At 37.7% G+C, this 120,551-nt stretch overlaps 1 protein-coding gene across 3 annotated transcripts; it reads left to right on the plus strand.

Annotated features, from left to right (window-relative positions):
* Positions 1-48,037: 48,037 nt before the first annotated feature.
* SRFBP1 (serum response factor binding protein 1) lies at positions 48,038-118,167 on the plus strand. 3 transcript variants are annotated; one of them, XM_064642211.1, is made up of 8 exons: positions 48,038-48,170; positions 72,357-72,445; positions 73,449-73,521; positions 93,701-93,772; positions 114,438-114,519; positions 115,396-116,137; positions 116,550-116,587; positions 117,308-118,167. In XM_064642211.1, the coding sequence occupies exons 1-8, from the start codon at positions 48,054-48,056 to the stop codon at positions 117,493-117,495; spliced, it is 1,401 nt and encodes a 466-aa protein (XP_064498281.1). In that variant the 5' UTR covers positions 48,038-48,053; the 3' UTR covers positions 117,496-118,167. The 3 variants fall into 3 exon arrangements, with proteins under 3 accessions (XP_064498281.1, XP_064498283.1, XP_064498282.1); XM_064642212.1 differs by lacking the exon at positions 48,038-48,170 and adding an exon at positions 53,133-53,252; XM_064642213.1 differs by lacking the exons at positions 72,357-72,445; positions 73,449-73,521 and having other exon boundaries at positions 48,041-48,170.
* The last annotated feature ends 2,384 nt before the right edge of the window (positions 118,168-120,551 follow it).

The raw sequence follows: 120,551 nt of genomic DNA on the forward strand, positions 1-120,551 counted from the left end.
CTGCTATTTGACTAAATAAAATGGCAATCCATCAATGTGCTTTTAGAAACATATAATTGGAGATATGATTGATGCTTAAATCTGAAAGGAAATAGTATTCTTAAAGCACTACATTAGTTGAAAAAGAACCAAAGCTTTTTCACAGTAAGGTTTTACATAAATTTCCAGAATCACAGAAAACAGTACCAAACTGAGATATTGTCAGAAATAGTAAAATCACTAAACTTCATTAATGGTAAACAGCATTATAAGTGGAGAGAAAAATGTTTGAAGAGTCTGTTCCGAGATTTGCTTGCTTGCTGTAGGTCTGCTTGTTTTTAATTTCACTCGCACATCAAATTTGCAAATCCACCTGAGATGCAAACTTACTTATGCAACAAGGAACTTCTACTCTTCATCAGCATATACTTATATTACCAAATAAATGATTTATAAGAAAACAGACATCCTTACTGAGACATCCTTGAATAGTCCCACGAACTTCTTCATTTAGAAGCATCTGTCTTCAGAAGTTTGTGCAATTCACTGACTTGTTAGAGTGGGTATAAGAGTTACAAACTTTTCCATGCTACTGTGGAGGATAACAGCGCTTTGATAGTAGGGCAGGTTCTTAGCACTGGCATGGTAGGTTGGAAAAAAGGCTCCTGCTTGACAGTAGACATCAGCAGCACCAAGTCCACACACTTGCATTGCTGGTTCCAGTAAAGCCACAGCTGCAGAGTGGTCTGCAGCCACTCAGTTACAAAAGCAGCCTCTTTCTCAGGGTTTCTTAAGTCTTTCTTATGACCAACTGCTTTGCCCAACACCAGTCACCCGTGAAGGGGGATTTCTGCACAGCATCATGTGCAATATTTGCAGCTCATTTCACTAACATGAAAGTATACATTTGCACCACTGTTAAGGACTGAGATAGTCCAATTTTTTTTGTTTGCGTGTCATCCAAACACCTCATGATTTTGTTTGCTTAGCAGAGAACTTTTCAAAGTAAACTCTGAGTTACAGAAAATGATTTTTGCCATTATTAGTGTAGCAGGGGATCAAATAGCACAAAAGCAGAGAGCATTTTGAAATTCATGTTGTTCAATTATTGAAATAGTTGACAATTGCTTTAAGAAACAAACATGACAAAAATATTCTTTTGTAAGTATCAAAACTAGTGGAGAGGTGAAAATTCAAATTATTTTAAAAACTTCTAAAAACTTTAAAGTCTTCTATGACCAAACATTCTCAACTTAGTTAAATCTATGCATAGGATTGAGGCCTAAAAACTACATATATCACTAAAATTTTACTAGATCAGAGTCTAACTCTTTTGGATACATTTTTTTTTTTTATGTTAGACAATACACACAGTCAGATGAACACAAGTTATCACCTACAGCATAAATAAGGAAAAAAATCACTTAAACTTATCTGCATTTACTTTGAAGTTCCAGGTTTGAATGCATATATCTTTTTTCATATTTATTTAGCATGTTTAGAGATGTTAAATAAAAAGAATTTGCAAAAAATGCAGGTTGATAAATTTAGGCTTCCTTGACAGATTAATGTTTCCATTGATTTTAAACCCAAATATTCTGAGGACATCCATAACAATAATTGTGTCTAATACAGTAACTTTATCTGCAGGAATTAAGAAATGTCAGACACAGTTCTATGATCTGAATGAACTCTCATAGAAGAAAACAAAAAACTGAATGCCTGGGACTATCATACCCTGCTGTAGGAAACATCTGTGGATTTACTACAAGACCTGGGGTATGACGAGCTTCATCACTAGCACGTGCTGATATGTGCTATATGGTATATCAGGAAAAAGAATTTCAGAAAAGCTGGCTATCATGTCTTCACCACCAAAGACTCTTTTCACTAGCTACAAAATGGGGTTTCTTTGGTGCACCCTCACCCATTATTCATCTTTAAGTAGTCAAGCAAGTGTTCCAGGATTTAAAAGACACATTTTTAGCATTTACTATAGCAATCAGAAGTCAACAAAGAGCTACATAGATGGGACAGTTCATGATAGATATCAGCAATAAAATATACAGAAGATGCTGGTGCAAATTTGAGCATAAGAAAGGATTATTTCTCATTTCTGCAGTTCAGAACAATTTGAAAAATGAATGCCTGTTGTTAGCATTAGTACACCATCTGGTGGATAACTGGTCTAATTGGGAGTGTTTCTGCAACAGCCAGCAGTGTCCAGTTGCTGGAAGCAACAGGATTGCTTCTTTTCATACAATGCTTAGACTCACAGCAACTTTCTCTTTTATCATGGGTCATCATGACTCATCTTCAAATCTGCTTGGGAAGAACTTTTATCTTTGAATGTGAAAGAAGATATACCTATATGAAGAAAGATTAGTTATTGTTAATTATTTGTCTTACAACAACACACTTAAGACTAGAGAAAAAATCACAGGCATTGAGCTCTTAAACATACTAGAGCAATATCCCCAGATATAGCAAACTAAGTATCTAATCCACAGTGAATATACTCTCATGGTCCTTTATGGTTACCACTGGCCCCTCGGGCTGCTCTTGGAAAGTAGATGCCAGCTTTGAGAGCATCTGCTGTTCTTCAGTACCAAAGATGCTAATAGCTTTCTTTATAGCTTAGACATTAAATCCAAACTCTTCCATAATCTATGGTACTTCCAAAGCAGTCTTCATACAAACTTTAACCTTATTTCAGATCACTGGGGGAAAAAAAATGTCTGGGCTAAGCAGAAGGTGTAGGAAAGTTTCAGGATTTTCATATTAGTCATTTTTATACATCTATGATCAATTATCCCATTCTTTGCCATGTAAAATATGGGCATTAGAAGGTGATTTGAATTGGTTTTAATTCATCCAAGTTGGATGGCAGGGACCATCTAGAAATATTGCGGAGAAAATGAGAAATCTTAACCTGCATGCACCAACATGGAGGTCTCTGACTTTTTCAATCTTGTACTGATTTAGTGCAACAAAATACACGAATCTTCATTCTCCATGACAAACTTTGACACAATGAAGACATTGTGTCAAATGAGAGGAACAGGCTGCTTTGAGAGGCTGTAGGGTCAATACAAATTTAGAATAGTGGAAAATTAATTTGAAATTATGCAAAGCTTACTATCAGCACAACAACAATGTATCTGTTTATAATAGCTACAGAGACTAGAACAGTGAAGAGTATAGCTTATTGAACCTAATTCCTATGTAAGCTGCCTTTTTTGCCCTCTCTTTACTCTGCAGAGAAACACAAAGGACTTGAAAAAGTGTTTCAGGGTTCCAGTGCTATGACTACTTGCCATGAGCAGTATATACAATCTACTCGCATGGACACCTATGGCCTCTCTGTTACCCTTCTGAAAGCAACTCATATGAAAATTAGAAATCACATAGAAAATAAGATCAATTGTTCCATTTGCCATCCACTGAAATTTGTGCAGAGAAAAACTGTCTGAACTAAATACTCTTCCAAAATACATCTTAACAGCCCTATAGTACACATATTTTAGAGAATAGCTTACTTTCCTTTGGAACCCTTCCCTTGCATTCTCTGTTGTTACTTCTGCCTAAAATGAAGATCAATCAAAACCGTAAACCAGAAGGAAAAAAACAATTTAAACAAAAAATAATCAATACTTACACTTCTGTCTCCATAGCTTTGTGTTCCTTGCTGTATTTCATCTTCTACAAATACAGACAAATCAACTAATATTTATTGTGTAATAAAATAACTGGATACTTGATAATACGAGCGAATTGATTTCAGTGTGCTTTGCTGCATTCTGTAATATCACAAAAAAGGTTTAGTGGTTTAGGGGTTTTTCTTTCTTTCTTTTCTTTATTTGTTTATTATTTAGGCCTGATTTATCTTTAGAAGTTATATTGTTTGATATTGTATTTTTATGAGGCTAGATCTGATTTTTAATGAGCATGCTTAAAACAACAACAGAGACAGAAGAGACGTTGGGATGTTATATCTGTTGATGATGTCCAACTGGGCAAGGAATCAATCAGTACAATTACTCAGATCATTTTGGAAATAAGCTCAAACAAGTACATAGCTGTAGTATTATGTGGCTGAGTTCATAATAATTACAGGTCTTTCAAATGGGGATTAGAACCTGAATGTACGTTTTTTAGTACAGTTTAAATTGCCAGAATTAGAGAGAAAAGATGGAAAACACAGAAGAGGAACTGGAGCCAATTAAATTGAAGATATTTCCTTTCAGCATATGTATTCAGCATGACATTCAGCATGCTATGGCAATTTTTCATTCTGCACTCTGCTGCATATTTACTCCACATGCCTTAAAGTCAAAAAGAGGGTTGCATCACAAAGTTACTTCAGAACTTGCTGGCGTTTTAATTTACCTCATTTCACAGTTAGAAGAAATTAAGTCTGGGATGAAATGTAAACAAAATAATGTCCTTGGAAAGACAGCAAAACACTCACAGCTGCTTCAGCTGGTGGGCTGAACAGAAATACAGACAAAACATTCAAATCAACGTGTACAGATGTTTTTTTTTCCTGACAGGTCAAATACACAAAAATTTTATTTGATAAAGCTAATTCTTTTTTCATTCCAGAATAAAATATTTTATGTCTTGCCTTTTTCCTCTGTAAAAAAGAAGTGTAACCTCTGATTAGCTTGTTATTGCATCACTGTTTTCAGTTTCTGCAAAGAAACTTTATCTCAAAAGAAGAGTTAAAATGACTTGCTTAAAAAATTTCCAAAGAACATTCCAAAACAACAATCATTCTGCTGTTTTCACTTGCCTATAAGCAGTATAATCCTCTTACTCCATGTACACTCCCGGGTGGGCCAGTAAAATTTTCTCTTCTTGATCGACCTGTTCAGCTGTTCATGTGAAGTATTTCATTGTAAAATCATCATAATCCCATTGTTGATGGCTTTGCACAGTTTGCAGTTTCTGGACCCTATTTTTTTTGTGCTGGCTCTCCCTGGGGCTGTCAAAGACTGCCCCAAATAGTCCTCTTGGGACAAGAAGAGATCATTTTCACATTCTCTGTGAAGACCTGGCAGAGTTTAACTGCTTATCTATTTACTGATTCTGTCTCCTAATGATGAATGCACAGAGCAGCTGTGCATGACCAGTGCTTTTCATTAGTGCATCTGCAACAAGGAAACAAGACAGGAACAGATGGGAAGAGTTCACAAGCTGGATGGCAATTGACATAACAAAGCCCACCAAATGATGCCATTGTCCAGAGTCTGAAGGGAAAACAGAACCCTTAAGCTGCTCCTCTGCTATCAGAATACATTTGTGGAAGCACTGGAAAGATACAAGGAAGTTCTTTACAGCTGCTCCACATTCAAATGATGAAGTACAGTGGAGAAAATTAATTTTATTACCTCAAGGGGTAATAAACAGGACTCTGTTCTCATTCTTGTAACAAATAACACTGATACTAGTGTGACAGTGTGCCATAGAATCTCTGTTTCCTTCTTTAATATTGAATGAGCAGCTCCAAATCAAGAGTTCAAGAACAAAGAATTTATCTGCAAAACTTATTTGACTTGATTATGACTTCACATTAACAATTAATATTTGCATTGGTAGTGCTTTCAGAATTAATTTTGCTAGGTTTTATTGGTTTCATTTTCCCAGAAAGTTAAAAGACTAGCTAACTAGGAAATTATTAAGACAGCCAATACTGTCCTAGAGAACTGGAGCTGTCTTATTCAATTTCCTATGTATTGTTGTAAAAGTCACCTAAAAAAATGTTATCAGATATGATCTTTCTTTCTTTGAGTCTGAGTTACTTGTTCTGATTTTAAGAATGGCTGAACAGACCACAACTGCAACTGAAGATTGTAGGACCTGCTTAAAAAAAAATCTAAAGCATGTATAATCATTTAAAATTGGGCCCTGGGGAGGACTGTGCACTTTCTGACCTTTATGTGTGATGATGAGAAAACTGTAAAGCATGTGCCTCTGAAATGGGAATAAACACTCTTTCAGATTCCTGACATTTTGGATCATGTAAGTAATGTTTGTTAACCAGATATTATAGTTATAATTAAAATAGAAAAGACTCAGGAAATTAATTATTCCTCTTTCTGATACCTGCTGAGCAATAAAGATAAAATGCAATATTAAACATCTGATTTTTAGGTGAGCATCACCTGTCCTGTGTTCTGAATAAATGAGAAATTCTGCAACAGAATAGTATTGCAGTGATATAACCAAGGCCTTCTTAAGCCAAATGAACAGTAGGAGAGAGTTTCTACTCTGTTTTAACTCTGTCATTTCCTAACTTCTGCCATTGTGACTATGCAAACTGAATGTTTTAATACGCTGAAGAAGCCAAAAAGAGAGAATTGCATTTTTGAGACAATGCACTGGCAGATGGAGACTTGTACTAAATACCTACAGTCTGTGTGCCAAAGCAAGTCCAAATTAAGTGCTAAGTGAGTCCATGTCAGTACACCTGAAAATAGTGAGTTAGATTCTGCCTAAAAATAGGTGAAGCACAGGAGGATCAACAAGGAACCAGACCTTGATTCAGATGCTCTTTTTTACTGTATTTTGTACACAATCTTAATTCTAAAATAAGAAATGTAATATATAAAAAATACGTGACACATTTTCTATACAGAGAAAATACTTTTTTATTAAACTATATGCTACTACTATCCTACTATTTTGGTGGTTTTATAATGCAGTACCTTTATCACAACCTTCTCCCTCCCCAGAAGTTCAAGAAATACCAGACAGAAATCTATTTCCAACTGCTATTCTGTTTTCCATAACGTCAACTGTTGCAGTTACTTGTGCTTATTTCTTGTTAGCACTTTGCTCATCTCATGTCTTTCCTCCTCTCACTTCCATCACTTCCTTTTATTCCATTCATATTACACACTCTGTTCTTCCTTTCTATTTTAAGCCAATTTGATTACATTAATTTGGGAATCTGCTGACTACAACTGATTTTAAAATTAAGCAAACTCTTCTGGCTTGGTTTTGTTTTTGTTTTTTTTTTTCCCAATTTATAAAGAAATTTTGGCTTATTTTTCAAATAACCTCCTAGCTGAAACTACTAAGAGGAATGACACTGGAAAAAGAATTCTTTGTCTTTTTTTTAATAAGAACACTTCTTTTGAGACAAGACTTTACTTTTGTTAAGATTCTTCTGATCTCTTACAATAGAAGCATATCTGAACTGAAAATTATTGAGTACACTGAGTTGTACTTTATTATTTGAGAAAAAAAAATCTTGGACTAAACTGAACAGCAGAAAGTTTGATCAGGTCAAGGCAAAGCCTACAGTATCACTGCACTATCAAAATGACTGAACAACTGTTGCTGTAATGCACATTCAAGCACAGTTTATGGTTTACACGTTCACCCAGTATGATCATTCATAATATGATTCTCAACATATCCAACAGTTTTTTCTTAAAATAGGGACATTCATCAAAGACAATAGCATTGCTACTCTGAAAGTCAGGCATTACAACATCTTCCACTCACTTTTGTGCATGCACTGAAGTTTAACTTGTATCTAGAAAAGAATAAGGGAGTCAGGAGAAAAGTGGGAATTCAAACAGCATGTTCAGAGGTATTTAAGTGAATGAATTTTAGATTTGGAAAATTAAGCACTGGGTAGGTAACCTTGGCAAGAGTCATGCATGCCTTGTTGGAGAAACAACAGAGCAAAGCACAAACAGTCCAGGAGGTTCCTGGAAAGCATTGGCAATAACTTCCTGACACAGGTGATGAAGAAGTCACTGAGGAAAGATAGTACCAAGCAGGGCAGGCCTAGTTGGATGTATGAAGACTGGGGACAGTGACCCTGAGATTGTGGAGTTCAGTATCTTGTATGGAGGAAGCAGGGCAGCAAGTAAGATCACAACCACGGACATCAGGAGAGCTAAACTCTACAGAGACCTTTCTTGCAAGAATCCCATGGGAGCAGAGGTGGAAGCAGAGACAGACCACTTGGAATGAAAACAGGATGTTGTCAGGTTATGCAGAAATGAGATGAGGAAGGCCAAGGCCCATCTGGAATTAAATTTGGCTAAGGATGTCAAGAATAGCAAAAAGGACTTCTTCAAATACATCTATAATAAAAGGAAAACTAAAGAAAATGTGGGCTTTTTACTAAATAGAATGGGGACCCTGGTGACAGTTGAGGAAAACAATAAGTAATGCATAACATTACCTTCTAAAGGTGAGAACTTCTGTGCTTTTACAGGAAATCCAAGTCATCTCAAACATTTTACAAAACACCTTATACAATCTATTTTTTAAAAACTTTTCAGAACATTGTAGCCAAATAATTTCTTTCTCCCCCCACTTCGCATAATATAGAAGATTGAGTCTTAGATATTTCCTTTTGGCCTCTCTCTGACTCTAATTATACTACTTGATAGCTACAGGCATGGCTTCCATGAGGAAGAGATGAGTCTTAAGAATTTGTTATGTGCTTCTCTGTACTTTGCTGGAAATTTTCTTGAAAAATGAAAGAGAAGGCTTCTAAAAGCCTGCTTCAGCAAGGGCTCTGTCATTAACAACATCTGAGAGCCCTGGTTTTTTTCCTACTGCCTTACACACAGGGAAGTGAATCTGGCACTGCCAATTCATTCACTTATCTTAAAAGTGTGCCTCTTCACCTCCTTGTTTCTTATTAATTGACTGAAATTAAGGGGAAAATGGTAAAAATGGTAAAAACCCCACTTTATGTCCCATTGCAATGTAGAGTGCTTTGCTAGTGCCCTTCTCTTCAACCTCTTTTAAACCCAGATCGCTGGGCTTAAATGGCATGGAGAGACCTGAATGACATCTTTCCAGTCAGATAATCAATAAAGAAAGTTCAGTGTTTGTACAGTCTCACTTCAAGGAGGGAAGTATTTTTTAATTGCCCTGGGAATAAGTAAGAAAGCTCTGTGAATCAGCAGTAGAATATCACTGTCCTCAACTTCTGGCAGAAAGGTAATGGTGAGGCAAGTCCTGTGTCCCCAGTGCAGTTCTGATGCATGGGAAGAATAGGTATTTGTCATTTAAGAAAAAGGACAGCAAAGCAGCAGGGAAGTTAAAGTCCAAAGAGACTTCAACAGGCTTTAGTTTAATTGCCTCTAACGGGACATTCTTGTTGCCAAATATTTGATTATTTTCAACTTCTGCACAGCTATAGTACAGCAGAGTGTTGGAAAATGTATAGTCTAACATTGTGTAAAAGCCCTTAAAGAGGTATCTAAAGATTTAACCTAATAGTACTCTGGACACTCAAAACATTACACATCATTTGGATGATCTCTTGCTTTGCTAAAACTTTAAAAACAGAGGAGGTATTCTGACCAATACCATTCAAATCTTGCCAGTGTGTCACTTCGACTGAAAATCTATTATGCTCAATGAACCATGTTTACTAGCTGAAAAGTGGAAAGAACTGACTAATTATGCTTTGCCACACATCCAGTTGATCCATTCTGGAAAAAGTAGTCTATTTATACATCTATTTATTAATATTCTATGCAAAACTTACTGCTTATTTGTGCTTTGTTACCACATGGTTTCTGATCATAACTAGCATTATTTTACCTTGTGCAACTATGTATAAGCATTAAAACATTTGTCTCTAAAATTTTTTTAAATACTCATAGGTCTGTTCATCATTAGGAACTTGTACTTTGGATGGATTAACAGATCAAAACTAATGGGCTGAACAACAATTTGTCCAAGTCATGAAAATTTCTGCAAATAGGTAGGCTCTGGCAAGGCCAAGGGCACATGTTGGGATCCGGGGCTTGGCTATGAGCAGAGAAGGAGCTGATGAGATTATATAGCAGGCCATGGATAGCAGGATCTGGGAAAAACTCCTTACTCTGAGGATCTTCCTCACAAGACCTATTGACATTTAATTATGTTGATTGGCCTGTCTCCTGCAGCAAGAGATGGAAAGACTTTGTGATGATGTTATCAGACCATGTAGAAACCCCTTTGCTCTTTTTCCCCCATGTGGTCCTAGCTAAGGGAAAATATTAACCAACTGTGTAACTGTAGCAGAAAATTGTATAATTCTCTAGTTGGCATAATCCATCCCCCAGTCAGCATAACCTGTTCTACTCATTAACATGTCCTGCTCCCAAGACCCTTATATTGCAAAGAGATGTTAGCAGTATGGAATATCAGATCTCAAATGCCTGTACCAGATAGAAGTGTGAAACCTAACTAGTAGGCTTACACAAAGAGAAATCATTGGGTTTTGTATGTACATTATTCCCCTATGCTGAATCCTAAAAGACAGTGACTTACTTCGCTGCAACCACAGTGACTTTTTATTAAGAAGTAGAAAAGACTCTTCCCATGAAGTTTAAAATATCTGTGGAGAAACAACACTAGATGAAGCTAAATGAAGCTGCAAGCTGTGTTTTCCCATTAATGGAAAAAAGTTTGAAAAGTTCAAATTTAGTCACCAGGAAACATTTCTAAATATGTCTAAGTAACTGGAAGTGCTGCCAACACTGGATTAGCACTGTACCACACACAATTCCTCATGCCATACTCTGGATGATATATGGAGTGATAGGAATAAATTAAAATTTATCTTTCATTTTTTTTGTCTGTTTTTCAGAACTCCCTAAAACATTATTTATACAGAACTCAAACAGAAGCCTTTTAACTGATGTGAAGGAAAACCAGACACTATTATCTGTATATTAAAAAGACAGAAAACTTGGACCTTCTCAATGGTCACTAGTCTGCAGTTGACTTGATGTTCAAATGAATATTGGTTTATATTTTTTAATGGGAATTATTGAGATAAATAGTTACATTTTTGGAGGGAAAACTTAGAGAAATCCTTTTGTCAGTGTCCATTTGAAAAAACTGGAAAGAAACCTAACCTTATTCCCTCACACTTTGCTAAAAGTATTTTAATACTAATTAATGCTTATTTGTGGTACGACTTCCTACTGTACATCATATCAATGCAATAAAAATCTTCAACTTCACCTCAACATAAAATAAGCATCAGAGGCTTTTCATATCTTTCTTTCTGTTCTCCAAGACTGCCAACCAAATCAGATGACTGCTTCTGCAGACATGACGAAGACATTATGATGGGGACGTTACTGAAACAAAAACACTTCCACCATAAGCAGCACGTTTTTGTGTTTCCTGTGACCAGAAGCTAAGATATTGGAAAGGCTTACTGAACAGACATAGATTCACCAGCGTCACACAGAAGATCTGTTACTCCATCTATCCCTCTTCTAAATCTTGGAAATGTGCAAAACAGTATTATTCAGTGCTCCTCATCTGTACAATAAATAGGATGAATATGTCCCTGTTATAAACTAACAGGAGATGGCACTGGTACAGTGCTCCTTAAGTAACACAATAACAGAATACAGTGCTACCAAATCTACACACCTTAAGTTAATCATTTTCCAGCACTTAAAAATATGAACAGACAGTATCACAAATAAAAGTATTCTACAGAGACACTGGGACTCATCTATTCTCACTTATACATGTATGAAGAACAGGTGCAAAATTAGTGTAATTATACTTTTTTAAAAGTGTCACAGGAGATTAATTCAGTGCATTGTAAAGAACATACAGCAAATCATTTAATGTAATCTGCTACATGATTCTCAGTTGTACTAATGCACAGAAGCAGAGGAGCACACAAAATTGGGTTTGACTGATCTAGCACCTAAGCTGGATGAGGATAGAACATCCCTATCAACTCTGTGGATGCTGGGCCATTACAGCTTCCTCTGTACCTAGTGACTTTAATCCACTCATGAATCTGTCACAAGTTACACAAAAGGGGCAGCTGACATTGAACTCATCAAAAAATATTGTGCAAACCAAGAATGAAAGACATTAATCTTCACAGCCCTTGATGTGGAGAGCTGTTAATATTACAACTGAACAAAAAGTATTTAACCAACCATATAATTCATACATGTGTGAATTTTCACTGAATTGGCCCCTCAGCAGAGTCTGGAAGAAAAAATTTCAAATTTCATATATTTATAAATAATTACATATTTATATATTTATACAGTTGACTACAATGAGCTCACTCACTACTTTCAACACAAAATGCTGAACATGATCAACCCATTTCTATACGGCATATAAAAAAGAGATAAAATCAAAACCAAATCAAAGCCTACTAAAGACAAGGTTTTGAAAAAGTAAGTCCAGTGAGACAGAAAAGCAGTATCGATCATGCAATATAGTCAGTGACATTATCATGCAAAGCAAGAGTAGGAATACTGGCATCTGCTGCCCAAAGTAGAAGAGCAAAGTGGATGCTGACAGTATAATGAAAACAAAAGACTATCTTCAAGCCTAGCGTTACTGAACACTGATAAACCATCTGAGGGGAGTCTCTGCTTCAAATAGCATTTTAAAATCCAGTGTAGTGATGAGTGTTGGATAAGGAATAAATAATTGCTAAGGTCTGCCAACAGATTTTTTAGGATATAAAAAAATAACAAGTCCTGCTCTGCCACTGCCAGTGCAGTCTGGCAGGCAGTTAGACTATATGAAGAGTGAAAGCTTTTAAAAACACTTCATAGAATCACAGGATGTTAAAAGTTGGAAGAAATCCTAAAGATCACCTAGTCTCAATCACCCTTGCCATGGGCAGGGACACCTTCCACTCGACCAGGTTGCTCAAGGCCTTATCCAACCTGGCCTTGAATAGTGCCAGTGTTGGAGCATTCACAACCTCCCTGGGCAACCCATTCCAATATCTAACCATGCTTGCAGTAAAGAACTTCTTTCAGTCTAAATGTCAAACGCTTTGCGTAAGTCCAGGTAGATGATGTCAGTTGCTCTGTCCCCATCCACCAGAGCTGTAGCACCATCATACAAGGTCACCAGATTTGTCAGGTGTGATTTCCCCTTTGTAAAGCCATGTTGGCTGTTACCAATCCCTTTGTTTATTTCCATGTGCCTTAGCATAGTTTCCAGGAGAATCTGCTCCATGATCTTACCTGGCACAGAGTTGAGACTGACTGGTCTGTAGATCCCTAGGACTTCTGCTTTCCCCTTTTTAAAAATAAGGATTGTATTTCCCTTTTTTCGGTCATCAGGAACTTCACCTGACTGCCACAATTTTCAAAAATGATGGATGGGGGCTTAGCAACTTTGTCTGCCTGTTCCCTCAGGACCCGCAATTGCATTTCATCGGGTCCATGAACATGTACGTCCAGGTTCCTCAGATTGTCTTGAATCTGATGCTCTCCTCCAGTGGGATTGGAGTCTTCATTCTCCCAGTCCCTGCCTTTGCCTTTCTCAACCTGGGTGGTGTGGCTGTAGCACTTGCCTTGTAGACTGAGGCATAGAAGTCATTGAGAACCTCAGTCTGCTCTTCATCCAGGCAACAAAGAGATTGTCAGGTTGTTAAATAATTATGCTTATTAATTATTAATTATTAATACTAGTATTAGTTAAATAGCATTGATTTATTAATTGTGCTAATAATTATTAAATAATTATGCTACTATGAAGAGAAGCTACTCTAGGTTGCTTTGTTTCACGTAGGCTGAGAGGCTAGAGAAGAAAACAAAAGAAATGGTTTTTTCCTCAGCATAATGGAGTGTGAAAACACGATTAGGCACATTTCACATGTGCAATTATATTACAACTTCTCTTGAATAGGAACTGGCTAGGGTTTTTTTTTCAGACAATCATTTACAAAATTAGCATAGCATGTTCATACACAGCTAGACCCATGCTCACTGTAGGCAATGATGCATATTATCAACCTGCAAATCTGTGTGTTACTCAAGCTATTGAGATATCTGACAAATTGCTTTGGTCTGACATATCATAATTAGTGCATTACAGCTGACAAGTTGTTGTTTTGGGTTTTTTTACTAAAGGATTTTTTCAAATCCCTTGATTTCTGCCACATATGGGACAAACTAATTAAAAAAAGCAAACAAACAAAAACAAAAAAAGAAAATAAAACAAAAACACACAAAAAAACCCCAACAAAACCTGGTTTCAGTCTACATGGAAAAAAATACAGTGGATCATTCCCCTGGTGTTCCACAATTAGTATTTTGCATCTGTCAGGATTTTCAAAGGAAAATTAATTCAGCTTGTCATCAGCGCACTGTTACCACGTCAATCCCCGCATCAAAACTTTCAGTAATATTTTGTAACTTTCCTTCACAAGGAAAGAGTGGGTTATCCCAACAGAAAAAGAAATACAAATCAATGCATGTATGTGGGAGAAGGGCAAACTCCTTGCTATCACACTTTTCATTGGTGAAAGGGCACAAATGGATCTGTCAGCATTTTGGGGTGGTTTTTTGTTTGTTGGTTGGAGTTTTTTGTCTTCTGCTGTGTAAAGTTAATACATTCATCTTGCTTCACACTCATCTGCAAACATGAAATTACTTGAAATCCCTCTTTAGAATTTTCTCTTGCTAGGAGGACAGGGGACAGTACACAGACATGAAATCAAATAAGTTATCAAAGCAAGATATCTTTCTTCTGCCTCTGACAACCAGAAGCTCTGTTTCACCAGGGAAAAAACCATACCTTCTTGTTTCTCCATTGGAAGGTTTCCCATGACTGTATGGTCAGACTTCCTCTCATTAGCAGTGGAGATATGTGGCAGTAGCTGGATATTTAGAGAAAGAGCACAAACAGAGGTGAGAAAAGAGGTTACAGCACAGACATTAAAAAAAAAAGACTTTATTAGGGCTTCTCATTTGATTTCGGAAAGATTATCTTTATTTTATGAAGAAACTTCCCAGTTAACACTGTTCTAGCCTCATCATTTATTTGAATGGAACTGAGCCAATTCAGAGCTGAGGGCATGACCAAATTACTTTCCAGCTTCTATCATTTAACATGTCAAAGGGAAATGTTGCTGTGAAAACTGTCAGTTCAGATGCCCTGTTGTTGTCCCTATAAATGTGAGGAGAATACTTCATGATCAACTCTGTGTAACTACAGCAAACTGCAAATAAAATAGTAAAATCAAGGTCATTCAAAGACAGCAGTGACATTTATGGGAAGTTTTACATTTGATTAAAGAAGACAAAAATTGAGCTAGATAGGCATGACTAGAAGCACTAGATACTAAATTATTCTGTATAATTCTGTGGTTCAGAAACACAAATTAGCTGATGCTCAAGGCAATGAACTGTTCAAGTTTAAATGTGAAAAGTTCTGCCTATTCCCATCAATAAGAATTTAAGTATTTGTCAATACTTCTCCTCACATGCCGATACGTCCACTCAATGACACCCAGCAGGACATGAGTACTAAGTATTTAACTGCAACTTCTTCTGAAATATACCATAATACATGTCAAGATGGATTTGTAATTCTGATAGTTACTTTCAGATAACTAAAAATACATGGTGATACAAGGCAGTGAAGTTCAGATTTGGGATTAACCTCTGATAACCTCTTTAAACCATTTCTGCATTGTAATATAAGTTTTCAACCAAGATGTTATTTAATTCATTTTAGTTCTCAGGTCTGCTTCTCTTTGAAATTTCAGTGTAATTTCAAGTAAACCACTACCCAATTTAAAGTAAATATCTGTTCTAAAACAGCATAGTCACACAGAAACTACACAGAAACTAGGTGTATCTACATGTTATACTATTGGGTTTGTGCTATAGTTATTGTGATCCTTCACAATATAGACTACCTACTACAACTGTTCTTGAAAAAACTCTTAATGGTTAATCTGAAAGGTATATTTATAAACAGTGAGCAATAATTGTGAAAAAGGTCAGAGAATACTAATATACTAATATAATACATTTTAAAACAGAGAAAGAACGAATCACCATCCATTTCCATTTTACAAGATCATTTCTCCTAAAGCATAATGTCATAAAAATGTAACCTATTAGGACTTCTCTTGCTTTTTAAAAAATCATTAATGTCTTTGCTTTAAGAGATCAGAATATCAAGATTTTTGTCTTGAAGATTTGCATCTTGAAGGCTTGTCTTTATGGTCTAATTATGATAAAAAAATATAACTTTTAAGCTCTTAAGTACAAATCTACAAAGAAATTACCAAGCCCATTTTCTCTCCAAAATTCAGACATGATGCAGTTAACTATATTGGCAGTTTTCATATCTAATGTTTGGAAACTCCAATTCCCTCGGCTTTACATGACAATTCTTTTGTCAAAGGCAAAATTCCAGTTAAATTCAGTGAAGTTTTGGAAAATCTCATAATGAAAATTCTTAAAACCACTCAAACCCTACAAATAACCATACAGAAATGTCTACACATTTTTATTAAATACATTGATATATTGTAGTTTACATATCTTCCAAATAATACCAAAATTTTATTTTAATAAATCATCCTGGAATCTCTTTATTAAAAATCTTCTCATAACTGAAGTTAATAAAGTTTTAACATTTCCCTTCTGTATTTTCTAAACATTTCTTATACCTGTCAAAACAGCACATGGACAAAAAACATTTAAAATAATATACTCAGATAAACTTTTTGCTTCACATTTTCTTTATCCTAAACCCAGAACCTGGGAAAATTATTGTAAGGTGAAGCACTGTAGTAAGAAAGCCATCTTTGTTATTAGAAGACTACTTTCTGCAGTGGGTAGAAAATGATAAACAGTGAATAGATTTTATCTTTTTTCTCTAGACATTAATTAGTTCATCTTTTATTTTGCTATATCTCACCATTGTTGTTCCTTGCTTATTCATTACTTGAAAGTTTTATCTTATGTTTCATTCCTGCATTTTAAAAATTCATTGAACGTGAATAATAACAAGGAGGAGGACATTGATCACAGCAAAAAAAAAAAAAAAAGAAAAAAATTGTCCTACACCAGATTATGTACAGTCCTGTTTCTACAGCAAGGCAGGATTGTGATTAGACTGAAATGAATGACAAAAATTACACTTACTTCAGAGGGCTTAATACGTTCTTCCTTACAAGAAGACATTAAGTATGGGGGCAGAATGCCCCAATGAAAGGTACTCCCCACTGCTGGGACATGGTTAAAGCTGAGAATTCTTGAAGGGTACTCAATCCCACAGCAAGACTCAGATCACCAAATAGCTTTCAGATTCCATACTGAGTGTTTATGTTCATTAATTCATTAATTTGCAAACTAATCCTTGACCCTATCACCTTTTCTGCCAACATTTGAGCTGTTTGAGATTGTATCTGAGCTAATTGATTTCTTCTTCCCTGAAATTGGTTGTATGTAACTTGACAGTTTGATCAGAGATCCAGTGATTTGTTGCGCAGAAATACCATGCCATTGGGTTGCATAAGCCCCAGTGGGCATGTCAGACATAGCTTGGCAGTTTTAAATGATTGTATGTATGCATAAATAAAAGTGTTTATGAGAGCCAGCCCGTAGCATGTTCCTACTTCACTACGTCACTCTAGTCAAACATTTTTCTCACTGCTTCTGCAAGACAAAGTAATGTGTCAAAAGCTGTATTAAACTTCCAATGACGCAAAATGTTAGAATAAACATAAATCAAATTAGTATTGAGCAGGATAAATGTTGGGGTGAAGGACAGTAAAGTTTAATGCAAAGAAGATTCTAAGATTTTAGCTGAGAAAAGAGGTAGTAACTACATGAAAAAAAAAAATCTGTAGTTACAGCAGAGCACCAAATACTTCATTAATTGATAACAGAAACGCTTTCCAGCGAGATGGTCACTGAGATAACTTGTTAGACACACATAAACCTGTCTGAAGCAGATTATTTAAAACTGAATCTGCAGTTCTTAGTGCAGAAAAAACTTCTTAGTTTCTCACTTTTATACTGTTTATATGCCTTTCTTCTAAAGAAGTTGGTGTTTGAGATTATAGAACACCCTAGACTGGATGTTGCACTGCAGAGACAGCTCAGCCATAGGGACTGACAGCGTCCAGATCCAGCAGACACACCAAAGAAAATGTGACCAGATGCAAATTGTGGGTTTGAACCTGAAATTCTAACTCAAGATACCTTTTTTAATCCATTTTCACTACAAAACCTACTCCACCTTTATACCTGCTTTTTCTGGGTCTGCTTCTACCCCTTCCAATCATCTTCTTTTTGGTTCTGAATGTTTTGACTAATTTTTGAGCAGTACAACTTTACTAACTCCAGGTAAACTGAATTTGACTTACAGTGGTGGAGTTACACTAGAGTTAAACCAGTGATTCTGAAATGATCATTGTCAATGTTAGATTAATTTTTAAAATAGCAACTTTTCCCCCCCATTTGCTGTCACTATGGCAATAACATCCAATGACTTGCTGTGACAGCATGGGCAGGGGTAGGAGTTGTGATGAAGATGAAGCCATAAAAATCCTCTTTGCAACAAATAAAATCTGAAGTAGAATCATGTTACTATTTTCTTTCTATAAATCTACTCTTTCCATACTATCTATCCACCAGACTGTTAAAAATCCCTGATGGCTATTGCTATCCTTGGGATGCATGAATAGTTTTTGCTTCGGCACTTTCAAAATTGGAGAGTGCTGATGCAGAGTTCTCGGGCTAATAAATTCAGGATTTAGCATTTATGTTGGCTCTTTAAGGCAATATTTTATTACTTCTTGTAATTACAGGAAAGCCCTGAGGGAACCTTGGGTGATATATGCAATATAAATATGAATAGTGATTCAGTCAGTCAATCAACTAGACATTTTTTTATATAGTACATCTACCTTTCAGTGTTCATCTTTGGTCACGATAGATAAATAATGCAAAAGGAATCAGAACCATAAATAAAGCCTCTGCATACAAAGAATAGTTCTGACAAAAGATATAGTACATAACAAATGTGCACATGAGGGCAACTTATTAATAAGATAACTAGTATTCTAACTTCTGTAGCAGTGCTCTCAATCATGCCATGAACCAGATGCCAGCCACATTCCCCAGAGGCCAGCTATTAATTCCTTGGCTAAGCAGCAATATAAGCAACATTACTTTAAACATGGGCTGTTTCTCCTCTACTCTTTAACTATCCCACAGTGATGAAATTGTAATGAAAAAAGATCTGGTGCTCAGCCAGACAGCCATTTGCAATCCAGCCAAGTGGATGTAACTGCACAGAGATGGGGTTTTTTGTTTTTATGTTTTCATCAAATTAAGGTTAAACACACCCAGTTTCTTAACATTCCTTCTTTTACTGCTGTAACTATATGGACTTCAAAGTGGCCTTCTTGTTTGTAAATCCACAAATTGGATAGGACACATGCAGCATAGTCTTAGTCCAGCAAAATATTAAAATGCATTCTTAACTTTATGCATAATCCCATTCTCACTGAATCTAACATTAACTCTCAGCTTATTTTTGAGAGTGTTAGCTAAGTTTGGAGTGAAATTTATGTATAAATGCTTTGCTAGATAAGATATAATGGTTTCACATTTCCACTATTTCCTTGACAAATAATTGACACTAAAAATAAAAATAAAAAATTGTCAGTGGTATATCTGAATGTTGTTCGTAAGAACAGAGATTTATTGGGTTTTCAACTCTCAAAATAAGATTCATATTTACGAACAAACTGTGCTGGGTTGACCCTAGCTGGTGGGTAAGTCCCCACTTCATTGTTCACCTACTTTCCCATTTAGCAAGATAGGGATATACTGATGATCATCCAGTCTCCAAGTAATGCCTACCTGCCCAAAACCCATGTCCCCTCCAGTTTCAATGATGCTCATAGTGTAATAAGGTATGGAATACCCCTTTGGCCAGTTGTGGTCAATTTTCCCTACTGTGCTCCTTTCCAATCACTTGCCCACCCTAACCTACTGGTGTGCCAGAGTGAGAGACAGAAAAAGCCTTGACACTAAAAGTCCTACTCAGCAATAGTCAAAACATCAGTGTAATCAACAGTGTTTTTGTAACAAATCCAAAACCCAGCACTGAAAGGGTTGTTATGAAGAAAGTTAACTCCACAAGAAGGCTCCTGGAATGCCTTGATGACTAACTTCCTTCTCTAAGTGACAGAGGAGTTAAAAAGGAGAGGTGCTAGGCTGGACCTTGCTCTCAGCAACAAGAAGGGGCTGGTGGGAGATGTGGAACTCAGGGGCAGCCTTGGCTGCAGTGACCATGTTGGAGTTCAAGATCCTCAGGGCAGTGAGGAGTGTGTGCAGCAAGCTCGCTGCCCCGGCCTTCAGGAGAGCTGACTTGGCCTCTTCAGGGAGCTGCTCTGTAGAGTGCCATGGGAAAATGCCCTGGAGGGAAGATAGGTCCAAGAAAGCTGGTTAGTAGTCAAGCATTTCTTCCTCCAATATCAAGTTCAGTCTACCCCTGTGAGTGAGAAAGCAAACAAAGCGGGCATGGATGCACAAGGAACTTCTGGCAAAACTCAGACAGAAGAAGGAATTTAACAGGATGTGGAAAAAAGGAGAGCCACTTGGGATGAATACAGGAACACTGTCAGAGTATGCAGGGCTGTGACTAGGACAGCTAAGGTCCATTTGGAATTAAATCTGGCTAGGGACGTCAAAGACAACAAGAAGGGATTCTTCAAGTCAACCAGAAGCAAAAGGAAGTCTAAGGAAAATGTGGGCCCTCTGCTGAATGAGGTGGGTGCCCTGGTGATAAAAGATACAGAGAAGGTGGAGTTACTGAATATCTTCTTTGTTGCAGTCTTTATTGATAAGACCAACCCTCAGGAACCCCAAGCCTGGAGTCAAGAGAGGAAGTCTGGAGAAAGAAAGATGTTCCCTTGGTGAAGGAGGACTGGGTTAGTGACTGTTTAGACAAACTTGACACCCATGAATCAGTGGGCTCTGAGTGCTGAGGAAAGGGGTAGGTGTTATTGCCAGGCCACTGTCCATCATCTTTGAAAGGTCGTGAAGGACAGAGGAGGTGCCTGAGGTCTGGAGGAAAGTCAACGTCATTCCAGTCCTCAAAAAAGACAAGAAGGAGGACTCAGGAAACTGCAGGACAGCCCTTCCATCCCCAGAAAGATGACAAAACAACTTATCCTGGATGTCAACTGTAAGGATATGGAGAAAAAGAGGATTATCAGGACTATTCAACATGGATCTGCCAAGCAGAAAACACACTTGACCAATCTGAAAGTCGTCTATGATGGGTGGACATACACTGCACATGTCCCTGCTGGGAAGAGGGGAGATGGGAGATATCCACCTGGAAGCTGTCTGCAACCTGAAGAGAACAGTTTGCCCACTACAAGCAGTGTCCCCCAGGGCTACTGGGTCCATTCTTGCTCAACTTTTTTCATCAATGACTTTTTTATTCAACTTTTTTCATCAATTTTCATCAGTGGACAGTGTACACTTAGTTCGCTAATGACACAAAGCTGGGAGGAGTGGCCAACACCCCAGAGGGCTGTGCAGCCCTTCAGAAGGACCTGGAGAGATGGGCAGAGAGGAACCTGATAAAGTTCAACTGAGGCAAGTGCAGGTCCTGCAGCTGGGGAGCAAGAACCCCATGCACCAGTACAGGCTGGGGGCTGACTTGCTGGAAAGCGGCTCTGTGGAGAAGTACCTGGGGGTCCTGGTGGACAACAAGCTGTCCATGAGCCAGCAGTGTGACCTTGTGGCCAAGCAGCTCAATGGTACCTGGGGTGCTTTAGGAAAAGCGTTGCCAGCAGGTTGACGGAGGCAATCCTGTCCCTCTACTCAGCCCTGGTAGGGCCTTACCTGGAGCACCTGGACATGGATCTCCTGGAATGAGTTCTGTGGAGGGTGATTAGGAGACTGAAGCATGCCATTTACGAAGAAAGGTTGAGGGATCTGGGCCTGTTTAGGCCAGAGAAGAAAAAATGGAGAGGAAATCTTATCAATGCATACAAATAAGGACAGGTGTTAACAGAATGGGCCTAGACTCTTCTCAGTGATGTACAATGACAGGATAACGGACAACAGGCAGAAACTGGAACACAGGACATTCCTGAACATGAGGAAAAACCTCTTTACTGTAAGGGTGACTGAGCACCAGAAGAGACTGTCCAGAGAGGTTGTGGAGTTTCCAACTCTGGAGATATTCAAAACCTGCCTGGATGCAATCCCGTGTAACCTATTCTAGGTGAACATGCTTCATCAGTCGGGTTGGACTAGATGATCTCTAGAGGTCCCTTATAACTGCAGACATTCTGTGATTCTGCAAGCTGCCTCCAGCCTCGGGAGACCAGATGGCCCAGCTGGCCCAGTCTGCAGCAGCATTTCACACCCTTTTGCAGGCTGATGTGTACCAGTCAATCACAATCACCACAGCTTCCCTATCTCAGGAATGCATTCATTATATGAGCACCCAGGCAGTTCCCCCCGCAATTCACACTTGGTGTTCTTAGGACAAATAACATTACCCATCAGAGACAATTGCAAGGGTGAGGGAGTGTGTGTTGACTGTTCCTGTGGTGGAGAACGCCTGTGAAGGCCCGACTATCTTTTGTCACCATCACACAGTATTGAATTCTTTTAGAGAAATACCAATTAATGCCTGACCTTTTAGTTGTTACTCTGCCCGGTAAACCTTTACGGGGATTCTTAAATAACAGCTGAATGAATAACGGAGCTCATCTAGAAAAGAGTAATTCACTAAATTAATTCAAAGTGGCATTTACCAGACTGAAAATATATTATTGTGTTCCTTTTCCCAGGAATTACTGAAATAATAAGTACTCTTTGGAGAAGTCAATAACATTTAACTTGATTGAGTTAAATTGATTTGATTTCTGATTTGATTGCTGCTCTCCACACCTTAACAACTAAGGCTATCCAACTGTATTATAGCAGAGAGGCTTTTAAACTAACAGTTTAAGGAACAGAATATAAATATCTTCGTATTTTCCATTCAAGCATACATACATTGACAAGTACATAACTGCTCAGATGCAAGGATATTCCAAGAAACATGTCAAAGAGCTTAAGTACCAAAATAAATTTGAATTCTTGTCAATTTATGTAACAATTTGTATAATTTATACTTTATATAATATTTCTTAAAAGTGAAATTATTCTGGAGACATTCCTTTTTACTTGACAGAGCTGACCAACAGGATAACATTCTCAAAATTCCCAGAGCATTCGAATCACAGAATATGTCAAGTGAAGGGACCAAATGGAGGCTCAAAACTCCACTAATTTCCTGTGAACACAATGTGTCTTATTTGTCTTTGCTTTTGAAAAAAGTCAGGTATATAACCAATGAACTTCATTACTAGCATCATAACTCTGCCAGGTTGCACTTTGGCCACAACAACCCCCTGCAGCGCTACAGGCTGGGACAGAGTGGCTGGAGAGCAGCCAGACAGAGAGGGACCTGGGAGTTTGGATTGACAGGAAGCTGAACATGAGCCAGCAGTGTGCCCAGGTGGCCAAGAAGGCCAACAGCATCCTGGCCTGTATTAGGAACAGTGTGGCCAGCAGGTCCAAGGAAGTGATTCTTCCCCTGTACTCGGCGGTGGTGAGGCCACACCTGGAGTGCTGTGTCCAGTTCTGGGCCTCTCAGTTCAGGAAGGATACTGAGGTGCTGGAGCAGGTCCAGAGAAGAGCAACAAGGCTGGTGAAGGGGCTCAAGCACAAGTCCTGTGAGAAGAGGCTGAGGGAGCTGGGGTTGTTCAGCCTGGAGAAGAGGAGGCTCAGGGGAGACCTCATCACTCTCTACAGCTCCCTGACAGGAGGTTGTAGCCAGGTGGGGGTTGGTCTCTTTTCCCAAGCAACTATCAGCAAGACAAGAGGGCATGGTCTTAAGCTGTGCCAGGGGAGGTTTAGGTTAGATATTAGAAAGAATTTCTTTACAGAGGGGGTGATCAGATATTGGAATGGGCTGCCCAGGGAAGTAGTGGATTCTCCATCCCTGGAAATTTTTAAAAAGAGACTGGATGTGACACTTAGTGCCATGGTCTAGTAACCGCAGCAGTAGTGGATCAAGGGTTGGACTTGATGATCTCAGAGGTCCCTTCCAACCCAGCTGATTCTATGATTCTATGAATACTGAATAATTTAGAAATATCATGCATGAGCCTCATTTAAGTCTCCATTTATTAGATCCTGTCTGCCCAAGATCTATTTGCAAAGACTGTATAAACCATTTCTGATCTTCTTGTTAGAGGAAAAAAGTCAACAGCTCTAATTGCCATTTAGAAGGACAAAAGCTGGTGGGGTGCCTTCCAAATTCTCTCTGCTTTAGAAAAAATACTTTCATACTCTCTCACATTAGTTATTTAAAGTACACAGAGACCTCAGAAGTAATGAATATTCTTCTCCAAGGAAGACCAGTGAAAGTTGAAGATGTTCAAAGATGTTCAAAGATGTAACATAGCATTTTATAGGATGAAGCTGAAGGGCACCTCACCGTACAGGAAGGAGGCAGGAATGCCTTTTGGAAACAGGTTACTACAAGCTGACTCCAAATACCACAGTAAGCTTCATCGGACCTGTCCACACTTTCTTTTCTGCTTAAAATTCCTCTCTCATAAGCTCTGGCAATTTGCAATGAGAGAGTTTAAGAATTTACCTTTCTCATTATTTTTCCCTGCCCTCGTGCCTTGTCAGATACAACAAAATGGAAAGAACGTGAGGGTAATTCCGGAGGGAAAGAAATGCAAGACCCTGTCAGTCTCCTCATTGCCCACACTGACACTACACAGTCTGCTCACTTCTTCCACAGCTTCCTCCCCTGAAATGAAAACAGGAACACCATCTCCTCCAGAGGACTAGAAGAAATAAGTAGTTCCCGAACCCCATGACCTGGACAGCAACATCATCCTTCCAAAATTCCAGCTAGAGACTTTCCCTGATCAAGAATCAGATGAAGAGGAAATACCTATCAGATTCAGGCTCAGCCAGAAGCAACTAAAAGAAGAAATCCAAATCTAAACAAAGTAATGACTAGTGCTCTGCAGCACAGAGCATGCGCCAGACTCCTGTGGAAAGGTCAGGAGTTCCTGGAGGAAAGGCCCATTTCTGCAGCCACCCTCAGCCTGGCACATGTCTGTCTGCACACAATGCCGAGTCTCCAGTGAGGACTAAAGCTGCGTGTGGGCATCAGCAAGACTCTGCAGTGGACTTTGGGGACAAGGAGCCATGTTCAAGTGTTGACAGTCTTTCTCACAATTAGGCAGATGCTTCCACTATAATGCCATTTAATGAACTGAGTAAGAACTTAAAACCTGAGACAGGCTCAAGACTTTCTTAAGTGGAACCATGGGCCTTTTCTATGGCACTGTCCAACTCAAATAAACTTTTAATTCAATAAATGGTTTTGTTCATCTAGACTATTCTAGAACTCGAAATTTTCCAAAGTGCTAGACGATAATGAGCCAGCATTAATGCATATACTTCATGTAGTCTCAGGCTATTGTGGACTTCAGCTAACCAAAGCGGATAAGCAACTATTTGTAGAATCATGGTGTCACAATTAGGTCAGGCTTCAGAATCTTGGGAGAGGAAGAAATCAAATGCAGTAGCTTTGTAGGAAAAAACTACACAAGTGTAATAAAGGTCAAATAATGCAAATGAGATGAATATCAATCATAACTTCACAAAGATTTAACTGACTATTGCAGCACAAAATGTCACTACACTGTCACCCAATAAAATTCCTGTGACTGATTGGAAAAGAAGTTCATTTTTATCTCCTGTCATGAACTATTAAAGCATTAGAAGAAGATATGTAAGTAATAAAGACACTGTTCAGCTTTATCAATTTTGACAGCTAACCCCTAGGAAACATTTTCTTTCACAATAATTGGATGTTCTCATTATTTTGTTGTTCATAATTTCTTACCTCAATCAGCTCCCCTTTAGCTCTCCAAAGGTCCCAGTTCTATACTTCTATAAAAAAATCATTACAGTATGTAGTCAGTATATAGCAAAAGTTTGAGTATTATGCCTAATTCAAACCAAAAGTTTGAACAGGCTTCAATAGCTAATAGAGCTGTTCTGTAGAGCTCCTTAACTACAGTCTTTTTGCTCTCTCCTCTCCCATATCCAGTCTGCCGCTGTTTGCTTTTAACGTCCTCAAAATTCATGTGTTTTGCAATCTCTAAGATTAAAATTCTCCAGATAGATGTTGGTCTTCTCCTACAGCAACTCTACTGCCACTTGTCTAGGTTATTATTACCTTTATTTTGTTCCTTTTCGGTGTAGAAAGTCAGTGTCAGAATCATCTTGCACACTTCCAAATAACAGAACATCTCCCTTTTTATCTATTTATTGGCTTCTGATTTCTTGTCATACAATGTCTGACTTCTCATAAACCTGTCATTCTCCTTAATTTGTTTTAATGTTTGTTTTTCCGCAATAACCTGAATATCTTACCAATTCTTTGGTGTTAAACCTTCGCCTGGTTATGACTTCATGCTTTCCAACACATGGCTTCAACACCAAGCCTAGTCTACTGAAAAATGCCACCTCAAATGGGTGCAGCAGTATATATAGGATTTATAATTGTCAGTGCATAAGAACAGGCCATTAAAACCACTCTGCATATCTGAAGTGTGTCAGACAACAAATCTGTGTTGCAAACACCTAGAACAGTCAGCCTTTCTTCTGCACCTTACAAACTGACTGCACATCTTCATTTTCTTCACTGCTATTCTGAGTTATGTAGCTATTTCTCATATCTTGTGGAAATTGCAAAACTTTTGGAATGAGAAATACATGCTTTACTCATGTTGACAAAACTGTCCTTTCTAGCGGCCCTACAAAGATGTGCTTGGCTGTGATTATTTACTAAGGTCTTAGGTGAGATCTTCAAGCTTATTTCACGTCCAGTGAGCTGTAATGCGAAAATCAGCATTCTGCTGGCCTTAATCAGCATTTTGTTCTGGACTTGGCTAGAGATATCCAAAGATTAAGCTTTTTTCCTAACCTAACTTTTCTATCTGAACCTTTGCAATTACTGCTAAAAAACAACTCCGCATAAATCCGTAAAGTTTCACAAAAAGAGAATTTGTAGTCTAATATTTTGCATGGTCTTTTATTCAGGATAAATATCAGGCAAGTGGAAAAATTATTAAGTCTTATGCTTTCGTAGTGGATATTCTTGCCATAACTTTTTTTTTTTAACCATCTAAAATTAAATCATAGAATCCTGGACCCATAGAATGGTTTGAGTTGGAAGGGACCTTGAAGATCATCCCGTTCCAATCTCACCACCATGGATAGGGACACCTTCCACTAGACCATGTTGCTAAAATCCCCATGCAGACTGGCCTTAAACCCTTCCAGCGATAAGGCATCCACAGTTTTTCTGGACAACCTGTTCCAGTGTCTCATCAACCTCTGAGCAAAGAATTTTTTCTTAATACCTAACCTAAACCTACTCTCCTTCAGTTTAAAACCATTGCCTACTATTAAAGCAAGCCTAAAATATTAATCTTTGATTCCAAAAGTGCATATATATTTTTTAAAAACCCCACCAATTTAAAAATACATGCATCTACTTGCATCTATGTTACTCTGTTTCACTTTAAATCCTTTATCACCTATGCTTTATTACCCATGAAGGCAGTAGGGCTTATTTATGGCTTCCCTCTTGGGAAAATTAGATTTAATATTGCAAACATTTAATTTTTTACTACTGCCTTCATTTTAACTTATATTTCACCATGAATTGTTAATATTTGCTTCCCTTTACTCATTTCCACTTAAATAAAGATAAACTGGCAATGCAATGTAATTTCTTCACTTCTATCTTTATTCATTCATTTTAATCTATTTCACTTCTTTAATTTTATTTTTTTTTTACATTGAAACTGTTTAATATTTTTCAAGGCTCTGTTTATCTAACAATTAATTCCTTGACTCTGTTTCAACAAAAACATAGATAGCTGATGGTCCAGAGCCTCGTTTCCCATTAGCTACTGAAGAAGCTTCTCTACTCAACAGTCTTGACTTTTATTATTTCCAATCAAAGCAAGAAATCTCCATTTTAATGCAAAATAATGTTTGATGGTGATTTGGTTAATATGTTTGTTTTCTGCAATAGTTTTCTTAGTTTAAAAAGATTAAAAAAATAGAGAATCAAAATTAATTAAAGTGTACAGGGAACAACTTGTAGTGGATTTACCTTTTGTAGAAAGGTGTTCTTTGAAAGGAGTGATATACTCATTAGATCCTCTACTTAAAAGTAAAACAAAAGGTGAATCAATCCCTTCAAAAAGTGGCAAGAAATCTCTAAAATTAGTCAGAATTGTGCAGTTTAAAATAAGAAGTAAGAGCTACCAGCTCATTCCCTGCTTGTGTTTGTTCCTTAAGTAGCATGTTCAGTCTACTAATTCAGAGTAGACTGAATGGATTTATATTCAAAAGTGAAATGTGCAATTACTAAGATATTACAATTATTTTCAAAAAAATTACAGGAATTTAAACTTTTCTTACAAATTACATGTAGAGAGATGAAGGAGATATAATAGCAGGGGAGTTTAATTTTCCAGTATTCATGAGATCATAAACTATTTTTAGGGTGTGTCTTACTGGGATTACTGGCAATGGTATTTAGCTAAAATTCACAGGTTACTCTTTGTGACCCATTATGTCAGGAAAGAATTTGTATCACAGCTCTACTTTAGAACTTCAACATATTAGAATAAATTAGCTTCATGGTCTCAAGTTTTCTTTCCTTTAATGTTTTGTAACTTTATAATCTTTTCTATTGTATTTCTATACCATCAATACCATTAGAGGAGTCTCTCTCTAAAATATTGCTTACATCTCCTAACCACTAACTTGATGACTTTTATCTCAATGCACAGCTACATAGAGGAGTTCTTGCTAAAGCAGAAAAGTCTTGCAGCATAATTTCCTGGTTACCTTGAAATACAAGAAGTTTTTGATACTTCAGAAGTACTCATTCTAAGTTTGAGGCTTTTAATTTATTATTTATTATTTATTATTGGGGAATTAATGAATCTTTGATCCTTTTGCTTTCATTATTTCTGCATTTTGGTACATCTCTGAGAAAAGGAGACCAAAAGACCTTCGTATTGTGTTCAAGCTAACTCGATACTTTACTATCTGTACTTGCTTGAAGCTATTAATGACACATCATCAGAAACACTAGATGCCTGCCTAAACTGTATACTAATGCCTCCTAGATTAAAGTATTTTTTGGCATGCAAAACAGCACAGGCAGCCTAAGAGTAACTGCAAGATCATGCTGCATTTCACTTTCTCCTTTTTAATTGGTTTCTAAACAAAAATGTGTTTTTCTGACTCTGATGATTATGCACCAGTGCAGGGAGAATTGACAAATGCTTTTTCCTTCAACAGTAGTCACAAGTCCTACTAACATAAACATTGTGGAAGTCTTCAAAAACAGGTCCTATAAGCTACTGGAACTCAAGAATTTTCAGAACTTTCCCTAGCTCTGTCTCAGATACTTAATATCCTTGGGATGTGTTCAGCATCTGAAAACGATGATAATAACTAACAGCCTCAAAAAGTATTCATGATGGTTTATTCTCCAGTGCTATTAAGAGCAATGAAGTGTTTTTCATAAGACAATGAAGAACACAACGTTATTCTCTCACATGGAGCAGACTGTAAGAACTATGACATCTGCCAGTATGACCACTTTTCCTTCTCAGTTCATGTCTAGAAGTACTTAAGTCTGACACCTGGGTCTCTCCTATTTCTAACAATTTTTGAAGTACCACTTCAGTTCTCTCCTTCTCTGAGCAGAAATTCTGAAGGCCTTACGTGCTATCCACATGATTTTCTATATTTTATAGAAGTAAAGTAGGATTACCCTAAAATCCTTTATCTTTGTCTGCTATTGTTTTCAAACTATGCAGATGACTTCTAATATACAACTGCCATACCTCTACACAGGGCAGTATTGTCGTGCTTGTGACAACAAAACTGAAGAGTGTGAAGGTGTATAAACAAATCCACATTAGGGAGATGCCATCTATGGAACTGACTGAACAGTAGTTCTGAATTGGATTGTTGCCTGAAAACATAAGTTTCTAGCTAAAAATATTTTCACACTAAGTAATTGTAAAGGAAATTATGCCTTCAAATGCTTCAAGACCAAAATTTGGAACAACTGAATCCTGTATGTAGGGACTGAGCTTGGGTAGGTTGGGGGGGAGGGAAAGTCTTTGATTCATTGTTTTTTGTGTGTTTATTGTTGACACTCTTTGACATTCTATGTAACTATTCACAATGTTAATAGTATAAACTTTCTATGACAGAAATTGTATCTAGTCTTTAGAAATAAGTTCCTGACTAATTTTAACTAGGAAGAACATGACTGATGTTGGATCACCAGTTTCTGCTGTAATGTTTGTCTTCCTGGAGGCTGTTGCATTCAGATTATAATTTCACTAGAGCTAACAGAGGTCCACATGTTTAGTGAATAAACAGTTTTTTAATTAATATTAATACTAAAACTCATTGTGAATTTTCCACAGGAATTATTTTACCTAAAAACTATTTTTCTGATGTGAAGTCAAAATCAAATATTTCACTGTGGGTCTCTCTGACTCATGTCTTATAACGCACCAAAAATACTTTTGAAATAAAAAATACGAACTAGCATTTCCCAGGTACTATACTGCATTATGAAAATTATATGTCAGGCATCTATTTTGGCCTAGGCTTTCCAAATAGCATTTCCCACAATGCAGTACAAACTTCTCTCTCTTGAAGCTGGCTGGTGCTACAGGAGAGAAAAATTTTATTTCATTGTAGAAGGAAATGGAAAGCAGAAAAGACCATGGATGCAAAGGCATTGCATAATGTGTTCAAAACAGTTTTTTCTTCCCTTGTCAACTACTAGAACACTGAAATGCCCTCATACATTAGTTTACAAAAAAAAAAAAAAAGTTGAGAGCTGACTGGTTTATCTCAAAACGGTGTCTAGCTGTACTTCACTTTCAGTATTGCACCATGCTGCAAATACACTAGTTTTGATAACACTTAAGGGCATTCTTAGTGTCCAGACTCCCAGAGTCCCTTTTACTGCAGCCCATGAATCACTGCTACTATGTTCTAGAGAAATTTCACCTTCTCAGAATTCTAAGAAATATTTTCAATCTTTTAGAAAAATATCCTCTACAATTTTATTCTGGTATGCCATTTAACTGTAAATTAACTTCCTGACAATGCTTCTCTACTTTTTTTTTAATAAAAAAAAGAAAATCCAGAGACATGTCAGTTTCACTAAATCTCTTTAACTTGTTCCTAAAATGTTTCACTGGACAGTTGATGAAGTAGGAGGTGGATAGTACTGCTAGTTCTTGTTAGTGAAACATGGACCAACTCTAGCAGAGCGCAATGTCCTGACAATTTCTGTGGTGCTGTCTCCCTCGGGCCACACTTTGATCTGAAAAATATTTGTTGGCCTCAGTCTTGATGAACTGCACCTGGGCTAAACACCACTTGAGCTCATCAAAAGCACTCTCTGCTCCCAAGGAACCAGTGCTGTCTAATGAGCTCCTGTTTTTTAAAGAACAACCTTGCCTGAATAACAACCCAAGTAGAATAACATTTCTGTTATCAAGCTTTCAAAGAAAGTTACTGACCTAGCCAGAATGAAAAATTACTATGACTAAATCCCACTCTCTTGTGATGCTATAAACAGCAATCCTAAGTGAGACCCTTCGAGCTCTCCTGGACCACAGCAGGCTGCGACCAGCATCTCCCTCTGAGTGGGACACCTCTCAGAGCCAGCAAACTCTCAAGTTTGCTATACTTGGAGGACTACCACCACCAAAGATGATGGATCCTGGGCTGGATCCCCTAGTCCTTGAAGCTCAACCGTTCTCCTGTTAAAAGGATGTGAAGACATCCAACATGAGTACTTTACTGAACTTGAGGGGAATTTTTCACAGGTATGTATCTTACACGTACTCCTTCAGGTCTGTGCGCATGTGGGTATGAATATGCTATAGCAAAGGTACTATAAATGTTGCTCTCCTAGATTCTCAAGTACTTTAGATTTGTAAGTTGAGCCTGTGAGTTACTGTTGTGCTATAGTAAATTCTATATGAATCCTTTGTTAAATTGTTTAATTTAAGCTACTAATTAAGTGCTGTTACGTTTAAGTGCAAGTGTTGGTCAAGTCCAGGACTCAGTTTAGCAAGGGGGTCTACTCTGAACCTTGCGACTCAATGGGAAGGTTTCCCTCATTCCTTTTTATCCTTACCATTTCCTACCCTTACCCTTTTCTCCCCCATTTAATCCTCACCCCACAAAGCTTCCACACAGGTAATTTTTGGGTTGATTTAGATTGTACATTGAATAATTTTAGATTTTTGTTTGCTTTCTCTCTAAAGGGTGTGTTTTAATTGTCTAGTAAGTAGTAGAGTGAACCTTGCCAATGAACTTTTTCATGCTTTCTCTTTTATATTAAACCTGCTTTTGCTAATACCTTTGCCAGGGATTCCTTAAGCAACCTTAAAACACTCATTTGCAACTTAACTCTTTGGAGCATCTTGGTTCTTTTGAGGTAAGCACTCTCAAAAGAAGGGCTGCTGTCCAGTGGGTCCCGGTAAATGATTTTCCTGTGAAGCATGACTTAGTCCAGATCTGTTTGCAGACTACAATCTCTAAAACATCTTTTGGAACCTGACAATGATCTATCAGCCTTTCTTGCTTCTTTTCTTCCACCATAAAGTTGGCTAGAGCTTTTCCTGCAAGAAAAAATGTAGAATAAGAGTGAGAACATGCTCGCATGTTTGGTAGTGTAAAAAGAAAACACTGCAGATCACTGCTGCCTGACCACAGTTTCAAGGGACCAGAAACTTCTCTTTTTTTCTTTTCCCTTTTGGCAGCTCTGTTTCACAGTGAGGCCCAGAAAGGGCAGGAAAATACGAGAGTACAGAAAGTTCAAATAAGAAACAGATGTTGGGAACAAGTGTTGAAAAAACACTAAATGCCCCAACATCCATTTGCTTCTGTATCCTGAATACCCCAAGAATATAAGAAAAATATATTATTACAAAGCATATATCAGTATCGTGATGGAAACTAACAACATATCAGCTTTTAAAAGTAACCTTATAAAGTAAAAAGTACTACAAACAGTATTCAATATTTAAACAACTATTTGTGAACTAATTAATTTATGATTTACATAATTGAATTCTAACCTAACAATACAGAGCTTGGTAATATGATTTTGTAAGTTATTAGACAGCAAATTATTCTTAAATTAAATTCATAGGCAAAATCACTACAGAAATGAGAGTTAGCAATGAAATGCCACTATGTTCTAGAGAAACAGCAGGGGTTCTCGTGACTACCATGGGGGTAGTACCTGTAAAGTAAGTGAAATGCCATAATATAAATTCATTTATGACCATAAAGACCTTTCTGAACCGAAAGCCCTATTTTATTTCAAAATCACAATGTAGACTGATCCAGCCAAGGATATTCATGTACTTTTTTTTATCTCTGCTGGCAAGCTAACTGCCCTTTTTATCTAGATGAACACAGAGACATCCCCAATGAGGATCTCAGAGCACGTATGGCAAAACAGCTTTGCTATCACACCATTATATATACTTTCTGCTCCATACAATATGAGTTTGAGAAAAGAACTGGCCCTATGGAATCCTCACTTCTACATCTTCCCTTGTAAGAGGTTTATACAATATTGTGTTGCAACCAGGTGATTGTGGGTAGTTGGTTATGCTATCTAAGGGATTTTCAAGGGGATATGGTCCAGTTATATTTTTCTGAAGAGAAAGCAACTTCAGTCTCATTACTGCTTGTGATCATTCCTCATAAAGAAGTCAAAAGGAAGAACTGAAGAAACATATTTCTTACCTTGGCTGAGCGATATCTGATTATATATCTGACTTCTTCACATACCCATTCATATATTTCTTATGTTAGTGGAGCTGCATTAGAGTCTGTATCCCCACAGACTACTTCAAATATTCAAATCTTGAGTTTTGCAATCTTTTATGCAGTAGTGAAGAGCCCTTTCTAGGAGAGGTCAAACATTTGAGTAACTTTTAAATACTACCCTCTAACTTATGTTGCAATTTTGTTTGCAGCTACTGCTCATCAAATTCTTTGCCACAAACCACACTGCCAACAACCATTAGTAATGACAGCTCTCCTATGGAAGGCTTCTGCAATAATCACCCTGGAATCAACAGTTATATTATTTTTAGTACAATTCTGTTCCTCACATTTCCTGTTCCGTTGAGAACTAGAGATTACAGACATGAGCTAGTGTTCACATTTAAATCTGAATAACAGTGGCTGTAGACAGAAAGATTGATTTTACATATTTCATAAAATCACAAAGTTCTAACTGTACTTTTTTTTTCTTATAAGGAGATGAATAATAAAGTTACCTTTAGACAAACCTTGGTGGACTCCTTAAATAAAAGTTTTATATTGCAATGAAAGCACAGTTTTTAAGGACGTATATACAAAACTGATTTCTATCAACATACAAAACCCCAAGGTCCTCATGAAACAAAGTACTTTTATAGCTTAGTTCATAAAAGCTGTGAAATACATCCTTAAAGTCAAGATCATATCTAAGCATTACATAATAAGCATATATGTATTTTATACCTATGCTCTTATATATGCATATAATAAGTAAATATTATATATTCTAAATAAAGCAGAGCCTTCGTTTTGGAAGAACAGATATTCAACTTGTAACACTAGAGAATATTTACTTTCTAAACAAAGTAAAAACTCCTGACCTCATAACTTCCATAATATCAAGACTCCTGTGATTGAATTTAACTTTCAAAAAATTATTTATAGATTTTTCGCATGTCTCGATATTTTCTGGGTCTCAGATATTAAAATCAGTTAAGAGAAAATACTCCACAGCAGTAAAATCAGCTAGTAATACACAAGTGTAAAGAGTTCTGTCACCTTGAAAAAGGGCTCTCTCCTGACCTGAATATCTCTGCATCTGGCCCCTGTTGTCAAGATTTCCCTTGAAGACTGAAAAAAATTGAACTTCCAGAAAAACAGTATGAACTTTTAGAAAGCTGTCCCCTCTAACAGCTGAGAGTCCTTCAACAACTCCAACAGGAGTCTTACTTTTCTTTCTTATAAATAAAAGGATTTCAGTATCAATAAAGATAGGTAAACATGCTTATAAACTCTTTAAAGGTTTCTTCAATCTGTGAACACTTTCTTCCCAAAGGTGCTTCCAGGTTTTGATGACAGAAGACAGTCTCTTTATTTATTAATGGGCAAAACTGTAAGAAAAGCTGAAATATATGATTAGATCTGACTGTTGAGTGATGTCTGAAGGCATTGCTTGGTGATATTAAAAGCTGAACTTTTTCCATATCCACCTTAATTAACAGTTAAATGACATAAAGTTAAAAATATCAGCTTTACATTTTTACTGTTTCTTTTAAGAGAAAGAAAACACCTTCTCTTCCAATACATGTGCTGTGTCCCTCCGCTTGTATCATGGGGCTATTTTCACTCCTATCATGTAGAATTACCACACACCAGACACATGACTTAAAACCTGCTATCCATACTTCAATAAGCACTTGCATGGATTTGTATTCATAAAGCAGATGGAATTTGGTCACTATTACTTTAAAATTTATATAAATTATTTTCTCTTTGCTGACTGAAAATCCATTTGATCAACATATCCCGAAAAATATGCTACAAAATGTATCTGAACATCCATGGAAATGAATGTTGTTGGGTTTTGGACCTCCTTGTTATAATAGTCAACAACAAACTCTGTAGGATTTCTTCATTTTCAGGCATTACCTTAAGTGCAAATTGGCTTTCTGTCAGCCATATAAAATAAGGTTTTCTAAGATTTGTGCATTTTTTCATCCTTTACACTATCAGAAGTACTGACTTCTGCTGCCGGTATAAACATTCCTTGATTTACCAAACATATTCAAAATGCATTTAATACTTCTTGCCATTGGACTTACAAACCTAACAATGAAAGAGGTTTAGTTACAGAGTTCTTAAATGATATGCTGCAGGCATGAACAAATTTTAATAAAGTATTTGCTGAAAAATCCAGCTATAGCCAACTTAGAACTATAAAAAAAAAAATCTGCTAAACTTACTCATATCAGAGAAGTAAACCAGAGGAATAGAAGCTGGAATTTAGAGAACAAGTGAGAAAAGAGTCTATCATTTACCCAGAGTCCAATAGTTGGGTCTATTTCTACTTTAGCCTTTATCATAGATACTAGAACAGCTATTTCCTGTGATAGCTATCTAAACATCATGTTAGGGTATATTCCAAGGTGGATTTTTTCTTCCTGAAGTTGCTCCTTTAATGTTTTTATTGGGATAGAGACACAAGAAAGTGAGAAAGATTCTCTAATGCATTCCTTAAGGAATATAACACAGAGAATACTAAAACCTGAACTCTTGACCTTACTGTACTTAACCTTTACTGAACAGTAAATTTCACAGAATCACACAGAATCACAGAATATTCTGAGTTGAAAGTGACCCACAAGCATCATCGAGTCCAACTCTTGAACAAATGGCCCATACAGGGATCAAAACCATAACCCTGGTGTTATTAGCACCATGCTGTCAGAGACTGGAGTGTTTGATGATTTATGCATTCTAGGAGACTTTTGCAGGCTTTGACTTTTTGATGGGCAACTGGGCCCATCCCCCCTCCTCCAGCGCAGAAGATGTCAAGCCGAAAAGGCGGGAAGAGCCGAGCTTGCAGGCTTTTGACTGTTACACTGTACCTCTGATGGCCCATGGGAGCCCATCCCCCCCCTCTGCCTGTCGGGAAAAGGGCGGGAACCAGGCCAGACACAAAAACTCAGCACAGACCCAGGAGATGTTGGAGGCTCGAGGCATGGCCCGTGACACTAACCATGGATGGGGGCTTCCCTCCTTCACCCCCAGCAGATCACTTCACCACTTCAACTGACAGACATGGAAGCATCGCTGGACCCCGTGGGCGGTGACTATGGACATCTGTCCTCTCTCAGCTTTTCTTTCTCTTACTCTCCCTTGCTCTTATCCTGCCTTTCTCTCCCCTATGCATTTTCTCCCCCCCCTCAAAAGGTTATCTCTGTGTCACACTGTGGTATGACAGCACCCAAAAATGTTAACTTACCTACTAGTTCAAAATTGTTAAAATAAATCTTATCAATATATGTTTTCATACACCGATTATCTAGTGTCGTTTCGCTTTAATCCACCCCAAAAGAATTATTGATAAAAACCTGAGTTACCCCCCTCTCCCCTTTTCCTGGGGCGGGTCGTAACACATGCTCTACAAGATTAATTCCTGGAAGAGATCAGAAGTTCATACACAAGATCTATGAGAACCAACCAAGAAAACCTGCAATTCCTAATGCATTATCAAATTTAAAATTAAGCTGCTATAGCAGACTTGATGAAAATATTCAAATTACTTTAATATCAATGTCATTAACATTAATTAAGGATGTGAGGAGATATCTTTTTGTGTATCAAGAACACATACTCTTTCTCTAATGTTCAGGATGCAGAGAAAAAAATCTGTTGAAAATATCTAATTTTTTAGAAAATCAGAAAATAACAATTTATCCCTTAGTAATTATAATATTACAAGAGTAATCTACCATAGATAACTGAAATCAGGGTTCTCAGGTGAAGCAGGTGTCTTATGAGTCAATAACAGAATCATCCAAAGCATCACACATGGCAGCAATGTGAATTTTTAACCATTCAGACATCTGTTACAAAACCAACACAGCAAAACGAAGATTGTTCAGCAACCTCTTTGAATAAAGAAGTCGTAATTTATTGATGACTTTTCAAAAAATTGTCAAACAATGACATAAATAAAGGCATTCTTCCAAATATTGTACACAATAGGAAAGACGGTTTAAATGATAAGTGCAAAATTGGTGTAAATAAGTACTATTTTAAATGTCTAACCAGATAAGTTTGAACTCTTTTCCTTTGAGTTTCTGGTTGGAAACCAAGGCACAAAAATAAATTATTCACACAGTGTTTTTCAGGCGATGTGTGCAAGATGAATCTCCTCATTCCTTTTGCTGTACTTGCATAGTGGGGCCCCCTGGTGGTCTAGCGGTTAGGATGCAGCGCTCTCACCGCCGCAGCGCGGATTCGATTCCCGGTCAGGGAACTCCTCCAGGCAGATGGAGCTCGTCAGCCCTGTAAGGCCATCCATCTAAGAGAAGGTCACTCTAAACAAACCTACGTCCTGAGGACCTCGCTGCCACTGTCCGAGCTCGCTCGGCCCCGGTTGATGAACCTCAGGATTAAAGGGTGGGCTCAGTTCAGCGCACACTGTGTCTCACCTAAAAAATCCACTGCGCAGGCTGGAAGGGTGATGACCTTTCCCAAATCTTCGTTCGCGAAGACTGGCCATACATACATACTTGCATAGTTCATGGATGCCCATGTATTAATTTAATGACTATATAAACACTCAAAAAGTAGTATGGAAATTGGCTTCTGGTCTTTTTCACTGATTTTTCATTTTAATGGTATCATAAAACAACTCATCATCTCTAAAAGAAGTATCTCCTCAAGGTAGTAGAAAAATCCCCATAGGTCAGATCATTATAATGAGACTAATCCTGTGCCCATCCCAAACCACTCAGATCGACTCTAGAGTAATCTTAATTTTTGACCTTTAACAAGCTACTTGAATTGTATAAAAAAGATATGGCTAAGTGGATGAAAATTTACATGAGCTGAAGTCAAACTCTTTACATGTGAAGCCTATTTGCACTGCAGATTTCCAGTACAATTTCAGCCTAGATTTCTTGATTCCCAGGTGAGCTATGCTCAGCAAGGAGTTTTTGTCAGTTTTTAACTTTCAGCAGCACTGCAATTGGCTTACTTGACACTCACATAAATTAAAGCAACCTGATAGTCTGCTGCCACCAACTGCAGAGAACAATTCAGTGGCTAAGGACTATCACGACCTTGCTTCTTCCCAAGGAGCTTCCATGTCAGAGTGAGGAGTACATTTAGAATCCATTAGCATTATTTATCCCTCTAGAAGTTAAGCAGAGAAGTCATATGGAGGCTTAGCTAGCAACTTTCTATCTCCCTTCCAAAACTATTGCATTGCACAACTCTCATTCAGAGTCAGGTCCTTCACCTATCAACAAAATGAAAGAAGAATCAGAAATCAGAAGGACTGACATGACCTTCCCTTGGAAACCAGTGGTTAAAATGTTGTTAACGCAACAGATAAGCCACGAAACTAAAAACATAAATTAAATTTATTTCTTTGCTTTACCACAGATTTGAGCAAGAACTTTGAGCAAACCACTTAGGATCTTAGCAATTTAAATTCTTAAATACTGAGCAATCTGAAAAGACCTTATTACCATGGCTGTTATGGCACTCTTTTTCTCTAAAGTTCTCCCAGAGGTAGATAATGCAACATTGGACAACAAGAAATCCGACAATGAGAAATCATTTCACAGAATTTTTTACTCATATATTCACTCGAAAATTGCAGTTTATATATGCTCCTTTCTGATTGGACCATCATGAATATACTTGCTTATTTTCCAGGCAGAACTGCCATGAGCGGAAGAATTACATTCAGATATTACTCAAGATACTGTTACAGGTTATAGAGATTTTGTACGTTGATTGGCAGAGAACCCAACAAAATCTCTATGTACATGCATTTCTTCCTAAAATAATTGCTATTCATTCAGAGTGGTATATTACCATAACTGCCCCCAGTTATGGATATTTACTTATGGTGTCCATTTTCAGGAGAACTCATATGCAAATTTACTTACTATATCAAGCCAGTCATCCCTACACAAAACTAATAAAAACAAAAAATACTGTGACTGAAAGATTGTCTGCCACTGTTTTCAACACTTTTGAGAGTTTTCTGTTGCAACAGACACAACAGAGAAGCCAAGTAACTCACTTAGCTACTCTCCCATCTCTATTTGCTTCAAAAGAAACAAAATCTATGCTGCACTAATCTATGCCTAACTAATCTATGCCTGCACTAACTTATCTGTGCAGAGGTGCTGCAGCAGCATTATGAAGACCTGTGAATGAATTCCTCAATATTTTTATCAATAATACAAAAGACTTTTCTATTTATTCCCTCATGCAATACCAAAACAAAGTCACAGATTCATGGCACACATGTGTGCACACACACACACACACACACACACACACACACACACACTAGTCAAAACAGTGGAAAAACAATAGCTAATGTTTTATTAGCAAGCTTAACAAATTCAGTAATGCTAAAAAATCAAGAAAAAAGCGAGTAAGAAATTCAAATATTCTTCCTATAGCTGAAATAAATTAAAATGCAGAAGTTAATAAAATTGCTGGAGTGCTAGCTGGAAACTTCAATGCATTTGCAAGAAAAATGAAAAAGAAAATAACCCAAACCAACAGACATTATCACTTTCATATTCTGTGTCACAGCTTATTGCATCTAAGGCAGGCTTTTATTTCAGAAATGAAAGCTAGAAACAAGGCCAGATGTATATAATTTAGGCAATTTGAAAAAAAAAAAAAAAAGACAGGAAAAAAAATCAAGAAATCCCTGAAAATCACTAGGTGGAACCTCTATTCAGTATAGTCTTCAATGAATCAAAAAGCCAGGCCTAATTTCTTCAAAGTGTGAAGAAAACCATGGAAGATGCCTAAACTATTTATGCAGGAACACCATCCACGAGTCTTACATGTTCTAGGACATTCCTCTACTCGCTACAGAAAGGAAAGTCCACCTACTTAGAAAATTATGTCAGAAAAAGAAAAATCAGAAATAGGAATGCATTCTCTTTCATACAAATCATTCAAGTATGTTGGCTAACATCTCTTCATCATTGCAGTACAAAGCCTTTTATTGACAGAAATACTAGATTCTACTACAGGCATGTTTCCTAAAGATATGACATTAAAGTTGCTCAAAAGAATCCCAAAGAGTTGAGACCTGCATCATAAACACTGATCAGTTAGGAACTGCAAAGACTCTTCTTTCCATCACTTACCTATACTCTCTTTCAATATAGAAAAATAAACACCAAAAACTTACTGATATACTGGGTTTTGATATTATCAGTTTGCACCCACTGCCCCTTGTCCCCTACTTACATCACATATTTATACACATTGCCAAGATCCCCCTGAGCTTTCTCAGGGCTGAGTGGTCCCAGCTCTTTCACCTGTTCCTTGATATTCTGGTCCTATAGGTGTTCTCATGACACCCCTCTCCCCTTGACTTCAGCCAGGATGTCCATACCTTTCTTGCATTTGGAAGCCCTAAAATGGGGATTTCAGAGGTGTATCATCAGATCTGAGTAGAGGAGAAGGATCATGACCCTCAGTCTCCTGGCAATACCTTTTCTAACATAACCCAGGAGACTTCTGGCCTTCTTTGCCATGAGGGTGCATTGCTGGCTCATGGTCAGCCAGTGTCTACAGGGACATTAAGGTCCTTTCCTGCAGAGTTACTGTCCAGCATGTCAGCCATCAGTCCTTAGAATTCAGGAAATTATGTTGTTTTCACTTGTTTCACAGCAAACATTCAATCCCATGCTTTGACATGGGAAAGACATCAGATTTTTTCATCATTTTGTGGCTTGAAAGCTCAGTATATTTAATCTTTGCCAAAGGATCACATGTTAAATAAACCCTGAGTAAATCACATAATGTACTCTTGCAGTGATGTGGAGTGCTTTTAAATGAAACACTTTTTATTGGTTGTGCTGGTTCAACAACCTTGTAAATTAAGAAGCCTTAGTAATTTTTCATCTGTGTTTTTCAACTCCACTTTTAAAAACCCAAAAACATGATTTTGCTAACACTGCTGCAGTTGGAGATTCATTAATCAGAATTTTCACCACAGACTCTTACTCTCAAAGTTGCATCATAAAATTGTGCTTAGGTATTAATATTAGCTTTCTAAGATTTTCTTGGGGAAAAAAGTAGAATTTTTTTTCTAGCGTAAATTTAGTTTACTTTGAAAATAGGATATGAGGAAACAATGCCTTCAAAAAAAACTTGGGTTAAAACACAACCATCTTTTGCACATCCTGGTAAAAATAAGTGCTAATTAGCAGACTGAAAGAAATTCAGAGAACTTATATTGTTAAAATTTGTTCTCATATGTCTTTTATCTTTCTCATATATCAAAACTATTAGTGTCACCACTGAAACATAGTTCTCATTAATCAACACGTAACAATATTGAGCAAATATGCAGTTACCAAAGAAGTACTCTTTGTACTTTAATCATTCGCATGATTTAAAGCTTCTCTTTAAAAGTGAGAAGCCTCCACCAGATCACCTTCTGTCTGCGGAGTTTGATGAGTTCCTTTGACTTGATCCTGTGAGGGAGGAATTCTAGCTGAATTGTGCTCAGCTTCAGACTTAACTCCTACATCAGTTTTAAAGAGGAAAGAAAAGAGAGAGCAAGATTGGTTAGTCAGGTGTCCCTTAGAAGGTGAGACTCCAATTCCCCAACTGCTTTTGTGCATGAAAGATGACACTGACTCAAAAACTGACTTTTAATTGCTGAATTTCTGAACTTTTCTTCACAGCTACAACAATGATACCCATGCCAAGATTCAGCCCACCTAACTAATTCTTAATTGTGGTATTTAGGCTAAGAATCTACTCACTTCTATTATCCTCAGCAACATGGTCTTAGATTAATTTAATTGATTTCTGGAAGTATCCCTATATGTCCCTCTGAAAGAAATGGGAGGGATAATTAATGCATTTTGACTTCTGCCTGATTAAACATCTTGTTTAAAAGCCTAGTATTGGGTGTGATGAACTTTGGCCTTCAGACTTTTCTATACAGAAAATTTATGCTTACAAAATTAAAATTTGGTCACGAAACATAAGAAATTAATTGAAATTTCTAAAATTTACTTATTAGAAATGACTGTCAGGCTTACGGGGCGTTCCCTTGCACACTGCTGTTGTACGCAGTTTAGTTGACAGGGGTTGGGAATCAGGAAGTACTTGGCCTTTCAATGTATTTCAACTGGCAAAGATTGAAAGTTTTGGCACAGTTTGCCTTCACTTTCAAAGCTGTAGTAAAGACAGAAAAAATCTCTTGGACTCCTGGTGCAGAGAGAGGTTTTCATGGAGTCCATTTCATACATGGTTGCACCACTCTGGGATATTCTTATGTCCAAGTTCCTGTAGACAACTAGGACTACACTTGTTTAAAACTGTGATTCTCATGAGAGAGCTAGTTTGATCTTCACATCCAAAAATGCCCTGGAAAATCTGTCCCCAACTTCCTTTTCAGCTTTGATTTGGCTTTGCAGTACCAATTTTCGATCTGCAGTTTGCATTTAGCTGTAATGAACATTTATTTTCTTAACTGTTTGCCTATAGGTAGCCAACCTGAATCCAAAGGATAGTTCCTCCAGTCTGAAGGAAAATTTCTTTAAAGACATTCGAAAGACTGGCCTGGCTACAGTGAAGTAGGCAGAAGGAGTACTTTCTACATAAGTTCAGGCTGTAGGGGAGGGACAAGAGCCACTTCAGAAAACTTCAGGGAAATGAGTGTCTCTCTTGCCTCTAAGGAAAGAACTAGGACAAATAGATGTTTCTGGCTTGTAATGTGAAATGCTCGGTCGTCCTTAAGAAAACTAGCTTTCTCTCAGAATGCCCCCAGCACCAGCCATCTGCAATGTGGCTGATTCCAGCCACGGTTTTAGCAGAGAGGGCTGTTGAAAACCTGACATTCTGACCCTGTGTCGGCTTGCTCTGATTTTTGCAAATCCCTGCCAAAAAAGTTGCTCAAGTCTCAGATTCCACCTGTTTGAGCTGTCTGGGAAAGCACAGCAGTGTGAGCGATGTCCCAAGGGGAGCCTTTGAGCACATGCTCCTTTTGTGGCCTATTGACAGGTTTGACTGCAGATTTATTTAAAATGGAAGATTAGTTAGTCAAAATTATATATGTTAGTATTGAACAGTCGCTTGTTTAGTTAAAACTGAAGGCTATTTCCTGTAATATTATATAAGTTCTATAATAGAATCATAGAATCATAGAATACCCTGAATTGGAAGGGACTCACAAGGATCATCATCCAAGTCCAAGTCGTGGCCCTGCACAGGATCACCCCAAGTGTCACACCGTGTGCCCGAGAGTGTAGTCCAAACACTTCTTGAACTCAGACAGTGTTGGTGGTATGACCACTTCCCTGGGGAGTCTGTTCCAGTGCTTGAACACCCTCTGGGTGAAAAACTTTTTCCTAAAATTCAACCTAAACTGCCCCCGCCATTTCTTTGCCAGTTTCCTGCCATTTCCTTGGGTCCTGTCACAGGTTACCAGAGCAAAGAGATGAGTGTCTGCCCCTCCTCTTCCCCTCACGAGGAAGTTGTAGACTGCAATGAGGTTTCCCCTCAGTCTCCTCTTTTCCAGGCTGAACAAACCAAGTGACCTCAGCAGCTCCTCTGTATGGTTTCCCCTCAAGGCCCTTCACCGTACTGGCAGCCCATAAATACATGCTGCCTTGCAACATGCACACAGGCAGCTGTTCTCAAAGGAGAGAAAATGGTCCAGAAAAATGCATTCAAACACTGAGAATGCATGCCAAAATATCGGAGTGAAATACTGAAATGAAAGGAAGAAATGTCAGAACAAAGCATCAAAGTATGAAAGTGTTATATGCGGCAATGCCTCAAAGCATCCTGACCGTGACAAGCTGACAAGAAAATCTTGACTTAGAATGAATTTAAGTCAGAAAACAGTATGACAAAGGGCCAATGAAGAAGCTGTGAGGCACAAAGATTCTTAACCCTGGAAGACCAGTGAGGTTTAAAAAGGGAAAAGAAACAAAACCATTTATTTTCATCAACGACTGACTGACAAGAAAACAAAATCGTTGGATGAAGAAGGGCCAGAAGTATGTCATCAGGCCCTACAAGAAACTTTCAAAGCAAGTTATTTCAGTGTTCAGAGGAAAACTGAAGTTATGACCCAGTAAGCTAAACAAACAAGTAACGACTCTAATTGATGTGACACCAGGCTGGCACTGGTTAGATTCACAGAACAACACCTGGCTCCCTGTTCCTGCTTTTGTCTTTCTCTTTGCTAATATGCACAATGGAATTTAAGACTGGCATATCTAGGGATTAGTTTTGCATGAAATAAAAATGTGGTGGTTTGAAACTCCCAAGAATCTGATTTTTAAGTTCAAGCCCCCCTCCCACAGTTTGTCCCTGTGAGAGGGTTTAGTGATGGTATGGACTCGATATCTTTTTCACCCCATGTGGAGAGTTTTCAGACAAAACACAACCATTTGTTATTGGGGAAAGGGGAAAATATTTACAAAGGTTTATTTACACCCACATATATATTTACATTAAATTAAATTTCTCCTTTTCTTCAATAAAAGTCCAGGAAGAAAAAAGTCTTTCTGTCACTTCTCAGGCCACAGTTCCTTCATTTCAGTTTTTTGTGGCACTGGTTAGTGTCCTTCATTTTCCTGAGGCAGCAGATTTAAGTATGGCAGTCAGGATTTTTGTTCTTACTTTGTGGAAATTCCAACCCTGAGCCCGAGCCTTCAGGGGATTTCCTTGTAGATCTTCACTCCTCTTGGGTTAGAAAATTGAAGGCAGCTTTCAGTTCAGTCTTACCAAAACTCTTCTGCTCTGTCTCAGCTCGCCAGTACGATAGAAACAGCAGCAGCAGAGGGCATGGCCACCTCCTCCGCAGTCCGTTCTGGCTCAGCTCTCCGGACAACTCCAGGTTTTCAGCTCCTTTCTCCCTCTCTCTAGCTGCTGCTGCATTTTGGGACTCTCTAAGGGTTTGGAAGTCCACCCCTCCTCTTCAGGAAGTCTCTGTGTTTTGGGAAAGTGATACAGTCTTACCCCCAAAACAGCCCTGTTGGGTTTTCCTCTGTTTTGTTGCCCACTCTCCCTCCTGCAGGAACATCTCTGTGTCTCTCAGCTCTCACGTTATCTTGCTGCTACTGGCTATCTTCTGGCTTTTAGTCATCGCTGTCTCTGTTCAGGGCTGACCCGCTGCCGCTTTCAGTGTCTTCTGCTGCTGCTGACAGTAAGGAAACTCTTCCAGCTCTTGATTACGGGACCTGGTCCAGCTTTGACACTATACCGGGTCTCCCGTAGCCTCAGCTGGGGGCTGGGGGCCCTTGGCCCCCAGAGGGGCTCACTGGCCCCCTGTCTCCTCGTGACTCAGATCATGGCTACCTACCTTCTAAAACTATCTTTACCACCTTCTCTTCCGTTTCTGTGGGTATGTAATTTCCGTAGGGTGCATGTGGACTATTGATTGGTCCAGTATTATCAGTGGGGCAAACCATTACTACCCCAGAGAAAAGGTTTTTTCAAACCACCACAAAAGGAAGCAGCTCTTTATTTTACTTGGATCTTTCCTTCTGGAGTTTCTGCATCCAATTTTACACTTAGTGAATACAAATCCAATCTAGATATGAGATCATATTCAGTAATTCTTAAAAATCTCTTGATGGTATTCTGTGTGTCACATCCAAGGCTGCTCTACATTCAGACATAGTCAAATTCATCTCTTTCTCATACAGAACACTATAGCTGCTTGCTATCAGTAAAAAAGATCACTTTATGATGGTTATCTGACTTCAGATCAACTGGATAAAACTGTCCAAATCAGAATTTCTTACGATGCAGCAGCTGCAGTAAACACCCTCATCTGCAGTTAGAGTCTAGGCATTCTATCTACTTTTCTGAAATTCAGCTCCTGTTGGAACAAAAGCCCTTTACTACTATATGAAGGGAAGGTTCAAAGTAGTTTCAGTTGGCTCTTTGCAGATCTAAACGAAACCTAGGCTGCTACTGAACATCCAAAACCACTTTCAGAAACATCCTAAATGAAACTCAAAAGTAATACTTTGAAGGACTAGCCTTGCCTGACCTCACTTGTAGACTTGATATAAAGTACAGTCAAAGGTGACTTAGCTGCAGTTCACTTACAGGAGATGCCTAAGTACTAGCTGGAAATCAAACACCAAAATATAACAAGATCCAAATGCTAGATCCCACAGATAAAATACATTACAGAAACAGCTGACAACAGTTGTATTTGTTTAAATATTCAGACTTCAAAGCAGAATTCCAGGCACAACAGTGCCATCCAGGGGCCAGCAAATTGCTGTTGAATGTCCAAAGAATTTCCTGAAACTGATCTTATTTGTATAAACAAAAATGGGGTTATGTTTAAAACAATTTCCCCAAATATTTTCAAATATGATCTCAGTTCTTTTGAATACTGCAACAGATAAACAGCAATGTGAAACAATAACTGATTCATTCTCTAGGTATGCTATGACTTGCCTACAGTTAAGCATGAGTTTTGTTACAAAAGTCTTGTTTCAATAGAAGAATATTTGCAGCAATTTAAATCAACAATTCCTTCTAGCACAATAAACTGGCAATCACGAGAAAAGTTCTGATGAAACTTTGCCCAGCTTCTCAGACTGAGACATCATGAAATCCAAAAACGTGCTCAGCCACACATGACTAAAGCTACTTAAAATTACCCGCTTATATAAAATTTTGTACAACAAAAGCTTCAGGAGGCACAATTTCTATACAACTCATAATCTGCCTTCTACACTAATGGAAAATTCAATGTTAAAAGCGTAAAGCACTTTGAAAATGGAGGCTTTTTTGTGTGGTAGGGGAGATGGAGCGAAGTCTACACATACGGCAGTGGGGACCGTTCACGGCCGTAACCCAGCAGCAACACTGTGGGAAAAGCAAGAATCTCAGGATATTTCTAAGATTATAAATTATTCGGAGGGGCAGACGTCACTCCAGTTTAAGGATTTAGGGGAGTACACCTCTTTAGGCCTTTGATTCAGCCAGGTGACGATGCGACCAACTCCGCAGCACGGGGCACGGTGGGAAGTTTCAAGTTTAACCTCGTGCGAAGCCAGCTCTTCTCCAAGAGCGGCCCCTGGCGCCTTGGGCAGGTCAGGTTCGGGATCCTCCTCCCGCGCACGCTGCACATCACCCCCGAGAACCAGAACAAAACCTTTTTGACCCCGCTTTCTGAACAGGGACTCCGGGCAGGCCCAGATGGGTACACCCGGCCCGGGCGGAGGCGGGGCACGAGCGAGCTCGGCGGGGCGGGGCCGGAGGGCGCGGGGCGGGGCGGGGCCGGAGGACGCGGGGCCGCGGCGCATGCGCGCACTTTCGGTTCTGGCTGCCCGTGCTGTGGCGTGGGGAGCGACCGGGGCTGTGCAGGCGCCGCGGGCGGGGGTCGGCGCGATGGCTCCCGTGCTGAACCTCAACAACGAGGTGAGACTCCCGCGTCCTCGGGGGTGGCGGTGGGAGCGGCCGGGTGGACGGGTGCGAGAGGCTCGGGTCGGGGAGGGCCCGGCGGCGCAGGGGGGGCAGTGGCCGGAGGAGGGGGCCGGGGCACAGGGTGGGCACCGACGAGTCGCCCTGCGGGCGAGCAAGGTCGACATTGATTCTCTCCGAGGCCGGCGTGGCCGCCTGGAGCCGTAGGGAATGCCCCATGTGGCCTCGGATGGCTGCCTCAGTCCCGGTGGGAAACGCATCCCGCTCAGCGAAAGGGCTGCGACGCAAACAAACCCCCGATTTGTGAGGATAAGCTGCTTTTCGGGGAGTGCCGCGCAGCTGTCGCACGTGTTCCCAAGTGTGGCATCCTCCCTGTGGGCCTCGTTTGGTCACTCTTGTGTTTGCGCTCATACCGACGTTTTCCCCGTGATTCTCGTGGACCCACCGAAGACCGGGCTGCCTGTCTCCTGGATAGCAAACATATGATGTTACCTTATTTTCTTGCAGGTGAAGGGACTGAGAATAAAAAAATCAATGTGTTAGAGGTAACTTTTTCCTATTCTGAAAGAAACTTGGTGTTTAATATTTATTTCAGAATATTTTTCCCATTCTCTGGTGTAAATTCACTTAGGGGTGTTTCGCTTTGTGATGTGGTTTGGCTATGCATTTGCAAATCATCCTGCACAATAAGCCTGACACAACTAAAGTGGCCTCATTTTTAGGTATTGCTCCAACAGTTTAAAGTAGCTGACAGCTCAGGTATGTGTGGTATCAGCATCTGCAGCTGTCATTGTGCACTTCCAGAATTCCTGTATAATTAACAGTTTGGTTAACATTCATATTTGTCATCAGCAGGACAAAAATTACTATCTTCCAGGCACATGGTAACTTGGAGACAGGTTGATTTGCATATTGATTTGCAGATCAAGAATTTAGCATGTTCATCAGGAAAAATGTTTGATAATACGTAAAATACAGATATTTCCGCAGTAATTTATTGCAAGTTTTTGGTCCTTGCAGTTCACAAATATAAGGTCAGAAATTAGTCATTTCACATTGAAATATGACAGTAAATCACCAAAGAAGAGGTTATCTCATTCATTGAAGAAGAGTTTTTTTTGATTGATCAGATTCAGGTGGTGTTTCGTAGTCTTTCACCACAGAGGTATTAGTATAACAAGGATGAAAACAGAAGCATTATTTGACTGAGAAGTTTTTAAGAAAAAGAATACAATGAGTTTCTGTACAAAAGATTGGATAGTTTCAATAAGGACGTTGGGGATACCTTTTCATTGTATAGTTCAAACATAACCCTTTCCTGAGAGGAAACTGAAAGTTCTTATATTTTCTGGAGGTGAGAGTTTTCACCAGAGCTTGAACAAAAAGTTGACACTGTAGTAACAGGTCCATCCAACATGTAAAGTAGTACAGAGATTGAAATCCTAGATGCCGTCTTTTCAAGAGGGACAGAAGGTAAGGCTGGCTTACAGTAGGATGGAGACCTAGCGTGAAGAGATTGAAAAGTGTTTTCCGTTTCTATGCCGATGCCCTTTCATAAGTGTCAGAGCTGTGTTAATTACTGCAGTTGTTAGTCATAAGATGTGAAATAAATAAAATAAATACCTTATTTACTAATACCTGGATATTTGCTACTTTTGTAACAAATACCCTCTGTGTATTTGTTACAGGGATACCCTTGCAAGAATGCATTTTACTAGTAAAAACCATATATATTCCTTTAATAAAGATGAAATGGGGGGATTTGACCATGTATAAAAGAGTGATTTTTAAAAGTGCAATCAATTAAATAAACTTTTCTTGTGTATTCTTCCAGTTTGCTGAGAGAAAGATGTACTGTAATTACAGGTGCTCTATTCTGTGCACCTCTGGCTTTTTCAGTCAGCCAATGCTGGAGATTATACTAATTTCTTTCCCCATTAGGCCATATCCAATAGACATGATGATAGTTGTTGCAGAGACAACTTTGTGACCCTTATGGAGCTGATAAACTTGCTTGTCCTAGCTGGATTTACAGGACTTTAGTGTCTAAGGCAAGCCTAAAAGAAAACTGGAGAGAGACATATTAGAAAGGCATGTAGAGGTTGGACGGGGCTTTGAGCAACCTGGTCTAGAGGAAGGCATCCCTGCCCACAGCAGGGAGGTTGGAATAAGACGATCTTTAAGTTCCCTTCTAACCCAAGCCATTCTATGAAATTCTGCTGTATTATACTTATGTATTTCAGGTTTTAATTCTGGCAAAGAAAGATTTCTGCAGTTAATTAATAAACTACCATGTCCTGCAAAATGGTGGAGTCTTAAGAAATTCTTGGATGAGAGGTTTCAACATTTTCTGTACCAGTTCGTATTTTGTTTACAGGAAGAGCAAATAGTCTAAGAGCAGTGGTTCTCTGTGACATACATTGGCACTTATATTAATGTTAATTGACTTTTATTTTAGTTACTTTCTGTTTTATGTTTGATACTACTAACTAACAAAACAAAGTTACCAGTGTCCAAAAACATTTTTGTTTTCATTCCTATAAACTATATGGTTATAGGTAAAAGATGTGCAGCATCTGCTTTGTACAGAAAAGATATGCTTGTTTAGCTTATCTCTGAATGGAAATACCTACCTACTAGAGTACAGTTCAGTGTAATTTAATGGCAGGTGTTGTTTTAGTACAGCTGTGAAAACAGGAAAAAAACCCATCACACTCTTAATGGAATGTTTTGTTAGTACAGTGTAAAAATTAAGCCTTTGGTTCAAATATTGTAATGAAATAAAGTGTATATGTGCTTTGAAATTAAAGGAAATTTAATTGGGTGGTGATTTAGCTTCTAATCACCAAAGAAACTTGAAATTTGGATATTATTATTGTTATTATGAAAATCCTCCAAGGAAATAAGACTGTGATGTCTGTTTCCTTTCTGAGAGTTTTTGAACTCATTGGCTAATTTCAGAGAAATTGGAAAGGAGTAGAGACCTCAAAAGTCACTTGGTTTTGGTGTTTTTAATTATAATTTGCTTAGAGAATACTACCTCCATAAAGCAGTATGCTGTCAGCTGTTCTGATGTAATAAGGAACGAAGAATGAAAATGTTGCACTGTTTTGGTGACTGTATGAATGAGAGATTTGAGGTGACTGTACAGCGTTAAGGATCCAGGGTGAAAATAAGAGGAAATTGCAATTGTTGTGGTGAGGTGAAATAAGACGGAAAATAAAAACAAATCAGTCCTAATTTTTGAGTTATTCACAGCATAATTAGTTTAGATAGTCCATTACTCTCTCTTTTCGTGTAAAGTTGTTTATAGCAGTGTAAAAGCTTCAGAAAGTCACACTATTTTCATGTTAACATGTTCTTTTCCTTTATCGCTATTTGAATTTATATAGAGTAATAACAGAAAAAAGCAAGGTCTCGGCAGAACCCATGGTTAGCAAGATCCAGTAATTTTAGGAAGACATCATCTAGCTGCTAGTAAATAATGTGCTACAGTTTCAGTGTGCCTGCCTGACTGAAAAATTAAGATTGAAAAGGGTTAAGAAACACAATTGTTTTTTTAATTCAAGCATCTTATTACTATATGGGGTCATTGCATTTTGATTTCTGTGCCCAGGGAGGAGTTGGGTGGCAGGGAGGGAGGGTGGGAAGGAAATAAAAGCTACAGAAAGTTAGAACAAAGTGAAACAGTGAAGACTAGGGTTTTTGAGAAAGAGGAAAATGCAGTATTTCTTACCATTTTCTACTCATTGCTTTCTTTTATACAAAGGAAAGCGTAAGTTGTAGAATGAAAATTTCAGTTTTGCCATTATATATCCAATACATATGATCTTGCTTTTGCAGGGTTTGTCTGTATTAAGCTTAATTGTATTGTCCTGTTGTGCTTACTTTTATAAGCATGCAGGCTGAAGGAATCTTTTTAAAAACCTGTTGCTGTCTCAAATATGTTCCCTATTTTAAAAAGCTTTCTAAGAATTTTCAGGTATTTTGTCACAGAATAGCTTCCAAAGGTAAACTTTTCTGGAAACATTTGCTAGATGGCAGCACATAATCATCAACTGCCATGGATGAGGGCAAGTTTAAAGGGAGATAGGTCATGTTTAATGTGAAGAATTATCCTTGTTGATCAGCAATATAGAATAGCGTAAAACAAGCTTTAGAATTGGAGCTAACCCAGATTTGTGGGTTTTTTTCGTTTTGTTTTGTTTGTTTTTTCAGAACTGTGCTTCTTAAATAATGTTGTTCTGTTTTTACAGTCATAATCTGCTACCGATATTGTATTATTGCAACAAATGTAAATATCTTTCTGCCCACCCTCTTTCTACTCCTTTTTCTTTTTTTTTTTTTGGAATTCCATTCTGCTTACAGGTACCTCAAGGTGGTACAGTGCAGAAAATTCTTGAAGCTAATGCAAATGATGTCTGTATAAATTGTTTTAAAAGTTAGTGTTTTAATGTGTATGTACATGAATGCTGTGATGACTAAAGATGAATATTAGTAAGGCATCGTATTATGTAAAGCAAGTTATTAAAGCTGAGAGTTGTTTCTGCCTGTGGGATGTGAATCAAATTTGCCAAACTTGTTTGGATATGGAAACTTTGGTAAGTTGTATTTAATAATTAATTGCACATAGACAAAATAATTTTTCTCTATAAAATGTTACAGAATTAGAATACTGACTTAGAAAAGGTTGAGCTGTATTTACAAAGCTGGGGGGGTTAGATAATAAAAGCTGATATCTGCATAATGCTTGTCATCCATGATAGAAGTGTTCTTTTTTTCCTGTATTTTCATCTGCTAAACAAAGTGCAGAATTAAAATTATTATGTAGGGAGCTTAGCAATGAAGCTGAAGGTGGTGAATTCCGTTCAGTAGTTCCAGCATTTCCATTCCATGAGTTCCAGCATTTTGTGCTGTGACGCTCAACATGGCAACGCTCAGCTCTTTTGCTCTTTTAGATTTAGGACTGACATCCTCACCTCTTGAATTATCTGGACTGTAGTTTAGATGAATGACATCTTTAGAAAGCAGTCTGGACCTCTGACTTAAGAATTTTGCTAGTACATGGCAAAAGCGCAGGTGGGTAGTGTTGCTGATAATGAAAAAGATAGACAAAAAGCCATGGGAAATAACTCAGAGGAAGAAGGACTGAGGTAGAGTCTCTGGAAGTCTGAAACTGCAGTTTGAGTTATACCTGTAATTCAGTAATTATACAAAATTATATCTATAACTCTTGAATCTTTTGTCACAGTGCAACCAGAGGTAAACGTATATTTGGAGATGCTTATATAAAGGCTGTGTTGGCTTGGTGTAGCATTGGTAGGTGTCATTTGTCCTTAGGTGGTCAGACACAGCTAAGATGACAAACAGAAAAAAGTTACTGAAATTGCATTTATACATGCCTTCCTTTGTAAATTGTGGAAAGGTCAAGTACATGCTTTTAAAAGTAAATAATTTTTGGTAACCAGATTTTCTGTATATCATTACAAAAAATTTGGTCTGAATGGAATATCAGGAAGGAATGGGGAGGGGGAAATCTGAGAGGGTCATTCTTTCCTCCTGACACTGAATTGACTTGTATAAGCAAAAAGTGGATCATGATTTTTGTAAGGTGCACTAAACATGAAAAACCTGATTGCTTACCCATGCTAGTCCTTAATGTATTGTGTATTTCTATTTTTTATATAGTAGGTCCAGCATGCTTGTATAAATGCAATTTTTAAGTTGATAAGAAATTAACATAAAGTTTTTTAGTCATTGAATGATCACGATTTCTGCAAGAAACATTCTATACAAAGTGAGTTTGACTTCACCATGGTATTTATTTATATTTACTTAGGGTCTTCCTTTCAGCCTTCGTCAGACTGCTACATCACTGAGATGTGATACACCTGTCTTTGTTTTTGTTGACTTAAGATGACAACTTAGACATATAATTTAAGATTTTGTTTATTAATTGTCTGTTTCTTTACCCCACATTTTATACTGTAGATACTGGGACAGTTTTTAAAATTGAAGTGCCTCTCATACAAAGCTTTTTTTGAAGAACTGCTTTGCTGTTCAGACAGATATGACATGCCCCGGAAGGACTGTGATTTTCCAAATGTGGTTTCACAGGCACTTGGACTCACTGTTTCTGAATCTAGGGATTTTCACTCTCCTTGCTCCTCACCCATTCCAGCCATTCCATTCCATCCCATTGCCTCCCTCTTCTGTAAGCATAAAAAATTTTTTGCTAGAGTAATCTTCTGCTACATATTTAAGGTAGCAGGGTTTTATAGGGAGTGAGAGCTTCAGGAATGTGGGACCAAAGATAAATGGGAGGGGTGGAGATGGACTGTCCCACCACAGTGAGCTGTTGACGTAAGCATTCAGTCTTTTAGTGTTTTAGACCTGAATGGCTAGTGTTATCTAAGGTATGTTGTGAGGTATATTTTAAAGTGCATTCCTAGACCTTCTTTACCACTGATAAAAAAGAGTCCTAAATTGAAGCTTTCAAAAAAATTACTGACAGAGTGCTATAGGTGTTACGGTGTTTAAAGCTGTCTAAAATACTGCGCAGCCAGCCCAGTGCAGTGATTCAGGCATCTCACTGAAGATCTGTTTTGTGTGCTATCCCCTGGGCTATGCGGTTATCTAGGAGTTCCTTTAGGGCATTTTAATATTCGTGTCTGATGACTTTATAGCTGCCTAAAGGGTAAGGGAGGCTTGAGATGAGGCATCTGACCAGTTATCTGGTATTGGACTGAGTTGTGTGATGTTTTACTGCTCATAATTTAAAATATCATGCTGTCTTTTAAGGCATGCCTCTGTCTGATGGGGAAAATGCAGAATTTTTAGTTTAATGGCTTAGTTGTAAAGCTTTCCAGTAGATGACAAAGCTGATATATAGGTTCCCTCAGTCTAAGATGAGTTGAATCCTGTGATCTCAATGACCAGCAGAGTGCACTAATCACAAATACTAACAAATACTGTTGCTGGGCTACTGTCTGGCAAAAAGGGAGATTTTATGGTGTGAAGGGAGCCTGGTCCATGTATTTCACCAGTGGGAGCATTTCTGTAGGGAAAATGCTCCAAGAGCTGCTTATCCAACAATTAGCATAAAATACATGAGCTCCCTGAAAGGAAAAACTGAAACTCAGGACCGTTTACTCCTAATGAAATTCTTGCTAGTCTACTGCAGAGTTCCCTTTTGCTGTTTTTTCTGTGGTTTATGGGCCTTGTTTGATCCAGCTATCCATACTATCCAGTATGCTGGCCAGGCCACTTCCTTGAAGTAGAAGCATTTGTTCTAGACTCCCTCATGCTGAACTGAGTCTGTAGTATTAGGTTTTTCAGTTCTGTTAAGTGCCCCAACATCTAGACAGTTCTTGTACTGTTCTGAGCTATCTACCAGTATAGCTTAAGCTTAAGCTGTATCAGAGACTCTTGCACAACTTGAGTCAGCTTTAGGTTCTTCTGAGATCAAAATTATTCTTAATGTAAAGTGGCTAGGTACTTTTGAAAAAGTACAGGTGTCTAGGATGCTCTGTGGTCAAAGTTTAAGCTGTGGCTGAATACTGGCACTGCCAAGATCTGTGTATCCCTGGCTTGCATGTGGTCTTAAATACTTCCTTGAAGCTGGTCATACTGTCTCTTAAATATCACTAAAGTCGGTCTAAAGTCTCCAAAAGGCATATAAACAAGTTATGAGAACTGAGAAAGGATAAGTTTCTACACAATTCAAAACTGAATATCTAATCTTTTCCATCAGTTAATTTCTTAGTATACTGGCAAATCACTACTTTTTTTCTGTAAATTACAAATCTGTGCAAAGTTGGAAAGCAAACATGGCTTTCTCTTTAAACTCTGGAATACTTGGCAGCAGTCGCTTTAGCTCTATGGAAATGCATGTAAAAATTCTTGCATTAGTTGTGTTACTAATAAATAATTCTAGGCACAACAGTTTCTTGAAGAAGAAAGTTGTGCTACACTTGGCTTGATTTCTGCTTAAAACAGTTGAAGTGTTAAATTACTGACATTCTTTTACAGACCATGTAAATGTCCTAAGGAAAAGGTCTTTTGAAAGCTTATGAAATTTCCAAACTTATACTCTGCGAGATAGAATTCGGAGGAATTGTGGTTTTTTTTTCCCTAGGAACTCTTCCAACAGCTGTTTCTAAAGTTTCTAGAGTTGCCACATCATCAGTTTTACTAATATTAGCAGCAAATTCTGATCTGCTATTCGCATAGATTTTGTTTCAGCAGATTACTGAAGCAATTAAGCTTGGCAAACTAGGCAGTTTTTTGCTTCTGGCAGCATTGTATACAGCCGTTATCAAACTACTGTACTTCAGGACAGTAATGAACACTTTTTCTTAGCTTAAGTGGTTTATATAAAGTGTGTGTGGTAGGCCACGTAGGCTAGTAAGATGCTCTCATAAAACAAAACATCTGTGGTTCCTTGGTGTGGTAGTGTACTATAATGAAAAAAACATGCAAATGGTCATGGGAAACTTTGTAACTTTTATTTTAAAGGAACTGTGAGATACTTGCAGTACACTGTAGTTTTTTTTATCAGATGTAATTTATGGCTATATATGCATGAGTAAAATACAATTTAAAAAAAGATTCAGTTACAGAAAATGTGCGTAATTGCTTAGTGCTGTCATTGCAGACGTCTTTCTGCAACCTTTACATTGCTGGGTCTGAAGCTTGCTGCCAAATGAGGAAGGAAGCAAGGCTGAAATGGGTGTAGAAGGGAAGGGGTGGTGATAGATGTTTTTGTAATAGAATTTGGGGGCCTGGAGGAGGGGACGTTCCTAGAAGGAGAGTAAATAAGTTGTGAATTCATTGCAAACTGCCTTTTGGTATGGCAAGGATAAACTTTTTTTCAGTTTGTCTTATGCTGTGAAGGTCAGTAGTGGAGAGCAATTAAAGAAAAAGTGGCCAGCTACTAGATTTGGTGACTTTTTAAATTGTCCTTTAAATCATATAAAGGAAAGGAATTTTAAATTCTTATACTAACAAAAATTACCATTACATTATTTCCATTGCAAAGGTGGGTCACAATGATAACTGTTTATTCATATGATATTTAATACCAAATGAAGTGTGTCTAAGGGGAGACTTTATCACTCTCTGCAACCACCTGAAAGGAGGTTGTAGTGAGGTGGGTATTGATCCTTTTGCCATGTAACAACACAAGAGGAAATGGCATCAAGTTGTGTCAGGGGCAGTTTAGATTGGATATTAGGGAAAATTTTTTCACCTAACGGGTTGAAATGCACTGTAACAGGCTGCCCAGGGAAGTGGTTGAGTCATCATCCCTGGAGGTATTTAAAACGTGTAGATCTGGCACTTCAGGGACATGTTTTAGTGATTGGCTTGGCAGTATTTGGATTATAGTTAGACTTTATGATCTAAAGGGTGTTTTTCAACATAAATGATTCTGTGAATCCTCTTTGCTGCTTTTTGAGAGCAGATTAGAAAAAAATATAAGGTCATGTACAGGTATGCTAATGTAGGAAGAGATGAGTGAGTAGAGACTGGTTGCATGAGAGGCTGGTAAGGACTGTTTTGAATAGCAGCTGCTTCAAAGGAATGAATAGGGGATTTCATCCAGGGGCAAATATCTCTGGAGAAATGCAGCAAAGAAAATTAGTAGCTCAGGAGAGCATAACTTATATGCATGTTAAGATATGAATTCCAGACAGTGAAAAGCAAGAGGGCAGTTAAGGTGATTACTTGCTCATGAAGCAGTTGAGGAATAATGAAGGAAGGATGGGAATAGAGAGATAGCTGGTAATTCTTTAAATATTCCAACAGTCAAAATGAGAGGTGCGTGAACAAGATGAAAATAGGATGAGGAATGAGGAGAGCTTATAAGCAGGGGAAAGGGGGAAACCTATATTTTGTAAGAAAAAGCTAGAGATTGAAGAAGAAGGGAATTCTCCAGCAGAACGGGCACTTGGTGTGGAGGAGAAATTTTAAATGGCTGGAGAATGAACATACCACTGGTAATGTGGGAGCACTTGTTCTGTCCCAACAAAGAAGATTTTGCAGGAACCTTTGAGCATTGCTCTGAGTTGTTAATAACTAATACTGGGATAGTTGTAGATCTCTTGTAGATCTGATGTCTTGGCAACTGATGGAGAACTAATTGTTTGAAGGTACAGTTTTTAAATGAATAGTGTATGTCAGACATCTGGCAGTGATATTTTAAGCTCTTTATTCCATCTACTTTTCATACTTGTCCTTTTCCTCAGCTTCTATTTTACGTCATGAAGAAAATTCCAGGAAGAATACAGATGATTAGATTTTATTTCTTTTAAACACTGACTTCCCCATGTGTTTGTGTTTATGAAAAATTCTCATCATGAAATTAGTCTTTTTAAACTGTTCTGAGGGAATAAGGAGCACTAACTGGTGTAACAAGATAATTCTTCATTCCCGCTAGCAAAAATGTTTCCTGTCCTTCCAAAAAGACTGAAAAATAACTTACATGGTAGTACCACTCTTTAATTTTTTTTTTTATTTATTTGCATAATCTGTAACTGCTAACTGAAAAAAAGTTCTTACAAAAACATTTAAGTCATAGAGACACTATAGTAGAAATCAACTTAATGGAAGAGCAGTTTTCATGTGAGAAGTAGCATAGTGTTTCAGAGTCTGTCAGGCCAATAGTATTGGAACATGTTTGAAGCCAACAGTAGTTCACATTCTGGTGATTTTAGTAGTCTTTGACACAGGCTGAATGTTCATCTTGTGTAAGTCAGAAAAATCTGTGATGCAAATTTGGATTTCCCCTATATCAGTTTTTATCACAGTGTGGTTCCTGAGGCCATGGCTTTTACTAGTCAGTGGAGTACTCTAGGTCTGAATAGGGGTTGCACTCATTGAATGTGTTGTGATACTTGTATTTTATATGCATGCCAAGTGTCCTTGTGCTAGGGGCACCATAAGACGTATGAAAAGCTAGACTTAATAGTCCATTGGTAAACAAAGTCTGAAATATTTTGCTTTTGTTAGCTTTTTTTTTTCCATAAGGAGAAGACAGATCTTTTTTTAAGAAGATATCCAAAGATACCAAATACTTTGAACATCTAAAACTGCAAATATATCTTTTCTGTTCTTTTTAACAGACATGGGAAAAAAATACGATTTTTTCCACCTCCTAGAATGTCACTCATTAACTTTTATTTGATAATTTTATTAGACTAAACATCATTCCTTGCTTTCCTTATTGTTCTCTGTTATTCCATGCCATACGTCTCTACTTACTTACTGTGTGAAGTTTTTTGTTATGATATTGCAACACTATTTATATAGATGATTTTTTTTCTTTCTAAACTTTATAAGTGTCATATCTGAACATCTGACAAGAAAGCAGACTCTCTTGGGAGTTAAAGATTAGAGACAGGAGAAAATTTTATCCTCAGTTTAAAATATATTTGCATGACAGAAATTTCTTCAGGTTGTGAGGAGAGTGTAGTACAGACCTGCTTATCCCTCCAAAATGTATCAATACTGGTGATAGTTACTTATATGATGAAAATTAGCTGTAACTGTTGCAAGACTTGAGTCCTAGTTTGCTTCTATCCAGAAGTGAAACTGAGTTTCACTTTGGCAGCAGGAGTTGATAGCTGTTAATTTTGTTGGTAGTTGATCACCTTTTTTGATGGGAGGTTTCACATACCTAAAGAACCTTCTAGCCTTTTGGTTTTCCAGTACTTATGCCTCTTCTTAATTGTATGGAGAGGAATAAACTTTACAGAGAAGGAGTTTGAAGAAAAATAGTTTAAATTAAAAAAAAAAAAAGTTTATTGTTTTTATAATAAGATCAGTAACTTTTAATTTCAGTTTTCACAGTGCAGGCTATACGTATATTTATGGTCAATCTAAAAATTGAGATATTTAGTTTATTTTTTTTTATTCTTCAGATTTATAGGGAAATGGAGAAATTATATCGTAGGTATTTCTCCAACTTGATCAGTCCTCAGCTAATGCTGATTTGTTTTATTTGTTTGATGAACTTAAAACCATTTTTCCTTAATGATTCTTCTATGCTTGCATAATTACAACTATATAGTAACATTAAAATATAAATTTTGAAGTGGATTAGTCTAACTACATATTTGGCAAATACTGTGCTGCTATAACATTGCACAGGCTTCCCATTCTTTCCCTGGCCTCTTGGTGTTTAAGACTAGTGTAGGCTGAGAGTAATCGAAGTTACTACAGAAGTATCTTTTTTACATGAAGTATCTTGCACAGAACTTTTCCTTCTTCTATTCCATTCAGCAAGTTGTCAGGGTTCTAATTTCCCTGGAAGTTTCAATCACCAGATTTAAAACATCAGTCCAAAGAATGTGGTAAGAATAAAATGTGTTGTGTGTGTAAGCTGAGAACCAATGATGCGCCTGGCATGTTACAACTTTGAGGCCAATATTCCTTAAAACTTCGTACGGGTAGCCTGAGTTATTCCTCTGTCTCTGCAGTTTTTTAGAGTATTATGCTTGGGGTTCCTCACTTTGAGTGCTCTCTGTAGCTGTATTTATGGCCTGTTTCCCACCTGTTTGGACGATCAGGAGATGTGACTGGTGTTCTGTGGCTGGTTTGGGGCCAGACGTGCTGGCAAATGAGTATGCACGTACTATTTGGCAGCCAAAATGGAAAAGATTTGAATTCTGCTTGTGTATTTCTTCCATGCTAGGCATGCTAATTTTAGTTCTTATCTTCTACTTGGCTACTAGTCTTCACAAAATGTGTAGGAGCTCTGGCCTATGCTGTTTTGTCAACCTTGGTTACTGTTTAATAAGCCCAAAAGTTACTGGAGAAGTATGCTGACAAACAACATACTGACAAACCTGATTTCCTCAGAAATCAGGCTAATAAATGTAATTTCGGAATAGACAGTTTTAACATTCCACTCTTTCAGAATACCTGGGAAAAGTTGTAGCATACTGGCACTTAATTCTTGAAGTTATGGTGGCTTAGGAGACCAATAGAAAGAAAAAGATCATTAGCAAAAGAAAAAGGTCATTAATTAAACTAAATTGGAAATACTGAGCAACTAAGAAATTTTTAAAATCTAAATTTTGGAAAAAAGTGAAGAAAGAGAGACTTGTAAGTTGACATGGACACAATATGTTTTAAATGTAGGATAGGATATGGTTTCCTTAATTTTTTTTTTTTTTGCATGTAATTTATCATAACATCAGCATTACGTAAAAGTAGTTATACAAATTTATGTGATAAGAAAGAATTTAAAGTCTAAATAAACTATTGAAAAGCAAAATTATACATAGAAGAATCAGCTTGGCTGGCAGTCCTCAGAATTTCCATCTTAAGCTTTGAGTTAGCTCAGGTGCTGATTGTCAGCTTACTTATTACGTCCATCATAAGCTGCGTCACCTTTCTGGGTACAGATCATGTCAATGAGTTTTGTCCAAAGCACTGCCAGAACAAATGAATGCGTAAATGGTATGAGATCAGTTCTACCAGTGCAAAAAGAGGGGGCAACATATATTCTTGTTGGGCTAATTGACGTGCAGCTGCTGCTGTCCCTGTTTTCCCATTTGCATCCCGCCTTCAGTTAGTACCCTCATACAAGCAGAGTGATCATCTTACAGCGGAAGCTGAGCAGCTGTGTTGTGGTTCAGAAATGAATCTCGATGTTTTACTTAATGACAGAGCAAAGGTGCATGTTAATCTGAGTCAGACAGTGTGACTGTTGACATGCTGTTTGGCCATGGAACGTTGGAGGCCTGTTGTTGAGGGATGGATGATCCATGAATGCCCAAGTCATGTAGTTTCTTGAAAGTGAACTGTAGCATGCAAAGAACAACTGGGTGGCTAGACAAATGATAGTAGGACCCTTGAAATGCACACTTAATCAAGTGCAATCTACTAGCTTGTTATTTTAAAACTCATGAGGCATGGCAAGGCCAAGTGCAAGATCCTACACCTGAGCTGAGGCAGCCCAATATCAATACAGGCTGGGGGATGAAGGAATTGAGAACGGCCCTATGGAGAAGGACTTGTGGGTGCTGATCATGAAAAGTTGAACATGAGTCAGCAGTGTGCATTTGCAGCCCAGAAAGCCGGTCATATCCTGGGCTGCATCCAAAGCAGTGTGGCCAGCCGAGCAAGGGAGAGGATTCTGCCCCTCTACTCTGCTTTGGTAAGGCCCCATCCTGGAGCACTGCATCCAGCTCTGGAGTCCTCAGTACAGGAAAGACATGGACCTGTTGAAGTGGGTCCAGAGAAAGGCCACTAAAATGATCAGAGGGATGGAACATCTCTCCTATGAGAAAAAAACTGAGAGTTTTAGCTGTTGAGCCTGGAGAAGAGAACACTTCAGGGAGACTCTATTGCAGCCTTTCAGTACTTCAGAGGGGGCTTATAAGAAAGATAGGGACAGATCTTTTAATAGGGCTTGTTGCAATAGGACAAGGGGTAATGGTTGTAAACTAGAACAGGTTTGATTAAGACTACATGTTAGGAAGAAGTTTTTTTACGATGAGAGTGTTGAAACATTTGAACAAGTTGCCCAGAGCGGTGATAGATGCCCCATCCCTGGAAATATTCAAAGCCAGATTGGATGTGCTCTGAGGAACCTGTTGTAGTTGCAGATGTGCTACTCATTGCATGGAGTCCATGCAAAACGCTGAGTCCAACCAAACAGTTTTGTGATTCTGTAAATATTCAACAGTTAAGTGCTATGTAAAAGGAAATGTAAATGAGAGAAGGTAGAGAAGAATATAAGGGAAAGAGTGCTGTGTTCACGGTTTGCCAAAGTTTATGCACTCATACCATTCCTCTCTTGTAAATATTTCTGCTGTGTACTTACTCAAGTGACTGGTACCTATGTCTGAGGTAATCACACCAATGTAGAATGAGGGGAAAATGATCTGATGCACTGGTTTGTCCTGTCAGCTGAGCTGTCAACTCTGCTACTACTTTTCATGCAAGATGGAATGATATCTAGTGAAATGCTTTAGTTTTACATTTCGTTGCAAAGGAATTTATACTTAATTGCTGGTAACAGTAGGTCTAGTAATTTCTCTTAGTTCTGTCAGAGAAACCCATCCCTTTATGTTTCGGGGCCTTGACAGACAAATTGAATTTAACTTGCATTTAAAACATTTGGTGATCTAGTACCAAATGGTCAGAAGAGAGAGCTCTAGCTGCCTGCCAGCGGTTACCCTAATACTGCAGTTTGTGAATTGTAGAAAGTGAAAAGTTGGCAAGTGCTCAGCAGTGTTACTCAAGCCATTTTTAGATAAAAGGAGGTTAATCTTTAAAACCTACACATTAACCTGAGTCATGTTATATTTTTTAAATATCCTTAGAATAGAGGTATAAGTTTGTGAACTTCTTGGACTGTCTTTTTTTGACAACCATGAAGTTTTACAGAAAGGTGCTTATTTTACTTGAAGTGGAAGAAGATGAAGTAGCAACATGACAATGCATCTTAAAGGAGGGGAAAAAAAAGAGAAAAAATAACAATCCCAAGCCAAAGCAATCACACCACCAACCACACCTCCAAATTAATACTGGAAACACAATGGTTGCATTTCTGTATTTGTTATGGAAAAGGTGTCTTACTCAGTTATATGACAATTTTCATGATGACAGTTCAACTCTGCAGGTTTGGATCATGTTTGGGACCCATATAATTAATGTAAGGTTGGTGGTGAGTCAGAATAGGCAAGGTATGGTGTTATGCTTTAGATTATGCAAGTAACATAGAGGTTCATAATGTTGCCTTGGGAGCAGTGCTCCTTTCCAGCTGGTTTTAAAACGTTCATCATTTGAAGAGGGGGAAAAGCCCTCAGCACTCACATTATTTATTTTTGTGTGTTCATCCTAATAATTCTTGTCACTACTGTTACTGTCTTCTTGTAAAGTCAAAGCTTAAGGAGGCATGAAATTCACATGTAGCTTCTAGCTGGAGCTCTGGTCTAATTAAGAAATCCTAGACACAGGATTGATTTGAGCTTTGGTGTATTGACTGCTTTGATCACATCCCCCTACAACATTCCATGGAAATATTTTTAGCAGAGTGCTAGCCTAGGAGCTTTCAAACTCTAGCTGATTAATCCAGCTGATCAATTAAATAGAGTTAGAAATCACCTTCAAGTAGTCCTGTGTTTTGGAAGACTTGTATAATTTTTATTTCCATGTGGTTAGATATGAAATGTAATATGTAATATCACATCTTTAGGCTAGTGTATCACAGTTCTTCTTATCTGGACGTTTACAGCTACTGCTGTTGATGTAGGGTTTAGAAATGTGTCTAGCCAGCTCATGATTCTGGTTTGGACTCGAGTGGTTTCTGAACTACTACATAGAGTCTGACTCCATGCAGTGAGACACTGATTTTGAAGCAGTAAATCCATTAAATTTTGGTCTTTGGCAATGAGCAAGTAATTCTAGGCTGGCCTTACTCCCTCACAACTATCTTAGATATTTGGAATTGCTTTGTAAAACCTTGAGATGAAAATGATCTTTTCTAGCAGTTTGAGTACTCACTGTGGTTTCCACTTGGAGAAATAATGCTAGAAATGGCAACTGTTCTCCATGCAGGAGGAAATACAGTGCTGTATTGAATAAAGAAATTCATATTTCAGTGGTTCAGTTGAGAAAGTACAAAGAAAGCAGCATGGGCACACTGTGGAGGAAGGGTTTCACAGTAACTCACGAGAAGTATGTGTGGTACTCTTCCTGTGAGGAAAGTGGCAATATTCCCAAGTGGGCAGTGTGCTTTTTTCCATTGATCTTCAACAACCCACTTTGGGAATTTGACAGGATGAGTGTCCAGAGGCCTGAGAAGCTTCTGGCTTTATGGATACCTCCAGCAAGTGGTGGCACTTCTGCCTGCTTTGGGCAGCAGGGTGCAATAGTTTAATCCAGAAGAATTTTCCTCAAGTTTCATGAACTGTGCATTTTGTTAGATGTATGGGGCTATAATTGAATCCACTTGATTCACACCTGTTTGCTGCATATAGGTGAAGATGGCAAAAGCAAGATTAACACCACATTGATATGGCACAAACTAACTGAAAAACTATGTTCCTTAGCACTATCTGGCATTTGATCTGTATATCAAATAAAGGGATAGCTTATTTATTGTACTCTAGTTTATTGTAGTCCATCTCTATCTCCTCCTGTACATTCTTGTTTTGCTCTTTTGCCCTGGAACTAGCTAATATTCCTGTGACCATAAGGGAAAACAGTTCAGGAAACTGATCTGGCTGAAAATTCACTTTGTTTGTTTTGCTTATACATTCTTTTTTGTGGTATATATTTGTATAAAACTGTCCCAGAACTGGACCCTGATACTCCACACAGGTGTGTTATGTTGTTCTTGTTGCCTTTATCATCCTACTCATATGTGTTTTTATAATGCAAATATATGAAACTGTAAGTCTATATTTGCCTATTTCCACATCTTTTCACATATGTAAAATATATACCGTAATATAGGGGTTCTTTTTGTAAAAAAAAGAAAAAAGGAAACTTGGCAATTGCTAACTTTTCCTAAGAATCTAAAAATCATTAGATCTTTCAAGCTGACATTCCAGATAATAGAGAGAAATATTTGTAATGAAGTTCCAGAAACATTTTTTCACTTAGATTATTCACTCAAAAGATTATGTACTATTGTTAGTTCTGGCTAATATGTGATCCAGCTGCAGGTGTTTTGAATTTTAAAACTCGCTGTTGCCAAATAGCACCAAAAATTAACATTGAGAATACTCTGTTGCCATGGTAATTTCTTGGTTAGAAGACTGCCAAGAAACTATAAAATGAAACCAATGCTTTTGATGTGCCCTAAAACGAGGAAAGGAGAGAAGATCAGTGAGAACTCAAACATTACTTAGTTCAATGTTTTTCTTGTATTGAAGAGAGCTTGAATACTCAACTTAAATACATTTCACTTTCTTTTTGTTGGGTCTGTTTTTTTTAAGCCGGATTTCTTGCTTTGACATTTGTTGATGTATAATTTAAGCAATTTGCAAACTTTTTAAAAAAAGCCATTGTACAAAACACAACTGATTTTAGTGTGTTTTAATGACTTTCCCTTTCTACTTTAGCAGCATTGCTTAAACTTGAGGGAGTTAAAAAGTAAATCTTTTATTGCAGTAAAATCAAAAAACTATTATATACTTTTGGGCAAATACAAATATTTTTTCCTTTTGCTTTGAGTAATTTTGATCTTAATAGTATGAGGCTCTCATTTCAACCTGCAAGGGTGTTCTTGGCATGAAGGGAATCCACGAGGACTGAGGTATATCTTGTACCTACACCTTCATTTTTTTCCAATTGTTCATTCACTAGACCCAGTTTGTGCAGGTATATGGTAATTTGTCAATAGCATATGATCAGCTATATTTAAAATAGACCCTTTCTTGAGACAGAATTTACAGGGTAGGTTCATGATGTTGTCTCCTTTTTATCCCAGTCTCAGGTGTGACGCTTACGACAGTTAAGTCCTGTTAGCTTGGAGAGCCCAGGAAGAAAGTGAAGTGGAAAAGCAAGCTCAGAACTACCCTCTTTTTTTTTCCAGGCATCGAGTGATAGAAAAGACATAAGAGACCCTATATTGCAAAGTAGATTTGGATATGTCTGTGTAAAATTACAGAACATTGCTTTAGAAATGACATCCTCAAATTGTAAATGAAATATTTTTGCAATTGTGTCTGGGCCTTGAAGACAATCTTCATAGAGGAGAGACTTTACCATGCTGGGGGAAAGTCTGGAGGCCTCTGTTTGACCTCTGGATGTATGTTTGTACAACATTATGGATATTTCACAATGTTATAAACTCTCACAATTCGTTTTTTTAGGTGAGGTTAGATGCAGTGTATTTACTTGAGGAGAACAAAATGATTTGTCTTTTCTGGTTGCTTGTACTAGAACTAGGACTAGACTGTGTGCTGGCTTAAAGCAGAAGTAGATGAAGAAATTCTGGTCTGTCTAGTGCTGGTCGTTTAAGGATTTAATAATTTAAGTGCATTATTGGGTCACGACCAAAATATTCAGTACCTCGTGGGCTGAAGCCCAAGAAGAACAGTTGTATGTGCTTCAGTCTGCTTAGAGGAAAAAGACATGTCCATCAGTTTATTGGCTTTCATGCATTTGGATAGCTGAGGCTGACTGCCTAAGTTAACTTCTAGTAACTTTGAGTTAAGAAGTATTTAAGACATTCTGAGTCCTTCAGGTATTTTCATGTACAGTATTAGTTTTTATATATGGTAACATGAAAATCCACTTTTCCTTCACAGTTGCTCTAGTATTTCAGTGCTTTTTGAAAAGAATATACTCAAATGAATCATAGGCAGAAACATGTTAGTGCTTCTCTTAATCCATCAGATTTTTTTTAAAGAATGGTATTGGTCTTTTTTTTTTTTTTGTCAAGTACAGTTGATACTGTAGTTCAGAGTAGTCACGTACCTTTCTTGATACATCTACAAATCTTTAGTCACACTTTATTTTTTTCTGACTGGCTGAACACTAGGTTAGTTTGGAGGCATGTTGCCTGTACAGACCTCAAAACAAGTTTCAGAAGTGGCCAAGTATAACATTTTATTCTAATGTAATGTTCCTTTGAGAACTTTGCTGCTGTTGTTTAAAAAATGTGAAGGCAAATACCTTTGACTAGTCATGTGAATTTGAATGTGATATTGCACCTGCACTGTCGTTTTGTCCACATTCCTTGGTCCTCCTAATATGAGGACCATTCTGTAGTACTTTAGGGTTTCAGAACCAAACCCAGATTTTTTGGTGTTGTTTTATCAAAAAATGCCTTAGGTTTCTCTTAAAGAAACTTGAAGATGTTGATACAAGTTTTGTTGGAACAGCTAAATTATGTGGGAGGCTCTTAAAATAACTTTCTGTTCTATTACACGTGTCTTGTCTTTTATTATGTTCAATAATCATGTCCCATCAATTTAAAAGGGATAATGTCTATGATGTCAGAAGCCCTTTCCAGACAGTCTAATACTGATTCAGGCACTGATTCAACCCTTCCAAGACTTTTGTTAGTTGAAATTAATTTGTAACTATGAGTGAAATACCAGTGTTCAAACTGAAGTATTTTCGTGGGGGAAAAAAAAAAACCAACCACAAAACAAAACAAACAAAAAAACCTAGAAGGAAACTTAGAGATCAAAGGTACAATTAAGTAATCTTGTGTCAGTTTCTCTCTCTGTTCCCAAATCTTCATTATTCCCTCTGCTTGGGCATGAGAAGGGCTTGGACATGCTGAGGATTCAGAAGGCCTGATTAGACTACCACACAAGACTTCAAATCCCTGGGAATACTTATTAACCCTTCAGGGTTTACCTGGAATAGGAAGGCAAAGTGGCTGAAGCTATTAGTTTTTTTCATTTCTCAGCTGTAAATTCTGGGTTAAGTACAGTTCTCGTGATGCCTTTAAACACACACTTGTTATATGGATTGTTTGCTAGAAGTCACCCCCTTGGTTTGATATGTACCCTCTTGTTCCTTTGTACCATGTCATTTGTACCCATCCATTCAGATCAGGGCTGATTTTATTGCCAAGTGTTTCCAGGAGTAGCCATGTGCCAAGTATCACTGGAATGTAGGTTGTGCTGAAATCAGTAGTTCCTGTTATAATCCCCCTCAGTAATGTGCACTCAATGGAAAAGGTGAATTGCCGGAGAGAGTTTCTGTTTCTTGTCTGGCCACTAATCTGCTGATCCCCTGCTGTGCTGTTTGTTTCCCCTTTCTTGAAACAGCGGCAGCTGCTGTCCTGCCTATGGCTTGAACTGGTTTGTGTGTAATTGGCTGGTACACATCGTGTTTTGTGGCAATCCTTACTGCAGGTTGCAAGCTCTAAGGTTGATGATGCCTTTCTTTGTGGAATACCTGCAGTCGTGGAATTTTTTGCATTTCATCTTCGTTTAGGATCTGTGGTAATATAAATAATTACAGTATCCTGTAAGTGAAAGTGCAGAATGGATGTGATTTTTATTCATAACCAGAACTTTGGAAACATGCTTATGTGCTTTCATGCTATGTGTTAGTACCTAGGCTTGTTTTTTAAAAGTGAATTCATTTCCTCTGTAATTTCTTTTAGATATAAGAATTTATGTGTAATCTGTATCTATTCTTATATTGATGTTATTTGTTATTAACAATTCATGAATACAGATATATGGCACCATTAATAAGTAGCAACAGCTTAATTATCTCCTAGTGTTTTCCTACAGAATAAAAAAATGTCTTCAACAAAGAAAGCATCACTTGTTCTTTATTTAGAGAAATCCTTGAAGTGGTTATTTCCACTTACAATTTCAGATTTCCCTAATTTCCAGGAATCCTAGAATGTGTTTCTACTGATAGAAGAAATTGTTTGGTTTGAGTTTAGCTTGTGTTTATTCTTTTGTGCTTACTATGACATCTGAGTAGATTAAAAATCCTTATTGCCTGATCTTAAAGCACAGTTAAGTCTGACCTTGACTTATATTGCAGCCTTAAGTTTCAGTGCAAAGACTTCTTTTCTTGTTGTCTTTTCTTGAACTATTTATAAAAAATACCTTATTATGAATAAATATTTGTTATTATTTTTCAAAAATCATGACTGTACTTGGTGGGGGGTTGTGTAGGTTTTGTTGTTTTTTTTTTCACTCAAGACGAAGTTGCCTCTCTCACTTTGTAACATAGAGACTAGGAGCCACCCTGGTGGTCTGAGCCCCATTGTTCCAGGCACACTGCAAATCTGAAGCTAAACTTTTTTGATTTCTTTCCCAAAGAGCTGACTGCTTTCTTGAGAACTTTATGAGTACTTCCAAGAACACAGTTGATGCATACTGTCCCGTGTGAAAGAAGTGACTGGGATTACATAAATTGATATGCCTAGTCTGCCAAGGAGCGAATACCTTCCCTCATTCCTGCTGTCATGTCTATACAGCCTTCATTGGCTGGCAGCAGGGAAGGCTGGAGTTTGGCTCTTGTAGGCCCTGGAAACATGCTGTGTCTGTATTAATATTTCTAAAAAAAATACATGACAAAATATTTTTGAGAGAAAGTTAAATATACTTCATGTTTGTATACACAGTAACTAATATGGAAGGTATGAGTTATTTAAATTCAAATATATTTGTAGCTTGTGGATGTTTTTAATGGTAATAAAATAACCAAACCCAACCTCCCCACGCTTTCGAAGAAGGCGTACACAGTTTGCATCTGAAGTTCCAAACTTGTTGAATGTACGTACTATCAAAGAAGTATTCAACCAGAGGATGCATTATTTTCTTTCTTCCATTTAGAAGAAGATGTAACATAGGGAGCTGTGATAATTTCAATCTTAGAGAAAGAAATGTCTGCATGCCTAGATGGCAAATGGTAGGATTTGTTCCTTAGCATGTTAAGACTTGAGCAGTGCTGCAGAGACTTGGCACAGGGTTCTTTTTGGCATATGGTTTCTGCTGTTAACTGAAGTAGAAATGCTTTTGTAAGTAGGCCTGTGTGCACAGTTATTTTCATTAGTGTGGCTAAGGTAAGTACTGACCTCAGCTGTAACAATTTTGGAACACGAGACCAATTTTAGGTCAGTTGTTCTTGTCCCAAAAACCTTCACCTTTACAATTCTCTTGGTGCAAATGACAGTAACGCTGCTCTCCCTACGATTCCCCTCCCGGTTTGCCTTCCATGCTTTTCAGCTCCACTTTTCTTCCCTTTCCTGGCAGAGGTGAGGCTGCCAATCAGCATAAGCCCCTCACCAGGAATTGTTTTGCTCTGACTGATTCAGCCTTCAGTCAAGCCACTCCTGAGTACAGCTGAGGGCTTAAAAACTTGCTTATGTCAGTTACCTGAGCTACAAACATAATCAGGTGGGCAAAATATGTTTACCTTTTTTTTTTTTTTTAGTAAGTTATATAATCTCATCTGTATGGTCTCTGCACAGGGTATATATACTAGCCAGGCTTCCCATGACAGGTGTGAAATACTACTCTGTGAGCTTTGAAGATTTATCTTTTCTTTTTTTTGCTCAAGTTTGATGTAGGTGCGTAGTACTAATATTCCTGGTGGAACTGACTTGATGGTGCAGTCACCATCAATTTGTTGTTTTGATGTTATCCCTGAGAAATTAGAAGATAAAGTAGAAATCTGATGTAAAGAACTTCCTTGAGAAAGAGTTGCCAACTTAATTTTGAAACTTAGCCCACTGGATAAATTTAAGATCAATTTGGCTTTTGTCAGGAAGACTGATTTTTTTTTTCTTAGTTTGTTTTAATATTTCATGTTTTCTAAGTTTAACTGTTAAATACAAAATCTTAGTAGATGTAGTAAAATATATATGAATAAATAAGGGAGAAGGTTTAGTTATTAAAAAGAAAGTCATTATTGACTCCCTATATCTCCAAAACATTCATCATGGACAAGACACCTGGGCTTAAGGTTTTCCATGATGGAAGTTAATTGCAAAAGATTTCAAAGATTTCTTTATCTTATCTGTCTAATACTAATTAGAATTCTGTTTCTTTGTTATTGGGGCAAGAAGTTAAACCAAAATATCATGGTCAAGTTTTCTTTAGAACTGCCTACTTTTAAAATACATTTTGGGAACAGAGTGATGGGTAGGATGGCAAGTTGAAATAGATTGTAGTGAGTTGGAAATCACTTGGATTTTCATTTTCAGCAAAAATGAATTTGAATGTAGAAAAAGAATTTCATATCTCAAATTCTGTTCTGTACCAATAATATTTACTTTGAGAGTTTTTCCTTTAATATTTCAACATGCTTCATAATGAAAATGCCTTTACATATTATGTACCAATGGAAAAGTACTAGTGCTCTTTCACCGGGACAAAAATAAGCAAAGTGAAGGCAAAAGGTGAGTCTTTTCAAATCTCTAGCTGAGTCTAGCTCTAAGAATAATATTAAAGTATGGCTAGTTAGGAATGTCTTGTCTTCTGTTTAGACCTCAGACACATTTTTAGACTGTTGGTTGTTCTTCCTCAGATGTTTATGGAAGCAGTTCGATTTTAAGTGAAATCTGCATTCATTTGAACTGGGATTTGGTTAGTGAGGGAATACACTTTATTTTCAAAAGTACTTCATTTTGTTGAACTAATTTCTAAAATTTAAGTTAATATAATGAATGTATTGTATATGGTAATTAATCAAGGAAAACAAACTTCATAATGTCTTCCATATTTCTGACAGGTTGTGAAGATGAGAAAAGATGTGAAGAAGGCCAGAGTCCTGACTATTCGCAGACTAACCAGACACATCGGGAAATTAAAGTTGAAAAAGTCAGTTTTAAATACAGCGTTCTTGTGAATCAGTGTTTGTAAATCAGGCAGTATCTTAATTGTTTTCCCAAAAATGGAGAAGTGGAAGAAAAATGTACTACACTTAAAAGTTTAGGTATTAAAATATATAGATTGTGTTTGACTTACTTTTACATCATTTTGGATAGACTAGAAATACTAACTAAAGGCAGTTTCGTATAGAAGAATTGGGAGGACTTTATTAACAGGATTTAGTGCATTGGAAGCTAATCTGAATCACTTACAGAACCTTTTACAGCACTTTTAAAAGTGTCAGACCTGATCTTTTGATTTATTCTGCTGTTGAACTCAGATTGTGCAATGCTTTCTCACTGCAGTTGTCTTCAAGGTTCTGTAGCAAAAACATTTTCCGTTGGCATAGATCCACGGCTCATACTTGATTTTTAATAGTATTAATTAATACTTACATAAACAGTTAAAACAATGTTTTGTAGATTGTTTTTAAAGATTACTGGCCCCAAATAGTTTACAATGTGTCTTATTTGAGGTAGTATGAGATACATCTGTTACTGTGTTCAAAGTGTAAATTGGACATACTCTTCTCACAGTTTCAACAAGTTGTGCAGAATAAGAAACAAGCCCAACGAACTTTTATATTTGAATATTACAGATCCTAAAATGTATATATGTACTAATATGCAATATGTAATAAATATAAAGTATATATATATATTTGAGATATTGGTGTCTCCTATTGTTGATATGAATTGTGGTTTACTATTTCTAATACAGTAACATTTGTCTTTCATATTGTTCTGGTAAATCCTCAGTATTTTCTTCTCTGTTCAGAACAGCAAAAGCATTAGGTTATGTTCAACTCTCTGCTAAAATGTTCATTTGACAACAAGGGAATGTGTTTATGCTCTGTCTTGTAATTTTTTAATTTGCTACTTCATATTAGCCCATAGGGAATTAAAGTGAACAAAGCCCAGATTTTCTTAATAAAGACAGTCTTCATTTGCAGGGGCTCAGAAGACTTGAAATTAAAGAACCAAAAACGAGTTGACAGATTAATAGAAGAAATCCATGCAATGAAGGTAATGCCATGTTTAGATATTTCAATATTAGAGGCAATAATTCTAGTAACTAAAAGCCTTATCTGTTTTCTTCAACTGCATTAATGAAACCTAAAGTATTTCTGGAGTCAGCTTGGACATTGCTGTCACACAACTAGAAAATTATGAATACTTGCATCTATCAAAGTGACAGTTTGAGTCTTAAACTTTCCAGGCTAAACATGAATTTATTTTGTGATCTGTGGTGCTTGAAGTTTTTTACTGCAACCGTTGAATGACAGAAATTAAAGTTCTTGTGCTGCTGGGGAGTATGGGAGGCATTTTGTGTGTCTGACAGTACAGTACCCTCATTGTCTGTTCTCCTAGCTCTAAGTATAATGCTACTTTTATTTTACTTTCAATGTCAAAGTTCTATAGTAGTTTGAAATTTTAGCTGCAAGAGACTGGTGATGCTTGAGTCAGACCTTTTTTTATTTTCAACCTTCGTGTCAATTGATACAGTTTTTGTATCTGTTATGGTATGACATATCAGAAAATCCTTCAGCAATTTTATAACTTTGTAATGGTTTGTACTGGTCTCTCAATTTCAACTGATAGTACACCAAACTGTGTGCTGAAAGAGGAGGTGTGATTCCAGCCATAAGACTGGAACACAGGAGTTGTGCACCGGCTGGTTTTAAGACTGTTTTTTTCAGACAATATGGCTGGTTTGATTGTTTCCTTGACAACTGTAGTGATTAAATAACACTTATCATTGTGTGCTTTTTTGGATATTTTTTGGGGGTTTGTCTCTTCTTTTCTTTCCTCATCCTTGCACAGATCTTAGTCTTCCAAAAAAGGTAACTGGAGAGGCTTCATTGACCAATTTAGATGTGCTTTGTGCCAGATTCATTAGATGGAATCATGGATTTTTAACATAGTACTTCCAAAATAAGAGTCCTCACAAACTAGTATGGGGGAAAATGGGCAGCACTATATTAAAGGGTAAATCACTGCTCAGGTATGATGGCAGTAATATCGAGGCATCCGGCTTTGCTGACTTGTCATCAGCCTTAAACTTGGCCTTATGTTTGTTCCTTTCTCTCTTGTCTTTTTTTTTTTTTAATGGCAAATTTATGTGTCTCGATTTCTAAGAGAATTTATCAAGCAATCAGGTGTGCTGCAGCACTGATTTCATGAGCCCATGTTTTATGGGGCTTCTGTGAGTGCTCTTGAGAGGGTTTCACTGCAAGATTCGTTCTGCACACATTACCAAGAGTCTTTGTTTTGTCCTTTATTGTGCTTTTCCTTCCAGGATTGGCTCATGCAGAGAACTTAAAGCCTACCTACACTCAAGAATGTATTGGCCAAGTACATTCATGCTGTTTCTTCAGTTGGCATGGTTAATGCAGGACTTTCAAGTGGTAACTTTAAGAGTGGTTTTTAAGAGAGAATAGATTTGTAATCTGGAGACCTGAAGGCAAATCTGCTTTGAAATAGTTTAGAGAAAAGGAGGAGTCTTCGAAGTAAGCAGCTGAGAAGGAGTGAAAACTCTCCCATTTTTTGAGCAGATAGGGCACTTGATTATGTGAACTTGTAAGTTCTGCATGCTGTCCTTATTACTAAAAACGATGCACCATTATATTAATAATATAGCAAAAAGGGTGGGTTACTTGGAGTTTTTTAGTCTTTAAACGTGAACAAATAGACACGTACTAGCTCTACAGTATATTTATTTCTTAGATGGAAGAAAAATTCTTCTTTCTTATGAATCACAACCTAAAAGGCACAAGTTGTTTACATATTTTTTCACCACTGTCGATTTCTAGACTAAGAGAGCCTTTTAGTGTTGGCATAGAAATATTGCTCATTCAGCATGGAAAAGTAAAAAGACAGCTTTCAAACAAACCAGTAGCGTTATTTGAGATCATGGAAAATTTTATATTGGTGTAACCTCACTCCCAGCAGCCTCTTGACATAATTTATTGATCAAAAGGTTCATAAAAAGCTCTTTGCTTAACCCAAATGGATATTTTAGAATTTTTAGGAAAGAATGGACAGAATAGAAATGGTAAATGGTCGATGAAGTTGCAACTTAGTCTGGATAATACAAGCCTACTCTTTTCTAGCACTTTCACTGTGTGGATCTCAAACACGTCAGAGGAGATTCAAATCGTTTAAAAACTGATGGCCTGTCTGTGTGCAGGATATAGCAATTGTTCATTTTCCATGTTATGCCAAGAAGTCCATGAACTTCTCCTCACATGTTCTATGTAAGAAAAAATATCTGTCTTCTCTCATACTGAATGATTAGTCTTGAGGAGCTGCAAACTACAAAAAGCAGTTCGGTTGAAAAGACAAAAAACCAACAAAATATCTACACCAGCCAAAGTGATTTGAAGCCAGAAAGTGGATATTACCCCAGAGTCTGACAGCATGTGTATTTTCAGGATAAAACATTTATTGAAATGGTTCCTTACAACTTCTGGAAATTCTTTATTGGTTGGAGGCATAAAGGCTTGCTGTAGGTTGAAGAAAAGGCATATTTGAAAAAAAAGGAAAACAGCACAGTTTTTTTTCTGAATTTTTCTCAATTGCAAAAGACACCTACTTCTAAACATGTATTTTTCTCCCATCAGTCAAGAGCAGACCCAAATCTCCCTTCCCATTATCACATAACCAGGAAAAAAAAAGTCCTCTTGGGACTGTTGGCATCAAAAAAATCTTTGTGAAGGTCTTTATGTATTCTGATGACCTCAGAAGGCATGAGAAGAGGATTCCATTTTACAGGGAATTTGTTTTGAGCTTAGGGAACAAAGAGTGAAATTCTGGGGCCTTGACTGTTGTCCGTTTTGTTGAAGTTCTTAATGCAATGGCTTAAGTTTCTTTTACTCAGGAAAAAAAAATCTAATGGGCTGAAATCAGGGAGAATTCTTTGCTTTCTTAAGAATTACGTTTCTACATTCAGCTGCCTGTAAATCCACAAACTTTTTGTACTGGTTCATTTACATGGGGAATCTGTTTCTTGGTTAACAGAGTGTTTCAGTATGGCTGCTGCCATTTTGTGAACAGCTGTTATCTTTCATACTGGCTCTAGGAAAAAGAAGATCAAAACTGAAAAAATGAGTTGCCTGATGGCACAGTGCTTAGAGGCTGCCTGCAGCTTAGCAGGGCATATGAAAGAGCTACTGTCCTTCTGAATGAGACAGAAGCATGAACTTTCATTTACAAGATCTTAAGTTCTCTTTCTGCTCTGGATCTTTAGCAACTACAGTTGCTAATATAATAGGAAAGACAAAATGCTTGCTGTTTGATAACTCGTCATATCACTAGCTCTTGGGGATGCTTTTTTCCTGTCCTCAAGTAGATTCTAAACAGGCAGTGCTTACATAATTTCACTGTAAATACACTGTTTCCTGGGAGTGGGACAGTATTAGATGCTTTTTAGATTAAATACTCTTCTGTATCTACTTTTTTTTTAATACGCTATACGCAGTCACACATGCGCAGTTCTGCATATACTGAAAACTATATTAAGAAACTTTTTGTTATTTGAATTTACAAATAGTATATATTGTTGTATTATTGTTAGAATGACATTAATTTTTTTATTCTTTATATTTTCATTGTTAGAACTGGATAATAAAAATAACTTAATTGGCAAATACAATTAAAAATGTCTCAAGCACAACAATCAGAAGTAAACATTGTGAGAAATGAGAGCAGTTAAAAATTCCAGCTACGTGGATGGAGGAACTGGGTTAATTGTTTGCAGGAGTTCTCAAAGCTATTGGAATAATACACTGTTTTTTGAGTTCGGCTTTCATTTTGCCAAAACCGTATAAAATATTCATTTAACAATTCATGAAAGATGGGAAAAAAGAACAGTATGATCCTTTCTAGTTCTACTACGATACTGCTTTTTTGAAATGTAAAATTGTCTATACTTACAGGAATTTCTTTACTTGTTTGTCAGGCCAGTCAAAATGGGTTAATTATCCATGGCAGAGTACTTCTTACCATATTTAGGAAGCTATTATATTTTTGAAAGCTTCTTTACACAAAAATAGTGGATTGTGTAATGATTTCTTAGCAATATGTAGCTTGTCTTGAATTGTTTGTATTTTTTTATCCGAAAGTAGGTCTTAATATAACTTTATCATTGCTTTATAATGTAATTAGGAGTAGTTTTTGCCTTTATCTTACAATGAAACCTTGGCACTATGGCAGGTGTTGCTATAGCAATATTGTATTTGGAGGATGCCCATTAAGGAAATATAGACAAAAGGCAATTTGCTTGCAGGAAAAAATATCTTCCAGTTTTCAGGAATGAGCAGCAGTTGTTTGCGACCATTGTTAAATGTCTTGGAAAGATACGTTCTCTCTCCTGAAGATTGTCACTGCAGGAACAGATAAGTTAATACAATGCAGGTTTTTTGATACGCTTAAGGCACAATATTTATCACAGAATAATGAGTTTAGTATGAGATATGGGAAAAAATAATGCTTTAAGTTATTTTCTCTCAACTTTATATTTTAGCAAGGTATAAACAGAAGTATAGTTGAGTGTGAACTCCATTAATGTTTTGGAAGCCAAATTGTTTTATAAAGGTAGAGCTTCAGTCTGAAGGATGTTTTCACAGTCTTTGGCCTTGGGACAGCAGTCGTCCAATTTCATGAAAAGAATAGTGATAAGGGTGAGAAGGGGCTTTTACTCAGGTCTGGGTTACTGATCATTTTCACAGCATGTCACCTTAAGGAATTTGATAGGTCTTTCTTTTAGAATAGTCTTTTTTCATGGAATTTTTGTATGCTGAAATTCCAGGCTTTTTTGAAAAGCATAATTTTCTTCTACTGGTAGTGTTTTCTTTTTTGGTTAATGCTTTCATCTTCTGTAGCCTGGGTTTCAGCTAACATCTGGCTGTAAAATTGTCTTAAATAAGAGTGAGGACTAATACACTTTTTTGTAGTTTTGCTTTTTCTTTCTGCTAGCATGTGTTTCCAACAAGTCTTACATGTTTTCTTTCATAATAGATAGCAGACTGTCATCTTGATCTTATAGAATCTTTAACCTCTAATGATTTTTGAAAGAGTAATAGAAAGCTCTTAAACTTTAGTGTAATGAGCTTAGGAACAGTCCTTGATGCTTCTCAATGAAAAGATGGAGGCAGGGGTGGTCCAGCTTTCGCAGTGGGGTAGGCCAGATGCCACTGACAGACCCGTTTTAGGGGAGGAAGAAGAGGCAGAGCTCAAAGTCATTCTGCCCTCCTTCAGTGGAGCAGTTCAGATCCTTGCTTTGGCAAGTGTCTGACTTTTTATCCATGCGTGATGTATTTCTCTGCAATGTTGCAGGAAACTTGGGGCTTTTGAGTGGTACATTGCTCGGGTGTACAAGTGCAAGAAGTCAGGTGCTGTTAGGTAATACTAAGATTTGCTGCTCGTGCTGTCAATAGCACAGGCATACTTTGCCAGTGGCACTATGTGGCTCTCTAGGTAATGTATGCCCTAGCAAGGAGGATTATTTTTGTTAAACTAAGTCTGAATATTCATTTAGCAGCTGTCTCAGATTATGTCAGGGCTGACGTAGAAAGCTCAGGAAACACAACGTAAAGACCACTTGATGTAATGCAGAAGAAGATGGCATGGTAAACAGTGTGTTCCTGAGCCCAGACATGAAAAGGAAGGCCACAAAAGGTGGAAGCAAGAACAGACAGCCTGAGAGGAATGTAGGGACACTACCTGAATGCAGACAGAGTTAGAAAATACAAAACTCAGATTTTCAACTAGTGAGGAATGTGAGGCTCTGCAGGAATGGACTCTCTAGGTATACTGGGAACAGAAGTCAAGCTAAAGGAAAGTAAGAGTCCACAGCTCAGTGTGAAGATTGGAAAAGGGTGAGATATTTAATGCTTTTTTTATTGATTAGTGAGACTGGTGAAGGATTGGCTCATGAGGAAACTACATAAATGTCTTTTCGGTATACCTGCTTTACTTGAATATTCCTACCTATCACCTTTCTCTGACATGATTCTTAAAATAGTGAGAAGGCATGTTGGTATACTCAGTCGCTGGCTGAGTTCTATTCTTAATCTTCATAGAATTTCATGTTCTTTTCACTGATACATTGCTTACATTCATATTTATGCTAAAATGAGAAACTCCATACTTAACTGTTTTTCCAAGTCAATCTCCTGGTTGCTTCTCTGGCAGAGTCAAAATATCTTAAATGAGCAATCTTAACAATCCCAGCATAAGAAAGCTGTAGAATATGAAACATTTTTTCCTAAGTAGCAAGCATAAAAATACTTAAAATTGTAAGAAAAACTGAAAGAAAAATAAGGATGGGATCTTGTATTATACAATTTTCATTTGGAATGAGAAAATAACCAGACAGCCATTCCTACTGTTTTATTTCATTATGGTAACTGAATTATTTTTAATTTTTTTACACCAAAATACTGCCCTGGATTGCATTAAAAAAAAAAAGAAAAAAGGACTGTGCTTCTTAAATATAAAAATCGGTAAAAATATCAGCTTCATTTTTGAAGACTTTGTTGTTGACAAGATGCTTAAATAGAAGCAGTTATCATGTATTTTCTTTTGTGCTAGATTCCTAGTTACAAAGTGGAAACAGGTCACAAAGGCAGCTTTTTGTTGGATTTGAGACAACTTAAGGAAAGTATTAAAGTAGATTCTAAGTACATGTTGTCAACTATCTTAAAAGTATGGTTTGCAGATGAAGCTTTTTCCTATCAAGTCTTGCGTAAGAATTTTACTATCTTATTTTTTTTTTGGTAAGGATGCAGAATAAGATATTTTCACTTTTTAAAGAAATATGGCTTGCAGATGAAACTTCATCTCCTTTCTGAATTCTGCTTAAGTATTTTTGTTGTTTATTTTAATAAAGAGGCACCTTTGCTGTAGTAAAAAAAAAAATTAATGCAATCCATATGCCTTAATGTATGTGAAAATGGAACAGTGACAGCAAACCAAAATGCTTATTATTATTTCTTCAAATGACGGAAGTGTGATCATGTTTTTGCACTCATTTTGAAAATATTTATGTGTATTAAAAATAGAGGGGGTTTTTTTGTTGACATCTTTCATCATAACAACATGTATTTCACTTTACTGCATCAGCTTGGACCTTTTTCTTAACCGTCTGTGTAATTCATGAGAACCTGAAACAGAATGTTTCTGTTAGTACTACATGCCTTTCCTTTATATTTTGACCATCCCATGCTGAGGTGTAATAGTAGTTGCCAGATAAGATGATCCTTGTGAGATCTCTGAAGCAATTCTAATTAATTTCTTGCTGTATAACAGCTGGTCTTTGTATTTAATTTATTCTGGAGAAGTTATGAAGAATATCTCCAGTAAATAGTAAACACTTTGTATGGTGGATCAATATTAGACTGTCTCAATATCCTTAATCAACTGTCCTTTTTTATCTTCTTTCTCCTGAAGATAATTCCCACAGAAATTAGATCTTTCGTTCTTCACAGATTTAAAAGAAACTGATCTTTAATATTGTGGTAAAGGTTTTATTTCTTCTAATTGAAGGGGTTGTGGGAGGGGGGGAAGAAATCGGAGACCTACTGTAAGTATCTTTATAGTCACTTGGAAACTAATTAATTCAGAACTGTGACTGTGGATGCTATGACTCCTTATTCCAATTGATGCTTTTGTGTGTAGAATCTTATTTCCCCCATGGCTGCCTCCTGCTTAAATAAAATATAAAGTCTGTTCTGGGAATGTAGTAGTAATGTAAACATGACTTCAGTACTGGATAGACTCATTGGCACTTTTATTAAATATGAGTTTAGTGAACACGTGGATGAATAGGATAAGGCAGAATAATTGTACCTTTAGTAGATGAAAGTCATGCCTTGCAAGTCAGTGAGAGTTCTTTGAAGGATTAAATACCCAGTGGATGTTGCTGATTGAGTCTGTATATTGTTTTAAATTTAAAAAAAAAAAAGCAATTGTCCAGCTTTCACCAAAGCCTCTAGTGGTTTTTTGTGGTTTTGTTTTGGTTTTTCTTTTTTAAAAGCTGTTCATGAATATAAGTTTTCTTCTCTTAGTCATAGAATTAAACATAGTAAGTGAAGAGAGGAATAGATGCTTGGCTTTTGTAGTGTTGGAAAGCTAACAGTGGAGTTTTGTGCAGATCAGTGCTGGAAATGATTCAGAAAAAGAGAATGAATGACAGAGCTTGGTGATTCCAAAATTTCAGAATATTGAAGATACTAACTCGAAAACACTACAGAATAATATTACAAAACTGACTAACTGGGCAATGAGATGACTAAAGAAATTCAATGGCAATAAATGTGAAATAGTATTTTGGTGGTGGTGGTAAGGTTAAGGTAAGAATTAGATTTACAGTAGTTCATTTTCACTGGATCAAAATTGACTATTACCAATAGGTACTAGGAAGTGGATATAGGAGTTACCATAAAAATCTGAAAATGCTATATTGTTCTTGTCTTCAGACAGAAGACAGTCTGTTCCTGTTAAAATCAATCATTTTACCGTATACGGCATAAATCATCTTTGTGTATGTAAAAAATGGTCAAAACCTAGTAAAACTATAAAGAAAAGTGTCAAGGATGATCAAATATGGCATAGAAGGTGTAACAAAATTGGAATAGGATTCCCTAGGATACAAGGTGAACTACTGATGTTGGAGTTTTACACAGTTTGTGTATTTGTCATGGATAATTCTTTTGCAGTTTGCATACCAGTGTTTTGTTCAGGAGCTTTTAACAGCCAATTTGAAAATCTGGAGATACTAAAAGCAAAATTCTTTGTTTCACATTTTGTTAACAGATCTCTTCTTTCCACCTTTATCCTTCACCTTGGGCAAATCAGGTGACAGGTTTGTCTTGCTGAAGTTTCATGATCTCTAGGAAATGACAAAAAGTATTTTCTTCCCCATGGTTCTTGAAGAAAAGTCTGGAGGAGGAGTAGTTTTCCTGGAGAAAGTGCATACTGGGAAAAGGAATGGAAATAGGAAGTTCTTGCTTTCTGCATTGTGTCTAATCTTTGAACTCTTTCATTTATACCTTCTTGAAGCAGACAAAGGGGTTGTGTATATGGATCTGTAAATTCATGCTCTTCCACCTCACCCTGCATTTCTTTCTCCAGGTTCTGTCTTCACTTCTGTTTCCTCATCTATTTCAATCCAGAATCTAGCGGGTGGGGATTATTAGGTGGGTTGCACCCATTTGTCAGCCACCATCTTGTTCTTTGAGAATGTTGTGAGAATACAGCACGTCCCTTCCCTGGCTGCCTTGGTAGCTGGCTGATGCTCCGGCCGGGTGGGAGAGGAGAGGACAGGAGACAGCAGTGCCTTGTGCCAGGCATGCCTCGCGCCCTCTCCTGGCAGGTGCCGCTGCTTTCCCGTAGTTTTCACAAAAGCGGATCATCTGGCAGCCAGCAGCAGGGTTGGCGGCCGTGGTGAATACCAGGGATAGTAATTCAAAACCGAAGGCAGTTCTAGCCAACATAGGGCTGCTTGGAAATATATTAACCCTAAAATTGCATGTGGTTGTTATTTTAATATTAGAAAAGCATTGTGGAACGAATTGTTAGTACAGAGTGCATTTACAGATTGCATTACAGTCCAAGTGAACACTGACATTCAGAACTAAAAGATGTTTGAAGAAAAAAGAATATTTAAATAATAACTGTTGTGGCATCATCATGCTTGCTGTACTTTAAGCTTAGTTTTTTCCTTTTTTGTAGCTTTTCTTTTATATGCTTGTAGTTAACTTTTATAATACCTTTTACTTCTGAAATCATCACAAGATTGCAGACTTGCTGTTTTTGTATAATGTGCTGAAAACAGTGACTGTTTGCTCCCTGAATGTGACTACTGAATCAGATGTGAACCTCCAAAATGAAACAATTCATTTAATCTAATTGACTAACTAAAATGCCAAGTTCACAGTGTTCATCTCAGTAGACTGATGTAATTGCTGGCATTTGACTTGCATACCTCTTGAAATATTAAATTAGTTTATAAACGTGGCAGCAAAGAGCAGCCTATACTTGCCAAATAAAGTTTGGGTATTTTACAACAGCTTAAGCAACTAGCTATGTTAAGTCTTCTTTTGGGGAGTTGTTTTTGTTCATTTTGTTTGGTTTTAAAGCATGAATAAATAGGCTTTCCCTCAGCTGCCTGCTCTGCTTTTAAAAGAGGTTATGCAGCATAGCAGAATGAGGGTATCTAGAAGAAGGTACCCATTTGGACAAAACTATATTTATAGAAATAGTGTGTAGTTTTGCTACATGAGTATTTTAATAACTTTAATTTTCCAGAGAACAATAAAACCAGAGAATGATAAAATTTTGTAGTGTGAAACTTACTAGATGAAAACTCACAGGTTGACATAGAATTTCACTTGGATCTAAACTGAGACAGCAATACTGTAGACATTTAGTAATGTTTAAAATTGATGCCAGCAAAAACCTGACACCAGTGTAGTTTACAAAAAGAACAATTGCGAGACAAGTTCCACTTGAAGTACATTCTTGCATTCCCAATGATTAACTGTAGTTTTGGAGTGTTCTTTCTTTTTTCTTTTTTAACAGGTTAGTAATAGTTAATTCCCATCAAAATCAAACGCCCTGTGTTTCATCTAAAGCGAGATGGTTCTCAAGCTTTTGATTTTTTTGGGAAGTTCTATTCTGGTAATTTCCTCTGGTGATGCCTTTGGTTATTTTAAAATAATATTAAATTTTACCATTTTTTCTTTATCTGTTTTGTAGTGTTCCTGACCAGGTTGCTGTTAATCCAACAACATTGAAAATGAATGATTTCAAGGAAGATTTTTTTTTTTTAAGAGAGAGGTCCTATATTTAAAAAAATACTATAATTACTGTAGAACACCATAATAACCTTAAACCCTAATGATACAGGGGAATGTATTTAAATTATAATTCACTTAACTTGTCTTCAATTAGAGAGATAATGTCTTCATTTCTACTGGATAAAACCTCTGGTTTCAGTATGTGATGGTGCAGAATCAAGTCATCCAGGGAAAAACTTTGTTGGATAGGCTGATGGGGGAAAAAAAAAATAGCCCATGGAATCTTTTTTTTTATTGTGGTGTTGCTCTCCTGTAGTTGTCTGTCCTTTATGACACAGGTATTTACAGTAAAACTTGACTGCTGTGGAAAGCTAAATCTGTACATCCACATGTCTTTGAACTTTTATCAGACTTGGTACATTGAGTGTAAGCTTAGCAAAGATTTAACTTCTTGAAATCATTTATTAAAAAAAGATGTTCCTGAATATGTGCAAAGTTCTGAAACAGTATTTATTCAAAAAATATTAATAAATATTTCTAAGACTAATAAAATGGAAACAGTTCAATACTGAGAAGTTCCCACAACATGCAAAGCATTGCTAGTTGGAAAGACATTCCTGCCTCCATTGTAATGTGACATTTAATTTTCTTAGAGTAAAGAATACATTAATAATATGCTGATTTGTTTATATTAATTTTGTGTGCACTCTACATCTCAACACACAGTCTTTACTTTCTCAGGGTATTACATTATATGAGATAAAAAGGAATTGGAATCCCATCTTCCTACACACATTCACCCTACAGTGGTTAGTTACTGTCTTTCATCCTCTCTTTTACCACCCAGTAGAGTAGTGTGTTTTCTAAAAAGATTTGCATGTTAGCACCACATAGATTTTGTGTCTATCTGTAATTTTAAAAGCAAGAATTTATGCCAGTGAATCACCAAAGAAACCATTACAATAGCTCCCAAAAATAGACTAATTCATATTTTCTGTCTGAAAGGTGTAGGCTCTGGGATAAATATGCACAAACATTGAAAATCCTAAGTGTTGTCTTGCCAGGAAAAATGGCAAATCAACCTGAGTGAGGCAGAGAATTTTTTAACGTTCGTGTAGATTATGCATATCTTGTCTTTTATTTCTTTGCCTAAGGATTTTGAACATGCTTCTGTGTCTTTTTCGAGTACTAAAAACAATGTTTAATTACATTTTATTTAAATCCAGCATGAACTGGGTGTGGCTTACTAGGCAAAGCAAGGCTCTTCTCTATGTGGTACGAGTAGATTGTGGAAACTGAGAGGTGCTGAAGTTTCTCAGCCCATCCTCTGCCCTGAGCCCCAAGTGTGATTCACCCAAGAACTCCAAGAATAAATCCCTATTTCAGCTTCATAAGCCAGCAAGTGAGCTGATGAATCCAGGATGGGTGGGTGCGGGTTTTTTCCAAATGACTGTTAAAATAAAATAAAATAAAGAGGAAAGTTTTTAGCATGGAGATATCCAGATACTTACTTGATTCATGAAGGGCAATAATATTCAGAACAAGTGGCTTGGCACTCTTCTATACTTTCATAATTTTCTGCTCATCAGTCAAGTTCAGACCTATGACAGGGATGGCCTCAACAGCACTATCCTGGATTTCCTGGCAAGATTGTTACTGGCGCTTGCTGGATTCTCACCTGTGGGTTGAAAACCTCAGTCTTCCTCAGCAGTAACCTGAAACTCTTGGTAAATGTGGTGTAATGCTTTCACATCCACGGATGTGTCTGCTGCAACAGGAGGCAGTGGTGGGTGGTTTTGGAATTGCTGAAATGCAATGAATGAAACATCTTAAAGATTATCCAATCTATTTCTTAGCACCAAGTGAAATAAATGGTGCAATTGCATCCTTTTGGGTGTTCTTATATTGTCATTCAGCCAGAGGAGATAAATTATTTTGAGAGATTATTTGTCACAGTCAACAAAGCAGGAAATCATTAAAACAAAAGTCTGAGTCTTCAGGTGTTAAACGTGTTACTGCAGAAGGTGCAGTCACAAATGAGTAGCAAGTACAGTGTTCTGAGTTTACTTATCATCAGGTTACAGTTAGAGGAATTGAGACAAATCATAGACCTCTCTGGAAGGCTTTTATGTAATTTAAAGGTGATGGATAAAGATGAGAGTGACCTGGATTGCCTGGATTCCATTGAGGAAAAAACTAGAGCCAAATGAAAGATGAAATTTCCAGGAGTAAGGAAGACTGCAGGCTCTTTGTCTAGAATGAGACTTCTCCTCTTATGTATGATATTACCAAGACAGATACTGCCTCTCATTTTATTCCTATTTTTAAAGTCATAGTTAAAAAATGAGAGCAAATGCAGAAAATACTTGCAGAGCTCACGTACCTTCAAATTTTTACTCTGTGGTAGATAAGGTTCAAGACATTCAGTTACTCAAAAGGGGGCTTGAGAAGCAGGAAGGCAACCAGCTATTTGAAAGTGCTTAGTTTTGTCTGTTGGTAAAACTACATAGTGATTTTGTAATAAAGCAGATATGGCAGTGTAGCAGTGATCTTTTTAATAAACTTGCTAATAAGCTTAAGCCACACTTGACAATGTCAGATTTTACTTATCAGTTTAAATTTTCTGTACTTTTATTCTGTTTATTTCTTAATTTTATCCAGATTCTCCTCATGGCATTGCTATTCATCTTGCTCTCACATCTGCTGAAATTGGAGCTTAGTGAGATATGTCTTGGGGTGTATTTATTTTACTTTTTTATATAGCAGAATGCTATTTACTTTGATATGGTGGTCCACTAGTGTGACTTATATCTGTAGAAACTCTTGTGTATATATTTAGGTCACAGTTACTGACAAAGATTTGGGTTTGTAAACTCAGGGGGAAAAATTGCACTTTTTCTTTACAATCGGTTTGATATAATCAATTAAGAGTACTGCATTTCCTGAAAACAGGCCTCCATAACTGAAACAAATTTCTACTCTTATAATTGATTTAGTTTCTTTTTGGAAAGCATATAAACTTTCAGGTGAACCATGGCTGATTTATTTCGCTATGTTGTAAATGAACTATTTTTGTGTACTTTACAATGGTAGTATTTACTCTTGAGTCTAAGACTGCTTTTGTTCTGAATGACTAAAATACTGAACTTTTACAGATTTATGGGAAGAAACTGGTAATGATGACAGGAAACCATGCAGGGATTAAATTGTAGAAAAAAAGAAGCTGAAAACCTGTTCTGAAATGAAGTTTGTTTTTTTTTCTTCTATGCCTTTCTCCTCACCAAGGGCCCTAGAAAAATGACAGAAAGTAAAAAAATAAGACTGAATGCTGTTGAAAAACAGAAGAAACCTTGTGAGAAAGTAGTCTCAAACACGTTTAAGGGTAAAAATGAGGTTAATGTTTAAAAAGTTGAAAGTGTAGTAATGGGTAACAAACTACAGTTGAGATTTCACCAGAAATATTTGACTTTTGGTAAGGGTGTTCTGTATCTATACCCTAATTCTATTAGTTATTTTTTGTAGAAATTTCTCTGTTTTAGCATAAAAATCATCATTTCATAAGGGAAGGCTTAAATCTTGTGCAGCTAAGAAAAGGTAAAAAAATAATGAGGAAAATTATTAAATTGCATGTAGAGGTAAAAGAAAAATACTAGTCAAAACAAAATTGAAACCATGTAGTTTGTAATAGTGTGAGGGCTCCTAAATTGCTCCCACAGACCGCTACTGGCAGACTGGTTTTTTTCTGAGTCATTAAAACTGCTTGAGACAGCATAGCTGGGAATACATTTATGTGAAAAATCTTGCATTTCTGAGATGTGTTGAAGCCTCATCTGACAGTGGGTTTTTTGTCCTTGCTGTCTTCCAAAGGCTATTCAATAAATTGCATTTCCATGCTTTTTTAGTTAGAACGTTTGTCTTCCTCAGTATCATTTGGTTAAAGTATTGTCCGAAGCTACCACAATCAATTTAAGCATGAAATTGTATTTTCATATGCCATTTATGCTTGACATACTTCTCTTCAATATAGTCTTGTCTTTCTGTGTAAGATAGAGTTATGGTTTATTTTTTTAAAAAGTCTAAATTTTGCAGTTCTAAGTTCCTGTGAGTTCTTGGACGAGCTTGCTCCTCTGGTTGTTCAGTTCAGAGCAGAATGGCTGCCCTGCAGCTGCCCCTTCCTGTGCCCCAGCACTCATTTTCTCAACGCAGGCCAGTCTTTTTCCACCCATTGTTACTTTTTACACAAATCTGGTGTTTCAGTGTGACTTTGTAGGCAATACTGGCTCCCTGTGCTAGTACCACTACGGTTACCTTGGTACCTTGCAGGATATCCCACCCCTGAAATCTGCCCTGTACACCACCTTTCCTCAAAGCTCATCTGTTTCTTACGTAACTCTCCCCTGATGATCAGTAAAATCCATCCACTCTTCAGCTTCTTCCATTATCTGTTGCAACCAGCAGTTTTCTTATGACCAGTAGTTTTGCACATCCTGTTTGTTAAGCTTAATCCCAGGGTAAGACCTGGTCATCTGCCTGCAGCCCTGATGGGATCCAACAGGCTGGCTGATGGGTCAGTTCTCCTGACGTCCCTCCAGTGCCTGCTAGAGTGAGCGCCTGGAGGAGCCTCAGTCCCCACATTGTGAAAATTGTTGAAAAAGTTGAGTCAGGCTGGTCCTGCTGCTGCAGCTCTGTCACTTTTGCCACCTCCTTCTAGTCTCGTCTTGGTTACTACTGTGGCTGCTTTTGGCTCAGCTCAGGCACTGGGACAGAGAGCTACATCACTGTGCTTTGTGTCATGTATGTCAGCCTGCAGAGAGTCTTCCCGCACTCATGTCCCTGTCTCTTAAAGGGTTTTGTGATGGAAGTTGAGATAGGGGTTCAGTAAAAGAAAACAATCTCTTGCGTTGTTGCTTACTACCTGTTATCCATCAGCATGTCAGCATTTGCCAGTGGTAGCACTGATGCCATTAGTGCTGGCAGTGTATTACCTCTTGTAATTGTCTCTCTTGTAATTGTCTCTCCCACAAGAGAAAATGTGGTCAGTCTGCAGGGGAGAAGGATCTGTTGATCCTGACAGTTTTTTATCATCTTTCAACAGGCAGTCAGTAGGTCAACATCTTGCTTTTAAGGCTTTGGGTTGTTTTTTTTTTTTTTTAATATTTGGAGGTTATTTAAAACATTTGTCAGAGATTATTTTCAAGGAGAAGGAGTGTGTCCATAGGGGGGGGTTGTCTGTGTTTCCCTAATCTGGAATTATTGTGGATCGGATGCTTCATAAAATAGCATACTTATCTTGTTCCCTCTTTTGTATTCCTTGTTCACTTGGAACATAACACCTCATCAGTCTTGGAAACCTACTGGCACAGGAGGTTATGACACCAAGCAATAACATGATCTCAGAAAACAGCTGTAATCTGTAAAGGGTGTATGGAAGGCAGTGAGTGTTTTCCGTTATGAGCCTCCAGTAGTGGACCTTCTCAGTGCTAAGGAGATAGAAAGTGAAGGGAGAAGGAATGAACAAAAACATGGAGAGCAGCAGGCTGGTGGTCAAGGGATAAACAGAGGCAGGGACAAAGAAATGGTCTCCAGTCACTAAGTAATGGGTCATTAATAAACTATTGATACCGCTTTGGGGAAGACCAGCTTGGACTTTGTAAGTGATAAGAAGGGAGAACAATACGAACATGTGAGTATAGGAGGACCTGTGGACTGTACTAAACTTACTAAGCAATGCTTAGGGGGCATAAGTGGGAGTAAGTATCAGAAGGGGCCAGTCCCAACCAGTGCTAGTCATAGACTTGCTTGACCAAGCACTGTGACTGATCACCACAGTCTGTCATTTTGTAAATCTTAACTGTGTAATCTCACTTCTTTGTCCCCTTTATGTGAGTACTGTAAGGAGAGGTGGCAGCTACTGGGAGGACTGGTGGAAGGGGGTATGGGGCCAGCAACAGGAGTCAGGCTGGGGTGTAGGGGCAAGCCTGTGGTGTCAGCAGCAGCAGCAGTGGGTGAGAGTCTTAGCTCCAGCCACAGGGGCAGGAACAGCACTTGCACCAACTGCGAGGATAGGGACATTGTGTGTCCTAGGTGCAGCTATGGGTGAGACTGGAGTGAGTGATGCAAGTTAGGCTCTTGGCACAACATCTAGACTGGGATGCAGGTCACAGACTGTGTGCCTGGTGCCTGCTGCTGACAGGGGCAGGCAGAGTGTCTTACGTTCATGTGCTTTGATCTCGCATGTGTGCCTCTTTGGCATGTGTAATGCGCTAGCAAACCTCGAGCTGGTTTCCCACTCACCTTAGCAGTGAGTGGGAAAGGGACTTCTTACAAAGGTATGTACTGATAGGACAAGGAGTAATAGCTTTCAACTGAGAGTAGGTTAGGACTGGATATATTAGAAAGAAATTCTTTATGGTGAGGGTGGTGCGGCACTGGAACAGGTTGCCCTGCAAAGCTGTAGATGCCCCATCCCTGAAAGTGTTCAGTGCCAGATTAGATGGGGCTTTGAGCAACCCAGTCTAGTGGAAGGTGTCCCTGCCCCGATGGTGAGGTTGGAAATATATGATCCTTAAGGTCCTTTCCAGCCCAAATCATTCCATGTTTCTATGATTCTATGGTCTGGAAGAGGTATCAAATGGGTAGAGGGCCTGGTGTTTGTTTGGGAGGAACCTGTGAGCGTGGGCTTGCCTGTGAGACGAGTTTGAGTGCCTGCATCTGCCTGTTAGTGACTTGCTGCCAGACAGCAAGTAGGAGGCCCATGAGATGGATACAAGAGTTCTGGATGGATGGAAAGAGCTCTGGACCCAGGCAGAGGGGTTTTAGTTGGACAGAAGGATACACTGTGCAGATACTGAGGGATCCAAGAATGCCCATGTATTTGTGCATTTTGAAGGGGTGGGGAGCAGCGTATGGTCAATAGTGAGTTTCAGTCCTGATCAGGCAAAAAGGAGGAAGAGGTCTTGGCTGGCTGTACTTAAGTTCATGTGAGTCCTGAGAGTCCTTCGTGCAGCATAGCTGAACTTCACTACTGGTTGAACTTGTCGACAAGAAAGCAAGGTGCTACATGTGTCGACCTGGGACAGACACCTCCAGATCTCCGGATGCAGCGGGCTGGGCTGCAGCAGCAGGGCAGGAGGAATCCCTGGACTGGTCTCAGAGATACAGGAAGTGGCAGCCACTTATAACATCCCTTAACATAACTGGTGAAAGAGGATTTCATTATACATACTCAATACAAAGGTTTTGAGTCATGAGTTCTTGAGCTATGTGCTTCTCAAAGTTGAGAAAACTGTGATGAGGAAAAGATATTTATATCCCTTTCCTGTTTTTTTTGTCTGCTGCTGGCCATTAATAGAGACAGAATAAAGGTCTACTAATTATAATAATTTGATTCACATGGCTGCTTTTACAAAAGCAGGGTGCTGCTGAAGGATATGTAATTCAAAAATGCTTGATTTGCCTTAAGTCTAAGACAAGTGAAGGAGATGATTTTTAAATTCAGGGATTTAAGCCTTAAAAGGAGGTTCTTGGCCTCATTCTGTATCCTAGGCATTTCAGGAAGGCATTCATGACTTCACATTCCAAAATGTAATTCATTCTCCATTATTATTCATGATTCTACAGTGTTTCGGGAATTCTGCAATATTGTCATATAAAAATTAAACCTTCGACATTCTCACGTAAGGACTCCTGAAGTTCACCTGCTTCCCCTCTGAAACAGGTTGCTTCATTTAAATCCTAAAGAGACAGGAAATAGGCAGTTTTGTTTGGGATGAATGACCTTTTTTTTAATAAAGCAACAGCTTGATTTAATGAGTAGTATTGCGTTCCAGAGCTTCATTTGTAACCCACAACCAACTATGTGACAGTAAGCGTGTCACGTAACCAGCATGTCCTACTTTCACCATCTGTGAAACACTTTGAAAAGCCTTGGAAAATTGAATCATAGGTCTTTTTCATCTCTATTAGATCATCCAACTGTTCATCTGCCAGTAGGAGATTGTTTCCTACATCCACGGGTGTTTTCTCAATGTGGATTCTGTCCTCTAAGTGTTTGGGCTTCCAGTAGTACCCTTGGGAGATGATTTTGCAGACTTCTAGACCTCATTGTCAGGAAGCTCTTCTGACATTCACAAAAAGATACTTCTTTTTGTTGTTGTTATTATAATATAGTTCTGTTACTTTTTTCCCCATTGCTTAATATACTTAAGATACTTGCTTATATTTTTAAAACATATGAAATTCATGCAACACCTTAAAGATCTAGATAATGTGCAACTGTCTGTAAGGTACCTTCTGTATAGAAGGCTTTGAGATGCAAGGTATGACCTTGTATAAGAAGGTAAGCTACTTAGTTTTTTGTGAAATTGCATCTAAGGAAGTGTGCAGACTGCTCCAGATTTAGGACAAAAAAAAAAGGGTAAAATATGGAACTTAACAGTGGAGCACAATGTAAAATGAAGGTGTTGGAATAGGTTTCACAGGTGGTTAACTAGGGAAAAAGAGAAAGTAACAAATATAGTTGTTGAATATGAAAGCTATCAGAATAACTAAATTTCTCTGTATGGAATTTTCAGTTTTCCAGTATTGTGAATGTGTGGAAGTTATTTGGTTCTGCATAACAGTAGTTAAACTGCTTTTAAAATGGCCATCTGAGCAACAACTGGTATGTAATGTGATTTTTTTGTCCCAGTGCCCTAGGTGGAAAAAACCAATATTCAGATAATTCAACTAATAAGGTTAATAGGTTGTTTTGTAGTACAACATATATAAAATATGTGTCTTAAAACAGCGAGAAATCTGTCATGGGGGCATGTTTCATAAAATATTCAGCTTTTAACAGAATCCACTTGTCCAGGATTTTCATTCTTCTATTTTGGCTGCCAATGGAAATGCTTGAATCCAGGAATGCAAAGTGCATGTGTAGTCAGTCTCTTTAGAAAAGAGATATATTTTTTTCTTCTCTATCAATTTCATTGTCTTAAACTTATATATTCACATATATTGAAAAGTTCTGATATAATTTCAGAGTCTAAGATAAGTGGGGTATTTAAAGCCTTCCAAAGTTCATTTGTATCTCAGCAATATGGGCAGTTGATATACTTCTGTAAATAAAACCACCCTTCTGCATACTTTGCTGTTGAAAAGCATCTCTTGCCTTCTGCAGTAGTAGATACAGTCAGATTAGGTATAATGTAGTTATAATTAGGTATAATGTAGTGTTTTGGAAAAGTAAGTAAATGTAGTGTTTACATACACGCCAAAAAAATCTTCATATAACAAACTGGTTTTCTTTCTTTAGGAGTTCAGGGAGGTGCCATGTTTAGAATGTTCCTGAGGAAGATGAACCTTAGAAAGGCTTCCTAAAGTCTGATCATATGAAGAATAAATGTATCTTTCATCTACAGGAAATAAAGCCAGATGAAGTTACCCGACTTGCTCTTAGGACTGAAGTTAATTTTGAAAGTGTCTGCAGAAAGGTGAGTCTTGCTGTTTTTTGTTTTCTTTCCCTTGCTTCTGTGAGTGCGAGAGCACTCCTTAGGAAAAGATGCATGTGATTGCAAGTACATGCATTTTGCACGGTGTATTCTGTATGTTGTATTGCATCTTCCTTGTAGATCTTTCTTTTCTAAGAAAGTTTATCCACTAGGACATACCTACAAAAAATTGCATATCTGTGCAAGTGACTTGTCATCTAGCCTGGTGGGCTAATCCCTAGTAATTGGAACAGAATACCAGGAAGCATGGTAGTGATTTCTTAGTGTTTACAAAGAGATTTGTTTAGTTTGTATAGTACATATACATGGTTCAGTTAGTGTAAATAATCTAAGCTCTCAACAACAGCTGGAAAAAAGCTCTCAATACTGTTAAATGCAGGGAAAAGTTTCTACATGTGAACAAAACATGACAAACATTAGCTTGAAATAAAGGTGGAATTTTAACGCCCCTGTGGCTTATTAGTTTCAGTGTAACATTTCTCTTAAAGCCCACTGATGGTACATTATTAAATATTAACTGTCTGAGTAGTGATTTCTGTCAGAGAAAGTGGGAAGAGCCTTGTTGAAATAAGCAGCTGATGTTGAGAGCAGTACCGTTTCAAGGCATGTGTTGCAGAAGTGATGCCAGAAAGCAATTCTGAATTTAAAAATCTCAGAACATGAAATTGTGTATTTTCTTTCACGTTATCCTCAACTCCTGTGGGTGGTCCACTGAGGGAGTCTGAAATCTGAAATGCTTATAGTCCAAAGGCTAAGTTTTAGCATAGAATTGGGTCATTTACTCGTATAATGGCACCATTAGTTTGTAATATAACTATGCTATTGTGTGTTACAGTCATGTGTGATGTAGTTCAGTTATCTGCATAGTGTGCAGGAGAATTTTCAATGTTTCATGTCAGCAAAATCAAGTTAATAGGAAAACATCACAGGAATTTGGTGTTTCTGGCGCAGTGTTTTGAGTAGAAGCATCTTACTGCTTTTCCTTCTCTTACTGATAGAATAGAGTAAGGAAAAGGTCACAGCTATACTGGCATGGAGCTAAAAAGCTGCATTCTTCTTCTAAATTTTTTTGACCAAGATTTTCCAGTCTGAAGGTGAGCTAGTCAGAAACGGGTCACCATAATGTTAGAAATGATGCAGAAGTGAAGATTCTGGATGACTGAGGGCATGTGGAGAGGGATTTTGTTCTCAAAGAGAGATGCTAAATTCAAACAGTGACCTTTTTTCAAATGCATAAGCCTTATGCTGGTTTCATATACTGTAGGAGCCCCAAAATGAAATAACTGATGCTATTGTTTTAAAGGAGTTTATAGGTTTACAGTTGGAATTGTATTTTCTAAGAGGACAATTTTATTGTCAAGAACGCTGAGGGAATATAATTAAACCTACTTTTTTTATTTTGTCCTGTTATTTTTTATATATTCATGGTCATGACTGATAGCGTACTTTCTATATTTACTTAAAATAGGCTTTAATTTTGCTTTAATTCTTGAAAATGTATAATACAGATAACCTCATGGAATTGTTTTGGGGATTCAGTCTGTTGTTTCTGTTATTTTCTGCTGCTGGTCCTATTTTTCAGGGGTGGTCCTGTTTTTCAGGGGTGTGAAAGTCTGTTAATGTCACACTTTGTAGTGGATAGAACTTACGTTTCAAATCAAATTTATGGATTGATGCTGATGCACTTTTAAACCCATAGAGACTTTTTAACCTCACTGCAGTAGAAGAATATGTACAATTAATTAGTACAGTACTGTTGACAAGTGACGGTTGTGCCATCATGACTTTATTGGTTGCTGTTGATTGGCCATAGAATATCCCCAGCTAAAGAAAGCATCCCTTTTGTGCTTTAACAAAAGTTAATTTTCCAGTATTTTATCTCTTATTTTCCCACATTTAGCTATTAAATGAACAACAAAAAAAATTTATTTTCTATCCCTAGCAATATTCTGTAGTCTCAGGAAATGCAGACCACACTGTTTACCTTTTCATTAACTCGAATTTCAAAATATTTGAAGGAAAATATCCCGTGGCTGTTTTCATTGTCAAAATAGGTTTGTTTTCATTGACAAAATGCAATCTGCTTTTAATTCACTGTGGAATGCTGAATATTAGTTTTGCATAGTGGTCATGTAGTCAAGATATTTGTTTAATTCCTTCTGCCCACTGAGATTTTATGTTCCATTACTGTGTTTCCCCAGTATTTTTCAGAATAAGATGAGCATACTTTTCTATTTTAAAAAAGTTTGCATAGATTTCAGTCAAGTACAATAAAATTGTGCTAAGTGTTTAGCAAGTGGCAGTTTACTGTGAGCTCTTGTGATTTATCTGTCAATATGGCTATACTCATGGTTGCTAATAAGCAGGTCAGATTTATAATAGTTGCAGAGTGAGTTGGCAAGAGTCACCAGACACCGGACTTCTGCCTTTCCAAACTTACAAAACCATTACAGGGTTTACCACACTGCTGTAAGACAGGAAGCAGCAGGTGAACAGTTTTTTGTGCACCTCTGCTGAAATATTTTTAATTGTCCTAGTTAGAACAACTGGGACCAGTTCATCACTGGATGGGTGTAACCCAAAACTGTGTATTCTATAGCCTTCCATGCCATTTCCCAGAAACTGTTATCAATGAACCATTTACACCATCTGCACATAGAGCCTGACTCCTCAGGCTGTAAACTAGGTGCTAAGAGGCCTGGGAGATAGGAGTTGCTCTTGTCCTCACACCCATTAAGGAACCCCCCGCCCTGAGGGAGGTACTGAGCATTCCTGCCTGAACTGGAGGATATATAATCTTGGAGTCTTGGGACCTTTTTAACCACTCGTGGGATCCAGAGGAAGACTGCAGATCACTGCTCTCAACTGAACTGCAATCACCACTCTTGACCAGACTGCACCAGCCCTCTCACCAACAGGTTTTCCCCCTCTCCCTTTACTTTGGACTCAGGGGGCCCAAAGAACACCACTCTGTTCATGCTCCAGGGTGCTGGGTTATACATTTGGGTTTTGTGGGTTAAAACCAATTGTTTGTCTGTATAACTGTACTTATTGTATTACTTTATTAAATTGTTATTCTGACTTATAATCTCTCTTTTGGGTTGAGTTCATTTTCCACTGCTGGTTTACCTTTAAACCAGAACATTAATCCATTTTAATATTGCTGCAGCTAGCATCATTGTTATCAACAGGTGAAAAATTCTATTTTAAAAATTGTAATAAATCTTATCATGCAACTTTGACTGTTGTTTATATTGCTGGTGCTATTTCCAACTGTTGAAATGGAACCTGTATTTTCTAGGTTCTCACTAAGTCTTTATTCGCTTTCTGTGCATAGCTGTGTATTGTCTGCAACCTTATTTGCCAGACCTTAGTAAAATTAGAAAAATATGTGGTAGAGCTTTTGTCTATTTTTTTTTAAACTCATATTTGCAGCTGTGATGGCATTTTGTGCTCCAGCACACTGAAGTTATAAATTGGAAGCCAGTCCTAGAAATGGTATTCATTACAAGCAGAAAACTGAATTGGGAACTGACAAAGGTCTTAACTGTTCAACTTGTTGCTAACATAGATTTAAGGTAATTTAGATATGTTAAGATAGGTAGGATAAATAGATTAATATTTATTAATGTTTTTCCAGTATTAGAAAATTATGTGTATAATGTATGCTGTTTCTCCAGAAAAGGGAACACCTTCATGATAACCGGAGACGGTTTTCTTGCCTTGGCACTAGCAGTAACAGATATTGACTAACTTATTTTTAGCATCTCATTTAGCTTTTCTTCCAGTAACTTTTTGGTGTAAAGCACATGAAAAAAAAATCCCAGTCTTTTAAACACTGAGAATAACAGAATTCTGCTCCAGCATAATGGAACTCTCTAGTACAAGCAGCAGTATGGAGTGTCATCTTGCTTTAAGTCAAAATACTTCTTATTTTTCCTAAAAGTCCATGTGCTTCAAAATTGAGTGACTTTAAGATTTTGGCAAGGGGAGGCTTGAAATTGAAATGAACTATTGTGGTTTTCTATGAGTGAAGACTAAAGTACCAGTGTATATTAATGTTATCAAAGACTGAATTGAGCACATGCTTCTGACTTGCAGAAATACCAACAAATATTCAGATATGATAAATGCCACCTCTGTTTTTTTGCTTCCAGATTCAATCTTCATATAACCTTAGTAGCGTAGTTTTGGTTTTCTTTACACTGATTTCTGATCTGTGATCCTTGAAAAGAACGCCACGTTTTCCTACTAAGTCTTGTATTTTCATCCGTTGCTCAAATCCTGCTGTGTTTGAATCATGCAGATGCTTTTCTGCAAAGAGGACTCTGCACAGCAAAAGTTTGTTGAGGCCATGCAATGCCACATCCCTCTGAGTCTCAAGATTACTGAAAAGCTTGCTACAGTTTCTAAGCGTGTTGTGAAATTTTTTTTAGACCAGAAATGTAAGTCATCACTAGCTCTTAGAAGCCCTTTTTTTTTCTTTTTTTTTTTTTTTTCTTTTTTTCTCTCTTGCTAATATAAGGTCTGGCAAGCTTATTTGGGATTGCTTCATGTTCAGGAACCAGCTTTGTCTTGTTTGGAATTTAAAAGGAATTCGAAGACTTTAGAAACAGGATCTCAGGCAGCTCATGCACAGCAACCATGTGCACAGTATGATTTTGATCATTAAAAATATAAGCTGCTTGATGAGGACAGCTAGACTTGACATGATTTTGGAGGGTGTACATTAATGCCGTGGGCTTCAGGTCCAGATATTTTTAATAGATGCCCGAAGACTGATATGTTGCAGTTAAAAGTTCTGGGGATTTTTTCATGGATGAGTGATTTTAATATCTTTACCTGTATGGCTTAAGTGAACTTGGGATTGGGGAACCAATTAAATTACTAAGAGTAATAAGAAAAGGTTTTTGATGATTTATCAGATGAGATTTTTACTGATTCACATATGAAAAGACCCTGTTTCATCTCCCAAACTTCTTGAATTCACTGGATCTCTGGTGCAGGACTAAGGACGTCCTTGGGCAAAAAGGGTATGAGAAAGAGGCAGAAATGTGCTTCTGTTCAGGACAGACAGGAAGAAGAAGGATGAACTTTACAGGCTGATTATGTATTAATTTCATTTCTTTCAGAGGAGTCTTTCAGTCACATTATCAAAATAGCATTTCTCAGATTCATATAATTTTTAAACCATGCAAATGATGGCCTGAGATTAGTATATCAACCCACAACCCCTCTCTCATCACCAACCAAAAAAAGAGCAAGGGTGGAGTAGTCACAGTGCTTGCTTTGGTTTTTGTTCTTCTTTGTAGATTTATATTGAAAACGTTTTTCACACCAACAGTTTGTGAAAGGCAATTTATGAAAGGCTGCTAGCTTTGAGGCATTAATTGACAGTGAGTAAGTAAATAATTGGAGCATCAGGTTTCCCAAAGCATCTGACTAGATGATAATCTTTGATTATTGATTTGATTATTGTTCTAATGAATACATTTATTTATTAAGGAAATTTTAAACTTGATACTGCTAGTACTCTTGAACTGTGTGGCAGAGAAAGATGTATTTTTGGAATCAAGTAGAATTTTTGATTAAACACATCTGCATCCATAGAGGAACAGTCATATTTGTATTTTCTATATAAAATTATAAATGTTTCTATTTTAACTGAAAATCCTAACTGTACACTTGTGATCTTTGCCTTCATTTATTTTAAAAGTGTATGCCCTGGTGGAAAATATCTAAAATAACCCCTCTGTATTCACTGTAGATTTAATCTGAGGAAATGCACTGAATCATAAAAAGGGCCCCTAAAAAAAGCCTTTTGCATTTTAATTGAAGGCTTGCTGTTAGGTTCAGAGGCTTTGGATCAGGCACAAAATAGTTGCTGTCTCTTGTTTGAGGTTTGGGGGATTTCTTCACAGTCCACTCCCCTTCTCCTCTCCCCAGCCCTCCACTACACAACATACTGATTAGGATAGATGTTATTATTGATGTAAAACTTCTGCTTCTGTTCTTACTGCGTGTAATAGGAGACAATTTTATGTACATGGATTTTTAACATTGCTTATGGAAATATTTTGTTTGCAGTCCATAAACGATAGGGAGAAAACTACTGAATCATGATGTGATAGTCCATAAGCTTGGTATAATATGCTTATCATTAATACTTGCAGTTCTGTGGTTCAGTTTTGGCTATATGGCGGCAAATGGCTGGTGTTTTTGAGGAACCCACGAAAAACTTCATTCTCCTTTTTATCTAAATTCTGTTGTTACACTGATGATTTAATAGTTTAATGATTGCCTATCTGGACATGGTTGACAGTCTCCATCTCACTCCTCTCCCCCTTTTTTATAAGTATTAATTAATGGAAACATTGTTATCTTACTTCCTTTTGCTCCAGAAGGAATGGGTTGCCTTATAGGTACATGTATGTTTCCGTTCTCCAACAATGTGTTTATGCTGAGAATAGTAAAATAATTATATTCAGTTTATTTTCCTACATGTTATAGTGTTATCCTCCCTTCTTACTTCAATATGGAACAATAGATATTCATTTGCATATCAGATGCCAGATATGCTTTTCTCTCTGTAGTAGTTGTATCTGTCAACATGTTAATATTTATTGGAAATGTGATGCATTGATTTAATAGTAAAATTTCTGGCATCACAGACTAAAATAATTGGCTTGATGCTGGGAATCAGTACTGCAGAGTTAAATTCTTTTTGTCCTGAGTATTTTGACTCTGTTTGAATTCAGTTACACTGAATGTATGAAGCCACTGTTTTCTGAGAATTTTCCATGTCAAACACCAGATGTTAATGTTAAACAGGAATGTTTGTGGTCTTCCTTAGATTACTGATGAAGTGAAGAATTTTACATTCATTGATGAATATCACATTGAGGCGTAAATACTTTCTCTGTGGGACTGATTGTTTGTTGTTTTCTTTTCCTGAGGGTTCCTCATCTTACAAATTTGATCACCTGAACTGCAAGCTGTTTAGCATGGCTTTTGTGTATACTAGTCTGTATTTTAGAGCCTGGAGTCCATTGCTATGGTTGCAAATGAAATTTTATGTTAGTATAAAAGTGTCAATTTTTAACAAATCTTTCTCTAGTCTTCTTCCACCTACTTCTCTACCTGACTGTCCGTCTGTCTGCCAGCCCAGCCAGTATCAATCCATCCCCAGGCTTCCAGTGAAAAAGTACATATCCTGTATATTAGGTTCTGTCTGTCACACTCCCACCTGTGGACAACCATTCCTTCCCCCACCGCACTCTTCCCTTACTGTCTCTGGAACAATTTGCAGATCACTTCTCCATTAGCCCCTTTGCATTCAAACTAGGCTACCACACACATGCCGCTGTAGTACCACTGTTTGAGAGCAAGGAGGTAAACTAGACCAAAGTTAGCATCGTCTCCAATAGCAGAGTAGAAATTGCAGCAATCTCATTTTAACTACAGCTTTGATTTTGTTCATTCTGGAAAGAATATTTTTTAAGTTCAGTGTTGAAATAAACTGCTAGTAACTTTGGCAGTTTTCCACAGAGGTATTGTTTATCTTTGATACAAAAGGCCTGTCTCCTTTCAAATTTTAAAGTGCTAGTCCAGGAATCTTTCTACCATTCATTTGCATTCCCGTGAAGCTGTATTTCTTAATTTTGTTGCCTAGATGAACAGACTGTTCAAGTTTATTAAAGTACAGTCCTGTCCCTAGACCAGGCTCAAACTCAAAAGTGATATGATTGCCTTTGATTTGAATGTGCTCATTTCACTTACTTAGTGTGTCAGACCAGAATGTGGGCAGGCATATTATTGTCAGTAAAGCTCAGAGGAATTTGATTCAAATTTTTGTGAGTAATATTTGTCTTTGAACATCTAGGTAATTCAAATACAATAAACATGCTTGAGAGACTAGAAATGGATGAAAAGGTGGGTGGGAAGAGCAGTGCTTTTGAGGTTGGATATGCCTGTGGTAGTGATGATGTGATGCATAGTGCTGCACATGCACACGTCTGTACTACTTGGTCCCCAAAAGATTTATATCATGGGACTCATGAAAGACAAGCAACTCACAACTTTCATTTTTATTTTAAATGAGTATTTGAGTGATGCGTATAAATATCTTTCTGTATTGAGTATTTGAGTGATGCGTATAAATATCTTTCTGTATATGAGCTGTCATTGGAACAATGGAGGAAAATATTAGAAGTAGTCTTGTTTCTGTGCTTTCCTTGAAAAAAATGCAGGACAAAAAATGTGGCATGGCAAGATTCTCGTGGTGGTTGGTTTGGCAACTTTGGGGTTTTTTTAAATTCAGGAAGGCCAAATTACTGATGTCCACCATCTTCTTCTCCAAAATATTGTTCAGGCTTGCATACAATGCCTAAGAGGCAGAATCTCAGTGCATGGGTGAGAGTATGTTATCAAAATGAAACGTTTAGGTATTTGTAGTACCTGTGGGGCTGGAGAAAGCTGGACAGGAAGGATGACCAGCAGCATAATCAAAATTGCACTGAAAACTTTAAAGGACATAAAGGAATATTTTAAAGCACGGGGAAGGTGATATGCTTGGAGAAACATCATATTCACAATGACATGACATACAGGGAAAGGCCAAGAATGGAACAGCTTGATCCGATAAAAAATGAAGGTAAATCAGACTGCCTACAGTGCTAGTTGATTGACACCTCCAATACTAAGCTACAGGGAAAGGGTGTATATTATAAATGCTTCCATACTAATCCTTGCACCAAAAAAAATAGTGGAGGGAAACTAGAATATTTAACATATAATATCATCACATATAAAATAGATATTCTCCTTCCACCAGGTCTTCAAGATAATTAATGAAATTTACCATCTTTACAGGAATAATGGGATATGAGGTACATGCATGAGAGTAGTGCTGTTCTGTGAAGCACTGTATTTTAAGTCTTAACAGCTCAGTCATATTAATGGAAAAGAAAATCCCTAAGAAGCATTTTGATTGGAATTTCCAACTGGCATAAAAGTTTGGTACTTGCATGTCCTACAGCCTCCAGTCAGAATGATGCTGGTGAACAGAAAATCTTAAATGAGATTAGAGAAGCTACAAATTTAGGACAGATAATAATAGTGAAAGTTTTCAATTACCCTTAATTCATATGGCTATTTAAGACAGAATCTTTGAATTACATCCTTTATGTATCCACCGGGAAAGTAATCAGTTTGTAAAGTTGATCCACATGAAGGGACAGGGAGAAGGATATGTGCAACCAAACGAGAAAGCAAAATGTTTTCTCAAAGAGGGTGTTTGGGCATTTGAACAGGCTCCCCAGGGAAGTGATCGCAGCACCAAGCCTGACAAGAGTTCAAGAAGTGTTTGGATGATACTCTCAGGCACATGGTGTCCTGTGCAGAGCTGAGGGTTAGACAGGATGATCTTTGCGGGTCTCTTTCAACACAGCATATTCTGTGATTCTGTGATCTATCTGTAAATCCTGTAAGTATTGGTACTCATGGAACAATTTTGACTAAGGTTCATGAAGCTGTTTTAGCATTAACTTCCAGCAGGGCTTTTTTGTGTGTGTTCATGTAAGAAACAAAGATCAGTGTATCCTTGAGGGAAGAACGGCCATATTTTATTACCTCTTGATCTTGTTTTGAGAAGCACCATAGAGTTGGCACTCTATGATAGTGTGCTAAGTGAATGCACTTGTATCTAGAAATTAAGCACAAGGAGAGAGAACATAAGGCAGAATTTACATGAGTTGAAACATTATTTTGGTTGCTTAGAGGACTTAAAACGTTAAGATGTCTTTAATGTTATATAAGCAATTGTAATTACTTATGTTAAAGACTGACACTCATACATTACTAAAGGAAAGGCTCTTTCTGTATATTTGCTTTGTGGTGTGGCTCAGAATTGCATTGCAAAATCAGAAAAAAAGTAAATCTGACATTCCTGATGTTTCTAAAAATTAAAAACAGCTGCTATTGTCTTTTGCTCCTTTTATTTTTTATAAATGAAACTATCAGTTTTGCATTGTGTATCATATAGAAATAAAGTGCAATATCATTCTGATTTCTTCCCCTCTTTTCTATGCAGATCAGTTTTTAAATAAGTGCTGCAACTCAGAATTAAGAAATCAATAGTTAAAAAAATTTAAAAAAAAAAGGAAGTTAAGGAATTAGGAGGCCTCTTTCAGCTCAATATGAAGCCCATCAGTTTGTTAACAGTGGAAAACTAAATGAAAAGTTACTAGTGCTTGAACTTTTAAAAATTTAACTTTAGAAGGAGAAAAGTTTGATGTTCTTGAATTACTGGAATTCTGTTCTTAAAAATCTCATCTATTGGGATGTCAATGAATGTAGCTGCTAAGACCATCAATATTAAAAAGTTAGAGCTTGGTAAAATGAGAGCATAAGGTTACAGGACTTTGCCCCTCTATGGTAATATTGGTAGGTAAGAGAAAATGGGAGGTAAACAGTCACTTAGTGGAGTATAATGGCATTACATTTTAAAGATGATGGTCTAGTTTTTTCTTGGGTTTGGAATATGAGTAATTGCCAAATTGATTGGAATGATTTTGTGGTCATTTCACATTAGGAAAACTCTGGATGCCAGAGTTAAGTAATAATAATGTAATGGCCTAGAAGCTGCCCAGGACCTCTAAGCATAAAGATTCGGTGTGCCATATAGTGAAATAACTGCTGTAAAATCTGAACATCCAGGATTGCCATTTAATTTACATCCATCGTCTGCTGATAGGCTCAAGTAATATCAGGGCTTACATATATATCGGACATGTGTTTATCATTAGAGCAGGTTTCAAATGCATTGTCAATAGACTTAATGATGGAAAAGCTACATTTTGGTGCCAAAGAACTGCTGTGTCTATCTCAGATGTTTTAATAGTTTTTTAGTGAACTGAATTTGTATTTCCATTGTCTTTTTCAGAAAAAGTCTGAAAAACATATATATTTAAAAAAAACCAAATCTGTTTTCAATTGTTCACATAAATTGCAGTGTGGTATGCCAAGAAATGCTGTCTTGTTTTGAGTAGCATATGATAACATGGCCTACCCCTCGTTAGTGCGTGCAGTGTTCATGAAGTCTTTAAGTCATCTGTGCCTCCAAATCCCTGGCTCTCATATTTATTTCCATCAGCAGTGCTCTGAGCAGAAATATGTCTCTCCCAAGAGTTTTATCTGAAAACATTGACCTGACAGTACTTTAGTTATATATAGATATGTTCCCTCGTGGTAATGCTTGTAAATGTGGAGGTCTGAGCAAGATGGGGTTTGTTGGCAAGGGTAACTTTTTTCCTTTGCATTGTAAATTATCTGAAATATACCTGATTAAATTGGAGATTGTTTAAATTTGAAGATCTCAACTATGTCGAATGTCTCTGCTGTAAACTTAATTTTGTATGTGCTTATACATATGGTACTGTGTCGGGCTTCATCTGACAAGTGGTGACTTGAGGTTTGAGCATCTGTTTTATAGTGAAATATTGTAAGGCTGTATGAAGACTACATCCCTGATCGTTCGGTCCAGAGTTCTGTCAGCAGATTTACATCATAAGGAGAGCAGTATCTCAATTCCGAAACTTCTTTGGTTCATCCAAAACAGAATACTGTGAACTTTTGGTCCATTAATAGTTTTAATAACACAGAGCTCATCCCTCTGTCACACCAATTCAGTGCTGCCATGTGCTTTCACTCAACCTTTGGACACGCCCAGGGTTCACAGCTGAACCTTGGGAGCTCAGGTGCATTCAGGTTGCAGTGAAGTCAGAGAATTCTGTTTACTGCTCTGTTTACAGCACTGGCTGGATGTTGTTGGTCTCCCTTGTGTTTCTGCTCTCTTTTCTATAACAAATAAGTATAAATAATCAGTTTTTAATTTTTTTTTCCCAAAAGTTATCTTTCAAATTTCATTCTGATATTAACCAGCTTAATTCTCTATTTGGCATTAATGAACAATTGCCTATTTTCAGTTTTCAGATCCTCATTCTAGATGGCCAGTTACAGACAAATGATCTGTTGATTTCACTTTTCTGTAAAGGTCAGTTCTGGTTTCAGATCTGATATCTTGTGGATGTCAAACTAATTTATGTATGACATTTCCTCCAAACTTCATTATCTTCTCTTAAGACTATGTGAATTTTGTGGCAAAGAACTTTTTCTCTATATTGTTCACAGCTACTGTCTGTTACCTGAGATGTGCTTTGATTCTGTTCCCCCTGAAGTACATATTTTGTTTCCAGATTTCTAGTTCATTGTATTTTGCTATGCAGTTTAGTTTCTTGCCTTATTTGGGTTGGGATATTTGCTTGGTTTTCTTTTGTGGAGTTTGGGTGTTTTTCTAGTGGCATCTGTTTTACTGTGCTGTGTCCCAAAATTTTTTCTCAGTTTGGTGAGGCGCATATATTTTATAGTGATACAGTCACAATGAATTAGACCACCATAACTGGGGGAGGAGTTATCACAGTGCTCACTTTATGTCTTCTTTCATAACCTTAATAAGTTATTTTTATTCCTTGTTGGATGCCAAACTGAGAGTACTATAGCCTTGGAAAAAATGGAGAAGCAGCATTTGAATTTTCCCACAATCTTGCTGTTTTCTGCTTACACCTAGAGTTCACCCTGTTCTCCATGAGGAAATAGTTAAGGATCCATGCCTACTTCATTCTGGAATTTTTTGCTCTGGCTTTTCTTTATTGAAACAATCATGGGAATTATTCTTTGCATAAAGAGAAGAAAGAAAGAATTGTAGAAGATTAAGTACATAATTTGTACTCAGGCAGGTCTGGGGTTTATGCCAATCTCTGCTGTAGATCACTCTGGAAGTTTGAGATGAAACACTCCATTTTTTATTTGACCATTTCCTAATGTGAAAAATAAGCATTACCTCACACTTGTATGATTGGCTTAATTAGTTGTGACAGATTAATCTAAAGAAACTCTATTATAGACCCTTTCATACTCCAGTTAAATATTGTCATCTAGCACTTACAAAGCTCTAGGCTTTTGAAAGGGCCTTTAAACCTTTTTCAAATACTTGGATAGTAGGTGTTTTTATCATGTATGCAGCAAAGAATAGCAAGAAATCCATTTTTGTTTGAATTTGTAACCTATTTTGAAACTTTTATTTTAAAAGAGGAGCAATGTTTATACATCATACTTCTTTTTGATAAAAGACAAACCACATTTAACGTGGAACTGAATGTGAATTTAAGTGAACAAATTTATGGGGAAAAGAATAGCTGTGGTCCAGACATTCAAATGAAATTAGGGCAGTGTAAGTACCTTCATAGTATTTAGAAGAATCTCATGCTCCTCCCTGATTCTTGATCCAAGAATCTGTGGAAGGCAGTGATGAGTTGAGTCAATGTTACTGCCAGTAGCACAAGGTCAGCTAGATTTTCCAGACTTCTGCCTTCTGTTGTGTGCAGCTTTACAGATGAGCAACAAGATTGCCCAGGATACCCCATGTTGCCACGAGTCTTCAGCTTCATAATGTTCTTCATAACGTTTGTGTGTTGGGTTTGCATGACAAGGGTTTGGTAGTGGGGTTGGCTACAGGTGTGACTTCTGTGAGAAGCTGCTGGAAGCTTCCCCTGTGAAGACAGAGCCAGCTAGCTCCAAGACAGACTCACCACTGGCCAAGGCTGAGCCTACTAGCAATGGTGGCAGGATCTCTGGGATAACATCGTTAAGAAGGAATGGGGGGCAATGCACAGGAACAATTGCAAACAGAGAAGAGAGGAGTGAGCATGTGTAGGAGAAACAACCCTACAGACAGCAAAATCAGTGAAGAAGTAGAAGGGAAAATGCTCTAGGCACTGCAACAGAGATTCCTCTGCAGCCTGTGATGAAGACCATGGTGAGGCAGCTGTGCCCCTGCAGCCCATGGAGATCCATGGTGGAGCAGAGATCCACTGGCGGCCCATGGAGGACCTATGCCAGAGCAGGTGGATGTGCCCAAAAGAGTCTGTGATCCATGAGAAGCCTGTGCTGGAGCAGGCTTCTGGCAGGACCTGTGACGCCATGGAAAGAGGAGCCCATGGGGGAGCAGGTTTGTTGACAGGACTTGTGACCCCACGAGGGACTCACATGGGAGCAGTTCATGATGGACTGCAGCCTGTGAAAAGGAGTCATGTTGGAGAAGTTCATGGAGGACTGTCTCACATGGGAGGGACCCCACAATGGAGCCGGGGAAGAGTGTGAGGAGTCCTCCTCCTGAGGAGGAAGGAATGACAGAGACAACATGTGATGAATTGACTACAGCCCCTATTTTCTGTCCTACTGTACCCTTGGGGTGGAGGGAAGAGAAAACTGGGAGTGAAGTTGAACCTGGGAAGAAGGGAGGGGTGGAGGGAAGGTGGTATAAGATTTTGTTTTTAGTTCTCATTACTCTGATCTAATTTGATTGGCAATAAATTTAATTAATTTTTCCCCAAGTCAGATCTGTTTGCCTGTCACATTAATTGCTGAATGATCTCTCCCTGTCCTTATCTTGACCCATGAACCTTCTGTTGTATTTTCTTGTTCTGCTGAGGAGGAGAGTGATAAAGCAGCTTCACTGGGCACCTGGCATCCAGCCAAGGTCAACCCACCACAGCTTGCAAGATAAATAAAGTAAATATCCAAATATTTTCATGGTTGAATTACCACGATAACAGAAAAACATGTAAATTCATATGAACTGTGGCAAGCATTGAAAACAATAATAAACAAGTTTACTTGTATATCTTGATGTTTTGTAGGAAATTATTCAGTTTTTCTTCTCTTGTTCTACCACAAGACATTTTCATGATGAGTTTTTGCAAAGGTTTTAGATCTATTAAGACATGTATTTTAGCTTCAATTCAAAATTTTTCATCAACCTATTTTAAAAATCATTTATCATCCAATTAAAAAAAATTCTGCTGGAGCTTGGATGATTTCCTGAGATCCATACAGAACTGATTTCTGTAAGAACTTCTCACCTGTCTTAGAATCGTAGAATCATAGAATCGATTGGGTTGGAAAAGACCTCAGAGATCATCGAGTCCAACCCTTATTATTAAGGTGGTGTAACTGCTACTTCATAACACCTGTACCATCATTTTGATGTTATGCAACATTGGTATAGCTTGAGTGAAAATGAAGTAATAGATTATTATAGATCTGACAGGTTTTGGCTATCCATTTCCAGAGTCTACAGTATTTAATGCTGGCATTTCTGTTCTTTGATTATAATGGGATTGCTTCCTGTTACTTCTGTATTTGGGAGAACCACTCTTATAAAGTCTTGCCACATGTAACCTGTTTTCTACATCCCTTAGTTGACTTGTCGTCCAATTATTAAGCTGAGACACAGTCAATAAACAACCTCTTGTTGTCAGGAGCTGAGAGAGCAATGCTGTCATGAATGATACTATTAACCAGTTGCCTCTCATACCAAAATCTTCACCATGTTTGATGGTCACAGATCACATACTGTATTTCTTACAGACATAAAGAAAGAGGGAGAACTAGCTGCATTTCACAGTCAGAAAGTAACTTCTCTCAAGCATCTTATTCCAAAGTATTACAAGGACATAGTATGGACTTGGGTGGCAGCCTTGATTTGGCATCTTCAGCCACTCTGTGACTTCACATTAATCACATCTACTGTTATGAAGGACAGCTGTAATTACTTAGAGCTCTGCAAAGAACATGTGGATTAACAGGTTTTGTAGTTGTTTGGGGTTTTGGTGTTTTGGGGTTTTTTTCAGTAGAGAGCTCTTCTCCTAAGCTGCTACAAAGGCTATTGCAATGACATCTTGGTTTGGCCCAGAATTAGGTCTTACTTTTTTTATGCTTACTCTGGTTAGCATTGTCTCTGCCATTTTTTGCTTAAAATCAGGTTGTTAACATTTGACATTAAAGTGTACTTCTGGATAGTTTAGAAGCTGGTATGATGTACTTCAAGATTGCTTTTTGTGTCATGGTTTTTACCGTGTACTGTATACTTGTTAGTGGGGTTTCTGACTGTCTCCATTTGAGTGTCATTATTTTAAATAACAGATGATCTGAAATGAGAGATGCAGCACCGCTAAACTTTATCAGTTTGGCAGCACTATCACCCAGCTGAAATTCTAGTAGTCGTCTTTTTAGTAGTACACTCTTCTAGTAGCAGTTTTGTTTCTGATGAGGCCTGTCACAAGGCAATTCCCTTTTGCACAAAATGCAGATGAAAAATTAAAAGTGTGAGCTCTTTCTTTCCCATTATCAATTATAACTACAGCAGAGAGGGTACAAACAAAATCAGTCTCGAAATGGGAAGATTAATCAGAATGAAGCGATAGTCAGAAGTCTCCATTTCATGCTCCCGAGTTAATCACAGGTTGCTGCCCTTTAATTCATCCTGAAGCTCTGCTGTTTCAGGTGTACTATCAAGGCATGCCTTTCAGCTCCTGTAGTCCCATCTGCTCCGAGACTGTGAGACACTCAGTTTCTCATTCTCACTATTACCTGCGTTGTATGAAGCAGATTCTATTCACACAGCTTATGCCTTGATGTTTATACTGTTGGGTTGATTTTTTTTTTAGCCTGTAGTGCCAGCTTTTGGAGCCATTCCATGCTTCTGACTCCTGTTCCATCACATCTCAAAACTTGCTGTTGTGAATCTGCTTTTATCTTAGCAAGCTTGTAATGTCCATTCTATTCCCAGTCATTGCCACTTGGTGCAAAGTTTGTCTCCCTTATATGGGGCATGCATGACATCAGTGATGATAGACAGTTTCAATATTATATATGGAAATACTTGCCAAGATAAAAAGATTGAGAAGACTGACTTTCAGGTGGTTTTGTATTTAACTGTGGTGGTTTCACCCCAGCCAGAGCCAAGCCCCAGGCAGCCACTCATTCATTCCCCCACCAGCAGGATACTTGGGAAGAGAACTGGAAGGCTAAAAGCCATAATACTCATGGGTTGAGACAAAGTTTAATAGAGAAAGCAAAAGCTGTGCACACAAGTAAAGCAAAACAAGGAATTAATTCACTGCTTCCCACAGGCAGGCAGGTGTTCTGCCTCTCCAGGAGGGCAGGGCCCCATCATATGTAACAGTTACTTGGGAAGACAAACATCATCACTCTAAACATCTGCCCTTCTTCTCCACAGATTTATACACTGAGCATGATGACATATGGTCTGGAATATCCCTTTGGTCAATTTGGGTCACCTGTCCCAGCTGTCTCTCCTGTCAACCTCCCATGCAGCCCCAATTTCCTCTCCAGCGTGGCAATAGGAAAAGCACAAAAGGCCTTTAGCAATGACAAAAATATCTCCATACTGTCAACCCTGTGTTCAGCATAAATCCAAAACACAGCCCCATACAACCCACTGTGAAGAGAATTAACTCTACCCCAGCCAAAACCATCACAGTAACTTACAACTTCTCACCAAGAAGTGTGACTATGTACTGCTCCATTTCTTTGTTCACTTTGCAGCACCTTAGTTGCACTGAAGGAGGGAGAGTGTTCATATAGAAAGTACTAGCACATTCTTGCATAAAAAAATAAGTAGTGCAACATAGTACAAGAAGTAGCAGGAATATGTCAGAATAAAAGTGTACAATTCTAGTATCTAATTAAACATAAAGGGGACAGTAGAAGTGGGGAGAGGGTATTCTTGCTTGTAAAGACAGTTGACATTTTTCTTTCAAGTTTTATTTTCTCTATTCTCTATGTTTCTCTAAGGTTTTATATATTGGAAAATACTTAAAGAAAAATAAATCGAGCATTGCCTATGCCAAAAAAAACCCGAAACAAACTACACAGAAAAATGGGAAATCTTAAAGAATGTGAATGCCATATTGTTTGTTAGCTACTGTCTATCAGTGTGAATTGTGTTTGTGAAGTATTTTGCTATAAGGAAAAAATGTGGTTATTCCATATGGATTGGCCTGTACATGCTTAAACCCTTTCTATAAATATTTGAATTAAAGGACACCAGATGTTGCACAGAAGCTGCTGCTGCTTTCTGAACTTCATGGTATATTCTTTCAAAACCCACAGGAAGTAGCTGAGGGAAAAAGTGTATTAATTAAGTTCAGAAATAGATTTTCCAGCTATAGAAAAATCTCCAAAGAAAATAGCATATGATCTTCAGAAATGTGAGCTCTCTGTCCCAAGAATCTGGTGTCAGCATGCAGCATTGTCACATGGGGATTAGAATTCAGATTTCAAGTTCTCAGACCTAGGCTAGCCTGAAAGTAAGCCAGTCTGTGGCCCTTGGAAATGGACCCATCTTTTGTCCTGTCTGCTCTGACCTATGTTCATAGTTCTATAGACAGTGTTCAGAGAAAAGATTTTTCCAGTTTTTTCTTGGCCTAGAGAACTAATGTTGTAGTAACTGAGACTTGAGGGAAAAGGAAAGTGCTAGAATTCCCAGATGCTCTGCACTTCAAACATGAAATATGCTCTGATGTGCCTAAAGTATATTTTGTATAAAACTATGGCAAAAGAAATACAAAATGGGATTTGCTTTGCATTGGTTGAGGAATAAGATTTACATTTTGCAAACCAATTAAATATTTCTGCATTTAGAAGTACTGACTCTGCTGTAGTTGTAGTGCCTTCTTGCGCTCTGTTTCCTTCAGACCAAAGCACTGAAACTGACTCTTCTGCTCTAGTAGTTGGTGGGAAGTGTCCATCTATCCTTACGCAATGAATATATAATTGTTTATACTCTTGAGTCACATGATTCTGTTGGAAGAGCAGGTACACACAAACAAGTAACATTTGCCACTGAGCACTCTTATGTGAATTCAGTCAGCTATGTTTAATGTGCATTGCTGATGTATTAGGTAGGGTTTGTGTTGTGGTGATTTGACCCCAGCCAGCAGCTAAGCACCCAGCAACTGCTCGTTCACCTCCCCTGCAAGATGGGGATAGCATCCAGTGAGAAAAAGTGAGAAAAACTCTATCTTGAGATAAAGACACTTCAATAAGTGAATCAAAGCTGTATGTGCAAGCAAAAGAGAATAAGGATTTTATTTGCTATTTCCCTTCAACAGGCAAATGTTTAGCCACAACCCAGACAGCAGGGCTTCATTCCGCTAAAAGGTTGCTTGGGAAGACAAATGCCATAACTGCACACATTGCCCCATTCCTTTTCCTTACCTCGAGCTTTTATTGCTAAGCACAACTTGATATGGAATGGAATGTCCTTTTGGTCCTTGTGGATCACCTGTACCAGATGTGTTTCCTTTCCAACCTCTTGTCCACTCCCTGCCTGCCTGTTGGGAGGGCAGAGCGAGAAACAGAGAAGGCCTTGATACAGTGCAAGCACTGCTCATCAATGACTAAAATATTGGTGTGTTACCAACACTAAGATGTTTTAGTCAGAGATCCAAAGCACAGCACCATCTTGCCTGCTATGGAGAATGTTAACTCCATCCTAGGGCAGAGCCAGTACCTCCATCCCTTATTCTCTACCAGTTACACACCTGTGGCTTGGGCTCCATCTGTTGCGCTGGTTGCTGAGGACAGGAGAGGCCACAGATTTTCTTGAGTTGATGAGCACCAAAATCAGTACAGATTGGGTCACAGGGCACTTGCCCAGTTCTTTACAAGTGTTATCATCTGTTGATTCAGGTGGCTTCTGCTGTGATAATTCCTGTAGCATATAGCTCAAATCACAGATAGCAGCAATTTAAACATGTATCCATTACAGAGCCACTAGGAGGAAGGGAAAAATTTATGTCTCATCTACTCTCTCCCAAAGCAGGCTTTAAGGAATCTTCCTGCTAAATTTGTGGTTTACAAATGTATCACACCTCATTTTCCTCCATTAAAATCAAACAAACAAAAAACTCCCACAAACAAACAAATAAACAAAAACCCAGAAGACAAAGCTGCCTTTTGAAGTCTTAGGTATCTCTCATCTTGTTCTTCAAGGAGAGTGCTAATAAGAAGACAAGAACCTGAAAATGAGAGCTTTTACAAAGTGTCATACATTATTTCCAAGATATAAAAGGGAAAGTCAGAAAGGAAGGAATTCCTTCTCTTCCCTTTTTTTTCCTTAAAATTAAAGCAAGATCAGATTTCTTCTTTGAATCAATTGGCAGAGTTCCGGTATTCTACTGCATCAAATTCAAGGTTATTAGTCTTTATGGTCAAGTTAGACCTTGCATCTGAGCCACATTTAATGCATATTCCTTCCTGCTATGTCATTTTGCCAAATTTTATGACATCCATACTACACTTCTTGCAATCTGCTGTATTTCTTCAAGCAGATGCCTTCTACCAATATGATGTCTTTTGTTCAGTGGGTTCATGAATTTGCTTTTCATGTGTAAGAAATAGTAAATGTAAAATCAGTGTGCTAGCACTAAAAGATGTGTCTGGTATGCTTTAAAAGATAAATCATGTTATCCCTATTCAGTACCAGAGAAATATCATGTGATCTACATGTCTGTTATGTTTCTATCATGGTTAGACAGTCAGAGTTTTCTGCATTTAGAATGATGATAATACAGGCAAAATAAAATTATTACAGTATCATAAGCTTTCCTCTTGTTCAGTTCATGGTGCAGAATCACATTAATATGCATTGTAGCATAACTGACAGACTCTTGTAAGTAATCACCATTCTATTGACTTCATGCCCTGAATTTTTCTTGTATAGCCAAATTGTACTGCAACTGAGCGAGCGATGGCACGACTTGCAACACATCCAACCTTAAAGCCCAGATTTGTTGAACTTAAAGGTATGAAATATTTTAACTTGTTTATTACTTCAGTAGCTTACTGGCGTGGTACTTTGTTCCTGTATATTTCTGGCACGAACAAAAAAAAACCCTAAAAGCTTCTGTAGTTACCCTAACTAACTGCAGTGAACCAAGTGCCACAAACTTGTAATCATTTACGTTGGTTGAAGTGGTCTCATATGTGACTGTATGCAATATGACATTTAAGAACAAATAGGGTGTTGAACGAACAGGGTTTATAATGGGAACTCTAAAAATCAAATGAATGTAATGGAATATTTTTTAATTAAATGGGAATGTAAAAGGATCATTACAGCTGGGTTTCCAAAGGCAACTAGAAGGTTTTACAAATTACTTTCTAAATCTTCCTCAAAAACTGTCCCCAGAATCTTTAGGGTGTCTTTCCTGGTTTTTTAGGTTCTCTCTTGTTCTCTTGAAACTGAAATTTTCTACCTGAAATTGATGCTAAAGAGTCAAGTCCTAGTAATAATGTCACAAAGTTACTTGATTAATAACAGAGCATATCAAATACTCATTTAATTATATATGTGCAATTTATTATTAGTTTGCAGTTTTACACTCGAAGTAATGCCCTAAGTGAACATGATTATCGGCTGCACATTATTTGCTTAAAGTTCACAGTTAAACCCAAGTTTCATATTGTATTTCATTGATAATAATTTCTTTTTCTCGCTTTTGTTGATACTGTACTCTGTGGTCTTGCCCCATGTGTTCAGTAAATGATTGATAAGGACATTCAAAATACGCTTACTCAAAACAACATATTTAACTTGCAAAAGTGTTTTATTATATAAAAATAACTTATATAAATTGACATGTAGCTGCAACAAAATATTTCCTCTGCCCCTTGCACAGCTGCTGTAAAAGCTTTTAAGGATGCAAGAAAGAACCCAGACAAAGCCACTCCTTTGAAAAAGGCTAAGTCAGAAGAACAGCCTAAAGCAGCACAACATTTCAATAACAACTTGGATGACCAAGCTCCTAAACTAGCTCAAAAACAGCAAGGATGTGGACACAAAACAAAACTGAGTATGAAAATAGAGACTGACAGGGTGGCTGAAGAACTTTGTGAGAGTGCATCTGAGCAGAAAACTTTGGAAATGGAGAAAGCATATGCTCCAGAAGAATCTTCATTTCAGGCAGTAGAAATGCAAATAGTCACTGAGAACAAAACAGAAAAAAACCGTAGCTATCAAAAAAGGAAAGAAAATACGAGTATCAACAAATTAAATGCAATAATAGAGAAAATGGGTGATAGTGACCAGGAGCATCCTAGTGAAAAGGAATACTTTGATGATAGTACTGAAGAAAGGTTTTATAACGAGTCATCAGATTCTGACAGTGACAGCAATGATGATTTCTTCATTGGCAAAGTAAAAAGAAAGAAAAAAACAGCAGCAGTAACTAATCCTTCTTCAACAAAAGATAAAGATAGACTTCAGAAAAATGTAGTGAAGAAAGAAAAGAGCACAGTTCCTGGGACAGCACAAGATTTGATCATGGAAGAAAGAAAGCCACCTGCAAAAGCAGTCAGGCTAGAATCAGTGTTCTGCAGTTCCTTGTCGACCTCTAATCAGAAATCTCAAACCAGAAAAAGGTAAACCTTTTCCCCATGTTATGTTCTGCATTCCTTCCCTCCTTCTCAGTAGTGGAAATTGTTGTGATTTTCAGTAGTCCTTACCAAACAAAGAGAATTTGAGTTCATTAAAGCTTAGAACATGTTCACAGAAAGAAGACCTGTCAGTCTTCTTGCACTTTCTTGACATTAAGTATTTTTCAGATTAACATTAGCACTGATGTATACATAGGATTCCTAACTAGACCTGCATCCAAATTCAGTCACTTCTGAATACTTCTATTTCTAATTCTTTATTAACAAAGGGGCATTTAAGGGGCTCACATGATAAGCTTGAAAAGTCATTGCATGGGTGTTCTGGTGGTAATGATTCACAGGTTTTTGTAATCTTACAGATTTCTTGAAAAATCCTAAATTCTCTTTTTATTTTTAGAAATCCTAAAGACCAGCCACTCAAAAATGGAAGAACAGGTATGTATTACTTAACCTGGTAAAATTACAAGAGTAAAATCATCTTGAGATTTTGTTGCCTCTGCAGTTATGATAAGCTGTACTTCTTTTCTTTTCAAATTTGTGGAACATATATTAACATTTGTTGTTAAAATGGTCAAATTGTTGACCTTTCATTTTAATAATGGATATTATCTGCTCTTTTCTATTTTTTTAGTATTAGAAATACTTAAAGTACGGTTTACAGATGAAAGGGCTTTTCCATCTGTCAAGCAGTTAGTTTCACTTGTGCACAGGTAAAGGTACAGATTTTGATATGTACCTAGTACCTTGTGTCTTAAGTAGTTCCTCCAGTAGCTCCTGAAAATGTAGTATTTTATTCTATTTGTACTATATGATACCATTTTGGAATTCATTTGATCAAGGATATAATTTCAGTCATATAGAGTTATATTGTGTAATATCTCATTGGTTTATTGTGAAGAAAAAAGTTTAGACTGCTGAATATTTGTCTACACAAATTTTGAGTGGGGTCTGTAATAATAAATCTAACTATCTTCAGTCCACTGAATGGCAATTTACTGGGCTGCAAGATGAGGAAATCTTGCTGTGAATATTCAGATGACTGTGTTCCCCATGGGTTATTATTAAATTTTTGAAAATATCTGCAATCCCAGAGTAGTTTGCATCTATTTATGAAAGTTCATGATGTAGTTAATGCTTTGTTTTGTACTTGCACAGGTTTTCTTAAAAGTGAACCACAGCTGAAGAAACAACCATTTGCAAAAGCTTCAGGTATTAAATGTGACAATAAGAAAGCATGTTTGGAGCAGCCTCTTCATCCTTCATGGGAAGCAAGCAGGAGACGCAAAGAGCAAGTGTCTCAAATTACAGCATTCCAGGGAAAAAAGATCAAATTTGATGACTAGATTATATGTAAATTCAGGTTTAAAAAAAAAAAAAAAAAAAAAAAAAGATTTTTGCAACTGCTGTTTGAACATTTTTGTTTTACTGTCCATATCCTTTGCAACCTATAAAACTGCAACTGCTATATCTTACCATCTAGAATAATCAAGATTGCTTCATTTATTCTGTGTGCTGTCTGTGGATTAATGTAATGGCCATGTGGTGTTGGTTCATAAGTTCCATTGCATAGTCCCCCCATTTATGAAATACACTCTAACAATTTAATGTTTTTTAGGAACATCATTTTTGCCCTATAGGAATAGTACAGGTTCTTTGGAGCTTTTTTTTTCTAATGTAAAAATGTATTTTATATGTGGATTTGGATTGTCAAATAAATCTCAACTGGGGAAAAGTAAGAGATTCTTGAACTTGAACAGACCTCAAAAATTCATGAATGTACCAAGTAGCTGGAAAAGCTGATCACCTGTAAGCATGATATGAAAATTTCTGGAGATCAATTAAATATTGTCCTTTTAAACTGTGATCTCTGTCCTCTGATTATACTGCCAATTTGAAGAACCAAAAGAGTGTCTTTAATACTTTGTTCTGGTAGTTACAGCTGGGTCCTTTATCATGTGCAGCTTGTACTTTGTGAAAGAATATGAAAAATTAAAGCGTCTTTGTACATTAAGAAACATTTGACTTTTAAGTGCCTGTCTGACATTGAGAGTTCATTTGATTGGGCTGTGACATAAAAGGTTCATTGAATTTTTCTTCAAGTGCTTTTCATACTACTTAATTGAAATGAGTTCTGAACTTGTAATTAATTTTTAGCAGTGTTTATTTAATTATAGTCATCTTACATAATCAAGTTAATTCAGAAACTTGGTAAATGACTCTAGTGGATGTAAGATAATACACTGTACTATTCATACAGCATTTTGTAATGCCTTATAGTGAGTTTCTGTGGCTGGGTTTTGGTAGCGGGAGGGGCTACCAGGATGGCTTCTGTTAGAAGCTGCCAGAAGCTTCCCCTGTCCCATGGAGCCAATGCCAGCCGGCTCCAGGATGGACTTCCTGCCACTGGCCAAGGCCGAGCCAATTAGGAGTAACAGTAACACCTCTGTGATAACACATTTAAGAACTGAAGGTTGTTGCTCAGAAATAATTCCAGCTGGGGAAGAGCAGAGTGAGAACATGGGAACAACAAAGTAGGCACCAAGGTCAGCGGAGAAGGAGGGGCAGGAGGTGCTCCAGATGCCAGAGCTGAGGCCCTACAGCCCCTGGTGCAGACCATGGTGGAGCAGCTGTGCCCCTGCAGCCCATGGAGGAGCCCATGGTGGAGCAGGTGGATGCATGAAGGAGGCTTGTGACCCTGTGGGAGGCCCAGGATGGAGCAGGGTCTTGCCAGAGACCTGCAGCCCATGGAGAGGGAAGCCCACGCTGGAGCAGGTTTTTCCCAGGTAGGACTTGTGGCCCCTGTGGGGGACCCACGCTGGTACAGCTCATTCATGAAGGACTGCACCCCATGGAGGAGTGACCCACAGGACAGCAGTTTGGGAAGAGCTGCTGCCCAATGGATGGACTCACACCGGAGAGGTCCATCAGTTTCCCGTGGGAGGGACCCCATAGGAGCAGGGGAAGGACTCCTCTCTCAGAGCAGCAGCAGAAACAACAACTGACCGTAACCCCCATTCTCCGTCCCCCTGCACTGCTGAGGGGGAGGAGGGAGAATATGGAAGGAGAGGTGGGGGAGAGGTGTTTTTTAAGAGTTTTATTTTTCACTCTTTGGCTCTTATGCTATTAGTAATAAATTTAAGTACTATCCCCACTTTGAGTCTGTTTTACCTGTGAAGGTAATCGGTATCTGACCTCTCCCAGCTGTTACCTCAACTCATGAAGCCTTAGCTGTTTTTTTTTCTGTCCTCTGTCCTGTTGCAGAGGGAGAGTGAGAGAGTGGCTTTAGTGGGTACCTGGCATCTGACCAGGGTAAATCCACTACATGCCTAAGGAAAGTCCTGCATCAGACCAAAGGACCATCTGCCTAGTGTATTAAAAAGCAGTCAAAAAGGGATGTTTTAAGCATAGGATAGAGGGAGCACTCAGTCATACATCATGCAACATCGATATCTTCAAGCTTCTAGTTTTCCAGCTCCAGGACATTTTGTGATACTGTAGATTATTGCCTTTAATAATCGCCTATGGATTTCCTTTCTGCAGATTTTCTGCTCTTAAATCTATGCAAACTTGTAGAATATGTAATCCCTTAAAGTGTTGAAGGCCTTCCTACGTATTACAGTCTTACAACAAACAATATTTTTCTCTGTCTTGTCAAAGAAGCCCAACAGCCTCCTGGTCTGCATTAGAAAGAGCATAGCCAGCAGTATGAGAGATGTGATTCTTACCCTGTACTAAGCACAGATCAGGCCGCTTCTGAAGTCTTGGATCTAGTTCTGGGCTCCCCAGGACAGAGATGCCCAAAAAGATTGTGGAGTCTCTATCCTTGGAGACATTCAGAACTTGACTGAGTTATTCCTGGGTAGCCGTTTCAAGGTGGGTGCTTGGTCAGCGGGTTTGAACTAAATTATGTTTAGAAGTCTCTTCCTACCACATCTATTCCTGACCATAGGGCAGGTACTGGAAGCTGTCTAAAACATGTAGTCATTCTTTAATACCTCAGAGTGATGATGTAATACCACTTGTGATGGCATTAGAGTCAAATGTCAGGAACAACTTCAGTTTTTTTAATGTTATGTTACTCTGTTACTGGTATGGCCACCTCTGTCTCCTTCTCCTGCAGGCTTTATGTCTTAATGGGCGTTCGGGGATTTTTTTCCCTAAAGTCCCAGCAAATATCACAATGGTATTCTCTGGTCTCCAGATATGTAGATAGGCAATAACATCCAGACAATGAGCCCAGATTTTTATGTATAAAACAGGCTACAAGGAAGAATGGAATAAATAGGCTACAAGGAGGAATGGAATTATTTTAGGAATGGAATTATAGTTGGACTTATCTAGAGTTGTTTATTTTGCTAAATGCAGGTAGAAGGATAAAATGCTGACCATGATCTACTCT

The sequence above is a fragment of the Pseudopipra pipra genome, chromosome Z, assembly GCF_036250125.1.
Source record: "Pseudopipra pipra isolate bDixPip1 chromosome Z, bDixPip1.hap1, whole genome shotgun sequence".
Lineage (NCBI taxonomy): Eukaryota > Metazoa > Chordata > Aves > Passeriformes > Pipridae > Pseudopipra > Pseudopipra pipra.

What these genes read in the sequence shown, in the direction of transcription:
- SRFBP1 (XM_064642211.1), top strand. Translation starts at nt 48,054, where the DNA reads ATGCGCGCACTTTCGGTTCTGGCTGCCCGTGCTGTGGCGTGGGGAGCG. An exon ending in GGGAAATTAAAGTTGAAAAA is followed by an intron (nt 72,446 to 73,448) that starts GTCAGTTTTAAA and finishes CTTCATTTGCAG; the next exon opens with GGGCTCAGAAGACTTGAAAT. An exon ending in AAGAAATCCATGCAATGAAG is followed by an intron (nt 73,522 to 93,700) that starts GTAATGCCATGT and finishes TTTCATCTACAG; the next exon opens with GAAATAAAGCCAGATGAAGT.